The sequence below is a fragment of the Diabrotica undecimpunctata genome, chromosome 9 (genome assembly GCF_040954645.1).
Source record: "Diabrotica undecimpunctata isolate CICGRU chromosome 9, icDiaUnde3, whole genome shotgun sequence".
NCBI classification, from domain to species: Eukaryota; Metazoa; Arthropoda; class Insecta; order Coleoptera; family Chrysomelidae; genus Diabrotica; species Diabrotica undecimpunctata.
The window spans coordinates 67,718,343-67,862,521 of record NC_092811.1 but is presented as its reverse complement, the minus strand read 5'-3'; the positions used below and the strand labels follow the sequence as shown (position 1 = coordinate 67,862,521).

General features: G+C 32.9%; 7 protein-coding genes across 7 annotated transcripts; 1 reads left to right on the top strand and 6 right to left on the bottom strand.

Annotated features, from left to right (window-relative positions):
• Positions 1–44,069: 44,069 nt before the first annotated feature.
• On the bottom strand, positions 44,070–47,729 carry LOC140451049 (uncharacterized). Its single transcript, XM_072544767.1, has one exon. It carries the CDS (start codon positions 47,727–47,729, stop codon positions 44,070–44,072), a length of 3,660 nt encoding a protein of 1,219 aa, XP_072400868.1.
• Positions 47,730–48,405: 676 nt separating this feature from the next.
• LOC140451047 (matrix metalloproteinase-18-like) lies at positions 48,406–49,998 on the bottom strand. Its single transcript, XM_072544766.1, has one exon. The coding sequence runs from the start codon at positions 49,996–49,998 to the stop codon at positions 48,406–48,408; it is 1,593 nt and encodes a 530-aa protein (XP_072400867.1).
• Positions 49,999–68,013: 18,015 nt separating this feature from the next.
• On the bottom strand, positions 68,014–73,160 carry LOC140451046 (uncharacterized). The gene is made up of 3 exons (XM_072544765.1): positions 72,709–73,160; positions 70,658–72,654; positions 68,014–70,610 (listed from the first exon to the last, which is right to left on the bottom strand). The coding sequence occupies exons 1-3, from the start codon at positions 73,158–73,160 to the stop codon at positions 68,014–68,016; spliced, it is 5,046 nt and encodes a 1,681-aa protein (XP_072400866.1).
• Positions 73,161–88,163: 15,003 nt separating this feature from the next.
• LOC140451045 (E3 SUMO-protein ligase ZBED1-like) lies at positions 88,164–91,037 on the bottom strand. Its single transcript, XM_072544764.1, has 2 exons — positions 89,291–91,037; positions 88,164–88,309 (listed from the first exon to the last, which is right to left on the bottom strand). The coding sequence occupies exons 1-2, from the start codon at positions 91,035–91,037 to the stop codon at positions 88,164–88,166; spliced, it is 1,893 nt and encodes a 630-aa protein (XP_072400865.1).
• Positions 91,038–97,134: 6,097 nt separating this feature from the next.
• LOC140451044 (uncharacterized) lies at positions 97,135–97,953 on the bottom strand. Its single transcript, XM_072544763.1, has one exon. The coding sequence runs from the start codon at positions 97,951–97,953 to the stop codon at positions 97,135–97,137; it is 819 nt and encodes a 272-aa protein (XP_072400864.1).
• Positions 97,954–109,133: 11,180 nt separating this feature from the next.
• Positions 109,134–109,799, top strand: LOC140451043 (uncharacterized). The gene has a single exon (XM_072544762.1). It carries the CDS (start codon positions 109,134–109,136, stop codon positions 109,797–109,799), a length of 666 nt encoding a protein of 221 aa, XP_072400863.1.
• Positions 109,800–142,431: 32,632 nt separating this feature from the next.
• Positions 142,432–143,337, bottom strand: LOC140451042 (general transcription factor II-I repeat domain-containing protein 2B-like). The gene is made up of 2 exons (XM_072544761.1): positions 142,902–143,337; positions 142,432–142,853 (listed from the first exon to the last, which is right to left on the bottom strand). Exons 1-2 carry the CDS (start codon positions 143,335–143,337, stop codon positions 142,432–142,434), a joined length of 858 nt encoding a protein of 285 aa, XP_072400862.1.
• Between the last annotated feature and the right edge of the window lie 842 nt (positions 143,338–144,179).

Sequence of the window (144,179 nt, the reverse complement as noted above, 5' to 3'; positions counted from 1 at the left end):
GATCTTCCCGATCTTGCAAACTTGTTAATCGAGATGTATTTCTTTTCTGCCGCTTTCTGCAAAATCCGTTGATGCTCGCTGACAGTCTTCATAATGATTGCCGGTAGTTTTGGCAATCCTTTAGTCGGTTTCTCTTTAGGTTCGTCATTGGGGGATTCGACCGCCTTGCTGGTACTCGGCTGTGTTTCCTTTTCCTGGCGTTTTTCCTGTCTTTGCTTGATGGTTTTGTCCATCTCCTTTTCCTTTCTTTTTTGTATAATTTCAATTTGCCTTTCGGCAGCACTGATGTTAGTTACTTTTTTACGTGATTGTTTTGAGTTATTTTTGACAGAGTGCAGTTGCCATTCGGCATTGTCTGTGTCCATCTTCTCATCATCCGCTGTTTCGGGGTAGATGAGGATTATTTATTCGTCCAGAAGATTTATTTTGTTGTTAAGTCCACCTGAGTTCCAAGACCCAATGCGAAGATCTTCCGTTTGGTGTGCTAACATTGCTTGCCAACACTACTTATAGCAATCATCACCTGTGTCATTTGCTCCAGCATAGTGGAAAATTTGGCTATTTTTTCTAAAATAATACTAAATCATATTTAAGGACTAAGTGTCAACTATAGGTTGAGGTTTTAAATCCTCCCTTTCAACTCTGTTGTTAAGGTAAATGACCAGTCATTGCCACTATAAGAAAGATAAAGCTAAAAACCATATAAAGCCAAAAACCAATATTAGCCACACAATTTTTCAAAATACCAATTATTGCCACCAAGTCACTGTCACACAGAAATAACTCTACATTTAACTGAAAAATATTCTTTATTAATAAAAATTCCACAGGCCTCAAATACATCTACTGACAAAGTAAATTTATAACGGATCCGTTCACCAGTGGATAAAATAATAGGGGTTGGCAGTATGCCTAAAATACAATTTTCGTTAACAAAGGAGATGTCTTTTTCATCACAACTAAAAATGTTCTTTTCAGCACTAACAGATTTCATAGACTTTATTTGTACATCATTATTGTCCATAAGGCCTAGGATAATACAATCATATCTGTACGTTATGGATTTTCTTTTAATGCCTAAGAATTTTACAAGTACATAGTTTCCCACACTAAGTTCTCCGTGAGTTAATGGGAAAATTCTTTGTTAGGGTCATCACAAAACTCAATGTCATCACAGCTGCTACCACTCTCGACCCACTCTTCATCCTCTCTATCGTCATCAGAAATATCCCGTTTTGGCTTCTCTTTCAATAGAAATTTTTTGCTCTATTAGAATTTTTCTTTGGTTTTTTTCTTCTTTTCTTCAAGTGATATTCACGCCAAGCTTCTGATGTTACCACGGATGGAATCTTTTCCTTTAGTTTTCTCTTGTTTGTCTGAGGTTTTGGGTCTGGCCAAACAGTGCTTTCTTAAATGGAGTAGGAACTTTGCATGGACTCTCCAAGTGTACATGTGATGTACTTGGTTCAGGAGTAGACAATATATCTGAGCTGTGAGTACCAGAGATTTGTGGTTGGAAATTTTTTACTGGTGTGCAGTGAGTTGGAAATATGGTAATATTGTTTTGGATGGTACATTTAATTTGGTTTGGTAGTGTTTCCATTGTCCATTCTTTCTATATATTAAAAAGGGATTCTCAATAGAACCATTCCAATATGATTTTTATTTAAAACTACCTTGAATCTATTTAAAATTTCTTCACCCAGCTTTCCTTCAAAATACTTAAGTGCTTGTACAGATTGGTTACATGCACTATTATCATACTCAGATGTGTCAGAAATTGTGGAACTGGCACTAACATGTTTTACACTATTTTTTCAAAGTGGTCATTTTTAACATTAAATGGGCATAATCCTGAAGATTTAAATCCGTTCTGAATAATTTCTTCATTTATATGATTTAGTGACTTTTCAAAAACAGCCAAAATGATATTTCTGGAGTTTATTGATATCATTGTCCATTCTCCACTTTTTAACTTTATTTTTATATGCCAATTTGAAGGCCCTAAACACTGATATATCCATAGGTTATAGCAGATGGGTTGAGTTGGGATAGAAAGCTATCAGATTTATTCCATTTTCTTTGGAAAAGTTGGACACATGCAACGTAAGATGAGAAATATGCCCAATACAATAGGTTTTTCTATTCTAAGGTTATTGATCATAACAAAGTACTATAAATCAATATCGGGCTATATTAGAAAACGTTTTTTATACAATTCAGATAGAAAATAATATAAATGTTCCAATATGTATACTATACTAAGGTCTATTAAAAAACAATACATTGATTTGAAATCTGAAAGGAAAATATATTAAAGTAGCCTCATTTACTGTTTCTCGTTAAGCATACACTCAAGCCATTCAGCACTATCTATGTCCAAATGTTTATACAAACTTCTCACATCTTTAATCTTTGCCTCACTGACTTCTGGAAAAGGAACTGTCAAAGGTTGAACTTCTTCTAATTTTTCAATGCTCACTCTGTTCATATACTGGAAGGGAGTGAATGTTGGGTGGTAGTTTTTACTAGAGCCCACTATCCCAAAGTTCCTGTTGCACTAATAAAGGTGATATTGTAACCTTACGAATTTTTGAAAGCCAAGAACAAAACTTAAGTAAAGTTGCGTTCCTGTTTTGGTCATCTGTTGCGTCTGTTAATAGAACTATATTTTTTACATCAGGATACTTAACAAAAATTTTGTTTAAACAATGGAACAAAAATGACACAACAGATTTGGCATTCTTATTTGCCTGTGTTTCCATAAAACAATAGAAATAGGATAAATCATCTTTGTGATTGTGAATATTAAAAGCATATAGCCACAACATTATTTTGTAAAACTGGCTGTTTACGTTGAGTTTCGGGATAGGATAGTTTTGACCGTAGTCAAATTCTAAGACTACCGGAGTAGGATCTGTCTTTGACTGTTCAATGTAATGTTTCTTCCAGTACTGCCGCCTCTTTATTTTTCTTTTGTGTAGTTCGAACTGGACTCTACACTCGTCTAAGGGGTTTCGCTTCAGTTTCTCCACACTTTCAGAACAGAAATCACAAACATCTGTCTTAGGGGCCCTAAACCCATCGTTGAAATGAGATTTAAAAGTTCTAAAATAATTCACATAGGACATTTTAAGTTTCCGCCCGGTCTTGTCTTGATAATATTCTTGAAAACTTCTATAAAGGTCTTTCACGCCCAATTCTGGGTTTTCAAAATACAAAAAGGATGTTTTCTCTGCACAATAATGGCTTTTGTCATGTGGAATAGAGGATAAATCAGATCCCATAAAGTCAATGACATCCTCAGTCAGTTTATGAGGACGATTTTTATGTAAGCCACGTTTCTCTTCAAAGTCTAAGCCCTCTAAGACTTTGGACTGAATAATTCTGACACGTTTCACTGAAATTTGAAATAATAATAAAATAAACTTTTGGCACACTTTTAGTTGTAGACCATTGACATTAATCACATAAGACCATACATTGACACGAGGTTTCTTTTGGTGTGTCTTGACATTTCTGTTATCAGATTTTTTTATGCAACTAGCCAAATGGGCATCTTGAAGTGATTTAGGTTGACTATAAAAATCGTAAAGTTGTAACTGACAGTCTGCATCTATATTACTACAGCAACTGTCCAAGCAACAGCTACTTACAATACAAAACTCCTTTGCCATAACCTCAATCTGAGAACGATTGATGTATGATTCTCCGTTACACTTTCTCTTCTTAGAACACTCACGTTTCACATTTTCATGAGAATAAATTTTACGCTTCTTTTTAATAATACCAACACCTTCCATTACAGAAATTAATACTCTTATTAGTTTACCTAAAGTAAAACGTAATCTTGAACTTAATAACAAAGCAGAGACCGTCAACAGTTTGTTGTCAACAAACACCACATGATATTGATATTGCCCAAAACAGGTGTACCAACTTGCTTTTCAAAAATCTCCCACACATTATAGAACAAAGATACAGGAATGAAACTTTGTAGAGTTACTCTTTAAAACATGGTTGTTTATAATAATAAGGGCACATAGGCCTATGTACCCCTTGTCCGGAAGCCTCCTCAATTGTGCACAATTTAAAAATAGTATAATTTACATATATTTTTGCTTTACTTATTGCATTCTCTACCGCTATCTGATCAAGCTGTACCAACAATTGACCTAAATCAAAGCGATTAAATCCTGTGGGCATGCCCTTGCTGCATTTGATTTTGTTTTTGACCCGAATGCTCAGTCTTGGTGAGACTCGGTTTGCTCCAAAAGACAAAATTGGTAGTCTATGCGCCTCCATATTAGTTAGTACCTTTCTTACTGTTTGCTTGTGGGTTTTATGCTGGAATATAATTTCCTCTTCTGTCTCCCTGTGCTCTGCACTTTCAGCTTTCTTCTTTGATCTCTGGTTATAGCTAAGATATGATTGTTATCTATGTATAAGTCTTTCAGCTGGTTCGTTGATATTCTCGAAAGACTGTCCGCTTAATTATTTTTCCCTGTTATATACTCTATCTCAAAATCGTATTCTTCTAAATCTAATCTGATTCTCGTGACTTTCGAGGTAGGTTCTGTCATCGAAAATACGTGTGTTAGTGGTTTATGATCCGTTTTTATCAAGAATGTTGGTGCTCCATATAAATAACATTTGAAATGATTGATTTCCCAATAGATTACAAGTAATTCCTTAATTATTATAGGTTTGTTAAGCTCTCCTTTGTTGAAGCTGCGCGATGCGTAAGCTATTGGTAAATCGGTTCCGTCGTAGTTCTGACAACCCATTAACGCCCAAAATTAAATTTTTATCAAAATTGAATCAAAACTTCAGAATGAAATAAAGAGAGGTTGTTTTTAATAGAAATGTGCTAAATTTACGTTTTTTTTTTCTTTGTAACTGTCTTTTTTTGACGTATGATATATCATACGCTGGGCAATGAAGGACACAATATTTCATAAGATATGTTTTATTTTAAAATATTTACAACGTGAGATATTTGACAAAACATTTCTCGGGATGAAGTCCTACATTACATTTAATGCATCGATATTTGGTACACTTGCCACATTTGCCGCACCTTCATTGTTTTTCAATTTTGTCCACCAAATGACCCACATTATCCAAACGAATTTCATCAGCATTATGTTTTGAAGATTTTGGACGTACTCCACGTGGTGTTGGAATATCTGGAGCTGTCAGCAGGGCCTCCACAATTCGTCTGTAAAATTCTAATAAAGAAATTGCCTCAATGTTGCGGTAAAGAAGCCACATGTTTACTATTGCCCCATTCAAGCAAAATCTAAATATCGCCCAATACCATTTTTTGGATCGAATTCGAATCCTATATAAACCTCTTAGCTTATCGAATAAGTCTACACCACCCATTCCCTTGTTATACAGTTGTACAACGTTTGGTTGAGAGACCGCTATAATTTTTCTGTCTTTTCTGGACCATCTGTTACAGTTTCCTATAGTAAATATTTCTGGAGTTGAAATATTAGTTGCCATAGTAACTTTATTATTGCCATTCCAGCGAACAAGAGTGAGCTGATGTTCTTCGCTATATAGAGCGTGGGAAGTTCCACGAATTTCTTTTTTTACTTCTTTGAGTGGGCCTTTTTCAATTCTGTCTTTTCTAATTGTCCCGCTACAGTGTATCTTTTCATCTCTCAACCTTGTCAGTAAAGGTAAAGATGTAAAAAAAATTATCAATATAGATAACAGATTCTTGTGGTAAAAACCCTATACACAGCTTTTAGGTTACGGAACTTCCTAATGAGTTGCCCTGTAATTTATCTCCACTTCCAGTATAGGGAAGAAATTTTGCAATGTAACCTTTACTGGTCGCGTTGCGCATATATATATATATATATATATATATATATATATATATATATATATATATATATATATATATATATATATATAAAATTAAATGGCCAAATATATGGGCTAGGAGGACAAATTCGTTATATTTGGCCATTTAATTTAATAAATCGATAGCGGCTTTCACTAAAAGATTATATCTTTTACATATATATATTGTTATGATATGTAAAATCGAGAAAAATATTGGTTTGTTTAAAATATTTCAAATTTCAAAAAACATTAAAATAATTCAGAAAGTATAACCAACAAACATTTCGAAGAAGGAAAGTTATTAAATTCTTGGATTACCTGTACTAAACAAAATGTAAGCTATACATAAATTATTTCTTTGTTATACTTGAGTGACCCGCATAATTTTAAGTGAAATCCAAGGACAATTGAACCGGGTTTTCCAAATACATTAATGCAGTGATTAAAGACAATAGAAGAGATTTTAGAAAGAGGTTTTTGTTAGTTTTTAAGAATTATAGAAAAATATTATTTGTAAATAAGTTTTAGGAAATTTTATAATTATAGGTAAAAATTTGTTTGTTATCGAAATGAAAAAATGGGGGAATTGTGACGAGTTTTGATTGGCGGAGATTAAAAAAGGTGGGATAGGTATGTAGGAATGAAAATTTAGCTAGATTTAGGAGAGAGAAAAGATAATCAGTTGGTTTTCCAAGTCTGTAAGACGAACAGTGAGTGTTCTCTGGCGGTTCCCGAGATGTAGCAAGCAGTAGTGTTGAATGTTAGTGAGTTTTGTGGAGTTAGTGTATCTGACAGAAGCTGCAGCAGCAAAATATTGTAAGTCATATTTTTCTACTTATATTCCAAGAGTCACTGTTCAGGCCAACGAGAGATTCAGTTTATCGTAAAGAGAAGATATTCCAAGAGTCATTTTTTCACTCGGGCCAACGAGAGATTCAGTTTATCGAGAGGAGAAAGGCTATCATAATTTGAATGATTTGTACTTTTGAAGGAGATCATTAAGGACGATATACTTGCAACAATCTGTTGTACGATTGCTGATTACATAGGGAGCGGTTGAGAGGAGATAATATAGTCTACAAGGAACAAGGATTTGGACCACTCATCATCAGAGAGAGATATTTTTGTTTTCTGCAGTTTTTCTTTTATTGATAACACAATTTTTACACTTAATTTAAAAAGGATATAAATATTTTGATTAGGAGAGTTAGAATAGTTTGGGATTTTGAGATTTCAATTAATATTGTTCGTACCATTAATTTTGATTGTTCACGTACGTAGAACAAAATTTTGAGAATCATTATATGAGATGTGTTTATTGAAAACTTTTGAGTGTGAATTATTTCATTATTTTTCTTTCAATATATAGTGTTAGATCATATGTGTTTTTTATTATTCCGGTATTCTTTGGACCTTACCTTTCACATGTAATAGCATAGATATTGAAGCACGAATTTAACCCTGAGATAAAAGAATTAAAAATTGTGATAGAGTCATAATCATATCATTTAAATAATTTTAATTAATCAAAAAATTAATTAGCTAATTATTGCTTGGCGCACCAAGACTTTAAATATCACAATAATATATATATATATATATATATATATATATATATATATATATATATATATATATATATATATATATATATATATATATATATATATATATATATATATATATTATATCACGAAACATCGTTTCGCGCAATATATTTATGCGTTGTTATTAATATTGAATGAAGACCTGTTCGATTATCCAGTATTGGTATCGGATAGAGACGATATAAAGTATATCGTTCTGCATCAGTTAAAGGAATATTTAAAACGAATACAATTCTTGTGTCTAGTTGATAGGCTTGTAATTCGATAATATCTAGATATTGAGCTAGATTTGAAGTGTAGATCGATAATGGAAGATTATTTTTTTGTAATGATTGTGATATATGCCTAAGCGATTCAATTAAGTCAAACGGGGTGATGATTGAACTATGTAATATTTTCAATCGAGCAAATGTTATGGCATTTACTATATCATTTAAAGAATCTTCGATAAATGAATAGCTTTCCATTAGTAATTCACAAAAGTTTAGTATATCGATTTGAGATTGATAGAATTTTAATTCGTCAGAGATATCCATTATTGACTCTCGAATTTCTTTAATATTATCGTTGAATGTTTCCTCATCTATTTGTAATTTTCGGATTGTGTTGTTAAAGTTCTTAATAACAGAAATGGTAACCGATATTTGATTTTTTCATAGGTTTTCGATTTGATACTCATCGCGGGTTATTTTATTTATACATTCATTGAAATATTCTCCATCTGACGAATCTAAGTTTCCGGTAATTGATTTCCATATCGAACCTATTCCGTTAATAAGCCCACGTTTCTCTCGGAATGTGTATTGATTCGTATCAGCCATTATCTCTGTATATTTGAGATTAACAGAACTAGAGATTTGTTTAAGAAGACTGATGTGAGTTTGGACTTCGGATTTGAATGCCAGCATTCGAGGTACATCTTCTTCAATAGTATCTAATAGATTTTCTAAGATTTTGTCGTTTTTGTCGATAACGTCTCTGATTGGTTGCAGGTCTTTATATACAAGGAGGGTCCATTTGTCGTTGGAAATTTTGAGATTGGTTTCTTCATGAAAAAAGATTCCAATGGTGTTGTTGATTGGGGTTAACGTATACTGGGAGTGGATGACTGGAATCAGTCCCAGGAATCTGAAAGAAAATTACTCATGATAGGGTTTTAGTCTATCAAAATTCACTTTCATTGTTCTATTGGTTTGGGTATTTAATAAAGTAGCAGAATTTATGTGGATTTCTTGGATTTCGAAAGGGCCATTAAACTTATTTTGGGCTTTGTCTTTAATTTGCGATTCCTTGACGTAAACCTTATCGCCTATCTTATATTCTGGAGGGTTTGGTGACACATGTTGATCGAATCTTTCTTTAGCCTTTTCTTTTTGTCTTTCTGTCTTGGCTCGTGCCACTTTATAGAAATATTGCATACGATTACTTAAGTCTCTAACGTACTTTGATATAAGGATTTTCTCGTTGTAAAGTATTTCGGGTGGTCTAAAAGAAGTATGTCCAAAAATGAGTTCATACGGTGTAAATCCGTGAGTTTTGTTTTTTGTGTTATTGTAGCAAATAACTGCATAAGGTAAAACATTGAACTGATGTTCGTCGGGATTTTCAGCTTGATTAGCTCTTATCATTTCGCTTAGGGTTGCGTGAAATCTTTCAATAGAACCGTTAGATTGCGGATGGCCCACACTCGAGAAGGTTAGTTTTATTTCGTACAATTCACAAAGATCTTTCATCAAAGCATTGTCGAATTCACGTCCATAGTCACAGTGTATTCGTAATGGTGTACCATAGTGTTGGAAAAAGACAATAAGATTATTGACGACTGATTTAGCTGTTTTGTCTTCAAGGGGATATGCCTGTGTGAACTTAGTGAGCTCGTCTCTGATAGTTAGGGCATTATTTCTGGTAGGGTATTCGAAAAGATCTATGTTAATTCTTTCGAATGGTGTTTTAGGTGTTTCGGTGATGACTAACGGGTTACTTAAGTTTTTTCTACAGATCTTTACTTTTTGACAGATTTCGCAGTTTTTTATAAAATTTTCTACATCCTTTGTGATACCTTGCCAATTATACTTTTCTTTTATTCTTCGTATAGTCTCATTTATACCCCGATGGAGATTGCTTTTACCATGGTGATAATGATCTAGTATTTGGGGTATTTCATCCTGTTCCGGAGTTTTAATGATATCTTGACAAATTCTTAATTTTATTTCTTTATCGGCAAAGATAAATGAAAATATTTCTAGAATTGGTAATTCTAGTTGATTTTCGACGTAATAGATTTGCGATAGGTTAAATTCATTTTGTGCGACATAAACGATATAGAATAGGTGTTGTACTACCGTTTCGGGATCAAAAGGAAGGGGAATGATAAAATATTTCCGATTTTTGATAGTTTTACTGCCCAATATGTTGATCTTTGACAAGTTAAAATCTATGTCGTTTTCGTCAAAGACGTCGTCTAATACTTTATGATGTATCTCTTCCATTTTATTTTGTCTAAGAAAGGTGATGATATTTTTATGCGATTTGTCCAGTAATTGATCGTTAGATATTTCAATTTTAGAGTAATCAATGAGTGATTTAGTTTTATACAGTTCGACAAATCTATTAAAATGTTCAGTGATTTCTTCTTCATTGATTTCATTTAGCTCTTTGTCAGATTCCGTATCATTCGAAGCTAAAACTGATATTTTCTTATGAAAATTCGCACATTCTTTAAAATGATTGATTTTAATTCGAGAAAGGGCGTCTGCATTTTTGTTGGTTTTTCCCGGTTTATGAATGATTTTATAATTGTATTTCTCAAGCTTGAGGCGCCATCTAGCTAGTCTGCTTCCAGGGTCTTTTATAGAAAATAACCAGGTAAGTGGACGGTGATCAGTTACTAGGGTGAATTTTCTTCCAAACAGATAGGGTCGGAAATGTTTTACAGCCCATGCGATGGCAAGAAGCTCTCGCTCAATGGTCGAATATCGTGTTTCAGCATTGCACAGGGTACGTGAAGCACTATATGCTATAGGTAGATCCTTTCCAATGGGGCCTTGGGATAATATAGCGCCGATGGCGAATGCACTTGCATCTGTTGTGAGAACAAATGGTTCCTCAAAGTTTGGATAGGTCAGAATCGGGTCAGAAATTAAAGTGTTTTTCAAATCTTCAAAAGCTTGCCTGCAATCTGGATCAAAATTAAAAGAAACGTCTTTTTGGAGTAGTCTAGTGAGAGGTTTAGAGAGTTTGGCAAAATTGGGGGTAAAACGACGATAGTAACCGGCTAGACCTAGGAAAGATTTTATGTCTTTCGGTGTTTTCGGTTCAGGAAATCGTTTAATACAGTCGACTTTTGAAGGGTTAGGCTTGACGCCATCTTGGGTAATGAGATGTCCGAGATACGCCACCTCTTTCCTGAGAAATTCACATTTATCAGGCTGGATTTTAAGATTAGCCTTTCGAAGACGTTTGAAAACTTCAGTAAGACGGGAAATGTGCTCGTGAATGGTAGGAGAGTATACTATAATGTCGTCCATGTAGACAAGACATCGTTCGTTCAAAATACCTAAAAGAATATTGTCCATGACACGCTGGAATGTGGACGGTGCATTTTTAAGTCCAAAAGGCATGCGAGTAAATTCATAGTGTCCGTTTTCAACGGAGAAGGCTGTTTTAGGAATGTCATTGGGATCGATTTCGATCTGATGAAACCCGGAGGCAAGATCAAGAGTTGTGAAATATTGACACTTTCCAAGCTGGTCTAAAAGATCGGAGATATTAGGAAGAGGGTATTTATCGTCAATGGTACATTCATTGAGCTTGCGGTAGTCTATTACTACTCGCCATTTTTGTTCTCCAGAAGAGTCCATTTTTTTGGGAACAACCCAAACAGGAGATGACCAAGGAGAAGTAGAGGGTCGGATGATACCTTCGTTGACCATCTTATTTACTTGAGATTTTACTTCCTCTTTGTGGACCTGAGAATATCTGTATGATTTCGTAAAAATGGGTTTGGCGTTATTAGTCTCAATTTGATGTTTAATCTCACTGGTGAAGGTGAGGTTGTCTCTCTCTTAGTAAAATATGTCTTCATAATTTAAGCAAAGATTTGTAATAAGTTCTTGTTCTTCCTCGTTAAGATGTTCTGTTCGAAGTCGAGATTTGATTTTGTTGGTACGGTCAATTTTATCAGAACAATAATTTACCAAGTTATCGTTAGATTGGAAATTTAAGATAGGATAGTTTGAATAAGGTTCAATTACGATGTCGGAAAAATCGATAATTTTGGGAATTGCGTTTGCATTTACTACGGATGTTAGAAATTCTCCTTTTTTATTTACGTGTACTAATGCGTTGGGGATATGGACTTTATCTTTTTCTTTTTTGTGCAAAATTGCATCTGTATTTGACAGATGACATGTTAACTTGAATATTTGCTCGGATCTAGGATCTATTTTAATTTGGTTAGGGGGTTCATTGTTAAGCGAATTAGTTTCTACTTTGTAGAGAGGTAATGTTTTAAAGTTTGTGATAAGTTGTTTGTTTTTTATGTATATTGTACATTCGTAATGTTCCAAAAAATCGAGGCCTAAGATTCCATCGAAATCAATATTTAAATTATGGATAAACACCTTATGGGGGTTTCCTACTTGAAACGGGACTAAAGTTGATTCAGTGACAAAAATCTTTTGATCTGTAATACCTTATATTGTAATTTTTTCGGGAAAACGTGATTTGAAGTTTTTCGCGGTATTTTCTTTAAAGATAGAGATACCAGCACCGGTATCGATAAGTAATTTAAATGTATTCGATGCGTCTTTTATATAGTACAGGTTTTTAGAGTTCACAGCAAGAAGAGGGCTTAGAGAAAATTCTGTTCTGGAAAGTTCAGAGATGGGTTCATGTCGTCCAAATTCAGAGTTTGAATCTGATTCTGTATTTGAGACAAAGATTCGTTCATTGAACTGGCATTGTCTGGTGGGTGGTTCTGGTTCGGGACTGTGAGAAAATCCTGATAGTCTTGGCTATCAATTAAATCAAGTGATTGATCGAATGAATGGTAATAATCAGGAGGTAAATAATTATTATCAGAGAAATCTTCGTATTGATAGCTTTCATCTGGAGCTGAAGTATAGTCATTAATATAGTCAGGTGCATAGTTAACGAAATGAGCTCTGTGCCTATCGTTTGAAAAATTAGGATTCTTATGGATTACAGAAGCGCGTACTTGTGAATTATTTTGATTTGGTGTGAATTGAGGTCTTTGTTGGTCATTGGGTCTATTGTTTTGGAAATTATTATTTGAACTGAAAGTTGGTCTATGAAAGCCATTGTTTTGAGAGTTATTGAAGTTTTGATTGCTATTAAAATTTCGGGAACCGTTAAAATTACGAGAATTATTGGAATTTTGCCGGTTATTTTGGGATTGTCGAGATCGACATTCGTTGTACGAGTGGCCCATACGTCCACAAAACGTGCATCTATGTGGTTGAAGGTTTGGTCTTCTAATGGGTTGATTGTTTTGATTGGATTTTGGAGGATTGGGTCGAATTGATTTTCTGAACTTCGAAATAGGATAATTGTAACTCTCGTCTGATGCGGACTTGAGCTTCAAGGTCTTTTGGATTACTAGCACAAATGATGTGAGCGATCCTTGGATCGAGGCCGGTCAATAATGTATTAAGCGCCATTGATTCGATTAAAACAATTTGGGCCTGTTTCTCTACAGCAGAGAGGTTCGATTTTTGTATATTGGCATGCATTTTTGCATTAAGGAGTTGGACACGATTGAGGAATGTAAGAGCCGATTCATTCGGAAGTTGTTTGACTCTCTGTAAATCTTGTATCAAAGAAGATAGGTCTCTAGTGTCCCCAAAATGAGAAGTAAGAAGCTGTTTGATTTCTAGATACGATAATGGATTTCTTGAACTTATAAGTTGTGCTGCTCTACCGCGTAATTTATTTTTTATGTGAATTACTAATAGTTGTTTTTGATCGCGAGTAGACATATTGTAGGTATAATCACAAGCATTTAAAAATGTGTGTAAAAATATTTGATCGCCTTCAAAGTCGGGTACGATAGAAAATATTTCAGATAATTTATAAGGTTCTATTTCAGGCTGGTTCTCATTTCGAGAAGCAGGACGAGGAGTGTTGCCGTTATCGTTCATGGTGGTCAATAAATCAATAAACGAAATAGAAAAATAAAAAGGAAAAATAAAAATATAAGATTATGGATTGTTTAACTAAATAATTAATCAAATAGAAATATCAAATAATAAATCAAAATATAAATATCAAAATAATAAATCAAAATATCCGAAAAGTATTTTTCTAAGACAGTGTCTGATTAGCGGAATAATCGACAAAAATAATCGTTTAGTAAAAATAAAAATTGACGATTTGCAGAATAATCGCCAAGTATATAATTATTGAAGCAACTATCAAAAATATTCAATTAATATTGGAATATCGAACAGTATGGTATAAATAATATGGTATAAAACAAAAATTATATTCGAGATGATTCAATATTAGACTTACATTAGTTCCAAAAACATCAAGTCGTCTTGTTCTCGACAGCTGTTCTACCAGGGGCTTCACTTGGTGTTCCTTCCGTAGATTACTGCAAGGTTAGGACGCCGCTGCCTTTTGGAGATTATTGGTTCTTTTTCTGATTAAAGGATTAGAATCCACCGTTGTCAGTTAGTTCTTCCTTGTTCTGCCAACGTTCCAGATCCTACTGACTTTTGCGCCACTTTTTATATCACGAAACACCTTTTTGACTTTTTAAAAATTGAATTTATTTCAAAATACAATAAACAAAGTTACGTGTTACAAATTTGATTATACTGTACTTAAGACTAAAGAAAAATGAACGAATATAAAGAGCGACAAGTGCTTTTATAATATTAGAAACTGCTGACTCAGTGGGAACATGCAAAAACCGTGGGTCCCGCAAAATAAAGTGACAGGAAGAGTGTTGTTAAAATGAAAGAATCAAGCTCAGAACCATACACGACAAATAAAGGAGTACCACAGGGATCCGTGCTGGGACCATTATTATTCCTAATTTTTATTAATGACCTACCAGATCACATAAGGGCACTTATAATATCAATGTTTGCTGATGATACCTCGTTAATAGTCTGCACGTACACTAGAGGAATTAAAAATGACAATGAAGACTGTTGTTGACTGCTTTATACGCTGGTGTAATACCAACAGACTAATATTAAACATTGACAAGACACAAATTATTTATTTTCATTCATACAACTCATCTAAATATGACTATATCTTAACCATCTACGATAGAAACAATATGTTATCTTCCACTCACTCTACAAAGTTTTTGGGTGTATTCATTGATTGTAATCTCAAATGGTCAGAGCAAGTGAATTCAGTGAACATGAAATTGAATAAAGCTTTTTATGCTATATCTAGAATTAAAAACACACTACCCATCTCGGCATTAATGAACGTTTATTATAGCCTTGCTTACAGCCACATGTGCTACAATGTAATTTTGTGGGGGAACTCAGTAGATAGCAACAAAGTGTTCATTAACCAAAAAAAAATTATCCGTAAAATTTTTAATTTGGATTATCAACAGTCTTGTAAACCAGTTTTTATTAAACAGCAACTTTTAACTTTCTACTGCCTATATATCTATAAATGTTTACTTTATGTCAAAGAGGAAATCAATACATTTCCAGTAAATTAAGACAATCACTACTACAATACAAGAAGTGCTGAATCTTTACGAGTTCCTAAACACAGAACATCCAAATTTCAAAATTGCTTCAGATATATGGGACTGACCTTATACAATCATTTGCCAAAAACTGTGAAAGAAATACCACTTATCTCTAAATTAAAAAAAAAAAATGTTAAGGATTTACTCTTAAGAAAATTATATTATGTCAATTTTTTTTTACTGAGAATATTGTATTATACACATTAATGTTTTTTATACCAAATTCTGTAGTGACGTATCCTATCCCTTTGACTGATATTATCGTGTGGGAGTGAATCGTAGAAGCCATGAACATCTTTACTCATCATGGGCTTTAGTGATTGAAGATCTCTCCATTTGTCCAAAGTTATATTCAGAGGCTTTTTGAAGAGCTTGGGAAAAAATAGACAGGATCTTGCTTTAGGGGTCGTACGGGCAATGACGCAAATTCATCCGTGTATTTCAGTTTGTAATAAATTTTTATTTCAGGCCTGTATTGGAGAATTCTTATATCCGTAACAGTAGGATCTCCAGGTTTCTTCCCCGGTCAGATGGAAGGATATATTATTGATGTATTGAAATCCTTAAAGAATTCGAAATTCACCTGTTGAGCTCTGTAAGGATCAACTTGCTGAGTTTTTTTCCGAGCTACTTTTGATAATGCCACAAATTGACTAGGTAGAAGAACATCAAAGTCTTCAAAAGTAGCCTCGATATGGCTATGTACCGAGTCGCCTTCTGTGTATGTGTGGCCAACTTCTAAATATTTATGAGTGATGGTCACTCCTGAAGTCATGTTCAAATGCAAGAGCGCATTTGAAAGAACTGAGTTTCTATTTTGATAGGTACACCCGTCCGAGTATATCACCACTGGTTTGAGAGAGATTTTTAAAAGTTGTGACGAATAATCCACTAAAAAAGAAGCAAAGGTTGAAGCACTAAGGTTACTGTTGGTTTCGTCAAACTTGTTTTTGTACTTGCGCTTGCTTTTGTACGTTTGCTGCCATAATTTTTGGCGGTTTCTGAATCAGAAAAACTAACTCCTATGCATTCTGACAGTTGATCCATTACATTGAGCGCTATATTATGCTCAGCGGCAAAAGCGGCGAACCCAATTTCTGCTATTTTAGTTTGATTATCTAAATTTATATTTTTTTTTTTGAAAACCTTGCATTGAAGTTAGTGGTGTTGTTAGCTTTAAATATTTTGCTCTAGTTTGATGCACCTTGACTTGAGAGTGTTTCAGCAATTCAGACTTCCCACACACCAGGTCCTTATTGCAGATTTTGCAGTAGGCGAATGTGGGCCCTTTCTTGCTGTTCGTCAACCATCCCTTGAAAGCTTCTTCCTGTTCCCATTTTGTCTGGTATTTTTGGCTGTAAGTCGTTTTCTTTTTTCTTTCATGGCCCAAATGTTGATCCTCTTTAGAAGAAGATTGGTCTTTGTTTTTTCTGGACGTAAAGGCCTTTTCTTCCATTTCTGCTAAATAATAGATAATGGTATTTTTTAAAGGACACATTTTGTGAACCATTGTTTATTATTTCCATCTTATAGTATAAAAGTTCTCAAAAAGGGCAAGAGCAATAATTTTATAAGATCAGTAGTATTATTATAAGAACGTTTCTATGTTCAAAAAATTAAGATGGAAAGATAGAATATACCAAAAATGTTTAATATAATTAATTATACTTACTTCAAAAGGGTCAAAAGTACAAATAACTATGTAACAAATAACTAATAAATAAATAATAAACTGTAGATCATACGAAAACCGCGCATTCAGTATGGTAAGGAGCAATAAGTAATTCCCACCGAGATGGTATTTATATCTGGAAAGAGGTGAATGGCTGATTTTCTTAAAAGTACCTAGAAAATTTAAATTTTTGGGATTCATTGCTTTCCAAACTTGGATTTCATAGTGTAGTGTTGTATTTCTTAAATTTTACCACCCAAAAATGAAGAAAACTGTATGTTTAATTTACAGTTGCTTTTTTTCCGGTTTTTTTTTATAGCGTTCTCCGCCTTCCGGTTCCCAGTTTTCAGCTACGTCGGTCATTCCGTTCGCCAGGGTGAAGGTTTCTTTCCGACATTGCCTTCTGAATGCCGACCAGCCAGGATTGTTTTGGCCTTCCTCTCTTCCTGCTTTCCCTTGGCGTCCATTTTAAAATTTGGTTTGGCAGCCTGTCGTCGTCCATTTTCACATGACCATACCAGATCAGTTGTCTGCTTTGAATTTCGTCAATGATGGTTGACTTGACTGCCATTATATTTTTGATATGGTCATTTTGTATTCTATCAAGCCTTGATTTTCTAGCTGATCTTCTCCAGAAGTCCATTTCCAATGCAAGTAGGCGTCGCTCAAGAGATTTAGTAAGTTGCCATGTTTCGCATCCATAGAGCACTATACTTTTAAAGATGGAGTTAAAGAGGAGATGCTCTCTTTGATTTGATAGTTCTTTTGACCTATATATATATATATATATATATATATATATATATATATATATATATATATATATATATATATTCCTCACAGTTCTTGAGTTTCATGTTCGTTGACCATTAGATCTTCTACTTCATTCCCGATGCATAAGTATTGCGTTTTGTTTCTATTTAACAGAGAGGCCCCATTCTTCATATGTTTTAAACAACCGTCTCGTCATGAATTCTAAATCTTCCTTGTCTGCTGCCACTACTACTTGGTCGTCCGCAAAATGTAGAGTGTATAATGTTGTATCGTCGTCAAGTTGGATCCCCATGCTACATATTCATTTACTACACATAAACTCTAAATATAGAAATCGCCTGTAAAGGTGTAGAGTTCTCACAGTTTTACTGAACAAAAATGTAGAAAGCTGTGTAGGTGGCACTAGCAATAGATATAAAAATGATGTCACATTTTAATAAATCCCTAGATTTCAAAAATAAATCGAGAAAAATCCCTTTCGTCACTGAAGCTTAAAAAATGCCTAGATTCGGGGAAAATCCCCGAACACACACACACACACACACGCACACACACACACACACACACACACACACACACACACACACACACACACACACACACACACACACACACACACACACACACACACACACCCACACACGCACACACTTTTAACTGTACCCCGTGCCCCGCACATTCAATCGTTCACGCTTCCTTCTGAGTGAGAGGGCGCCTTAAGACATGAATGCCAAAACAGTTAAGATAAAATATAAAATAAAAGAATAATGATCTAAGCATGGGTATAACGCTCTTGCATCTAAGCGGAAGAGTAAGGTATGGACGAGCGTGGTACGAGCTTATGAATGTATATAACAAGGATCTCAAAAGTCATGGAACTATATAGATACGGATCTGTGCATAAATGCATGTACATTGTGATGTAATATCACGTATATAGATATATTCGCTAGCTTAAAATTCCACAACTTTTGAGTGTACAAGTGCGTTCTAATTCACGATTCATTTTTCAGAGTCTTTTGAGGTTATGTAGTAAAAACATGGAGAAAACGGGGTTTTCCGGTTTTTGAGAATGTTGTGAGGTAAAACTAATGCTTTGAATAGCTGATTTTGATTGTAGAGGGAAAGATACATGTGAAAATGTAAATTACCATTCATTTAGACACTAAATCTAGAGGTTATATAGCGAAAGCTTAAAAACAACGCCGAAAAAACGGGGTTTTTCGGTTTTTGGAGTATGCTGTAGGAAAAAAATATTAATTTTAATAGCTTATTTTGATTGTAAAGGTAAGAATACATATAAAAATATGAATTATCATTAATTTAGGTGTATGTTGTTGAGGTTTTGAGTCAAAAACTTCAGCAAAATGCCAAAAAAGCAGTTTTTTAAATTTTCAGGCATTTTATACGTTAAAAATGATAATAATACCTATGCCATTCGAAAGAACGGGAAAACCCATAAAAAACATTGTTTTAAAGTTGGTCAAAAATTTCCTACATAACCTAAAATATTACTGAAAATTTCAAATATTTTTCCTAGGCTCAATTTTCAAGCTAAAAATCTGAAAAAAATCAGTCAGTTTTCATGGATTTTTTCAGATTTTTTGCAGCAATACAGCGTCTAAAAATTTTTTTTTTCTTTTAAGATAGGTTTTTTTTATAGCGAACCCCCAGAGGCACCTAGGGACTTGAAAATTTAACTGAGTGAGTTTTTAATTATGTCCTTTCGAATGGTCAGACCCAAAACTGAATCGAGCATGGTGCAATTTTGACCATCTTTTCCCGCTATAGCCTTTACAGAACATTGTTGATCTTATATTAGATAAAGAAAATCCACAAGGAAATTAAATTCCTGCAGCTGGCTTTATACCATGTATCACAAAAAGAGGTTTAATTCTTTGTAAGTAGGTATATTTAAAAAACCCTTAGAAGGGCTACATTAAAATAACAAACGTTTTCGGAATAATAATTCCATCATCAGGTTAATATGCCCGAGCCACCAAAATATTAGGGTAAAACCCCTTACAGAAGTTAAAGTTGCCAAAAAATGTACATTTTGTTGTTAAAAGTGAAGGATGTTTAAGATTTTATTAGATTTAACTTCAGGCAACATATAACCATGTCTCACGTGAGTACCAGCGTTCGGAGGGTAGACCTCTTCAAACGGACTTCAGCTGGCAACTTCGTTGCCGTTTTTTAAATATACCTACTTACAAAGAATTAAACCTCTTTTTGAGATAAAGAAAAGTTGTTATTTAGACATTAGTAAATATTATGGGGCAAACACTATCGTGTTTTAATTAGATTATAACTTAGACTTTTAGTCTTTGGTTCGTAAATATGAATTTAGGAAAATTTGTTATTGATGTATTAATTTAAAAAATAATGTACAGGGTGATAGTTTCATTACACCTCCCATTCTTAAAGAGAAATTATAGGTTAAATTATTTTTACGTTAATTTCTGATATATTAATATAACAATTTTTCTTTTAATTTAGCTATACTTGTACTACGTCTTAGTTCAATACCTTCTTCTGGATTATCGTCATCAATATTAACATGTACTTTGTTTGACTTTTTACAAGAATTTTTAAAGTCAGAAAATTTGTGATTTTACACAATGTTTGTGATGTTTACAATACATAAAAAGTTTATATAAGATGTATATAATTAATATTTTAAAAAGAGCACTGATAAAGTAAACAAAATAAGAACTTTGATAAATTGGTAGTTCTTTATTTGATTCTAATTCTTCTACTATCTTGTCCATGTCTCTAAGTTTTTTACTGACTAAATTGAGATTATCTTTATTTAAATTTATACTTCTAAAGGGAATAAGCGTTAAATTAGTCGCAATTTCTTTTTTTTGTCTTTTCCTCACAAGAATTACCTGAATCTATAGTAAAATCTGAGATAATTGCTTGATAAGCGCTTTCAAAATTGACTTTGTCTGATATTATCTAAGGTGATTATGCCGGTTTGATTTAAATTAAAATTAATCAAATTATGTTGTAAACAACTGATTGTGATATCTGTAGGTTTAAGAAGAACATATATCCTATATGTCCTTCCTATAACTATTAGAACTTTCTAATTTATGCCATATTTCCATATTTGTTAATACTGTTCTGGTATCGCAAAAATTTAAACAAGTTATGTTTCACATATAGGTCTAGTATAGAAATTAAAAATAAAAATTGGATTAGTTGAAGGACAAATTAACTTTCTTTCGTAAATTCTTTGGTACATTCTTGGTAAGACGTCAATATGGTATACATATTTTTATTATCGGAAATAGCTAAATAACTAATAGAAGGTAAAATAAATAACATTTGATTAAAACCTTTTATAAGAGTTAGTGGAACTAAGTTATACAGATTGTATTTAATTGTGTTTATTAAAGGAGTGATATTACACAGATAATTCTATTATTACTGAAATGGCATTGGACTTTGACATTTTCATAAATTTTATAAGCATTGGTGTTTTCTATAGGTAAGATGTATGAAGTAGAACTTGGTAAGAAAGGTAATGTTTTTTGAAGTTCTGAGCTAAGTTGTGCTGGAGTTATAATAATTGGATGAATGGAATTTGTTTTGGAGAATAATATAGAGTTGATTATATTCGAATATCCGTTTTTAAGTTCATTTAGCATAAGCCTTTAAATAGAGAACTGTTCGCCAATTGTTTGTTTTAGTTCTAAATTAAAATTGTACCCTCTTTAATGACAGATTCGAGGTTACACAAAGAACCGTACTAGGCTCGGGCTTCAGTCTGATAGAGGTATATTGATCGGGGCTCTTATTACAGCTCAAATATAAAGAATTAGTTAGAGAAGTACTGAAGATACAGCGACGAGAAGTTAGAAGATAAAGAGAAGAGAAGTTAGAAGATAAAGGGAAGAGATGTTAGAAGATAAGAGAAGGGAAATATTTGGGCACCACCCTATTTTTAGAGGAATAGGGAAACCTTAAGACATATAGAAAGATAACAAGGAAGGTAAGGTACAGTTAGATAATCACGCGAGAATAAAGTAAACCGTGAGAGAAAAAGTATTATGATTGTGCGGTACACACTTAATATTTCGACACATATACACTGTTTATATGAGTCCGCTAGATGCAAAACTTTGTATTTACTGTATAAGACAAACTGAGTTATTTGCAAAAAACTGATAAATTTTGCAAAAAACCTTAGACATAATAAATGACACTTTTTTGTGATAGATAAATGCTTTATTAGGTAAAATATATGATTTTTTTCTTAGAAAAGTTATTGGGTTTGCTAGAAAAGGAAGAAAAATTTGAAAATACCGAGTTATGCAAGTGAACTATGTAAATACAGATTTATGCAACTAACATTTGCAAATACATGTTAACAGTCAACCATTAACGATATTAGTGGTTGTTATATTAGTCTGTTTTCTAAACCTAGTGTGTTAGGAATAAGGAAGAAAGCATGTGGAAGTAAACTTTTAGTGAAGTTTATTTTTATCCAAAGTACAAAAGGTATTACAAATTATAATATGTATATATTTATATTAATTCCTAAACTCTAAGTTCCTCTGGTTCCTCATCATCAATATGATCATTTTCTGCAGCACTCTCGTTATTATTTGCTTGTACGCCAGTATCTATAATTTTATAAAATTTGAGATCCGGCTGGTCTCTCCAATTTTCACCAAAATGGTTTCTAAGGAGAGTGCCTATGGACGATTTATCTCCTTTCAATGAACATCCAATCTGTTGTAACTTTGGTTTCAATAAAGAAATCTTTTTCCCTTTTCGTATTATAGACTTGCTGAACCCTATGTCAGAACGATAAAATATTTCCCCCTTTACCGTAGCCATATAATCTTTGTCCTTAGAAAATATAAATCGTTTCGTTGCATTACATTTAAAATGACACTGGGAAGGTTTTTTAACAACAACGTCACTCGTCTTTCTCCAGTCTGATATCTGCCAGTCTTTACCAAGTCTCAGCACCTTTGAGTGTTTTCCAATTATGTCTTCATATTCTTTTCTGTTTATTACAACGTTCTTCTTTTTTATCTTCCTTTCTATCATACCGAAAATCCTATCTGGTGGCAAAAAGGAATGACCAACAACAGGAAACGTAAACTCCACTTCCTTGATGTGACCAGGTGCTTCATAAACCAACCAGTAGATTATCATAGACATCATCGTGCTATTTTTGTTCTGTCCACCACATCCATCTGCAAATAGGTGAACTTTTTCGATTTGATTTTTAAAGTTGAATTTTATGAGAGTATCATGTACAGCAGAGGCAACAGCATTTGAATCTTTTGGATGTTCAAACTCCAGCCACACATATGACGTCACATTTGCAGAAGAAAGATGGGATTTCGAATTTCCAGCCACGATGGTGAAATTATAAAAATTTATTTGCTGTGAGAAATAAGCCGCCTGGTCGGGAAGCTTTGGCAAAGAAAGATTTTTTTGACAATTAAAAGAAAATATTTGTATGTTATGATTTGATTCATTTTTTAACAAAGAATAAAAGGCTTTAGCTCTTAACGTATGAACTCTCTGCTCTGTTATAACCTTTAAGTTTTCTTCTTCTGAATTTTCTTTTCTCAAAATTTCCTTCGCTCTGAGACACGCAGAACAAGCATCTACTAAGGGAGTGCCGAATGATATGTTGTAGTGTTCATTAACGTATCGTCACCTGAGAATTATACTGTTCCATCTCCTAAAACTCAATTTTACAGGAGAGCGTTTTTAAATTTAATGTAAAATATTTTTGATATTATTGAAAAATTGTTTTACAGATCATGATCACTGTTTGCATATTAAATTAGATATAGAACAAAAGGAACATTTAACTGAAATATTTGGGATATAGAACATGTATAGTGGATATAGAACTAACTAATTCTTAAAATGTTTTATTGGTGGTAACGACAAATTATCAAATAAAAACCAAAATTTATTAATTAAATATATGACCGTTCATATATTTAATAATAATTAAATATATGACCGTAACTTAAACAAAAATACAATTATTAGGTGTACTAAAAAAACAATAATCTTCTATTTCTCGCTACTTTCCTTATTTGTCTATTTCTTTTGTTTTTCTTTGTTGCACATGATACTTGAATTGTGCTTCAAAACAACATTGTAAAACTCTTTATCAACTTCCGGCATGAACGGTATCATCTCTTTGAGATGCTTTTTCTTTAATTCAGGTAATTTTGGTGTTAAATTAACGAGTTGCAGCACTTCTGGTAAATTATTATGTATTTGACATCGCGTTTTTTTAACGTTTTCCAGTTTAATTTCCTTAAGTGGTCCTTCATATAGTTCACCATATTTTATGATTAAAGGAAATTCTTTTTCGTATATCAGATGTTTCACTTTAGTGTAAGGTACGTTTCGATAGGATAATTTTTCTGATTCTGCTTGGTAATTTTTATAATCTGCAGTGATCATTTGAAAAAATTTAAATTTCATTTTCCACGAGTTTGGAATCTTCGTTAAAATTTTTAACAAACTTAAGGGGCTCCAAATATCTACATTTTTTACTAATCTTTTTATACAACTATGAGCTGCATCGACTTCTTGTACACAGCTGTGACCCGGTTCACCAAATTTCTGTTCTATTATTTTTATCTGACCTGAAGAATTGGATTGCAAAAAATGTTGCAAAGCAAATGTCATTATTGAATTTTTATTTTGAGGTACACAGCTGTCTGACCATAAAATTAATTTTTCAAGTGCAGGATTATCTAGTACTACTTTTTTAAGTATTTTAATCAAAGCACAAGAAATATGAAGTCCGCTTCTACCAGAAATCATTTCATGCCATAAGGCATTATATACGATCTTAGTTTTGTCGAAATGAGCAGTTAAATTATAACAAGAAAATTTTGTTTTATAATAAAAATTGCTTACGTTAGATTTTGGTAGCGAAAAAACTTTTTGCAGATCAAAACATAAAACACCAACACATTTGCCCTCGGAGGATATAAATTTGTGTCGGTTTTTTTCCTGATGTACCAAATCTTTATTTTTCTTGTGAGTTTCAAATTTTAAAATATCTGCTTCAGTCGGATTAGTAAGAGAATTATATGCTGCACACTTATCACATATATCTTTCTTGGGACAAAAGAATGTCAAATTAAATTCAGTATTGAATATTGTCCGATACATATGATATTTGACTGGTTCTGATTCTTGAGTTTCGTATAGATCATACATTTTTTGTAAATTTAAATTTCTTTCCAAATATTGTCTGGTAGAACTCTGTCGACAATAGTGAGAGTCGACTCTTTGAAAAGAGTTAATATGTTCTCGTACTTTTTGTTTTTTTCCCTCGGAGATAGTTTTCTTCTGATGCCTGCCACGAATAGGGGAACGAACAATGCATCTAACATCATCTTTTACACTTTTAAAAAAGTAGTAAATCCTCTGTTTACTAATATTTAATGTATTAAAAAAGTAATGTTGGCAAACTCTTATTTTAACTCCACATACATAAAAAAAATATTGATATGAAAATGTTTTTTTGCTGGTTTCATTGTTTGTTCTTTTTCTTACTGCCAAAATACGCTTCACATGTTTTGAAAAGAACTGATTCTTTTTGTCATCATTAAGAGACCAAAACTGTCTATGAATTGTATCTCTTTCGTCAGGAGTAATTTTAGCAGTACACTGTAGTACACAATTTTCAGATCGACATGTCTCTATTTTCACAGATTTCTTTTCCCTGGTCCGCTTCATTGTATCAACATATTCTTGTCCAGATTGTCGTTTATGTTTTCTTATATTTTGTTTCCAATCTGATGGTCTTCTTTTTCGTTTTCGACTAATCACCGCAGGTTTATTAACTTCTTCGTTAAGATACTCTTCTTCCTCTGCCATCTCAATTTGACTCTCAGGTAACTTTTGTAATTGAAGATTATTTCCTTTTTCTTCATAGTTTTGTGCCAATGCGTCTACTTCTTGCAGTGTGCTAAATTGTAAATTTTGTGTATCCATAGTGTTTAAAGTAACCATTTGTAAAACAACAACTTTTCCTTCATTTGGTGTCGCTTTAGTTCCGTGCTTATCTTGAGATGTTTCTTTACTAATGTTTTCTTTGTCGTTTTCGACATCCTCTTCGATAATATGCCACAAAGAGCTAAAATAAGATATTATTTAGTGGTATTATTTCTCAAAAAATTTAATGTAAGCTTACTTCCAAACGTCACTAGGACATGAAGAAGGCCTTGTTGGCGACGGTGAAAGTTTTGCACTCATTATAAACTGCAAAAAGAAATTGATTTAAATATCAATGTAGTAAGAAACACATGCAATTCGAATCAAAATTACAAAATTAAAAGGAACGAATTTGAAATATGACCACATTACTTTCTGAAACATTCATGCTAATCCATTGCTAATCCACCCCTGTACTACTCTATTCATATCAAAACACATACAACCCGTATTAGTAATTTAATAGTTACAAATACATAATGTGTAACATATTTCTTTTTATAATAATTATCAAGATTTTTTATTGATTTGAATAGGTTTAATTACATTTTATTCAATAAAATATCCGTGTCTATGAAAATTTTGAGGTTAGGTAATATTGCAAATTCGTTTAATAAGGATGATTAAATCAACACAATAATATTAAACGTACTTACTTAAATTGTTTCAGGAATACCCACTACTATTTAGTTTAAATACATTTTCTTACTATTCACTTTTTACAAAAAACAATAGATCATTTACCAACATGCCACGATGTACATACACGTACAGTCCGGTATTAAGCACATTATGCGTAATGGATATAGAACACTATAATTCTAGTAACGTATTAATTCTAAAAGTTAAAGAGGATATAGAAGAAAATAATTTTAAAAATATTTTGAGGCATACGGGATATAGAACTAAATGTTACTGAAAACTTTTAATTGGTTCTGAATATTATCATCATTTCAATGGATATAGAACAAGCTAATTTTTACAAAAATTTCTATGTATATAACTCCAAACTGCCAAAAAGTGGATATAGAACAGTATAATTCTCAGGCGACGGTATGTTCGTAAATATGATAACTTTACGGAATGATGTGGATGACGTTGACAATACATTCTGTAAAGCTTTGTAAAATTCATCAGATCACATGGTAAATACAATCTAGTCGATCGTCCTCTATTATAATGACTCTCTGCACCGTTCAAACGCCCCATAAATGTTTGGATAGATAATTTTATTGGATCAAATCTACCTTTTGTTGTATCTCCCCCTCTTCTCTCTTTTGGTATTTCACCCCGGATAACAAACGTTCTTACAACACGCTCTATTCTTTCAGAACTTAAATGAGTTATTCCAAGAAATGCCGTCTTGCATACTCTTAAAAGTCCACCCTCTACTGTAGGAACAAAATATTTAATTGAAATTCCATGTAGGTTTGTACCTGATCTCTTGGGCTTTTGACCTTCACAAAATTTCAGCAAAAAAATATCTTGTTTTATTTTGTCAGTTGTTGAATACAGATTATTATGGAAACGCTGAATGTCTCGCATCTTTAAATCTATACAACAATACACTTTCTTTGTATGGTTACAGGTGGGAAAACCGGGTAAATCCTTAGGTTTATGCCTAAAAATATTGACAATAAGTCCCAAACCTATCTAGTTAATTGTAGACACCTCTTACCTCTTAAGTTTCATTACATTTCGTTTCCATTTTTCTGTTTGTACAACTCGTTTTCTCACTTTTCCTTTTTCACAAGGTCTAATATGCACATGAGGATCCATAATGTTAATTATTTGCAATAAACTTTTAGTACTCAAATAACAAACAGTGAAACCGGTAATGGCGAATGATGGAATAATTGACATGTGCACATGGGACGTGTCATGTGACTCAAACAATGTAAGCGATTGGCCAATTGCAATTACACAGTTATGCAACTGGCATAGGCTGACAAATACAGAGTTTTGCGTCTGATTCAAGATTTCTAATGCCTTTTTCTTAGTAAATACCTTACTTTGCTGCTGAATTTCTACATCAGCAGATAGCTATAACATGTGACAAATAACTTTTTTGCAAATACAGAGTTTTGCATCTAGCGGACTCATATGATAAAACAAATAGTAATATAAATCAATAACAATGCCTGAAAGAGATACACCATGCACAGAAATATAAATTGATATCATAACAAAAAAATAAAAGGCAAATAGTTCGTCAACAAAGTTATATTGAGATATAGTAGTAAAAAAAATGCACTATAACAATTTTTACTGCAATTTTTACAGTGATTGCACAATTTCTTATCGAATACAACAAAAAATATCTTTCTTGAAAAATAATTCTGAATAATGTAGTATTCTCAAGAATAGAAAAAAAAACAAGGAATATTATAATTGTCAATATTCGTCAAATAAGTTATTTTTATGCCTTGAGAATACGTAAACATTTACTAATTTTTTTGAACGTGATCACCTCAAATCTATGCATAACATTTATCATGAATATAACCTACATTAATATAAAACAAATGGTTCGTAATTTATACGTATATATTATATCGTAAGTTTATACCCGTGATAGTTCATTCGGTTAGAGTTAACCATAAATAGCAAAGTCACTAAACTGAATGTTGTAAATCAACTTCTTACGATTTAGGTAGCGAAGATGAGCTTTAGTCAATAAAAATTATAGGTACTCACAATACAAAAGGCAACAGGTAGGCACAGGTAGTGATGTTCGTTTATACAACACTCTCAATAAAAGCACTTGACACGTTGTCCTCGCAACAGGTACTTGGGACTGCAGGTACGGTAACGAATTATGGTCTTTAATCCGTAATCTTCTAAATTGATTTAGGCAGATGAAAAGAGAAGCAGCCGGACGGGAACAGCACAGGTAGTAGTAAGTAGTAGAGATAAATGAAGAGACGAAAGAACGTAGAGATGAATGATCGTAGAGACGAATGAAGAAACGAATGAACGGCGAACAGAAGTGACTTTGTTCCTTCGAATTGGAAGACGTCTGTTTGACAAAAGAGAAAATAGTTAATATAGGAATCACTGTGTGAATATTTATATATATATATATATATATATATATATATATATATATATATATATATATATATATATATATATAAACTAAGGAACACTCGAAGAGTGGTGGGTTTTTCGGTCAAAGTGGAGAAATAAAAGACAAAGAAGGTGGCTACTTCATCTATTTATTGAAGACGTTTCGCTTTCTGCTCAGAAAGCATCATCATGTCATCTAAAAAGAACAATATGAAAAACCAAACATCCATAGAAAAGTTATAACATGTGTGTTACCTTACAAAGACATATAGCAGTCAATGATATTAAATGTGTGAGAAAGCTAACGATACTGGACATTTAGAGATAAAGTTGTATAAATAATTAATTGAAACTAGGTACAGTTTACAAATTAGCACAGCAAAAGAACATGTGATAATCATACATGTATATAAAAAACTTAAGTAAAAAACATTAAAATTGATATGTAGAGAACTAGAAAGATCATGAGATGCACTTCCAACAATTTATTTATATTCAGTTAAATTTTGATTTTGACTTTAGGTAACATTGTTGAATTATTTAAGATTAAAATATAGAATTTAAAAGTAAAAAAATGAAGTTACCAGTCTTTAACTTACTGAGTGCAGAAGGTAGATGAATTAACAGGCGTAACACCTACGCCATCAACGTGAAAAGACATTGGCCTTGAGGTCAAAATATGACAGAACAGCAAGGCAAAATACCAACCTCTAGTGCAATAGAGCGGTACATTTAAAGAGTATGATAAATTTGGGTGACAACTTGTCATTAAAAAGCCAAAAAATGAAAGGAAATGGTGGTTAAGATCACCATTCCCCCCCCCCCCCCAGTGATTGGTTTAGTAAACCAAAAAACAAAACATGCGAGGTCAATCCAAAATATCATATATTATAATATTTACGTTGTGACTGGCTAGCCAGCCAACAGGTGAAGATTAATTCAACTTCCACAGTCCAAGGTTCATAGCATTTGGAACTGTGAATGAAAAAGATTTTATGAATCAGTTTCAGTTTAAAATTTTACTAAACAAGTTAATAAAAAAAAACAATTACTTAATGTATGTAAAAGTGATATTGACAAAATAGTTAATAAAATGTAAGTTGATGAATCTAAGTTAATAAAGAAAGAATAATTTATTTTATTTTTATTTGAATTTATTAAACATGAAATTATGATAAAAAACACCTTAGGGGACAATTTAATGTAAACAACATATTAAGCCTAATTCTGCAAAATTAATGCATGATAAATTTGTCTCAAGTTACTAATTTCAGTTCTCTTATTAAGAGAGGTCTTCGTCCAATATTATTCTGTTGAATTTCTCTAATCGCCCTAGACAACCCATATCGGAGTTAGATAAGATTTACAGGGAGACGGTATCGCTTTAAAAACCCACCCTAATCTTCTCGTTCTTACAAGTGATAATGGGAATGCCACTGTCACTCATGGATAGAGATCAATATCTCAGCCTAAGTCAATCGTTATTAGATGATGATAGATACTATCAACCTCTGTGTACCTTTATGTACATCACAATGTACACTTAAACACAATACATATAACTCGACACACTGCAATCTTTTATATTCATTTTCATACGACTGATTATGCTCGTCATTTTCCCTTGTCGAGAATGCTCAGCTCTTGCAAAGACCTCCTATTGGATCCTTTCTGTCCAAACATTAATTCTTTCAAACACTTTTTTTGAACTTTGTGATTTAATATACTGTTTTAATGTACAAATTTTAACTGTTTACATATTTCTTTGTTATTGTTTTGATGTTTATTGTATATGAGGAGCATACAGGCAAAAAAACAAATAATGCATATGGAATGTAACATATATTTGAAATATTTAGTTTTAACATTAAAAAGCAATTTCTTGGCATAATCATCATTATAAGGTACATTTAAAATTACCATTTGTCCATAATACATGTGACATTGCTTTAATTCGTATATCGTCTGTGTCTTTCTAATACCTCGTAACCCCAAAATCACGATTGGTCAGGAGACAAGAAAAACAGTTTTTAATATTTGCGAAATGGTTAATGTTTATTTTTTGCATTTTCATTTGTTTTTACAACTACCTTTCATATATCCAAAAAGAATTTTACTGATTTTTTAGTTTTTGGCCTTTTAATGTGGGTTACGAGTAAATCGTCTCCATGATGTTTTAAAAAATGTGGCTTACAAGGTATTTTCCTATATTGGTTGTACCTATTTACTATAATTAAATTACGTTCTGCCATCCTATTTTACGGAATTTAAAACGATAAATACTGATAAATGCTTTTATTAATAAAAATTTATTTTATAAAAACTGACGTAAGCGAAATACAATATGAACAAACGTAACATTATTTATCAAAATAAGGTAACGTATCATAAAATGTATGGCAGTTTACGGGAATTACTTTTTCAGTTGTTGAAGGTGACAATATTTTTCATATTTTATTTTTCTTCTCTCTTTGTTCATCTGAGGCCAAACAACCGGTAACTTAACCGGTCTTGCTCTTTGAGGTAACAAAGTCCAGTCATCGTCAAAGTTTAATTTATAGTAAATAGTTCCTTCTGGAACATACTTTAAGGCTCGTATATCATTTACTGTAGGATCGCCTGCTGCCTAAAAGTAACAATTATTATCAAATAATAATAATAATAGAAATTTTTACATATTATTTATCTCAACATAACAGGTAGTTACTCACTTTTCCAGGTTTAATTCATGAGTATCGATGATTCTTCTTTGAAGTATAATCAAGAAAATCGGTATACTGCATTTGTTTGACTTCATATGGAAATGGATTCTTTCATGCTATTTTAGTCTCTCGTATAAAATCGCTTGGCAAATGAATGTCACGTCCCTTTAACTGCCTTTCGACACAACTATGGGCCAAATCACATTCCATTTGCGTGTGTCCTACCTCTAAATACTTCTGCATAATTATAATCCCTTTTTTCACGGAATATTGCAAGAGTGCGTTTGCCAACACCACATTCCGGTTCTGGTATGTGCATCCATCGCTATAAATTATCAAACTACCCTTTACATTATGACAGTGCTCGGTCAAATACTCTATTATTCAAGTTGCGAAAGTAGAAGCAGTCATGTCTGCTTCGACCTCTGTAAACCAAAAACAAGTACTATGATGACTAAGTCATACACAGTAAAGTTGTGGCATGATAATTTTGTTTTATAAAAAATTTCACTAGCTGTGACGAACGGGCAGACTTTAAAGGCTTCTAAATCCATTGCCAATACACATACACCAGATTCTTTATCTTTCTGCTTTTCCTCTCTTGCTCTCTCCTTTTTTAGTATATGAAGTTGGTACTCTTCTTCTGCAAGCCGACCAACTTCATAATTTAAACAAACGTCACATTTATCCTTCTTAATTGGATGACTTGACAAATTCATTGAATGAAAGGTGTCACTAAAGATACTTCGCGACATCGGTCGTTGTTTTTCTTCTAAGCATTTTATCTTGTATACTTCGAAAACATGTTGTAAATTACGAAACACATCTTCCAGGTAAAGTTTTGAGGAATTGGCTCTTCCCTAGTGTGATGGAAGTTTGGGTAAGCTATTAAAAAATTCAGTCATAAATAACTTGTCTCTTGCTTGTCCCTGTTTACTGGGTAATGTCTCTTCAACTTGTTTATTCGAATCGCTCATTCCATGCTTACCTTTCTTTACCCAATCCATAACGCAGTATTCACCCAAATCTAATGATTGTAAAAATGCATACTTGTACTTTGGCGTTATTGATACTTAAATAGTAATTTAATGTGGTATGCCTGCGACTCAACTCACTTTCGGTATATACACGTTTCCGGGGTACACTTATTACATGATTAACAACATAAACTTTTCGTTGCTCCCAATTCATGGTATTCCAAAATGCTTTAAAAACTTCTAAGCGCTGCTCTTGTGTTATTTGCGAACACTGTTTTGATTTAACTCTTAAACATTCTTTGAAAGTACAAGTTGGTCCAATTTGTTGTTCTTTCCTTTTAGCATTATTTGTTACTTTACCGAGATCATTTCGGTAACCGATATAAGCCGTACCTTCCATTCTGAGTTGTTTGTTATGATTTTTGGCCCAGCTCTCAGGCTTTCGTTTACGGTTTCGTTTTCTTGACACTGTAGTTGTTTCTTCTTGAGTATGTGGTTTCGTTAGATGTTCGTGATTATCCGAAATAGTATGTTCGAGAGAGGCTGTAATTATTTCAATTTGAGAATCATCAACGTCTCGAGAAACTTCACGTTTTCATAAGCAGAGGTGTTTCAATTATTACTGGTATATTATTAATATCAATAGTAGTAGTGTCTTCTGACTTATTAAGGAAGTCATTCATCACAACTAAAAACAAAAAAAAATAACAATAGGTAAAAGCTTCTACCTCCTCTTAAGTGGTCAATTTATTCTTCTAAGTCGTATGTTCTTACCTTGTTCCAAAACAATATTATGTTCATCACACATTGGGAGTTCCACCTGTTGAACGGTGTCGATACCAACATCAATAATAGTTGCGTTATTAGTTGAATCATGGTTAAGAACTAAAAAATACAAAAGACTTAACCATGATGTACTTATTAATTACTTATGTAGCAATGTAGCAGCGATTTTTTAGCTTAAATACTACATTTGTACCTTTTTGAGACGAGTTTATCAAATCCTCTACCACGTAATTGTCTCCAAGCTCCACACTGTATATTGCCTCGCTAATTGTGTCTGAAAGACTATGTGTTGACTCTGAATGAATAACTACAATATAAATAAATACTTTTAAGTTAACACATTTTAACTTGATGCAAATAAATAAATACCTTATTACTATTTAAATGGGAATAAGCCACAATTAAAGGTTAAAATACGTTTATTGACGTTTCAATTTCCACTTCGGATAAAATAAATACTTGAGTTAACACATTTTAACCTGACGCATGCAATTCATAAGTGTAATTAATTAGAAAGACAACGGAGTACTAAATACTATCAACACTGAAAGTATTACTTACCTAAACCAGCATCTGTGTCTGTTAAAGCAAGGTCAACTAATTTACGGCCCCGTGAATACATCTTTGTAAAACTATAATCAACAGTATTTTTATTTTACAAACAAATCGTATTGATGTACTTATGCCTATGCACAAAAAGGACAATTACAATTTATAGGTTAACTATTACCGTTGAGCGCGAATGCCTGTACTCTAAGACCTTGTAAACCACAGAACCCAAATACTAAACGTAAATTCGGTGTAATGTTTGGTTTACGAGGTTTTTACAAACGTGGGTTACGGGGTATTGCTATTCATCCTCTCAGCAATGGGGATATGAGCTATTAGAAAACCCATTTAATAATAAATAATGAAGTATGGCTTACAAGGATTTTTCCACATGCGAGTTTAGGTTTACACTATACAAATCTGCAAAACACGCATTTTTCAATTTTTGTGGGTTACGAGGTATTAGAACGACACAGACGATATCGATACCCTAATGCTGATAGGTCGTAACCCAATTTTAGAAAATTTTACAAGAGGCACAAAAAACTGTATAGCATAATTATAAAAGATTGCTTGTGTAATGTTTTCTTAAATAAATAATTATGTAATGGCTACTAAGTGAGTTTATTGTAAAAATATAAATTTGTTTAATTTTGATCAGGGTACTAAGGGATACGACATATTGTAACCAACGTCATGGCGGCTTACGAGTATATCGAACTCTTAGCAAATGTATTAAGTTATTATCACTCAAGGTGTTCTCATAAAAGTGTGGTTTACGTCATTTTAAATCATAATCCTTATTTTTTTATTTTTATTAATTTCAAATAAAAACAGATACAAATGTGTGTTTACTTTAAATAAAATGTAACAAACTAAGCAAATACCATTTAAACAGCGTTACAGTTAACATTTTTAGGAATAATTAAAATAAAATAACTAAATAATAAGTTTAAATCTTGGCTTTCTTTTTTTGATTTTTGTTATTGTCTTTGGTGATTAAGTCTTCGTGAGGCAGGGTATCATAAAAGTAGTGCACATCTGCAGGTAATACAGACTTTAGATCTTGAAGGTCCTTACATTTCTTTGTGGTTATTTTTAATCTATTCGAATAAAGTTAATCGTAAACCAAATCGTGATTGACGGTGTTCTTTCTCTGAGGAAGGAGTTTATATTTTTGATCATGGGCCACTTTGTATAATATATCCCCATTTGGTAGGTATTTTAAGCCTCTAAGATCTGTTAACTTCAAATCTCCTTTTGATTTACCTGGACGAATTGAGCTGTAGCGAAAGTCTTTAGAGTCATTGTAGTTTAGAAAAAAAGTGTGGGTGAGATAGGATACTTCCAAAGGTGCAGGATTCTTCCTGGCCTCTGATATTACCGAAATATAGTCTGAGGGTAGGAATATTTGCCGATTTTTTAGTCTTCGTTCAATTAGACTGTGGGTAGAGTCACACTCCATCTGAGTGTGGCCTCTTTCTAGAAATTTTTGCTCAATTTCGACTTCATACTTGGAAGCTACTGGAGAATATTATAACATTTTTCTTTTCAAAGGTCAAATATAGTAGATAGGGTGTCACTTCAGTCCACTTTTTTCCCCAGATTCTGGGGAAAAACCGCTCGCTACCCTATGGTGAATATGGCAAATTTCCCCAGACCCCTGACACAGATTTCCCCAGACCCCTGACACAGATTTCCCCAGATTCGACCTAACCTAACGTAACCTAACCAAACCGAACCTAACCTAATTCTTCTTCTTTTACGAATTCTTCTTCTTTTACGTATGACCTAACCTAACGTAGCCTAACCAAACCAAACCTAAACGCGAAGATAGCGTCAATTCTTCTTCTTTTACGCAACATCAATTCTTCTTCTTTTACGCAACGTGAAGATAGTCTTCTTCTTCTTTTACGTTTGACCTAACCTAACTTAACCTAACCAAACCTAAACGTGAAGATAGCGTCAATTCTTCTTCTTCTTCTTCTACGCAACATCAATTCTTCTTCTTTTACGCAACGTGAAGATATCGTCTATTCTTAACCTACGAAGCGCGTACTGTGTGTGTGTGTGTGTGTGTGTGTGTGTGTGTCTGCTACCCTCTGCTACCCTCTGTGTGTCTCTGTTACCCTCTGCTACCCTCTGGTACGCTCTGTTACCCTCTGTTACCCTCTGCTACCCTCTGCTCCTAATCACCCTCGTTTTTCTTTCACCTTCATAGAGACCAAGAAACGAATACACAAAGTATAAAAATACACAAGTTATAAGCCTTTATATTAAGACAGAGACCAAGAAACGAATACACAAAGTATAAAAATACACAAGATATACGCCTTTATATTAAGACAGAGACCAAGAAACGAATACAGAAAGTATAAAAATTAAAAAAATACATGTTATAGACGAAACCTACCAAGAAACGAATACACAAAGTATAAAAATACACAAGTTATACGCCTTTATATTAAGACAGAGACCAAGAAACGAATACAGAAAGTATAAAAATAAAAAAATACATGTTATAGACGAAACGTACCAAGAAACGAATACACAAAGTATAAATACGCCTTTATATGAAGACAGAGACCAAGAAACGAATACACAAAGTATAAAAATACACAAGTTATAAGCCTTTATATTAAGACAGAGACTAAGAAACGAATAAGACAGAGACTAAGAAACGAATACACAAAGTATAAAAATACACAAGTTATACGCCTTTATATTAAGACAGAGACCAAGAAACGAATACAGAAAGTATAAAAATAAAAAAAAAATACATGTTATAGACGAAACCTAAGACAGAGACCAAGAAACGAATACACAAAGTATAAAAATACACAAGATATACGCCTTTATATTAAGACAGAGACCAAGAAACGAATACAGAAAGTATAAAAATAAAAAAATACATGTTGTAGACGAAACCTACCAAGAAACGAATACACAAAGTATAAATACGCCTTTATATTAAGACAGAGACCAATAAACGAATACATATAGTATAAAAAATACAAGTCATAAGCCTTTATATTAAAATGCAAAATGTTGCAATAACAGACAAATAAGAATAATTGTTGCAATACCAAGAAATAAGACTAAAGGCGTAAAATATAACATACTATGGAATGCAAAAAGTTAGAACTATATATTTTCTCATTTTTCTCAGAGTATAATCATCAATTAGACGCATTATAAAAATAATAAAAAAAAAGTAAAACCGCAAACATTATCCTATATAACTAGGGAACAATATTATTAATTTGAATAGTTGCTACAATGAAGCCTATACAATCAATAGTGTTTTTGGGTGGTAAGAAAGGGCCAGTCAGTTATATCCTCAATTTTTAAAATTTAGATTTTTTTAGTGATACAGGTACTGGTACACTTCATACTAGCTATGTTGTTAGTACTAACACGTAAGTAAATAGTAAAACCAGAAACTATAATAATGATATATATATATCAATATTCTTTTTTTCAGAGGAACCAGGCATGTATTGTAAGTATCTATAAGCATTCTTAATATACTTACATATATATATATATATATATATATATATATATATATATATATATATATATATTGATTTTAGATGAGCAACTAAGTGAGTATACTCTAATAATTTAGATCACTTGAAAATCACTACTTTTTTCAGTGAACAGGGCTGAGACAATGCCCATAGGTAAGAATCGATTACCGATTATTATTATTAGTATTATTAGTAATAATTTTTTGTTTACAGTGTCGGCTATACTAGGATGTAAGTATAAATAAAACGGGGGAAAAAAAGAGAGAGGATATTTATTCAATTCTTTGTAGATGTGGTGTCGTTAATAGGTAAGTAAGCCCTAAGCATAGTAAAAAAAAGTACTAATTGTTGTGTAGCTTTAGCAGGTTATCTATCGACGCATGTTTTGACATGTAAGTTAAACACTAAAATATCATTTAGACGATACCTAATTTTTAATTCTTTGTTACAGACATGAACATCGAAGGTAAAAACGTTTTTTGAATTTTTTGTTAATTGTAAATATACAGTTTTATTTACTTTACAGCTATAGGAGTATTTGGTAAGTATGTTTGTAGTAATTTGTTAAGATAAAAAAATCTAGTATTAGTGACACACATATTTCATTGTATTTTTTTTAGAACGAGGAGTGTATATCCTGATTTTGCTGGTTGTAAGTAAGTACAAACGTGTATAACTATGTATGGAACACAAACTGAAAAACTATTTTGCAGATGCAGCAGAACTAATAGGTATGCTAGCCTTAGCCAACCAGCTGTATTGAGGTAAGATTGAATATTATTATTATTATTATTTTGAATTTAAAAAATATAATCTGGATTTAAAAAAACTATGTGCTCCTTTCGAACTTGTTTTTTTTTTATTAATAAAAATTTTTTACAGTTAACCACAAGAAGACCGTCAATTTGACAATTAATTCATTTTTTTAACTTTTTATTAAATTTTTAAAATTCTTGAAAATAAAATCACTAGTACGATATTTTTTGTCTATTGTTGTTAAAGGTAACATTTATGTGTATAGATATATATATATATATATATATGTATATATATATATATATATATATATATATATATATATATATATATATATATATATAAACAAAAAAGAAGGTGAATTATGAAGAGACACGAACACTGAGAAGAAGAAACGCTGCTGGTAAGATTTTTTAAATTTCACTCAGCATGTCAGTAATTTTATAAAATTGAAAAAAGAAAATTGTGGAAAAACTTACCTTACTGCAATGATCTGAAAGGCTGTAGAATCCTACACAGGGCACTTATTTGTATATCTTCGCAGCTATCGCGAGAAAATAAAAAGTCTAGTTGTTATGTAGGGAAAGTGTTACGGACGAGAGAAAACTAAGGCTGAGAAGGAAGAGCAGCTATCGCGAGAAAATAAAAAGTCTAGTTGTTATTTAGGGAAAGTGTTACGGATGAGAGAAAACTAAGGCTGAGAAGGAAGAGGAGCTATCGCGAGAAAATAAAAAGTCTAGTTGTTATTTAGGGAAAGTGTTACGGACGAGAGAAAACTAAGGCTGAGAAGGAAGAGGATGAGGAGTAAAAACGTGCACAATGGTGGCAGTGGAGAAATTATCAATGGGCTGTTCTAATAAGCCAGTATTATGGATATAATTGATCGTTAAGACGATAACTGAATCGACCACGAACTGAATTTGGAGCACTTCCCCCGTAACAAAATCACGCCGTAAACGTAGATCGTTCGTATAAACGTACTCGTTGACACAATACGAGAAGGTAAAAATCCGATCACGTGAAAAAAAACTCAGAAAATTAATTACTACCGGGTGGATTGTCACATTTGCGAACTCACTACTGTTTAATAAAACTAACATTAAATAGTCAGCCATACCGTTTGAACGACAAATGCTAAATGACCAAAGCGTCTATTTTATAAGCCCATGATGTTATGGCTCCAGATGTTTTTATTAGCAGAGAAATTTCCGTGAATCATTCACACATAGATGAAGAAACAGAAATACTTGTAATATATATATATATATAAATGTTAGCCTAAGATACCTAGAAATCTCTCCAAAACCTTTAAACATTTCCTTACTTTTCCTATTCAACCTCTCCCACTAACCCGACAGACACAAGCTGTGGGTTCTCGTCCCGTCTGTTGTTACGGTTGAAAACAATGTCCAAACTTTAAAGTGTGAACATTATTTTCAACTAACCAAACAGCTTTCCTTTATTTGTTATTTGTAAAAATGTCATTTATATAAACAAAAAACAAAGCACAAAACAGAATGAAAAAAAAGGTTAAAATTTGCACAGATAAAAAAACAACTAGGTAGAATAACAGAAAATTATTAGTCTATAGATTGTATGAAAACTGAATTAATATTTTAATAATTTTTTGTAAATTTCCAATACAAAGGATAGCATGGTTAACAAAGAAGGAAAAAGGAAAACATTAAAAGATAAAACAACTCTTTACAACTCTTTATTGTTGTTCTGTAAAAAAATACACAACATATTAAAAAAACAAGTATTAAAAATATATATATACACAAAAGTACCTTTTAATAGCCAGACCAGCACGCTGGCCTGGCGTACGCCTAATAGAATCCTCACCCCTTTATAGGTGCCTAGGGGCACCATATCCGCTGGGGTTGCGGCATTCGGGGCAGCCTCGCCCCGCAGTACTATCATTGGTAGGGTCTGAAACAAAACAAAAAAAACCGATTAAAAAACAAGATTAAAATACATGTATCTAAAATTTTGTAGCGATCAGATTTAAAAAAAAACAGCGACACCTAAGCAGAGCAGACCTAGGCATAGCAGTATACGTTTCAAGTAATTACCTATATCAACATATAAAAAATAAAACAGTAGAAATTAACAAAAAAAACATCGTTATGCAGAAGAAGAAGAAGAGCAGACCTATTAGGCATAACAGTATACGTTTCAAGTAATTACCTATATCAACATATAAAAATAAAACAGTAGAAATTAACAAAAATTTAACGTTATGCAGAAGAAGAGCAGACCTAGGCATAGCAGTATACGTTTCAAGTAATTACCTATATCAACATATAAAAATAAAACAGTAGAAATTAAAAAAAATTTACCTATATCAACATATAAAAATAAAACAGTAGAAATTAACTAAAATTCAACGTTATGCAGAAGAAGAGCAGACCTATACGTTTCAAGTAATTAACTATATCAACATATAAAAATTTTACAAAAACTTACTCGCTGGTGCGGGGTGAGGTGCGCCCTTATCCTGTTTCTGATTGCCGGTTCTGGAAAAAGATAGGTATTTAAGACACTTGACTAATAAGTTTGTAGAGTAAACTTACCCATTATTAGTTGGTTAGAAATTGTCGCATAAAATACAGCATCCCGTCTTTTTATGCATTTTGAATAATTAGTCAGAGAATACCAAAAAAAAACATGCAGTCTTAGATATTTGACCGCAAGTATGGTTTAAATATATCATGAGAAATTCGAAAGTCACATATGATCCAGATGCATTTAAGGTCTGCGAATCATATGTTTGATGATATTAGTTTATTCAGCGGTTCTAATTGCTTGTTAGACAGGATGCAGTTGCAATAAACTATACATTTCATAGATAAAATTCTTAGATAAAAATGTGTCATGCAAATTAACAGCAATATTCCAGGATTCGCAAACAAAGACGGCTAATTCTATTACTACACTGAGAAAAGTATTTAAACAATTTTATATTCGATAAGTAGGTTCTGTATTTCTTTATCTGTTCAGTAATGCTATTATGTTTTAACAAATAACGGCATAAGAATACATAAGAAATATATATTATTATAAGATATAATAAGCAGCGTGTATTAAAAACATAGTATTTAAGTATTTTAAACATTGTGAGTAAGATAATCATTAAACCATAAGATGTTTCACAATTGTAAGCCACTTATGTGCAAATGCGACCCCAAGTGCTCAGTCAATATTGAGGTGACATTTTTTTGCCAAATATGTAAAACATCATTTACGAAGAATATTACAGACGATGTATTTAGACCAACGCTTCACCCCCGTTGTGGTTATCACGCCATGCCTACAACGTATAAATTTACGTGTGGAGGAACGGTGCATACTGTTGGTATAGCTACTCAGTTTTTCCTAGCCAGTGATACCGAAGATGATTCTGTAGGAAGTACTGACGAACTTAGTGACTGAGTAAGTAGTTTATGTGAAACGAAGAAACAGAAATACTTGTAATATATATATAAATGTTAGCCTAAGATACCTAGAAATCTCTCCAAAACCTTTAAACATTTCCTTACTTTTCCTATTCAACCTCTCCCACTAACCCGACAGACACAAGCTGTGGGTTCTCGTCCCGTCTGTTGTTACGGTTGAAAATAATGTCCAAACTCTAAAGTGTGAACATTGTTTTTAACTAACCAAATAGCTTTCCTTTCTTTTATTTGTAAAAACGTCATTTATATAAACAAAAAATCAAAGAACAATTATTCGTATATGGCTATGTAGTCAAACTATTATTCGTATATGGCTATGTAGTCAACAAAAAAAAAAGATCAAAATATGCTTTGATTAAATACATTATCAAAACATTGATAAAATAAAAATAAAACAAAATACGAGGGTAAAGTGGAAAATTTCGGTAAAAAATATATAACAACAAAAAAAACGGTAATGAACTTAGCTATGAATTTAAAAACTTTAAACACCGAAAATAAAACACTGGAAAAATTAACATAATTTATTAATAATATACATGTATATTATACATATCGTATTTCACCTTTACAAAGATAACCTATTCTACTTGGAGAGTAGCTTTTCTGTGGATCGTTGTTTATCGCTATCCGATTACCAATAGTATTTTGCTGGCTGTTATTATTATTATTATTATCTAAAACTCCCTTTTTGCCATCTGTTTTCATATGAATCTTCTTCTTCTTCTTCTTCTTGTTCTTAGTCATTTTAAATAGTGGTCTAATAATGTCACGATATTTTTCGGGTGAAGCTTGGTGTCTTAGTTTTCCAACGCATCTCTGTGTACATCAGTTATTTGCAGTATTCGTTTGTACATTTGATGATCTAGAGGCGTAAAGTTTTTAGGATACTTGTAAAATAATAAATTCTGAAGACCGTCTGTTGCTGGAAACTTTTCTTCATCTACTAATATATTATCCTCTTCAAATATTAAAGTTGTCTCTCCCAGCTTCCATGTTCTATCGCCAACATACTCGGGGCCAAACACATAGTCATATTCTTCAAACATAGTCACGTCTTACTCCACCAGCTGTCAATCACTAAATGATTTTGAAAAAGTGATGCGTATCTATATAACGTGCTGATCACCAGCGATAAAGAGAACTAACACTTTTTAATAAAAGCAAAAACGTCTCTGACACCTACCTGACGCATATCTGACACCTATCTGACGCATACCTGACACCTAGCTGACGCATACCTGACGCATACCTGACGCATACCTGACACCTAGCTGACGCATACCTGACACCTATCTGACGCATACCTAACACCTAGCTGACGCATACCTGACGCATACCTGACACCTAGCTGACGCATACCTGACGCATACCTGACGCATACCTGACACCTAGCTGACGCATACCTGACGCATACCTGACACCTAGCTGACGCATACCTGACACCTAGCTGACGCATACGCCCTGAGTACCAAGCAAATCAGGTTTTTTAAAGATAATGCATTAAGTTTACGCAGTTATTTCTTAAAATTTTTATATAACACTCTCTAAAGCATATTCTGAGACCGTTATTTTTTTTTTTTTTTTTGCTAAACAATATAGAATGTCTTATAAATGAAAAACTTTATATTTTATTATTATTATATTTATTAATACTAATTACAATTTGGTATTTTATGTGTCCATAAATTTTACAATTTTTATATATGTATTGTATTAATACCTTAAAAGATTACAATAATTTTTATTTTATGTACATAATTTTCAACTTTATACAATATTAATAATTTTTGTTATATTTTCTTTCTTGATACTTGGGTTTGGAACCATTATCTCATATAATCATCATCGTTGATACTGCAGAAAGTTACCATACCCGGGGAAGATCATTGTTTTTCGGATTAGGTATTTTCAAGATTTGTACATCAAATTTTGTATTTCTCAGGTGGACAGCAGCGTTAGATGTCGATATATTGCTAATTTGTTCTAATAACTTTGACATATTGGCACTTGAACTTGTTTCTGGCGATATCGGGTGTCTAACGTCATCATCATCATCATAGGAAGATCAGTGGTTTTTCGGATTAGGTATTTTCAAGATTTGTACATCAAATTTTGTATTTCTCAGGTGGACAGCAGTGTTAGATGTCGATATATTGCTAATTTGTTCTAATAACTTTGACATATTGGCACTTGAATTTGTTTCTGTCGATATCGGGTGTCTAAAGTCATCATTTAAGGCAACAATTCTGATTTTGTCACCTGTTGTGTAGCCAGCTTGCTTTTTTATATTCTCAAGAGCGGTCTCTAAATGGTCTTTTAGATAGTCTTTGTCTTGTTCTAAACCTTCACCTATTTTAAAGTTGTCACAATTAACTTGAAAAGTGCATAGATAAGCGTTGAATTTTTTTATTTCTCGCTGATTTATAATATTTATTGACCATTGATCAGACATTGTTAATTTATACAAAATCAAAATTTATCGAAAACACGAGCGAGACAAAACACGTCTTTCCTGTAACAGCGTCTAATAAAGAATGAGGTACAATGTCTAATGCGTAATATTATTATTATAATTTTTGAAAGCCAAGAGGTGTTGTGTCAATTAATGAGTCATCACTTTGTATTATTTTTCGTTTCTTGTAGGCCATCTTGAAAGTCTTTGATACCCTTTTTCTCGTAACAATATCTTTGGTCTCTGTATCCCTACCGATCTGGTCATACGTGAGCTTAATTTCTTTGGTTGGATCGTGTATGATGTCATTCATGGCGGAGGCATTGAGTACTAGGCTGTTTTCGTAGTTTAAAGTGAAACCTTTGATTTTAGTCACCTCTTTGCCCTTGGCTGTTTTGTAAAAATAACTTTTAGGACCTGTACTGAGCCATTCAACTATGTAGTCATCTTCAGGCAACTCATCATTCCAATCGCCCAACATTTCACCTGTTTCGACAGTGTTTAGGCCATCATCAATGTAAACAATGGAGTCTGTGTCGAAGTAGGCAACTGCTTCTCCTAGCCTATCAATCATCTCGTACAGTCTTAGACGAGCGTTACTGGTCGTAAATAATGCCACAAAAATATTCGTAGATGTTGGGTCTTCCACAAACACGTCTTTATAATCGTAAGAGACTTGTGCTATATTATCATTAATAAATGTGACGTTTGTTAAATTTATTTTATCGTTCATCAAAACTTCGTACCATCTTTTAATGTCCACAACATACTCTGTCTGTTTCATATTCATTCTTTGGCCAAATTTACCCCATAGACTATTTAGGCATATTTTAGCGACTGCTCGTTTACCGGGATTTGGGGCTATTTTAGATAAATCGAGCTCTATGTCCATCTGCTCTTTTACAGCCCGAGCGTACTCTTCATTTGTGGCATACGTATGTGGACTAGTTTCTAATTTGATCTTCATAAAATCTTTGACATATCCCTTGAATAAATCTGTCGATGTTTGCTCAAAATGCCACACCTCGTGAATTTTTATTATTTTATACCCTTTTTCTAAGGCCTTATTAATTTCTAGAGTTGTCCATGTACCCCTCAGCATTCTTTCCGAGTCATCATGATCACAATTTTCGCAATCTTCCAAGATGCATTGATTACACAGTGGAAACATTAATTTGTCAGTTTTGACAGGTAATACAGGATGGTATAAATCAGTAGGCGGTAGTATTTGGCAATGTACTAGACCAAACCAATTAGGATCGTATACTTCAGGTGCATGTATTTTTGTAGGGTGGCCAACTGGATATTGATCGTAATATTGTACGGTTGGATACAGTGATACAATATCTATGTATCTGAGCTTTTTCCCAGTCACGTTTAGTTTTATGGCGTTTGTTCTACCGCCAAAGAATGCTTCACGAGGCTTTAAGGGTTCAATAAGTTGAGGATCTGCGGCGTTTTTACATTCTTTGGATTTTAACCACTCACATTCCCACATTTCTACCAAGTTGTACCCTGCTTCTTTTATTTGTTTTGATCGTCTTATTGTTCTCTCGTACAAGTCACTCATTGTCTCATTGTTGACGTGGTTAACTGTGTCGTTCTTAAAGCATTCTGGGTGGCCATGCCAGAAGCAACCGTGGTACTGGTACACAGTATTTGACTCTTCCGAGAAACCATCAACTTTTGCACCGCAAATTGTCACTTCTCCGCCATTAAGAGCATGTTGGACGTTAGAAAATTGATTGAGCCATTTTATTGATGCCCTGCTATATGTCTCCTTTATCTCCTGCTTTACAACGCCAATGGTGTTTGTTCGAAGATATTTAGATCTATATATGGCCATACACACACTGGCAATAGTCAGATATTGAAATGGGTCTATGTTTGCTATTTCTAAAAATTCCTTGCGAAATTCCAAACACCCACGTCGTAAAATATCAACATCTGAATCGCAATAGGTATGGAGCTCTTTCTGTAACACAAAGTGGTCATTTTTATGCTCATCGTACCATTTCTTAAAATCAGATCTTTGTTTTGTTTTCATTGTGTTGGGTCCATAATACGCAATATCTGGTAAGCAGCCTTCGTAGTGAGTATTTTCAGGAGTGTTGAAAAAGTGAGGAAAATAGCCTTTCTTTAATTCATGCAGACCAAAAGTTTTAGGAAAACCGGACAGGGGGCCGGCTACAAAATTAGAGCTGTCTATTATTTTCAGTTTAAGAGCCTCGACTTCCAAAAGCATAAGTTTTGACCCGTTGTAGATAGTGTACGGCTTTATCGTGTTTTCCACGCAATATTTTAAAATGAAATATGAATCGTATGATTTACTATTGTGGGCTATCGCTGTATAATTTCTATGTTTCTCGGAAATTAACCATCTACAGAACTCTTCATTGTCTTTAAAAACAAATTTATGTCCGTCGAAATCCTGCGCAATTACAAGATTCGGTACATGAATGCCTGTATCCTGCATTGCCTCGTAATCAAAGAATATATATCTTTCGTTGTAAGAGCATTTCATTATTTTTTCTTCAGAGAGATTGTTACATATACAAGGGTCTTTGCAACTTTGTGACTGTTTGTGATTTTCTTTACAGCCTGAATTTATCACGCTTGATCTGTTATTGCAAGTACAGGCTACAGTACAAACTCCTCCTTTGGCTAGTTTTTTCATCATGTAACACTGATGCGTAGCTATTTCTACAAAGGTATTACAGTTTCTGCACATGGAGTAACCGCATACATGCTCCTTATCTCTCTTGCATAGTTTATTACATTTGTCACATTTAAATACTTCTTTGCAAGCTTCTGTATGGTTTCTTAAACATTCATTGTTGTAGCAATAACGGTTACAGTCCTTGCACAAAACTTTGCTTTTTGTAGTCAAGTCATGCTCGGGATGTTTGCAAATCGTACAAAGTGGTGATTTCTTGCATTTGTGTACACGGTTATGACTGTAAGGGGTATCACACTTCGCACAATAAAAACGACTACCGTAAAGACCCTTTAAATTGTTTATAACATCAAAATGATTCCCGTTTTTATACAAATAAATCTTGGCTGTTTTTTCGGGGCCCTCGTATATGATTGTGTTGAAATTTTCTGCACAAATAATCTTTATCTGCACATCCAATAACTCCTCTGCCTTCTTAAAATTATCCAACGTAAAGCCATCGTTATAACAACCGCCCAACAGGTTGCAAAGTTTTTCGGCCAAATCAGTCTGCAATTTTCGACCTATACGTATGCTATGAGCATCGCTTTTGATCAATTTGTGGCCCAAAATCTCGTTTGTGACGTATGTTAAGCCCACTATAACTGCTCGAGCCCCGCATAAAGTGTCGGTATTTTTAATCTGGGTAATGCTTTTCTTGGTGCGACGGTCCTCTGCCAAATTTATAATTTTATGTCGGCCGCTACCCCTAGGTATCTTGAAAATTTGTATATCAAATATAGTATCTTCGACTTGAACCGACTCGTCAGAAGTTACAATGTTTTCGATATGAGCCAAGATATTATCCGTATTTAAATCTGTTTCAGTACCTGTTGATATGGGATGTTTAAAATTTTCATTACGAACAATTATACGAATTTTATCCCCTTTTTGAAAGCCGGCTCCTTCTTTAGCATCCTGTATACCTTTTTCTAATATCTTTGCTAAATCAATATTTAAATTACCTTTGCACTCTTCATAACGTAATTGAAACGAATTTAAATAAGTGTTAAATTTAGAAATAAAACGTTTACCTGTGGTAATTAAAGACCAGACCATGATGATCGCCTTGAGAACAACAACAACAACAACAACACTGGACACTAACAAATCACAACGTTCACAGTCAAAGTTATAGCGTGACGTACTCGTTGAAGGTTGACAGCAGAATGAACAGGGCTTCTATTAGGGCGTTCTTTTATACCTCTTTGTTGACCTTGAAACGTGCCAAATATTAGTGATTTTGAAAAACTAGGGCGAGTTTGTTTAAAGACACATCACTTAATAATAACATAACATTCAATTATTACATAAAACTGCTATTTGTCCTTATCTGTGGTATAGATTTAAATGAAATTGAAAAAAAAAGTTTGCCGTTTGCATAGCGAACTCCCCTATTTTGTGAGTTAAATGGACTCGTCCAACAGTACCAATACCTTAAATATGTTTGGATAGGTGTATATCCATCCCGATGACTAACATATCCCTGTAACTATTCTGTATAAACTTATATTTTTTGTTACTTATTATCTAACATTTTAAGTCGTAAATATATTGCAGTTTAGCTAAAAATCTTTTTCTTTACAATTCTAACATAATATTTGGCTTTGAACACATGTTACATAGTAAATATAATGTTAGCTTCTTCCGGGAATTTGATAAATAAAAAACATATATTTTTTACAATTTTTATTATTACTCGTAAATACAAAACACATCTTTTACACTTTTTTTTTTAATTATATACAGATACAAGTTTAGATATTAGAGTTTTTAATTGTTGTAAGATATTTTCGTTTGGGCAAGGCACTCCAAATAGATTCCAGTTAAATTGTCCAGCGGCCACAACTTTTCTAGTAAATTCATTAAATTTATAGTAAGTATTTTGACGGAAAAAGTAAATATGGCCATCAATCCATCGAAGTGCAAGAGAAATATCTTCAGGTATTCCCGGAAATATGTCTTTTATCCAGCCTCTTCTTACCTCGCTAGTAAAATCATTAGAAAATTCTATATATGACATATTGTTGTAAAATGTATAGGATTGCCCGGAATTTGATTGAAAAATAGCATTGATGTGGGCCTTCTTGGGTATATTAAGTGTAAAATTATCAATATATTGAATGCTAGGAAAGGATGCTGAGAAATATTTGTTTGGTGGCACAATTGTAACCAAATCACCGGCTGTTGTTTGAAAAATGTGTTGTAAAGTGTATTGACGTAATTCTGCAGGAACATAATCAGCAAGAAGTTCAGGCTGAGATGGAATAATCATTTCGTTCAAGTCTAGTTTCCATATAAATTTATCGCGGGCGATATATAATCGGTAATTTGAAAACTCTGGAGCAGTGGCTAAAAACATAAAATCTGGAACAATATCACACAAATTTTTCGGTTGCTTACTAGGCCTTGGTCTTGTCGAACTAGTTGTTGTTGGTCTTGACGTTGTCGAACTAGTTGTTGTTGGTGTATGTACCGTTGTATACCTTGAGCGGGTCGTTTGCTTACGAGTTGTTGTTGTTGTTGAGCTAGTTGTTGTAAACTTTGGGTTTGGAGCATAGGTATTGTTAGGCCCATATAGATATTGTATTGCGGTTATATCATCCTTATGTAGACCACTAATCTTATGCTGATACATACTATACATGACAGCACTTTGTGTTCCACTATGACCGATTCCAAGAGCATGCCCAATTTCATGAACCAGTACCATAAGAAAACTTATACGGCCTTCAGGTATAGAGTCGTTTCCAAAATGCCAGGGCTTCGTTATATCTAAATGTATCTCTGTACAGGTGTCTGCGGGATGAGGAAAGTATGAATGTCCTAAAGCAGCACCTCCAACAAATCTAGTAGGACATTCGGCATCTCCCATACAATTTGCTCTAAAATGATGAGTTCCCCTAACCATAGTTATGGTTATATCTGGTGGCTCTAGCGTAGGATTTGTAACCATTGTGAATGTTAAGGTTGAAACATTTTGCCACGTCTGAAATGCCATTTCTGCGTCTTTTTGGGCCTTGGGCGTTCTTTGAGGAAAATACCATCGCAGGTGTTGTTTGTGCCATGGAGAAGCCACTATAAATTCGTTATCACTGTGTTGACAACGCGGACGACGCATCAATTTGATTGTTGCATTATTAAGCAAACCATCCACTGGTAAATTATACTTTTCTTGAAAGTTAATTATCAAAGTAGAGAAATCTGTACTATTATCGATCTGTTCATATTGATTTAGATAGGCAATAGCGTCTTTTTCCGAGAAATCATTGCAAAACACGCTTGCGAACGTTAGCATAAAAACTAATACGTCTATTCCCTTCAACATCGTGGCTGCGAATAATTTTAAAATATTAAGTAGCATGTATATACCCGGTTACTAGTATCTATTTGTTTTCAACAACGTTTTAGTCAGTAAGGTACTAGGGACATCTAGTTACTGTACTTTGTACTTTAAACAAAGAATAAAAATATTACAATATATTTTACTATTTTCTACTTTATATTGTTATATGGTACTAGATTATGTTCATCTTAAATTGGCTTAGTCATATAGACGCGAATATACCAAATGTGTATGCATTCAACGATGGATCACCGGTTGGACATTTCCTTTTAACACATCTCCCACGATATATAGCCGGAAACACGTGCACTTTGGAATTCTAGTTAATGTGAGATAAAATATATTCACACGAATGCCGGAAACAGGTGCACATTCCGGTCTAGTTAATAATTAAGCCCGGCATGTGATGCATAAATGAATAGTCTTACGAAATATTGCGCAACATGGTTTAAGCGTGAGTTACGTCATAACAGCCTGTCTATTTAATGAACGAATACGTTTTGTACTACCAGTCTGCAGTCAACATTGCGAAAGTAACAACGGTTGTTTGTGCCCGTCAACGTTTACGAAAAGTAACAGTGAGTGTTTGTGCCAGTCAACATGTACGAAAAGTAACAGTGGGTGTTTGTGCTACAAGAACCTTGGCGATAAGGTGATTGTTTGTGTTTGGGCTACAAAAATTAAAAACGTAAGTACTATTTTATATATTTTTTAGAGGTTTCATAGAACATTTTCTTCGTAGGTAGGTCATTTCAACAATGGGTTTAAAAAAAAACAATTACTTTAGAACATTACTTTTATTTATTTATTTCCTAGTATCTGTGCTACAGCAATAAAAATGTTTTTACGTAACTCTAGTAGAGATTCCGGAGCCTCCTCAAAATATGCTGCCGTCGATCTGTTTTTCTTAAAATCGTGATATATATCAACCATTTTTCTGTCTTCATCATTTTTACGCATGAACATTCCTTTTATCATAGTAAATTCTATTTGATAAGGTAGATGATGTTTTGTAATTGCGTCTGTTGGATCGTATATTATTTCATTATGCTCATTCCAGAAATGTGGTGTGATTGTAACTCCATTTGAGTAAAACTTTGTACCTACTACGACCTTTGTTGTTATTCCATATTGTTTTGCGACTTCATGCAATATTAAACTAGTCGGTAAACACGCGCCTGCGTAGTTGGCCCGAATAAATTCTTGCTCAATACATGTCTTAATTAAGTTTAACTGAATGTACTGTTTCATAAGATTGGCCATACTGCGATGTGTCTGCTTTGACTGTTATTCGATGAATGAACGCTTGCTGGTATTACTCAGAGTGTGTTAATGATGAAAGTGGTGGGGGTAATCAAGATTTTTTGTCTGTTTACAACTAATGTAATCAAGTTGACTAAAAGCGATAAATGCACCACTTTTACATTGATTCTTATGGAAGAACAAGCACAAATCTGCACATTTCAGAGGCCTTTTGAGCATAATGTTATACCATTTAATCTTCCGTCCGACCGAGGATATAACTTTGGTTGTTTACAGCTAATGTACTCAATTTTACTAAATGCGCTAAATCCCACACTTTTTTACATTGATTCTTATGGATGAACGTGTACCTTATACCCTAATTCAGCACTTTATTCTGTTTCAGATATTCCTACCGTTCACGCGTCGTTTAGATTCCTCTGGTTATGTGACATAATGTCTTATGATACAATATGTGAATCTGAAAAACCTTGCGGGTGTAAACGACTATTCCAAATGAACAATTGGAACGAAACTAGAACTGTGTCCATATCATGTGACACACTTCACTATTACGAAGAATCAAAAGAAGAAGCTGAGCAACGGTCAAACCGAGAGAATGAAAATCAAAGGAGATTGGAAGCAAAACGAATACTTAGAGAAGAACGACTTTTACGCATGAAAATGCAAATTGAGGCATTAACAGACGACGTTCAAATTAAATTACATCAAATAATTAAAAATACTGATTTCCGACGCAGACTTATCAGATATTTGAATAATGGTTACCTGGATAAGACGCTACGTGACCTACTAGGTTTTGTGAAAAAGGGACGATTTTGGTTGGCATATCCTAATCGCTTACTAAAGATGGAGGAAGCTTATCCAGACGTGCTTTTTGGATACTAATGTAATGTAAATAAACAATATTTGTACATGTCTTTTTTTTTAAATATAAAGGTATCACAGTGTTGTATGTAAAACTTGTATTTTTTATTATTTTTATACTTTCTGTATTCGTTTCTTGGTCTCTGTCTTAATATAAAGGCGTATAACTTGTGTATTTTTATACTTTGTGTATTCGTTTCTTAGTCTCTGTCTTATTCGTTTCTTAGTCTCTGTCTTAATATAAAGGCTTATAACTTGTGTATTTTTATACTTTGTGTATTCGTTTCTTAGTCTCTGTCTTAATATAAAGGCTTATATTTTATACTTTGTGTATTCGTTTCTTGGTCTCTATGAAGGTGAAAGAAAAACGATGGTGATTAGGAGCAGAGGGCAGCAAAGACACATATACCGTAACAGAGCGTAGCAGAGGCTAGCAGAGCATAGCAGAGGGTAGCAGAGACACACAGAGGGTAGCAGAGGGTAGCAGACACACACACACACACACACACACACACACACACACACACACACACACACACACAGTACGCGCTTCGTAGGTTAAGAATAGACGATATCTTCACGTTGCGTAAAAGAAGAAGAATTGATGTTGCGTAGAAGAAGAAGAAGAATTGACGCTATCTTCACGTTTAGGTTTGGTTAGGTTAAGTTAGGTTAGGTCAAACGTAAAAGAAGAAGAATTGATGTTGCGTAAAAGAAGAAGAATTGACGCTATCTTCGCGTTTAGGTTTGGTTAGGTTACGTTAGGTTTGGTTAGGCTACGTTAGGTTAGGTCATACGTAAAAGAAGAAGAATTCGTAAAAGAAGAAGAATTAGGTTAGGTTCGGTTTGGTTAGGTTACGTTAGGTTAGGTCGAATCTGGGGAAATCTGTGTCAGGGGTCTGGGGAAATTTGCCATATTCACCATAGGGTAGCGAGCGGTTTTTCCCCAGAATCTGGGGAAAAAAGTGGACTGAAGTGACACCCTATCTACTAAATATTGTTCTAGATGTTTTATTAAACACGTAGTGAATAGAGATGAATCAAGGTCTGCCTCGGTCTCATTTCAAACAAAATTCATGCTGCGATGGTTTTCCAAGTTATATACTGTAAAGTTATGTACTTGTAGCTTTGTTTTATAGTACAAAGAACTAGCCTGTAACACTGGACACAATTTGAATGCCCGCACATCAACGACAAAACAGTAAATTTTTTTATGGATGGCTCTGGTTTTATCGGTTTCTTTTTCGACGCGTGCTAGGTCTTTTGCTCTAATGTGGGATGCGTATTGTTCATCTGGAACTTGTTTATCTTGTAAGATGAACATATATCACATTGATCCTTGCGTGGTTTAAACAATGCTAAATTCTGTAGAGAATTTACAATTTGATAATGGTACCTCCCTGTCTTTACATTGTTCTTTATAAAGATTATATACTTCAGTTTTCGATTTGAAATTATGTTCCAGGTCTAACTTTCCAGTAGACTTGCGGTAATAGTGGCTCTCTATTTTAGGCAGCCTGCTCAGAAACTTAATCTTCATTTTTATAATGGGGTTTTTCTTCAAAAACTTCGCCAAGATTTTGGTCGGCTCTTTTGTTCTGAGGTACTTTATCTTCCAAATAGTCAGCAAGGAGTTGTTCTTTCAATCTTTGATCGTCTGGTTCAGTTGTGATATTATCGAGTTTGTCTACCGTTATATGAAAGTTCGTGTGATTGGATGTGCTATCGAGTACTGGATTCTCAAAAGTTTGATTTAAGTTGGTAAGCTCAGTCATTATGTAGGTGTCATTTTCAATATTCAGAATGCCAGATGAATCGTTGAGAGGATGTTCTTCTGTTACTATCATATCATAAATTACACCACCGTCATGTGCTTCTGATGTACTAAGCACTTCCAAACTTTTCGCTGATTGTACTAAAGTTATCTCTTCAGTACAACTTCTATGAACTTCGTCCAGATTTGCCGCTACTAGCCTAGCGTTTTCCAATATTTTTGCTGTTCTTGAATGCATATCTGTAAAAAAGAAATCATTTATTGTAAGTACGTTCTTAAAATTCGATTTGTAAATTTTTATTGGTTGTCATATTTTCACCAATATAACTATAACTGGTACAAATGTGAAAAACGCACTACCGTTTATATTTTACATTATAGTAAAAATGTATAATAATACAGTGTCAGTAATACTGTATTACCACAAAATTTCTTCCATCAGAAAAACAATTTTTGTTGTATTTTCATGATTACAGAAAAAATGTCTTTCATAGATTGAAAAAAGGAAACGGACGTAACCCTCAAAATAAAGAATTATACATAACCTGTTCCAATACATCGTAAACCACACTTGGATCTAAATGAGGTTTTTAATGAAATAAAAAAATATTAACGGTATTCTATTTTATGATATGCAGACAATACACTTATTTTAACGTTTGCGTAAAGAAAATCAATGACTTACCTATTTTATAGCTGATTTATAAACTAATTTTAAAGGTCAAACGAATTACTACCAACACGCTTTGCCATTCAAGCTACACTGTGGGATAAGATGAGTTAAAACAACACGAGCGGGTTAGGACTTGTTAGAAATCGCGGGAATAGCTACCTTACTATTTTATTTAGGTTACGAGAATTTAACAGCATATAGGGATGCACGGTTGGTTGCCTTTGGCACAAAAATATGAATTTTCAATTTTTTGTGGGTTACGATCTGTCAGAATTAGGCTATCGATATGTTATTTTCATTCTTTTTTAGGCAATTTAATGTTCTTAGAATGTCAAAGACTGATTTTGTAGCACCTACAAAAAAAGAATAATGATGAAACGGTTGCAAGTGTGAGTCCATAAATGCAATGGTTATGTAAAGTAAGGGGGCTTTCGGGACTTACAGTTTATGTTCCATTCTCAGGCCAGAATAAGAGGTTTTGATTGTTTGCTGTTAAAAAACAAAGTTATCAGTTACAAGTAGGTTTGCAACTAACACGTGTGAATGCATTCAAAGTCATTATCTCCTCACGAGAGGACCATGTTCACTCAGGTGTCAGGTTAAGACTTTTTTAGTTGGACTACAAATTCATTTAGCCACATAATAGTTTGATACAATTGTTTATTTTTGAAAAAACACACAACTAAAAACAAGTCGCAACCTGACACCTGAGTGATGTAGTCCTGTCTTGAGGAGATGACAACTTTGAATGCATTCATACACCTTAGCTGTAAGCCTACTTGTAACTGATATCTTATAACTTTGTTTTTTAACAACAAACCTCTTATTCTGGCCTGAGGGACATAAATTATGAGTCTCTAAACAGATAGCCAATATTTAACATCAATAAAGGATAAAAGATTGTGAGTATTGACCATTTTCTTTACCTAACCATTGCAAAAAAGAATACTTATAAAAAACTTGTTATGAATATGTGATTATAATTTACCTTCCATTGAACATTTTATTTTAACCAATGCTACGGGATTTTCGTTATTAAAAATAACACCATCTGGAGAATATGCCAACCAATTGTTATTATGAGAAACAATTAGTGCACACTGTTTGTCCCGTTGCTTTGACAAAGCATTCACGTGCTGCAGCTTCATACTTCAACCCATGCTTAATAAATAATTTGTTTCTGAAATGCATTGGATTGAAATAGTTTTCAGCTTTGGCGACCCAATCTAAACATATATGCCATATATTCTAGAGCCTGTAATTCGATACTTACGCTGTTCATGCCATTCTCTTTGTGACATTTTTGTTGTAGTTGCAACAGGTTCTGTATCATCCATAAAATGAGATTGCACAAAATCCTTACAACAATCCTTAATCTCAACCGTTAAGCCTTCTAGTTCCATCATAATAACAGATTGGCTGGCATTATTAAGTAGTATGTTCAGATGGTGATTGTTATTTGGGTAAACTGTTTCCAAACTGTTAGTTGGTAATTCTCTTCTGCCTACCCTACAATATACAAATACAATTAATAATAACAATGAGGATAAATCGCTAAAAAATTACCGATTCAAATGTAATGCAGATTTTGGACCATGCAATAAAAGAGTTTCTAAAATATTTTTTTTCTCTTCACTGGAGATTGTGGTTATTGGTTTGGACCATTGATCCTTATAACAAGGCATTTCTAGTATGGAGACAGCTTTATATTGGTCTTTGCTGGTTGCTTTCCTTAGAGACCAAGCACATTGTAAATCTGTTTGGGATAGCTCTTCTAAAGTTTCCAAAGGTATTCTAAAAATAATAAACCAGCAATATATACTTTGATTTAACAATATATTTGTACTAAAAATTATTACCTGGTACAATGTAATAACACGGCTGAAATATGTTTACAATAGCCACTGTTTCCACCTTTACAAGATCATTTCATCTTATGAACACTTGCTATATTATTTTTAATATTTAATTGTCCTTTGATTACATGCTGCGATGATTGCAAGGCAATGGTTTGTAAGCAAAGAGCATAAATTACAATGCAGTTTTGCTTTTCTGTAGGTAATTTACCACACATAATTATGTGACCTGCTCGAAAGACTTCCTCGCCTTCATAAACTCTTCTAGAATTTTCATTCCCTCCTAGGTATTTAAAATATTCAACTACAGAAAACAATATTTGATTTTGGTCCATTATGTTGTCCATAATACTAAAAATTTTAGCGTAGATACCAAAATAAGCTTTAGTAACAAGACAAAACAAATGCGATTTTGATAATAGATAAATCTAATGTTATATATTTAGGTCTATTTGAATAGTTATGCACAACGCCACCAGATAGAGTTTTTGTTAGGAGAAATCGTCTATCCTTTAAAGCTTTAAACCAACAAGTTGATTCATGGTGGTAGCGTGTTCCTTTTTTAAGTTTTTCATAGATGGTACGTTTATGCTTTCGCTCTCTGTCTAATCTTTGTTTCTAATTTATTTTTCTTTAACATTTCTTTTATAGTGTAAGAATACTTTTTCACTTTCCTTATTTTCTAAGTGCTGAAAAGGTGAGTAGTTGAAGTCAGTGAATCTTTATCAAGTCTGTTCATGATGTTTTCTGGTAAACCTAACACAATCAGGTTTATTAGTGTGTTATTGTCAATTAACTTATTAACTTCTAATAATAATCTTTCTTTTTTGTGGCATATTCTAATAGAGAACTAGTTTGTGATTTGAATGTAAAAGCCCCTTTTTAATTGGGACCAACCTTTTTTTTTCATAAGTATCACAAAAGTTTGTTTTCCAAGTTTTTCAATCTGATTTCACTGTATATTTAATTAACATACTACCACACCCATCTAAACATTGTTTTTCAAGTGGATGTCTCCAACTTTCTATTTTATCTTCATCATTTAAAATTTCAAGCTTTTCATTTAAAATTTCAAATTTTCATCAAACTCCATTTTCTAACATTTGTCATTTTAATGGAGAATTTTTCAATTAAAAACTTTTGTTAGCTTCCCCACATTTTGAATGTTTGGTAAATCTTCATAGCTAACAGCACCTGGTCGTAGTTTTTCTTCTAAATACTGGTCACCAAATTGTAAATTTTCACCTTCATCCAAATAAATTTTACTTATTTCATCATCTATTGGGATCTATATATTTCGTTTTGGACCTCTTTTTTTTTCAATGAGTTTTTACTTATGTAAATGTACTGGATCTAGATATGTATGTATAGTTTGTCAAACGTAGGAAAGAGTTTGAAAATCTTACAATCGCCATGCAGTGTTATGGCGATTGTGAGATTTTTAAACTTTTTCCTACGTTTGACAAACTGTACCTATGTTTATTTACCTGCTTAAATTCGTCTGGGATATCAAAAATACGACCACCTGGAGTCTCAATTGAGGCAATACAGATTTCATTTTATTTACTGTCTGATGATCCTAGTATTATGAATTGGAATCTCAATTTTTCCATGACCAAAAATGTCGTTTTATAAGGTTTCTTTTGATAATTAATAACACAACTGAGTTTCTGAAATTAAAGATTTATTAAAACATGTTCTATTTACATTATTACACAAAATTTTACCTGAAATTAAAGAAACGGCATTTTAAAAAAATTTTAAAATATGTGTAATGTTTCGTTTCATAAAGTATAACATAAACTGTAATCTCACGACTAGTAAGACAATTAATAATTATAACTAGATAATTTTTATATTGATTTGTTCACAGATGTCTTAAAAAAGAATTAAAATAAATTCGAAAGCTTGACAGTAAGTCAAAGAGTTTTTCTTTGTCTTGTGAGCCAAATAGACTGACTGCATCCTCAAGAATCACCACTTGATGGTATTTTCGTAGTGCTAGATTATTATTATTTCATAGTGTCATATTTTTATTTTTACATTTGGAGTAATTTTAATTCTTTTTTTTTTATTCTATTTGTCAATTTTTATTTGTGAAATCTTTTAATTTCTGTAAGTGTTTTTTAAATGTGTACGCCATTTTTGTAATGTTGAAATTATTTTACAGTTTACTCCTGATGAAGTTCTAAAATAAATGACGAAATATTGAGTCTAGGAAAAAACAAAGAGTTTTATTACAGACCACTTTACCTGATAATTCCTACGTATTTATAAATTATTTTTTGGTCAAAATAATCACTTGTAATATATATATATGTATATATATATATATATATATATATATATATATATATATATATATATGTATATATAGATATATATATATATATATATATATATATATATATATACAAAACTCAAATATTTGGGTGTGCAGCGGAAGATAGGGCAAACAAGTACTCTCTTTAGTCTACCAAGCTTTCGCAAATCTTTATTTGCATCATCAGGGTGCTGCAATAAACAAAATTAGTACAAAATACAGAAAAAATAATTATTTTGCATCTTACACTAATTGAGGTTAGTTGTCGTGATGTTTATCAAATGTGATAAATTTTGTGACTTCTTCAGGAGAAGACCGTAAATTTATTAGAATAATTATTATATATATCAACTTAAACATCATTCAATTTTACACGAAAAAGGTACTCTTGGTAAAACTCGATACTGTGACCGTTTTCGGAATATTTTGATTTGAAAATTATGAAGTAATAATTGATGCTCGTACTAATGATAAAGTTCTAATAGGTATACCTCTATTTTCTCCAAGTGTGCCATGGAAATCTGACATTTATTGATTGTTATGACGATAAATCAACAATAATTAGAGTTTTGAAACCTTGTTATTCGTAAAATCAAATTAAAATGTACTCAAATATTGAATACACTGACATGTTATTAACCTTAGGCGAATGTTTAGGATGTTCTAGTGCAGCTGTGACACGTTATGCAGAAAAGTTTTCTAGAAGAAACTTACCAAGTAAAAAAAACATTTAGAGCCGTTGAACGACTTTGTCGAGAAACTAGGAATGTGAGACCAAATAAAATAAATTCTGGTAGACCAAGAACAACAAAAACAATTAATAACGAAAATAATATTTTAAATTTACTTGATCAATATCCAACAGTTAACGTAAGGAATATAGCAAGACAAACAAATATTTCTTCTTCAAGTACTTGGCGGATACTGAAAGAACAGCAATTACATCCTTATCATTACAGACAAGTCCAAGAGCTCTTGGCCAGATGATCCACCGGTTAGAGTGGATTTTTGTGAAACATTGCTACAAAGGACAGCCCACAATCCAAATTTTTTTAAATGCATTCTTTTTACGGACGAGGCCACCTTTACGCGACAAGGTATGTTTACCTCCCATAATGCACACTACTGGTGTGATGAGAATCCACGAGTCAAAAGGGTATCACATTACCAACACTCATTTAAAGTTAATGTTTGGGCAGCAACTTTAGGTAACAAATTAATAGGTTATCATATTATACCTGGAAATTTAAATGGTGATATGTATCTTGATTTTTTAAATAATTCCTTATTCGAGATAATAGAAGATTTAACGCTAAACAGCGAAGATCTTTATTTTTTATGCACGATGGAGCTCTACCACACTTTGATAGAAGGTGTCGTAATTGGTTGAGTAATCATTTTCCGAATCGATGGATTGGTAGAAGCTCCGATTCATTGGCCTCCTCGGTCATGCGATTTTAACCCTTTGCAGTTTGGTTGTATATTAAAGAAAAAGTCTATGCTACAGTGGTAAATTCACGCCAAGAATTGGAAGAAAGAATTCAATGTCAATTTAATGACATCATAGCTGATCCCCTACCGTTTAGAAGGTTAATGGAATCTTTAGAAAAAAGAATAGACTTGTGTATTCGCGAAAAACGGAGGGCATTTTGAACACTCACTGTAATTGAATTTTATTTTATGTTTGATTATTAAGATTGATTAAAGACTGTTCGATTATGTCATGGGTTATAGATGGACATACGTTGGATAAAACTAATCTATTAGCGGGTGTAATTAGTTTACGTGCTTTGATTGTATGTTCTCCAATTTTAATTTCACGAAATATAAATAATGTTCTTCGTTATGTATATAAAAACAATGTTTGTAATCAAACTACTGCCAATTTGGAAGCTGTATTTACAGATATTAACTGTACTTATACTGTATACTTATAGACTGTACACTGGTTCGATATATTTCGGTTTATTATTTAAATTTACACTGTTTCTTTTCAAAAACTGTAAAAGTTGTGGAGCTCAAAGTATTTCGACTTGTCTTCCGTGCTGTTCTCTCTCATATCCTTGTAAGAATTTGTACATCTTAAAAGTAGATATTCATTATTCTACACCCATGATTTACTATTTTAATGTATATTTAAAACACAACAAACCTTGATCCAACTCCATTTCTGTTATGAGTGATACTGCATTTTTTTCACCCAGTTTATGTTGTTCATATCGGCATACTAAATATATATATATATATATATATATATATATATATATATATATATATATATATATATATGTTTACACATATATCTATGCTTGAATCTATGCATGTACATGAATATTGGTGAAAGCAAGCATCACATTCTAAGCAAATGAGTTTACAAGCACAATCAACTTTCCTTTGCTCAACCAAATATATTTCTTTAGTTGTTGATGAAGGAACTTGCCAAACAGTATCCATTTTTGTCACTAAGTTGTGATCATGTTTTGGGCTAGACTTATGCCTGAACCTTAGTTCTTTAAATTTAGTGCTCAATTTACTTTTATGTGTTGTTATTAATTGGTCAAACAGTTTATCTCTTATAAACTTCAATAGAGCAGAAATAGCCCTATTTAATCTCTTGTTATGTCTGCCTTTTAGATAGATATACTTTATGGTGTGACGCATACGTTCTAATTGCCTCCAATAAAAAAGATTTGCAACGGTTTGTAAACAGGGTAACTTAAGCATGTTATGAATATGGGCTAAAACTTAATACTTCTAAGACAAAAGTTATGGTTGTCAGCAAAACTGAGTTACAACCAACGAACATTAGAGTGTATGGAATTTCAATTTATATAATTTTTTATAATTATTGCATTTTTGTAATTATCGTATTTATCATCGTCAATTTTGTGGCCGCTTGAAATAGTCTACAAAATCACTTTTAATTCGAAATTAATACCTGTAATTTCTGAAGCAGCTTGGGGATTCTCGAAAAATCTTCGTCTTGTATTTCCATCATTTGTATTGCCGAAATTCGCCTTTGGCATGTCCACAAGCAATCCAGTTTCTTTGCGGAATCTCTCCTGGATTTCTTTTTTCCTTTCTTTTTCCAATTGTTTTTCAGCTTCTGTTTTTCTTGTCCTATATTTTTTCACTGGCAATTTGTAAGCCAAATGCAGAATACTTTCAAATACTCTTATTCTGGCATGTAATACAGAGAGTCCGAATTGAATTTACCCCATCATCAACACAATTATTTGCTCTAAGTTGTTGAAATCTTTTGAAGTATTACCGCAAATATAACATCGGCTTGTCGATGTAGTTCCTGTGGCAGCATTGCAGACCTTTCAGTCCACCATTGTCATTAGGAATTCATATTTGACTCTAAATTGTTGGCCACATAAGTCAAAATCGGTTTCAACAAGCGAGTTAATAAAATTATTGACATAATAAATTTCTTCTTTAGTGGTATCACTGGTCTCTTCGATAAACCTAAACCTTATTGGCCAGCAAAACCTAGGAGAAGAGGGTGTGGGGTTTTCCCATACAGTTTTTTCATTTTTTTGTCCACATCCTAATTTCAAAGGAACAAAGCAGCTTTGAAATATATTGGAATCACTGTCCTCATCACTATCAAACTTTTGTTTTTGTTTGTACTGCGATTGCTGGGTCCCATCACAGCCCCATTTGCAGATTAATTTTAGCGTTTCGCGTTCTTTCTCTTTTAACGATAGTAAAACCTCTTCTAGGTACTCCGATAATCGTCTAACGGTAAGGTCGAACATATAATTCCTTTGAGTACATTGGAAGCGTCTCTCTTTCCTCTTTCTTGTAACTTGACTTGAGCAGCATGCAATAGAGTATCTTCGTCGAAGTTGGAGCGAATATCTTGTGTTCTCCTTCGTTTACTTCTTTCACTGGGATCTCCAAAAGTTTATGAGGTCGTCTGGCCGATTTGCCGTACTATTGGTAACAGGAATCGCAAAGGTCTTCTCGAGCCAAGAATCGTTATATTTAAGAAATACATCTCTATTATGGGCTTTCGTCCATCTTTTCTTCATTTCTGATTTGAAATGCGCAAGATTGCTTTTCAGTATTCCGATTTGGTCATTAATGTAGTCTTCATTAGACGAAAGTTGATTTTTTAAACAATTTAGTTTTTCTTCTAAATTAGGTAAATTTTCATTTCTGATGCGATCGAACAAGTATTTCCTGGTTACAACCTTTACTCCAGATGTACCCCCTGAACCTAAAACAAATAAATATTTCGTTTAAGCCAAAAACAGATAAAGAATATTTTCGGAAAATTTAAGTCCTTAATTCTCTCATTATCTTATAATTTTCAAAGTACAAAATTTTTAATTATCCGAATTATCCGTGGCAAATTCTTTAACTTTCTAATAGCTATAACATTGATTTATACATAATAACAAAAATAATTGCCCGATCTATTCCGATAGAAATGAAAATCTACTACACAAATAATTTTTTTTTGAGAAAATTTGGATCAAAAACAACTTATTTTCAGAGCGATATAAGTGAAATAGAAAAATAAATCAAATAGATTTTAATATATATTATAAGTTACTAACCTCTTGTTTGAGAATCCATGATTTTTTTCTACGCAAACAAACTTAATAAAGTAAACTATCACTTTGTAAATAACGTTTATAGGAGCGCCGAGAACCGATACACGTGCACGAGGTGACAAGATCTAATTCAGACTGACCGTGCACGAATGTGAGTGATGGTCAGGGGTCGGGAGGGCTTGGGTACTATTCTTGGAAGGTTATTGTAATTCAGTCAAATATTTTCGTAGACGTACTTATTGTTTTGAAAAATCGACTTTTGGTTGCCTAATCGTTCAAATACCCCTATGTGCGACGTCGACTATGACTCGGAACATCAGAATCGGAGGAATCCGATAAAACGTAGTCAGTCCCAGAATCTGCATATGGATCTTCCTCACTAAATTCACTACTTGAACTAATATTCATAATGCAACGATCTTTTTTACACTTTATTCGTACTGAGGACACACTACTGCAATGTTCAAAACAAATATTAATTGAAATGCTATGCGCTATGGTATTCGGTTTGTCATCGCCTGTGGCCTGATTCTCCGATGTTGCCAATGTTGCCATTGGTGGCAAGAAACAGTCATCTCTTGAAGTTGACCGATTCTTGCACCTAAGTACTCGTATTTATTGATGAAGTCAAGTCCTTAGGCCATATATTTACCTTAATATTTATTGGAGATGGCTGATTCTTGCACCAAAAGATGTGCAAACGTTGTTCATATACGATGCACATAAAAACTGAATTTGGGTAAAAAAAATGGAGTTGACTGGTTTTTGCATCGAACCCTTCAATTATAAATCCCAGGATTTTTATTCCAAACTTTGTAGAAATAAAAATTATTTACTCTCCTCCCTTGTATTCTGATACGTCGTTGGTTTAAAACTTGCGAAGCTTTATGAAACAAAGTCTTTTAGATGGTACAGAGCTGGCTACTATAGTTAAATATTTATATGCAAATTTATACAATTTTGGAAACTGGTGTATCGGCCCATACGTCTAAGCGATTTTTTCTAATCTAATAACTGGTGTTCTTTAGTAGATAGATGCTCATCTGAAATACTGTCTTTATTTTTATCTGATTTAGTTGTTTGCACCAGGGTATGACGGTCACTCCAAAAACTGAAATTCTTTAAAACTTTTTCTGAATTACCTATTTCTCTTTTTCCATCATTTAATTAAATTTTCGGACACTATTTGCACAAGCTATAGGATCTTCAAAATGTAGTCTTTTGAATCGTGGTTCCAATATAGTGCTTATAGCTAAAGATGAAACTTGCTCAATACCACCCATGCGTTTACTGATCTCTTTCACGATTAATTTTTGAACATCCATCACCAAAGGTTCATCAATTGAAAGGGCTTTCAATTTGGAAGTCATGCAGTGAAAAACAGCTTCAAAATGTCTAAGTATGTTAAGAAGTGATGAGGTTATTTTTAATTTTAAACCAGTCAACATTGCAGGTGCTGTTTTATGACGTATCAATATATCACTCACTGAATTTTTAACTTCCAAAAATCTGTATCATATAATGTGTACTGTTCTACCAGTGGACACATCTTATATGAGTTTTGTTTAGGCTTCACCTCTCACTGCTTTTCGTAACTCATCACCTGCCATGCAACTACATCGCCACTTCTCAAGAACGTAGGCTTAAGTCAAAAAACACTATTTTAAAGGAGAGTCATTTTACAATTTAATACATATGATTATGGGTATAACTTCGAATAAGTTGTTATTTTAAAGGAATTATACAGTTTTGTTACCTATACAGTTTTTTTGGAAATATATCTAAATATAAACTGATAGACTAGATAAATTTATGAAGATAAATTCATTTTGTTAACCCCTATTAGATTCGAGTCTTTTTTCCTGAGAAACATTGACTTCAACTTTGTTAATAGGGCTATTTTTTATATACTGTATAACGTAATAAGGTAAATGACCAGTCATTGCCACTAAACTAAAAAGCTAAAGACCGTATAAAGCCAAAAAACCAATAATTGCCACACAATTTTTCAAAATACCAATTATTGCCACCCAGTCATTGCCATCCAGAAATAACACTACATTTTACTGAAAAATCTTGTTCAATAATAAAAATTCCACAGGTTTTAGGCCTCATGTACATCCACTGGCAAAGTAAATTCATAACGGATCCGTTCACCAGTGGATAAAATAATAGGGGTTGGCAGTATGCCTAAAACACGATTTTCGTTAACAAAGGAGATGTCATTTTCATCACAAATAAAAATGTTCTTTTCAGCACTAACAGATTTCATAGACATTATTTGTACATCATTATTATCCATAAGGCCTTGGATAATACAAACATATCTGTACGTTATGGATTTTCTTTTACCGCCTAGGAATTTTACAAGTACATAGTTTCCGACACTAAGTTCTCCGTGAGTTAATGGGCAAAATTCTTTGTTAGGGTCATCACAAAAGTCTATGTCGTCACAGCTGCTACCACTCTCGACCCACTCTTCATCCTCTCCATCGTCATCAGAAATATCCCGTTTTGGCTTCTCTTTTAATAGACATTTTTGCTCTCTTGCAATTTTTCTTTGGTTTTTTTCTTCTTTTCTTCAAGTGATATTTACGCCAAGCTTATGATGTTACCACGGGTGGAATCTTTTCTTTTAGTTTTCTCTTCTTTGTCTGAGGTTTTGGCTCTGACCAAACAGTGCTCTCTTAAATGAGTAGGAACTTTGCATGGACTCTCCAAGTGTACATGTGATGTAGTTGGTTCAGGAGTAGACAATATATCTGAGCTGTGAGTACCAGAGATGTTTGGTTGAAAATTTTTTACTGGTGTGCAGTGAGTTGGAAATATGGTAATATTGTTTTGGATGGTACATTTAATTTGGTTTGGTAGGGTTTCCATTATCCATTCTTTTCATATGTTAAAAAGGGATTTATCCTCAATAGAACCATTCCAATCCTGATTTTCATTGCTCTCATTTCCTGATTTCATTTCATGCACTATTATCAGGCTCAGATGTGTCAGAAATTGTGGAACTGGCACTAACATCTTTTACACTAATTTTTTCAAAGTGAACATTTTTAACATTAAATGGCATAATTCTGAAGATTTAAATCCATTCTGAATAATTTCTTCATTTATATGATTTAGTGACTTTTCAAAAACATAGCCAAAATGATATTTCAGGAGTTTATTGATATCATTGTCCATTCTCCACTTTTTAACTTTATTTTTATATGCCAATTTGAAGGGCCTAAACACTGATATATCCATAGGTTATAGCAGATGGGTTGAGTTGGGATACAAAGCTATCAGATTTACTCATTGAAAATACTTAAGTGCTTGTACAGATTGTTTACATGCACTATTATCAGACTCAGATGTGTCAGAAATTGTGGAACTGGCACTAACATTTTTTACACTATTTTTTTTTTCAAAGTGAACATTTTTAACATTAAATGGGCATAATCCTGAAGATTTAAATCCGTTCTGAATAATTTCTTCATTTATCTGATTTAGTAACTTTTCGAAAACAGCCAAAATGATATTTCTGAAGTTTATTGCCATCATTGTCCATTCTCCACTTTTTAACTTAATTTTTATATGCCAATTTTAAGGGGCCTAAACACTGATATATCCATAGGCTGTAGCAGATGGGTTGAGTTGGGATACAAAACTATCAGTTCTATTCCATTTTCTTTGCAAAAGTTGGACATATGCAACGTAAGATGAGAAACATGCCTATCAACAAAAAATGCAATGGTTTTTTTAATATTTTCTATAATGAGCCACGGATTAAATATATTGGTGATGTATTCATCAAATGTACTAGAACACATCCATCCATTATCTGAAGTTCCCACAGCCTAATCTTTTGGAATACTTTGTGATATAGCTGATGGAATTCTTTCATATGCCAACACAATCATTGGAGGGGCGATTTTTCATGCAGCATTAGCTGTTACCAATACTGTTATATTTTCCTTGTCATCTCGAGCAGAGATTCTTAATATATTAGTTACTAAAAACACAATTGGGTTCTTTTGTTATATCAAACAAATCTGTTGACTTTAAGTATTCCTCAATTTGACTGAACCATTGTCTCAAATTGTATTGACTTACATTTTTCCGACTGTGAGTTAAATTCTGTGACACTCTTTGGGATATTTCTGGATGTCTTCTTAAAAATAAGCGGATCCACTTGTCACTGAGACGGCTATGAATAAATGATTTCTCTCTTTCCGTAGAATTCATTAGTTTCTGAACTGTATCCAAAAGCTGAACTTTTGAAACAGGAAAATGTCTTTGTTTGTTTTGTTCTTTTTCTTAGATATGATCTGATGATTTATCTATTCGTAATGTGAAAAATTCTTATAATAAAATTATACAAAATGAATTTCAAGATCTGACTTTTTTATTCTCGCTTGACACACACAGAGATGATACAGATAAATTATTAGTTGCTATTGGCAACCTTGACACTTCCCCTTTTTAATAATTATGCAGCCACTATCTTGAACATGCCCCCCACCTTGAAAGGATCGCTTTCAATTTAACAGGTAAGCAAGTAAATGAGGAAATGCATTACATACAATAAAAAATAAACAAATACATCTTCAATAATTATTATAAACTTTTAAGTTTAAAAATCAAACAAATGTTCTTTAACTAAGACGCATTAACAGTTCTAGAACTTAAGACGTGATTGCACCTTCACTTTGATCACTAGGAACCGGAAGTGGATAAATGTTTGTAACAGCTCGCTTTATAAGTCCTTTTGAAGTTCTTATGGTAACCACTCGTGTAACTCCATCAGCGCCGGGATGCAAAACTTCTACGCGCCCAAGACACCAGTTTAAAGGAGGTAAATTTCTTTCTTTGATGAGGACGAGTGTGTCAGTCTGAATTTTAGATTGGTTGACTTTCCATTTCTTCTGTTCTTGCAATTCGGAGATGTATTCCAGAGACCAACGTTTCCAAAAATGATGGCGAAGTTGCTGCAACTGCTGGAATCTAGACAAACTGGTAATGGATAAGTTTGATAGATTTATTTCTGGAACGGAATCCATGGCTCTTCCAATGAGGAAGTGAGCTGGTGTTAAAGGCAAAAGATCAGAAGGGTTAGAAGACAAGGCACTCAAAGGACGAGAATTTAATACTCCTTCAATCTGAGTTAGTAATGTAACAAATCTTTCATAATCTAATTTCGTATCTGTCATAACTCGTTTGAGGTTAGCCTTCACCGATTTGACTCCAGCCTCCCAGAGACCGCCAAAATGAGGAGAATGAGCCGGTATGAACTTCCAATTTATATCAGATTTAGCACACATATCAGGGAATTTATTACCATTGGTTTTCAAAAATTTATCCAATTCCAACAAAGAATTGTTGGCACCCACAAATGTGGTTCCGTTATCACTCATCATCTGACATGGTTTGCCCCTTCTAGCTATAAATCGTTTTATTGCCGCCATAAAGGCTTCGGTGGAAAGATCCGTTACCACCTCTAAATGAATGGCCTTTGTCGATAGGCAAACAAATAAACTAATATAACCTTTATATGAAGAAGCACCCCTATGACGACTAGTTCTGAGGGCAAATGGACCAGCATAATCAACTCCTGTAACAGCAAATGGAAATGAGGGGGTGACTCTTGATTGGGGAAGATCTCCCATGATGGGATTAACTTGATCGGGATTGAAGCGAAAGCAACGCAAGCATTCGCGAACCGTTCTCCTAGCCAATGATTTTCCATGTAAAGGCCAATATTTCTCACGCACGTGAGCTAGGAGATGTTGAGGTCCTGCATGGCACAGCTTGAAATGCTCTTGACGGAAAAATAGAATAGTAAACTTATGATTAGATTGAATTAGAATAGGATGTTTCTTTTGATAAGAAAAGTTTGAATTACTTAATCTACCACCGACCCTGAGTAATCCTTCTGGATCTAAAAAGGGATTAAGTGATAAGATTCTGCTTTTAGAAGAAACTGCATTACCTCTTCTTAAGCACTGAATCTCAGATGGGAAACCTTCAGCTTGTACCAACTTAACTAGAGTAAGGGTAGAATTGTTAATCTCCTGTGTGGTTAAATGCCCCAAAACACGAGTGGCCTTGTTCTTTCGTTGAGAATTGTAGTAGAAACGCAAAGAGTAAGCCACTGACCTTACCAAGGTTGAAAAACTCGAATATTTTTCAAAATCAAATAATGGAGTAGACGAAACTATCATAAATTGGTTGCTAATAGTTTTAAACTCTGGAAGTTTTTCTTTATCAAAAGATACTTGAACTGGCCAAGTTTCAGGAGAATCTAGCAAGAAGGACGGGCCGTGCCACCAAAATGAACAAGAGCTTAGAACCTGAGGTTCAATTCCTCGAGAGAGTAAATCAGCACGGTTACAATCCGTAGGTACATGTCTCCAATTTTCGGGATCTGTGTTGGACTGAATTTCTGAAACACGATTACCAACGAAAGTTTTTAGCACATGTGACGAAGTTTTTATCCAGCCCAAGGTAATGGTTGAGTCAGACCACAGAAAAATCTTATTGAACTGAATATTCAAAGAAGTAATAACCATTTTAGAAAGACGTGATAAGATCAAAGCTCCGCTAAGTTCCAGGCGAGGTATGCTCAGCTTCTTTACAGGTGCTACTTTGCTTTTAGCACAAAGTAAATTTATAAAAATGTTACCCTTTTTATCAACACTGCGAATATATATGGCTGCGCCATAAGCAACTTCGCTTGCGTCACAGAATCCGTGCATTTCAATAACAACAGAATTAGGGAGAACTACATTTCTTTGAATTTGCAATTTATTCAACTCATGCAACTGATCTCTGAAAGATAACCACTCAGACTGAATATGCAATGGCACTCCTTCATCCCAGTCTAACTTCTCTAACCAAAGGAGTTGCATAAGGATTTTGACTTTAATGATTGATGGACTTAAGAGACCTAAAGGGTCGAATATTTGAGCAATACCAGAAAGTATTGATCTTTTAGTGATAATTTTGGGAGTAACATTTGAATCAATAGAATAGGACAATGAATCTAAACTAGGGCACCATTGTAACCCAAGTGTCTTTGTGTTTTCATTGGCACCAAAAAGGAAGGGAGTGTCTAATGAAATAGATTCCTGGATGGACTTAAGAAATGAAGAATTGTTTGAGGTCCACTTTCTAAGTGGAAAGCAACCTTTTGAAAGAATTTCAGAGACTTGTTTACAATTAAGGATTAAGTCCTCTAACGAATCAGAACCAGTTAACAAGTCGTCAACATAGAAGTCTTCAGCTATGATAATGATAGCTGATAGAGACATCTAATGGCTAGATAACTACTTGACGTAGAGCCATAAGTAACTGTATTTAATTCATATGAATGAAGAGGATCTTTCGGATGATTTCTCCGTAAGATTCTTTGGAGACACCGTTGAGTATCATCAATAAGAATTTGGCGGTACATTTTGGCAATGTCCGCAGATGCAACAAATGGACACCTTCTAAATCTCATCAGGATAGATATCAAATCATTCTGCATGACGGGACCTACCATCTGAAGATCGTTGAGCGAATGACCAGATGATGACGGACAGGAACCATCGAACACTACTCTGAGTTTTGTAGTGAGACTGTCCTGCTTCATCACCCCGTGATGAGGAAAGTAATAACTATGTACTGGCAAAGTACAATCAGTAACTCTTGACATGTGGCCTAAAGACAAGTATTCCTCCATAAATGCAACATACTGCTCCTTCATGATAGGATCATTAAGAAGCCTTTTTTCTAAGCTATACAACCTTCTTTGAGCTATTGATCTGGATTCTCCCAAAGAGTCAACCTGTAACTTAAAAGGAATGGACACAATGAACCGACCATCCAAATTTCTCCTAAAGGTTGATTTGAAGTGCTCCTCGCACAATAACTCTTCTGGAGACTGAAGTTTAGTACCTGAGCACTCCTCAATCTCCCAAAACCTAGAATTGCTGTCAGTTTCGATATTGTGTGATAATGCACATATGGTAGATTGCTGACTATTCACCCAGGTATTTATTAAAAGACCAGAAATGATCCACCCTAATCTAGTTTTCTGAAGTATGGGTTTTTCAGGACCTAACTTGACCTGACCCACACATAGCAGGTCCCAAAAAATACTAGCACTGATCAGAATATTTACTTCCGAAGGAGTATGAAAATTTGGGTCTGATAAACGAATATTTGCAGGTATGGGCAACGAAGATGCATCAATTTGACAAACTGGAAGTTGTCCACATATTTGTGGAATGATTAAACACTCTAGGGGGAAAGAATATATAGATTGTAAAGAGTTAATAACAATATTGCATTTGTGATTTATTTTAGAAAAAACATGAGCGATACCCACTACAGAAATGTTAACCTGCTCCCTTGAAATACCCAGCAAATCAACTAAACTTGATGTGATAAAATTAGATTGAGCTCCACTATCTAAAAGAGCTCTACAATTATGAGCAACCCCTAAATGGTCACGAACTTGGACAACAACCGTTGATAGAAGGATTTGTTGATTTTGAGAAGTATTAGAAAGTGTCTGAGGGTTACTCTGAGAAGCAACTACTTGATCATTAAACTGAGACAATGGATTTAGTGGATTTTCAATAAATTCATGGAGAAGAGTATGATGTTTCTGGTTACATTTCTTACATTCGCCATATTTGCACGTAGCTTGTTGATGTCCAGAATGCAGACAATTCAAGCATAATTTAAATCTACGTACTTTATTGATACGGGCAGGAATGTCTAATGAATGAAATTGACTACAGTGAACCAGTTTGTGTTGCTGGTTGCATAAAGGACAAGAAAGAAAAGAAGATTTTGTACTTACAAGAGCCTTAGTACTGTTGTGTCTGAATTTGACATGATTATTGACAGAAGTCCCTTGAATATTGGGTTTATTTAGATTATATCTTTCTAGAGTATCTGCCTTCGTTTTTAGGAAATATATGAGGTCCGAAACTTGACTGACTTTACCATTGTTGGCCTTCTCCCATTCTTTCACAGATTCAGAATCTAATTTTTCCAAAAGAATATATTTGAGAAGGGCATCCCAATGTTCGACTGGTTGTTTTAATGCCTCCAAAGCTCTAAGATTGCTACAAAATTTATCAATTAAGTTTCTGATTGAAAATGAACCTTCTTTATTGATTGCCTTTAAATTGAAGATAGCTTTAATATGGTTATGCAACAACAATTCCTTGTTAGAATATCTCTCAACCAAAAGATTCCATGTAACAGTAAAATTAGAAGCAGAGAGAGGTATAGAAGCAATGACTCTCTCAGCAGAACCTGTTATGCATGCTCTTAAATAATGTAATTTTTGTATTTCAGATATACTATTATTTTTTATAACTAACGAATCAAATAAGTAATGAAAATCTAACCATTCTTCTATGTTGCCACTGAATTTTGGCAATTCAATAGAAGGAAGTTTTATATTGGAGGTTGTATATGTATGATTGGATGCAAAATGTTCACTAGTAGGACTAGATGTACTGGAGGCACTAGCTGAGGTTGTTGTCAACAGTTGTTTTGCCTTAATTATAACTGAATAAAATGATGTTTCGAACGTTTCTCTGTAATTTATTTCTTCCTCAGTTATTGCGTCCAGTAAACTTTCTATTTTTAATTGGGTTTCTTGATATTGAGTATGAATACTATTCGCGTTTTCGATGCGCAATTCAATTTCAGCGCGAGTTGGCTCATTCATCTCACCGTGGGTTGAGTCCCTATCAATGAATTTAATAAATGAGGTTAATCGCGCTTTAAGAGATGCTCTTATCTTTTTTAACGTAGGCAAATCCCCCATTTTAATTCAAATTTAAATGTTTTAACTATTATGTGTCAAAGTAAACTAACAATGAACAATAAATTTCAAGATTGAAGAAGTCTAAGTTAGGAAATTGAAATGAAAGGCAGATAAGTAAGGAACAAAAGCTCACTTCCCTGATTTTTGATGATTCGATGTCCCGTCCAGTGAAATCGTCAGTATGTGTTCAATCGGATTGTATACTTGACTTGAAGCCTGGGGCAAAGGAGCACTCGATGTATTTCTGCGACTGTCTCGTTCAACGTTGTCGGCAAACGTGGATCTTGTAGGTTGTATGGCGTGGAATATCACAAATATCCGAAGCTCTAAGGACCAATGTTTGTTTTGTTCTTTTTCTTAGATATGATCTGATGATTTATCTATTCTTAATGTGAAAAATTCTTATAATAAAATTATACAAAATGAATTTCAAGATCTGACTTTTTTATTCTCGCTTGACACACACAGAGATGATACAGATAAATTATTAGTTGCTATTGGCAACCTTGACACTTCCCCTTTTTAATAATTATGCAGCCACTATCTTGAACAGTCTTTTTGACAGATGTAAAATCCATTTTACTAAGACCGATTCCTCTTCTTTGGTTAAAATTGTAGAAGAAACATAGAACAAACTAATGGTGACTTTCCATCCCTCTTATGCCTCAAAGTACTACGAGGAACTCCATGAATTTTTGCTGTCGTAGCTGCTGGGATTCCCTTTTTCACGTCCTCTAGGGCTTTGGCCAATTGCTCTTTCGAATAATTCCTTTTAGGTGCCATTTGGAGGAGTCCAATAAATAATGAACAACTAACTCTTGGTGGACAGCAAATAGAGAGAGTGACAAAATATAAATATCTGGGAGCTTACATCAACACAGAATTAGATCCAGACCAAGAGATCCGGGTACGAATAGAAATGGCAAGGGCAGCGTTCTTAAAATTCAAACAATTGTTCTGTGACAAAAATCTGAATATTGCGCTGAGACTGAGGTTTGTTGAATGTTACGTCTGGTCGCAACTATTGTACGGGGTAGAAACATGGACACTAAAAGCGCAAATAGTTAAAAAGATTGAAGCCTTTGAACTTTGGATATACCGGAGAATGTTGAGAATCCCATGGACTGCCAGGGTCACCAATGAGGAAGTGCTGAGAAGAATGGGTCGAGACAAAAAATTGTTGAGAACGATAAAAGTACGCAAGACTGCATACCTTGGACACATACTAAGAAATAATAAATATAGTCTTCTGCAGGTCATCATGCAGGGTAGAGTCGATGGCAAAAAGGGAATAGGTAGAAAGAGGAAGTCATGGCTGCGAAATATTCGAGACTGGACAAACATGACTGTAGACGAATTATTCCACGTTGCAAAAGACAGACAAGCTTTTAAAAATGTGGTCGCCAACCTCCGTTAATGGGGACGGCATAGGAAGAAGAAGAAGGTGCCATTTCTGGAATGAACAAAAAAATACTTGTAATACCAAATATTAATGTAACCAGTGATTGCCACCACTGGCAATAATTGGTAAAAGTAAAGTTTTTGCAATAAAAAAAAAATAGAGGCAACACCGTAATTTTAAATAGTAAATTTACACATTATACTAAATTAAAAATAACCCAAACCAATAATGGCCACTTGTGGCAGTTTATAAAACAATCATTTACAAAAGTGAATAAGAAAAAGAAAAATGTACTTACCTTAATTTTTTAATAAGAAAGTACAAAAAATAGGAAGAAATTTTACACAACACTACTCTAAGGGGTATACAACAAAAATGGCTGAAGCTTGGGTATTGTACAACCGTACACAGTTACCAAACTTAATAATGTATTAGTACTGTAATTTGATATCTGATATGTATTGTCAGTGGCAATAATTAGTAGAGTGGCAAGGACTGGTTGTTTACCTTTTTACCATAATCATTTTAAAAGTGAGTCTTCCCTATGCAAAACAGACTCGTTAATCAACTGGTAATTAACAGAAGAGCTGTCAAAAGTCAAGCAATAAAAGACCAATTAAATGAAATCGTTTATTTTATACCCTGTTTTTTTAATACTAAAATAAATTATAAGCTTTCGTAAAAGGGTCGATAGTATCCAGGACTAACATATTTTCGAATCAAATGCAATAATCCACTTTTCTTTTTAGCAGTGATAGAAGTTTTTTTGGTATAAATATTTATAAAGGGTTATATCTGAATCGCTTCGCTTTATTTCTAATCCATTTATTACATTCGTTTTATAGGTAATTTCTTATCTTGTATCTTAGTTGGTTGGGGCATGTCGTCGTCTAAATCTGATAAATAATCCTGATCTTGAGTGTAATCCAGGACCGGGACTCCGTGCCACATAGAATTCCATCGTAGAATTCTATTGTCGTTTTCAATCTACAACGGCGATAGTAACGTGTATTGTCACTCCGTGCGTATGTCGTTTCGCTTCGGTATTTTCCGATCTCTCTATTATTGAATGTAAAAACATTAACCTGTTGGTTTTACTCAAATATCGCATTTATTGTCGATTATCTTTGTTTGTAACACATTTTAGAGAAAGAAAGTACTATTTTTGGGGTTTTTAATTGTTTGGGTTGACTTTTTCGGTTTCGGTTTATTACGCGGGTCATTTGCATGCTGCTGTTTGTTTTTGTTATTTGAAGTCATTTTTAAAGAGCTTCGTCTTCGTTATATTTTTGGATAAAAATGGGGGTCCGAATGGAACATTGGGAAATGTTGCTTTCATTTTGCGAAGAATATCCAAAATTAATAACAAATAAATTTATTGGAAGTGAGGGACGAGCTAAAGGAGTAGCTGTGTGGCAAACTGTTACCACAAAATTAAACAGTTTAGGATATGGCAAAAAAAGCATAGAGGGATGGAGAAAGGTAAATATTTTAATTAATTAATCATGAACAAAATAATTGTGTGGAAACATAGTATTTTAAAACTAATGTTTAACCTTTTTAGACACTAACAGATTGGAAGTGCAAAACGAAAGCGAAAACAGCTTCCTTAAGAAGGGCACAACAAAAGACTGGTGGTGGTTCACCTCAGCAACCTCTTTTATCCACATTGGAGAATAGACTTTTAAGTATTATGGGGGTCACTGCTGTCTTTGGTAATGAGTCTGTATCCGAATTAGGTTTTGGAGAGGTAGATAAATTTTATAATTTATAGTAATATACTAACCATATTGTGGAAAATATGTAAAAATGTAATAATAATTTAATTTGGTAGGTTGAAGTCCAACATGTTGATATTGAAATGACAAATAATAGTATAATGATGAAACATGATTACCATATCGAGGTAGGTACATTTATTTTTGGAATAATGTTAGAATTTGAAAAATAGTAATTTTTGTGCATGTTTGTTTTTTGAAGAGAAATAAACATTTCACATTTGAATCATTTTTATTGGAATCCTTGAGTCATTTTCATTAAACAAATTTTCAGATGTTCAGTATTATATATAAAAAATTGGTGTATGCTAATTCATCATAATATAACAGTTTACACAAATCAAACTGTATTTAGTATCATTCCACTCTAAAATATATAATATATTAAAAAGTATTGCTGCATTTTTATGCTGATTCAAATTCTCTAATTTCCATTAAACCAGTTCTTATTACAGAACACTTGTTATTGCCTGCCCCATCCTAGCTGGTGGGTTTCATATATCATATAACTAATAAATCTATTATATTACAGACATTGGCTTATTTATTGTTATTATGTTATTGTTAGAGTATTTATATGAATTGCATATATCCTATAACTAATAAATCTATTGTATTACAGACATTGGATTCTTTATTGTTATTATGTCATTGTAAGAGTATCTATGTGAATTTCATATAGCATATAACTAATAAATCTATTGTATTACTGACATTCCATTCTATATTGTTATTAGGGTAAACCATACAGTTATTGGACACTTAAGAAAATTTCAACTTTAAAAATTCGAAATTCACATTGTTCTCTGCAGATTGAATTGAAATTTATACAAAAGGTAGTCTAAACAGTTTATTACAATATGGATAAAAGGATTTAAAGAAGGTGTTAAATATTTTTTGTCAATATATATTTATTAAAAATAGTTACAAAAATTATAGTTATTGGACAGTTTATTTAGTTACAGGACACTCAAAATTAGTTATTGGACGACTGCTTTAACACAATAAAAACTAGAAACAAATGAAAATTACAGGAAAACGTTTACGTTTATTTTTTCTTTCCGGTACAGTAGGAGAAGTTAAAAAGTTACCCAACAATTCGTGTTTAACAATAATTTTACTTGTAGAGGGTAAGTCATAAACATTAGTTTTATATTGTTGAAAATGGATATCATTGGTACTGCTACTCTCAGAAATATTTACATTTTCAATACCACTCTGTTCTGATGTTTTTATTTCAGTATTTTTAACGGGAGATGTGATAACCACATTTTGAATAATATTAATGTTTGTGTCTCTATTTTTTAGAACCATTGGGTTATCCGAATGTTTTGGATCATGTTTAAAAAAATTCCAAATTTTGAACAACAAATTCAAATTATCATCGCTAGGTAGATTATTCTTTGGATTTTCTTTTAAATTCTCTAAGCTATGAACTTTTTCAGGACCTAAGATATTTACAAAAGTATTATAGTCCATCTTGGGTTTCTTTTGATGATCTGAAATGATTAAATTTTTTACTACTTCTTTGCCTAAACATTTTGTGTAGTCAATAGCATCTGCATTAAATGGAAACAATCCGCAAGCCTTGAAACCATTTACTACTGTTTCAGTTTTACAGCTTTTTTTTATAGCTTTCTCCAATATAGAAGCAAATACAACCTTATTCACTACCCCTCCTGGATGCTGTTCTTCCCATTCTCTCACTGATTGCCGCCAAGCTTCTTTTAATGGACGGAAAATAGAAACGTCACAGGGTTGTAAAATCCTTGTGGCGTTAGGATAAAGTGCAATCACTTCAATCTGCAGTTCATTACACAATATACTTAATTGGTAACTTAAGTGACTCTTGTGCCCATCTACAAAAAGAATAACTGGGAGCTTAATATTATTTTCAATTAAGTGTGGGTAAAAAACATTCGCAATATACTGATAGAATGTCTCTGCCGTCGTCCAACCATTATCGCTTCTGCCCACACCCCATTTAGGATTAATACCTTTAGCAACCTTTTCAGGAATACGTTGATAAGGATAAATAACCATAGGCACGCAAATTTTACCGTCTGCTGAAAACGTAAACATCACAGGGACGTTTTCTTTTGAAGAGCTTTTTTCAACGTTATAAACATTTTTGAAACCTTTCATAGCAAATACTTTTCCAGTAGATGGACATATTTGAAATCCTGACTCATCTCCATTAAAAATTCTTGATGGATCAGTTAGAACTTCTTCTAAATGTTTTTCTTTAACATAGGTTTCAATATTTTTAAACCAGTTTTTGATGTCTCGTTCAGATACACAAGCGCTAGCTGCCGTCACACCTTCACTTGTCCTTCTAGAAACCCCTGGATGTCGCTTCAAAAATCCCTAAAAAAAATCAAACGATGAATACAGATTAAAATACATTTTTTTGGTGACTTACTTTTAACCATCTATCTCCAGGTCGATTATCTTTAAATAAATTAAATGAATTTACCTAACCAGAGTATTCTCCTCCTCGCAAGTTAAAATAGGAGACGGTCCAAGTGTATCTTTATGTTCCGGATGTTTTAATTTAAATTCTATAGTGGACTTCGGAATTCCATATTTTTTTCAGCTGTTCTATATGATTCAGTGCCATTTTGGACATCCTTAACAGCTTCTATAAGTTTCATCTTATCATATTTTCTAAGTTTAGGCATTTTACTACAATCCTAAAAAATCCATTTTTAGTGATTGGACGGTCAAATTTAGTTATTGGACAGCTGTCCAATAACTGTCAAATCGATTACTAAATTAATTTTACTGCTATCTCCAGTTAATTATACGTAAATCCGTTGAAAATTGTAGAAATATGTGGTAAGTGTAGTTCTCTAGTGATTGGACAGGTGTCCCATAATAGAATTAAGCAAGTTTTCTAGTTTAGTTATTGGACAGATGTAATTAAATCCGAATTAAAATCCCTATTACTGTACCAGATCTACGTTAGGGACTATAAGTGCCTTTACTACACCCTTTTAAATAAAAATACAATCTTACCTTAAAAATACCACGTAGTTTTAAAAAAAAAGTCAGAGCAGATGCTTAACACAATGCTTAAATGTCACTTCACTCACATAACCTAAAAATATTTACCGCCAAAATCACAGAACCCGTTAAAGGCAGAACATAGACATAAGAATGAACGTAATATAGAAACGAGTAGTGCCACCTAGTGAAATATACTCTTGTTGGCACTTGCAGAAATCTTATTCTCGTAAGTTAACACTGTAATGTCCAATAACTGTCTCGTGTCCAATAACTGGCGTTTTACCCTATGTCATTGTAAGAGTATTTATGTGAATTGGGCTTTTTGTTTCTGGTTTCTATTGAAGTATTAATAATTTAAACAAGTAACAAAACCTCTATATATTTGTTTTCTTCATAAGTTATACTTTTTCCAATGTCAGTTTGCCAAGCGTCGGCTTTTGAGATTCTTTGATGCCAATGCCGACCATTGGCGTGGAAATTAAGAAAAGGGATCAGTTTATCAAACGCATATTTCAAGAAAAATCATATAATTTTTATTAATTTTTACATAATTATATTCAGGAAAATTTCTCAATTTTTGGGCAGAAATTGATTAAACAATTTTTTTTAAGCAAATTCAAAATATCACCTTTTGTGCTCCAAAAAATATTTTTTAGGTTTTTGGGTGACTCTAAATAAGATCTATGTCATTTTTCTCAAAAGTTAATAGTTTTGGAGATATAGGTGATTTAAAATCCGAAAAATGCGATACCTAATATGCATTTTCGAGGCTTGAAAAATATGTAAATGAGTATTTTTGAGATTCAAGAGTATCTAAACTAAAGTCTCAACATTGATTTTGGTGAGAAATCGGGGCAATATTTTCCGTAGCAGAAAAAGGTGATCTTTTGAATTTGAATTGTTTCCGGCAAAAATGTCCGGCACCCTTCAACCTTCGATTTGTTTAAACGGGGCATTTTTGAATAGGAATCTTCAAAGGACAGAATCAGTTTTTTTTTCAAATGGGGGCGGGCTCACAACATCGAATAAATAACAAATTAATTCTTTCAAATTAAAGCTTGTTAATTTTAGTGATTTATAAAAATATTGGACTTATTATTTAGTTTTTACATAAACCATAATATTTTTTTACAAATATCTGTAAATAATGGCTCATTCTGTCAGAAAATTTTAAAAGATTGTCTATCCAGCAAGGACAGAAAATCTCAAAATATTGTCTGTCCAGCAAGGACCACGAGGAGGTATGAGCCTTCCTTGCCAGGAAAGGAAAGGGTTGGGTATCTTAGTAATAATATAAAGTTAGTTTTTTTTTTCATTTTGTTATTATTTTTTTTCTTTTTTGTTTTTATATTTTTTTTGTTTTTTGTTTTTTTTTTGTTCTGACTTTATACAGTGTATCGCATTTAAGATGAAAATACCCCTATATTTCGGCTATTAAAATAAATACCAATTTGAAATTTTGCACAGTCATACAGGTTGCAAATTCACATTTTTTAAGATAGTCAACTGAAATTTAATTTTTAAACACGGCCTACTGTTAATGCACAAACAGGATGAATCTTCAATATTTTGCTTCGAGTTAGAGATATCGGAAAAAGTTATTTGGAAAAGATGTTCCAAATATTATTATAACCCCACATAACAAAGTTTTATGTCAAAAGTCGCACTTTTACTTTTTTCATTAATTGAAGAGCTTATTTTCAAAGTGTTTTAAATCCAAAATTTCGATTTTTTTAATTTTCTTTTTTTAAACTTTATAGATTTCTTCAAGTCTAGAATAAAGTTATATGTACCAAAACAACTTCTTATTTACCATTTAAAAGTGCATATGAAAATTGTAAAATTGTATAATTTGTATGTTAAGTTTGTATGAAAATCTGTAATTTCATGGATTTCGTTATATGGATTTTAAGACACTTTGGAAATAAGCTCTTCAATTGTAGTCAGGATTCTAAAACGGACAGTTCGCTGTCCCGAGATGCATCTTTAGACAGCCAATTGTAGATTTAGGATCGAGATTACAAATAATACTGAAAAACTAAAATTGCGAATTTTGTCATGAATTTTGGTATGTGCGGTTACAATAAGTGGAACAACTTTTCCAAATAAGTTTTTCCGATTTCTCTAACGCGAAGCAAAATATCGAAAATTTACCCTGTTTGTGAATTCGCAGTAAGCCGCGTTTAAAATTTAAATTTCAGATGACTATCTTAAAAAAATGTGCACTATCAACATGTATGACTGTGCAAAATTTTAAATCTGTATGTAATTTGATAGCTGATATATAGAGGTGTCTTCATCTTAAATGCGACACACTGTATAATAATGAATACTAGTGTTCAAGATGCATCGCGATAGCTGTAAAAAAATTAATTAGAAGGACTAAAAAGAATCGTCAGAGTCTTCTGAAGTCGAATCGTTCCCAGGTTGGATAACTATTGGTGCTTTTGCCGGTAAAACAGGATATTCGTTTTCTATTTTTACAACATGAGCTTCGCAATTTTTCCACACATCGCTATTAATGCCACTAATTATTTCTCGAATATTCTCGATGGTCACTGCGCTTAATGTTGGTGACTGATTATATTTTCGCAATCGTTTTTTTTTACGGTACCCCAAACCATTTCAATTGGATTAAAAATGCAATAGTATGGGGGTAATCGCAAAAGAGTATGGCCGTGCCTGCTGCAAATGGTGTCAATAACGTATTCGTTTTTAAAATTCCGACTTTTGATCATTCTAATTAATTCTTTCTTTACTGGAATCTTTTTAGGAACAGTGATGTTTTTAAGTTGCATAAATTTTAAAATTTCTTCCTTTTTCGTGTTATTATTAGGTATTTTATTTAATATGCGGGAATGATACAACGCATTATCCATAACAATCACTGAATTCGGCGGAATATTGGGCAAGAGTTGTTCAACAAACCAGTTTTCAAATAAATCGGCTGTCATATCTTCGTGATAATCGGCAGAAGACTTTGTTATATTTTTGGCCGACAATAGCATTGCATTAGATACAAAACCATCTTTGCTTCCGGCATGAAGAATAATAACACGTTTTCCTCGTGAACACGGTGTATTTAACGCACACTTGTTTGTGTTGTCAACCCAGCCGTACTTGACAACATCATGCGTATCGAACCAGGTTTCGTCTAAATAGATTATGTTTCTGTTTGAATTACAATACTGTTTTATTTTACTCAAATACTCTCGTCGAAGTTCAACAATACGCCGAGATTCCATTATTACCATTCGATTATCGAATTTCTTATATTTAAATCCACAACTTATCAAAATCTCGCGCAGTGTTTCCAAAGATGTATAATTATATTCAGGGAAATCTCTCAATTTTTCACGAATCAGTTCTAAAGTAGGCACTCTATTTTCTTTGTAAAAATTGTAAACTGTTCGCTGAATAACGTCTTTTGCAGCAGTGTCAATCCTACCCAATTTTTTATTTGGTCGCTTTCGTTTTAATGAATGATCTGTAACAGTGCCTAATTTTTGTTAATAATATAATCCTAGAACAATATAATATTACTTACCTTATAATAAGTCTCCGCCTATGATATCTGGTTGCAAAATGTAATATTTTAGGGTGTCACATAGCGAGACAAACAGGTGTTCATCACGATTTATGGCTTTGCGCTTCGCTGTTGCCATAATGCATGAGTTTAAAATTAGTGAATATAACTTTAATACCATATTAATATATCTGCAATTTTTCATGTTTCCAGGTAAGGTATAAAATCAATGAAATTTGGAAAAAAATAATACAATTCTTGAAACCGTTTTTGAGAACTTGGATTTTTAAAAGTTGTCTGATTTCTTAAAAGTCGATCATTATATCTATAAAAGTATTACCGCTAAATTCACCAACATGGCAACGTCGATATAGACGGAACGTTCAAATTCTCTCCAGACTACAATGTTGCCGATATTCGAAAATTACTTAGAGTATAAGTAATATATACAAAGTTCACGGTTGCTTTAATTCATTAGTGAAGAGTCCATGGAAATATTAGTACCTAGTTAATTAATTTATAGATATCTTTTTTGAAAATATGTTCATATTATTTTTTAAGAGTGTCGTTCGTTGACTAGCAATTGAATAATAACGAATAGAGAATAGAGAATATTTTTTAAATATAACCTTAGGAATTTTAGGAAATATGTCTGACAACCTTGATTTGAAAGGCGGTCTCTTTGATACCAGAATGAGGCATGTTTATGTTGGAAAATTATTAGTGGATGTACTATACTTAGTAATTTTTGTAAACATAGACCCAAAATATAAATATATCATAAAAGTGTACTTACTTTCTCAAAAACACTGACCTAATTAAAAAGGGTCCTTATTTTAGAGAGAAATTTCACAAAAACTAGTCGTAAATAGAAGAACGGTCGTCCTTGGCGAAAAGTAAACACACAATTATTGCTTCACAGTATGCGGCGTAATTAACTTAGGACTGTATTTATACGAAAATGTTAAGTATTTAACTACATTCGCGCCAAACAAATATACACAGTTGGTGTCATCTCTTAACGACTATAATTATTAAAGTAATAGGTCTTTGTTTAGGGCGTGCATGATTTGGACGCTAAATTTAAAATTCGACACTGAAAAATAAAATTACCTGTTTCTGCATACATGATTTGGACGCTGGGTGTAATTGAAATGTAAATGGAAAGTCAGGTAATAAAATTCTAGATATTAAGCTTGATAAGGTTTATTTGTCACTTTGAAATAAATACGACATACATTTTACGAAATGGAATCGATCGATACAGTTAGTTTGATACTCATGTATCCTGTTTCTTACGAACATAATTTTTTTTCTACTCTTTGGATCTTTAAGTCTATTACTTTCACTATTACAGACACTATTAATTTTAGTGTAAGTTTCAGTTTGAAAATTTTTTAAAACATCAATAAAATGGAAAATATTTGGATGAGCATGGTAAAAATTATCATTAAAACGCGAGTGGAACGATTCACAAGCATTAGTTGTTAATTGTAAACTCTCACTCATCGCAGCCCACATCTCCGACGGAAATGTTGCGTGGTCGCCAATGTAGTTGTCCAATAAGTAGTCGGAAAACTTTTCAATTTTTGAATCCTTTGGTTGAATAGCCATAAAATCATATATGAAAGATTCTTCGACTTCTGAGGGAGGTAAAAATGGCAGCCCAAAAATATGTTTCAGCCATTTAGATATTTCACTGTCTGCCAATTTATATTCCCGAATTAAGTCACTACCACCGATATTACGATACCAAGCTTGCATAAGATGAAAACGGCACCCTTTAATGTGCACATTTGGAAATTCAAAACGCGCAGCATTGTGGATAGCAATTTCAAAATCGGAGAAAATGATTTTTGGATTGAATTTTAGACCAATTACATACTTCACATTTGCTTTTCAAAACATTAAATAGTTTTATATAGGTTTGTTCCGATTTGTCGGGAAGTAAACAATAATACAATGGTGTATAATGTCCATTGATAAATACATGTATGGTAAAAAATTGCTTGAAATATTGAGCACAGTAACTAAATGTACCGTCCATATAAATCGTTTCACTGCCGCACAGAAAACGCATGTTAGTGTTACACGAGAAGATGATAATGTTAGAACTTAGTTCAACCGCAAATATAAAATTCTCGTCTTTAAGTGTTTTGATATTCATAATATTTACCGCAGCAATAGTTTCTTCTTTAGTTTTGGGCAGTTTCGGTTGAGCCATTCGCCGTTCACTGTATATTTGATTTCGTATTAAATTAACGTCTTTAACAGACATGTGGCTCAAGCAATCTACATTTTCTTTCAACGCACTATGTATGATTTTGGACGGCCTTTCGGTCAAATTATCCTTAGCCTTCCTTTTGGCACTGCTACGCACAATCTGTCTATTAAGCGTCTTGATATCACACTCGTGATTATGTTCTAGATTACTTCGGATCACTAACTTTTCTGGCCCTTTCGTGAATATCTTCGCTTTACACGACCGTTTTACGCACCTCCAATACGTTTCTCCCGATTTTAGTACTTTATCTTGAGAAAAAGTAAAACTGTTCACTTTGAGCAAAATTTTACCACGATTACTTACTAACGTTGAAATTTCCATGTTCACTTTTCACTATTCTCTGACAAACTAATAACTAGTAACTAAGTAAATTTCAATGACCATCATTAAACCCTAATTATATCTAATATCTGGTACCTGCGATAATCCTTCCGGCAGCGTCCAAAACAAGGGTACTTTTAGTGTGTTCACACAGTGTGTGTACACTAGGAGTGTTCTCCTCCAATACGCCTCGCCGACTACTTTTCAGTCGTTGGCGAAGACTTTAGAACGATGAATATTAGTAAAAAATCTCTACTTTTCTCAAAAATCTCAAAGTGGAAAGTGCAGGGCAAAAGAATCAAATATTTTTAAATCCAGACAAGCAGAAGGATATCAATCAATTTTGATAAAAAGACATCTTAACGATTGTGAAACAAAATTGCAATAAAAAGTGATATTGCAATTAATGCTTGCAATCGTGTAAAATATCCTATAACGCCATCTGAGAAATTGGCAGTAACACTGAGGTAAGTAGTTACATGTATTCCACCTCTAGTATGTATTTACTGATATTATTGAAGGTGTTGTAAACCGAAATTGTAATTTTTAAATGAAACACAAGGAGAAATAGTTATACAAAATTTATTAGTTACTCTACTAAATAAGGTAACAAAAATTTTCACGGTTGCCTACCTGCTTTGTTAATGCAAGTAAATATATATATTTTTTAAATTAAGGTAAAACAAAAGTGTAATACGCTACCCTTGAAAATTTCCGAAATACTGTGCTGTATTAGATATTGTCGTGACATCCTGTTTATCCCAGGTAGATGGAGAAGGCTGCGGTGTGCTAGTGATGCTAGTATCATACGAGTGAGTTGATAATCCAGAGGAAGCATTCGATATTGTCGTGACATCCTGTTTATCCCAGGTAGATGGAGAAGGCAGCGGTGTGCTAGTAATGCTAGTATCATACGAGTAAGTTGATAATCCAGAGAAAGCATTCTGGGAACGCAGTAACTGTAGTTCTGCATCCGAAATTATCTGGAAAATCTTACTCTTTGTTTCGGCTTTTAAAAGTGGTGGAAAGGTTTTTACAGTCTTTGCAAAACTCTTGAAGAGTAAATCGACTTCATCTTCAGGAGCTACAGGTTGCATAGGAGAAGACGCTCTAATCTGTTTAATTAAATTGTCTCTCTCTTAACTACTTTTTTGAATTTGTTTGAGGATATCCGAGCTAATATCTTTCTTCCTTTTTGAAGCTTGACGTTCGGTACCGTAGTCCACGGACTTTGACTTGGAATAACAAATTTCTGTAACATTTTCTCTAGACTCGGAATCAATTGTCTCATGCGTAACTTCATCATTAGAGTTGCCACTAACAATCTCCTGAATCTTATCAACTTTTGCATTTGTATTGCTGCTCAGAACCCTATAATAATACATATTAGACATTAGATATTAATCAAAAACATTTCACTTACCGTCGTTCATGTTTCACAGCCTCTAAAAAACTTAACTGCTCTAATAAAGGATTTCTTCTTCTATTTCCTAAGCTAGCACTTCCCGTTGTTTGAATCTCTTTCTTTTTTTGTTTGTAATAATTGTCACGTAGATTTTTCCATCGTCTTTTGCATGATCCAACTAAAAATACATTTATTTAGAGATTTCCAAATAACACAAATTTTGTGAAAAAATCAAAAAATAATTTAATTTAAATCGTTCAACCTTGACCTTTATTAATCAATTTATAGAAAAATTTATTTGTTACAGGTTCCTTGCCACTGGAGAGTCATATAGATCTTTGGCGTTCGCGTTCCGAATAAGTCACAACTACATTAGCGTATTTGTGCCAATAGTATTGAAAAGTATATGTGACAAGGTGAAACCAATTTTCCTTCCTCCTCTACCAGAACTGAATTTGAAGCAAAAGGCTGAAGAATTTTCGGCTATTTGGCATTTTCCCAACGCTGTAGGCGCCATTGATGACAAACATGTGCGCATAATGTGTCCAGATAAAAGCGGATCCCTTTTTTTTAATTATAAACAGTATTTTTCCATTGTGCTGTTGGCCATTGTGGATGCTAATTATCAGTTTATGGTTGTGGATATTGGATCCTACGGGAAAGAAGAAGACGCTGGCATTTTTGGGAAATCTGAACTTGGCAAAGCAATTTATGAAGACAATTTTAATTTTCCTGCACCATCCGTACTTCCATATTCGAAAAATATTATGCTCCCCCACGTTATTCTAGGTGATGATGCTTTTAAACTTCATACAAATGTTATGAAACCCTATCCGAAAAAACAAGCATTAGACGATCATAATAAAGCAGTTTTTAATTATAGACTTTGCCGTGCTAGACGGGTTACCGAAAATGCATTTGGTTTGCTTTGTCATGTGCTTCGTATTTTTTTTACCCCGATTAACGTAAAACCATCAACAGTGGATCTAATTGTTTTTGCTTCTTGTTGTTTACATAATATGTTACGCGATGAATATATCCGCAACGGAAATATGAAACACCATAAGTTAGAAGATATGTCTTTTCACACTCCTACTCAGAATATGATTCCTTTAAGAGGCACAGGAGACTTTGCTTGTACTGAAAGTTTTCAGGTGCGGAGCCGTTTTACAGATTATTTTGCTAACGAAGGCTCTCTCAAGTGGCAAAATAAACAAATTTAGTTTATTAATACATACCTAGCTTTTTATGTACTGTATGACAATTCATTAAATTGTATCACAAAAACTTACCATCTTTATTCATTATTTCCGCAATACTTCTCCATTTAACGTCTTTCTTTACCGTCAACTTATATGATTCATTTTTCGGATCGTACAATTCAGGATAATTGCTAACCACATGAATAAGTTGCTCGTCATCTTCTGCGGTAAATGCCTCCATTAGTAGAAGAAAAAAACAATAAAAATTAATATGTATCTATCCATTATTTCTTATTATAGTATGTACCGTTTCAAATAATGTAGTATATATTATATAAATGTATTTTTTTTGTATGTACAACAAATAAAAATAATAAACACAAATACTACCTGTAAAACCTATTTCGATGGCCTTTAAATGATTTATGCACAAAACACAACACTATTGTTCGCGGCAACTGTGGACGCTAGTCTGCTCCCAAACCAGACCTACGACTGGCGGTCGGCGACTAACGACTAGTGATAGGATAATTCGGATTAAAAATCCTCGGTTATCCGGTTATTGAAATACTCGGAATAATCCGATTATAACATTCGAGTTACGAATATATTCGCTTAATTCATCAACACATTTGACATTTGGACTAAAGTCGGAAGTGACTACCGAAATATATTCGATAAGGTGTAATATACTACATTGTATTCGATATTCGAATACTGTGGACAGGATTGACAGGAATGAACGAATTTCAACAAACATTCGAATTCTCACCGAAGAAAGATGTTTCATCAAATCTAGTTCTAAGCCAGACAAGTTTATAAATTAACTGATCAGCACAAGTAGAGGTGATAGATGATACCTATGAAATATAGCTACTCGCACTGACCAATTGTTTTCTGACATTTTTTGTGTCGTTTGATCATTCATTGGAACGAGTTTATAATAAATAAATTATTTTCAGGTTAAGGATACATATTGAGGTGATTGTTGTTATGAGATTTGAAAAAAAAACTAATAAAATAATATATTATAAAATAAATTAAACTTCATACACAAAATAATAGTAAACACAACAATAATTTCCATACTGTCAAATTAAAAAAAAAAGTATTTCGGTGGGATCAAGACGAACAATATAAAAATTAATTAACAGTTAGAATTTAAAAAAATTATTTGATCCAAATTTTTAGGGGAAAGTCTACTTCTCAAGTTTGATAATTGTCCTGCTTTTGAAAAGACTCTTTCAGACGGTACAGAAGTTCCAGGAATACACAAATATTTCACTGCCAACTCATACAATTCTGGTAAAAGTATTTGATGTTTTGTCCAAAATTCTAAAGGGTCTTTGTTCCTTTCTTGTAATGGCAATTCTAAATACTGCCTAATCATAATGATGGCAGTGGTAGTGGAATTTGAAAAATGTCGTTTTTCTGATACCTTTCTGTCAAAATGAGTCCATATATTTAGGTTTTCTGTAGAGGGTTGATTGGTCTGATCTGAGTTAGTTTTCAACTGAGGCGAAGCAGTTGACTCTGTTTTTTTACTTAGAATTAATTTAATTTCGTCGGTCACCCACTTTTCTGCATTATTGGCGTTCTCTTCATTGCCGAATCCATCTTTTTTAAATCTTGGGTCAAGAAATGTAGCTTTGGCAATAGTTTTACTTGACTCAAAACTACCCAAACGTTGGTGGATTGTTTGTAACAATTTTAATTTAAGAGAATCTCCAATATTTGTTACAACCGTGGTATTTTGTAGCGCAAACTGTATTCCTCGAATTATTGGTATTAACAAAGACACTGTAGGGTAATTTTCACTAGATAATAGTCTTGTTATATCATCTGCTTGTTTTAACACCTTTATACAATCATTAATAACTTTCCAGTCATCTGCATTAAGAAATTCAGGTGGTTTTGACAAGTTTGCTACTGCAACACACAATGGGTTCTTTATTTCCAAAAGTCTTTGTAGCATATGGAAACAAGAATTCCATCTTGTAACAACCTCCTGTTTCACCTTTAAATTAGGTAATCTCATCTGTTCTTGAACGGATCTAAGTTTATCACATGCCAGACTACTATGTTTAAAATGGTTCACAAGTGCCCTACATTTCTTTAATATGTCATTTAATTCTGCAACATCCGTCAAACTCTTTGTCACTATTAAATTCAATGTATGAGCAACACATGGTAAATGAAAAATTTGTAAATAATTCGAAATAGCACTTTTAATATTCGACCCGTTATCGGAAACAACCGCTATAATTTTATTTTCAATTTTCCAATGCTTAAAAATATCACCCAACATTAATGATATATTTTCACCCGTATGTGAACCTGGTAGTTCCCTCGTGGATAAAACATGTGCGCGTAGGACACTCTTAAAAATAAAATGGCCCGTTACTGTTATATAGGCTTTATTACTATCAGATGTCCAAATATCTGTAGTAACGGAAATATATTTTACATCACTAATAATTTTTATTAAAGTTGAAGTCGCTTCTTCATATTGTTTCGGTAGTAAATCGTAAGTTAATTTTTTGCGGCTTGGCGGAGGTTGTAGAGCTTTAGAATATTCTAGAAATCCTGCATTTTCTACTAAAGATAAGGGTTGATAATCCTTCGTTATCATTTTAATTAGAGCATTATCTATTTCACTAACTTTCTTCTCTGACAAGTTACTGTGCTGTTTACTTCCAAACAGTTTTAACTGTTTAGTAGGAATTACCTCAACATTTTTACTATTAATCATGGTGTCTTTAACAATAGCCTGGGAAGAACATGGCTGAGATTCAGTATTTTCTTTACTCACCTCTATCACGTCAGCACTACTAATATCACTTGAAGGTATTATTTCATTTTGTAAATACGAAATAGGATGAAGAACTCTTTCTAAATGTTGTTTTAAGTTGGATGTACCTCCGAAATATTTAAATTGTTTTTTACACATATTACAACTGACAGTTTTGTCCGCATTTTTTACAAAATAACGCCACATAACTGATTTCTTTACACCTGGTCGCATATTTTCGTGAATATGTACCAATTTTATGCAAGAAATATAACAAATTATAGAATAAACAATAAACGAGTTTCATAAACAACAGACTTCTGTCACTCTGTAAGTTAGAATTTATTCCGTGAGATGTGAATCGAATCACTCACACATCGATTTGACTACTTCGATACTTCCAAGTAATTCGTAATTCGGATCGTTCTCTTGTTATCATTCTGCCTGCGCATGCGAAATAAATCCTCGGTTATTCGGATCATCATCCGAGGATTAAAATACTCGAATCGTTACTATCCGAGTATTAAAATCATCCGAATATTCCCATCACTACTATCGACCAAGTCCCTGGTAGCAGCGACTCGGTAGCTTCTAGGAAAACAGTCCTATTTAAAACGCATTAGCGATGACTAAATCAATTGGTAGCGGCTACCCATTCGCGGCTACCAGCGACTGGCGAATTTGTAGGAGAACGTGCCTTAAGACCCTCACCTTTGTTTACGCGATAGATACTTTATCCATTTCGTCAAACTTTGACTTAAGCCTACGTTCTTGCTAAGCGGCGATATGTTTAAAGAAGGTAACAATGGCTTTTATTTTTAACCCTTTCGCTACTGAAATATTATTAGACGGAGATGAAATTTTTTTTGGTGGAATTTTAGTTAAATAGGTATAAATAAATGGGATTATACAAAAAAAATCCCCTACCAGATGTAAAAATTTTGTTGTACACGTTTGTGTACATTAGTACCAAACAGTAGTTGGACTAAATGGTAAAAATGTGTATTTTTTATGTAAAAGCTTTAAAAATAAACCGAAACAAGTAATAATTATTTGTTTTATATTTAGCCTATATCTAAGATTAAAATACATGAAAATTTATGAATCGCAAAAAAAATCTAACACAAATACAAAGTCATTTCGAGTGGAAGGTCAAAAAGCAGTTCCTCTTCTTTCCTAAACACAAATAAACATTAAACTTGGGGCACCGGAAATGTGAACGCCCTTTACAGTTGTTTTGTTTGCAGCGCCCAATCCCTTTGTCACCACTGTAAATAGGCAAATGATCTACATGATCTAATCGAACTGTGTCAATGGGACGAGTTTCAAATCTACACCTTTTAGTGTTGTTTGAATTTATTTCTAAAGTTACGTCTTGTAAACTTGGTCGACCCCTTTTCTTGTCTTTACCACACGTTGTACCAGCAAGTACCAAGGAATTTCCAATATCCATTCGAAAATGTAAAAGATCGAAAATTTTCTTGCTGTCAACAGGTAGTCTTTTACAGTCTTCTTTTTACCCCCTCGAACTGTTGCAGATTGCCATATCTATTGCGTAGAAGAAAAGACGAAGGGTCCATTTCTTCGATCTGATAAATATGCGATATATTATTACCTACACTGCCCATAGAAGAATTATAACGCTTGATTACCTCTGATCTTTCAACATCTACAAATGTTTTTTTTATTTTGTCCCATCTTTTAACGATAGGGGAGAGGGGGGCAAGTTGTTACATAATTGATTCTATTATTTATTTGGGCAATAGTAGATCTTTTATATGAAAACTAAAATCGGATTAAGGTAGTTGATACATTTACACAAATAATGTTAATTTTAATTTATTTAAAAAATCATATTTAACATTTTGTTATTATCAATTTAACTCAACTTGTAAATTGTAACAACATACCCCACTATGAGGCAAATTGTTACAGTCCATGGGGTAAGATGTTACAATAAAAAAAAAATTCTAAAAACTTCCCACAACATTATTTAGTGGTCACAGAAAGAACCCTTGCTTAGCTACAAAAAATATTATAAACATAACACAAAATGAAATAAAATAAAAAATGAAAATCTGAACAAACCTGTTTACAAGAATGTTAAACTAGTCACTATCGGACGAGCAGTGAATACAAATATAAAAATCATCGTTTTTTCCACAAGCAATATGTGCCCATTTTTGACACACAATGCACCGAATCCATTCTTCGTTTTTGGACTTCGAAAATGGAGCTAAACATACCAGACACATCGATTCCTCATCCTCTTCCGAGCTTTCAGAATCTGATTTTTGAAGGTGTTTTTGGTAATGACGGTCCGTTTCTTACATTTTTTAACAGTAGTTTTTACCTTGTTTCTTGATTCACCTGATATGTTTCTTTTGGTTGCCCCCACATTTTTTTTCTTTGTCTTGCCTTTTCTTCCTCCTCCAAAGCTGATTTAATGGGAGTATCAGTCAAAACAGCGGAAGTTCTTTTCTTCCGACCACCTTTGGATTTCCTTGGCATTGCTTTTGGATAAGGCTTCAACTCCTGGGGCGTTATATGAGTAGGTGAATCGACAGGTTCATTTATCGCCAAGTTAAAATCTGTGCTTGTAGAAGGTTGCTGTTGGGAAGGAGTTCTATGTGTTTCGGTGCCAATAGGTGCCGGATCTATGACTACTGTTGCGTTTATATTTTCTGTTATTGGCCTATTTGTTACCTCTGCAGGCAAGAATTCATCATCTTGAAAAATTTCTCTGTTGAATGGCCAAATTCCTGTCACATTAAATCCTTTTTGTATATTGAGAGGTGTAACAGCAAGAGGAAATGAATCTTTAAGAACGATAGGTGTATCGTAAATGTTCATTACTTTACCGGGATTAGATCTTAACATGCATCTGCAGCACTATTAAAATATCTTTTAAGTGGGCCAAATACCGTCCTATCAAGCGGCTGCAACTTGTGTGATGTATGTGGCGGGAAACTTAAAAGAACCACTCCATTTTCTTTGCAAAAATTCAACACCGGAATAGACAAATGAGACTCGTGATTATCTAATACCATCAAAACGGGTTCCTCTTTGCTACATCGTACAAACTGGACGAAATGTTTCATAAACAACAAAAAGTTATCACATGTCATCCATCCAGAGGAATGAGACGCACCTACACAACCAGGAGGTCCATTGGCTACCATAACATCTTTGAATTTCTTTCTCGGAAATATTAAAAATGGAGGTACAAAATTTCCAGTTGCGTTGACAGCTAATGCCAAGGTAACAAGTTGACCTCTTTCTCCAGATGTGATGGCACCTACCTGCTTAGTTCCCCTTTTTGCAATCATTTTTGTAGGCCTTTGGACAGTTGTAAGTCCAGTTTCGTCCATATTGTACACTTCTTGGAGCTCAAATTTATATTTATCATAAACTTCGCCGAGATTGTTAAAAAACTGTGACACATTATGACGATTAAACGCGGTAGCTCGACCCATACTAGTAGCTTCAGGTGTCCGGACTGATAAAGTTCGATGCCTCTTCAAAAATCCATATAGCCAGTCTCTGGAAGCTATCTCATTAACCTTCCAATTTTCCGGAACAGATATTTGGTTGGCTGTTGCATATTGAAATGCAAATTTTCGCAAATCAGAAGTTGTAAGACCGTAATAAATTTTAGCAGAATGCTCAGTATATTCGGCAAGTTCCTCTTCTTCGGCATTGTTAAATATTTTTCTGGCCGTAGCGTAGCCGACTAAGTTCTTGTTACTGTTTTCAGCACCTAAGTTTGATTTTCTTTTCATATAGCGGTGCAATGTCATAAAATTAACTTCATAGCGAGTAGCAGCATCCCTAATTGACAAGTGTTCTTGTAAAACCGATTGCGCCGCCCTTTCAAATTGTTCGGTTGGAATAATACCCCTTGTGGTTTTCTTGGTATACGTTCGCACCATGTTAAGCTATCTGAAAACAACCAAAACAATTTCATGATAGAAAAATTTAATAAAACCTAATCTGTGTTTCTAACATGCTTTGCGAAAATAAATGTAGGTAGGTATGCTATTCATTACAAACAAATTACTATCTACAAAATATGTCTGATCATAATATTGGATTTTTAGTGAAATCATAAATTATGATAACCATATTGTAACCATTGTAGGTATTTCGATATATTCTTACATTAACGTGTTCGGGGCAAGTTGTTACAGTAACAACCTGGCCCCAGATTATTGTAACAACTGGCCCCACGTGTACGAAATGAGGTTAAGTCAACGTTTTTTGGTAAATATTGAGAATCAATTACTAACAATAGCATGCCAATAACGAGAAATATATACGCTTCAAAACTATATAATACACATATTTATACTACTTACCAATTTCTCACAAATAAAAACAAAAGCCACCTGACAACGGTACAGTTTTAGACCCGAAACCACATTCTAAGCAATAACACTATGATGGATGTCTGACTTGAGTATCAATATCCGTTCACAGATGACAGGTCGGTTGACCCAACTTTCCATAAAATATCGGCAACTCATGATACTTGCTGCGTTTTAAAATAATTGCGTAACAACTTGCCCCCCTCTCCCCTACTTTATCTCCAATACCAACAAAGTTAGATGCCATATTGACTATTCTGTTATCAAACCATTTGACTAAAATAACGTTGTAGCGTTTTAAATTTGTTAATATTTAATATCTATATAATAGTAAAAATTCTGTTTTAAGTTTTGTATTCAGTTGTTTCAAAATATAGATGTGTTTGTCTCTGTTACATTGTTAGGTAGAAGATTATTCCGGTTAAAACTAGAAAACGAGGACGTTTAAAATAATCAATATAATACGTGTTATGTGTTATTTCTACAAATTTAAAATAGTTGTTTTGCTTCAAGGCTAAATCCCCGGTTTGTCAAGAAATTGTGTTGCGAGAACAGTTCTGGAACCCTGTGTCGTGTTGCTTGCAACATGTAGAAACGGATATTTCATTGCGACTTTCATTACTACATCTCATTATTTTGGTACTCTGTGCCAGTGTCGCTTTTGCTTCGGATATTTTCGAGATCTTATTGTTCACTCCAAAAACATTCATTGTTATTTGTGTTTCTAATATTGGCAATGATTAAGGTAGATATACAGATTCAAGATTCCCTCTGTAAAAGTATATTGTTATTGGTTACTTGTTTTTTATTAAAAAATTATATCCAATTACAATGCAACATTTTTAATTTTAGACTTTATAATTTTAGTCTGACATTTTCGTCTTGGTGTTTTTACACATTGTTACTAAGTATTTTGCAATTTAATTTATTTTAAAAGTAGTTTATTCAGTAGGTAAGGTATACTGAGTGATAATGTTGCCTGTGAACAATATGAACGTATTAGTTTTTGAGGAAGAGGAGAGGCTAAGAGTATTAAGAAACTTTAACATTAATAGGCGTTTACTTAGAGATGAAAGTGATCCTTTCAACGAACTAACAGATTTTCAGTTTAAATGATTGTATCGTTTAACCAAAGATATAGCAAGAGATATATTAAATGGAATCGTGCAAAATATGGTTATCCATAATAATGTTGTGGCAGTTCCAGTTGCAATAAAGTTTTTTGGTACCCTCCAATTTCTTGCTACTGGTAGCTACCAAAAAACTATAGGGCAAAATTTACAGGTTGCAGTGTCTCAACAAATGATGTCTAGGCCAATTTTTGAAATAATTGAAGCCATTATTGAGACATTTTCAAATAAAATCAAATTTCCTAACTCCATTGAAGTGAAAAATACCAAAAAAATAAGATTTATGGAAGCTACAAACTTTCCTGGCGTCATTGGAGCTGTAGATGGTACACATGTTGCCATTTTAAAACCAAAGGAACAAGAACATAACTATTTTAATAGAAAAGGATTCCATTCCAAAAATGTTCAAATTGTATGAGAAATAATGACCATTCTAAGCATTTATTATTAATAATTTTTTTTAGATATGTGACTATGTCTTAACAATATTAAACATCAATGCAAGATTTGGTGGAGCAGCACATGATTCCTTCGTCTGGGTACAGTCAGCAATTGTAATTGTAACAGAAATGGAACGATGTTTTATAGGTGGTGACAGAAATACTTGGTTGCTGGGAGACTCAGGTTATCCATTGCAACCATGGTTGTTAACACCAATAGTTAATGCAGCCCCTGGAACCCCTGAATTTTTGTATACCCAAAGGCACATGACTGCTCGTAATTGTGTGGAGCGTTGTATTGGTGTCTTAAAAGGCAGATTTAGATGTTTACTTGTTCCACATTTATAGCTGTGCTCATCGCTGCAGCCTGTATAAAAGTGGCCCCAAATAACGAAGCTATCTGAAACAAGGTAACGACTTTTCCAGGATTACATCTCAACCATTTACGTACTTCATCCTCGTAGTACTTACTTAACGGTTTCATAAATGCCACGTCTAGTGGTTGAAGTCGGTGAGAACAATGGGGCGGAAAACACAACAAAATTACCCCATTATCTCGTGCAAGATCAATTAATTCCAAGCTCTTGGTATGGGTGGAGTGTCCATCTAAAACAAGCAGAATTGGTTTCTCTTTTTTGGCTCCGGTAAAAGAAATAAATCTTTGAAACCAAACAACAAACAGTTCCTTGGTCATCCACCCAGTCTCCTGAACCTCAGCAAACGCACCCGATGGAAGTCCAGTCTGGAATTCTTGCTGCATGCGTTTTCTGGGAAAAATTAACATTGGGGGAACATATGTCCCGCTAGCGGAGAAACAAATTTCAGCGGTAACAATTTGACCTCGTTCAGCTGAAGTTAAAATTCCGACCTGACGACGTCCTTTCTTGGAAATTACTTTAGAATGACCTTTAGGATTTACTGTTAAGCCCGTTTCGTCGCAGTTATATATTCTATCCCCTGTTAACTGATGGGTATCCAAAATATTTGAAAGAAGGTCGAAAAATTGTTTTACTGCGACTTTATTAAACCCCATTGCTCTAGCTGACGAGGTAGCTTCTGGCTTTCGTAAGCTAAGATTAGGATGCCTATTCAAGAATCCTTTTACCCAGTCCAAACCTGCTTTTGAACGGATGAACATTTTTAAACGGATGAACAATATTGTTGCGTTCTGCTAAATCAAAAGCAAGTTCTCTTAATTCATTCATGGTCAGACCAAATAGTTGAGCTTCCACGGTGGTCAAATAAACTGCTAGTTCTGCTTCTTGTTCTATTGAAAAGATACATTTATAACGTCCAAGCGTTTTCTGAATTTTGTATTCGGAATTGTTTCGCTTTTTTTTAACGTAGCGCTCTAATGTTGTTTGGGGTATATTAAATTGCTCAGCCGCTTTCTTATATCCCATGAAACCATCTATAACTAGTTGCACTGCCTCGTGCATCTGTTCACTCCAACTTTGTTGTCGATCTGTTTTTCTTTTATAATTTCTTACCATTATTATCTGAAGAAAAATAAAATGTAATTAGAATAATCAAACACCAAACATATCAATTCATGGGGCAAAATGGGGTAGTACCCCATTTTGCCCTACCCCGTTTTGCCCCAGCTGCATATTTGTGATTATAGTGCAATAATAAATTTAATAACACTTGAAACGTAATAATACTAACAAAATTATAAGTGCACACCTTAGACAATGACATGAAATAAATAGCTATTGAGTGAATATAGTTCCAGTCTACTTACTTTTGTAAACGAAATATGTAAATATTGCAATACCACTATCAATCCTCACTATTCAACTAATTCATCGACTTTGGCGCGCTGTACAGCCAAACGGCGGCATCAGGTGATGTCGTACCACGTGAACAGGAAATTCCTGGAGATGTAGCTCAATTGCACTAGTGGTTTGGAAAATAAGAGGGGTACCCCGTTTTGCCCCCCCTTCCCCTATATATATATATATATATATATATATATATATATATATATATATATATATATATATATATATATATATATATATATATATAGTTTGTCATTTCCTGAGAGTGAATATTTAAATAGAAACTTTTTTATTTCCTGGGTTTGTCAGTCTGTTGTAAATAAAACTATTTAACTTTTGCTTAAACGTTTGTAGATATTTTGCACATATATGCAAACCAACAAACCCAGGAAATAAAAAAGTTTATATATATATATATATATATATATATATATATATATATATATATATATATATATATATATATATATATATATATATATATATATATATTTCTAAAGTATTCAACTAGTGAATTCAGAGGTTTAATCGGTCATTCAGGTTGGCAAATAAAAAAAGAAGTCAACTACTTCATAAGTTTATTGAAGACGTTTCGCTTTATATTTCTAAAGCTTCATCAGTTCTCTAAAATATAACAAATGACATTGAGTTTATAAGAAATACAGATATAGTTCATAACTTACAACTCAATATGTAGTATGTTATCGATGTTATCATATCTACTGTACACTTTACTCCTTATTTAAAACTAACTTAACCAAAAAAGAAAAAACAAAAAACAAAAACAAAAAACACACAAACTTTGCAGAAAATAATGTTCAAATAATGTTTTGTTTTTTCTTTTTTGGTTAAGTTAGTTTTAAATAAGGAGTAAAGTGTACAGTAGATATGATAACATCGATAACATACTACATATTGAGTTGTAAGTTATGAACTATATCTGTATTTCTTATAAACTCAATGTCATTTGTTATATTTTAGAGAACTGATGAAGCTTTAGAAATATAAAGCGAAACGTCTTCAATAAACTTATGAAGTAGTTGACTTCTGTTTTTATTTGCCAACCTGAATGACCGATTAAACCTCTGAATTCACTAGTTGAATACTTTAGAAATATATATATATATATATATATATATATATATATATATATATACATATATATATACTGCAAATGTTTAAGCAAAAGTTAAATAGTTTTATTATTTACAACAGACTGACAAACCCATATATATATATATATATATATATATATATATATATATATATATATATATATATATATATATATATATATATATATATATATATATATATATATATATATATATATTTATTTATTTATTTTATCAGTATATACATTTTTTCTTAGGTATAGGTTATAAAGAAAAGTAACATAAAAAATAATTTTATTTATTAACATATCTAACAAATTAAGGATAAAGCTACAAAACAAAACTTAAATCTAGAAAGAATTGAAATATATAAAAACAAAACATGGATATTAAAATTTAAAAATATATAAAAAGCTACATAACAAATTTTTAGTCTAGAAAAGTTTAACTAAAAAAGTAAACATTCAACTAGTTTGAAAAAAACAAACATTACAACACAATTATGTTTTATTAAAATGTTCTGCTATAGTTTTCAATGATTCAGCGATACTTTGAATATTTGTGTCTATTCGGGACAGAATATTCAAAGTATCCCTGTTCATATCTATCAACTCTATCGACAATCTTAAATTTGAATTAATACGTTCTCGACGCCTACGTTTAGGTGACACAGTTTCTGTATCATTCTTTCTTTTGTATAGCTATGATCATTTGATTCACACATTTCTTCTACAATAACTTCACTGTTTATGTTGACTTCAGGATGCACTCCCAGTTCTAAAACACTGGTGTCACATACAGCAACTACTTCAGATTGCAGTCCCAGTTCTGCAACACCAATGTCACCTTCTACAGCAACATTACCCATTACAGCAAGCAATCTTTTCTCTACATCACTTAGAGGTAATGCTGTAGAAGACCCACCCCCAGTACCTTCATGATGCAAACGCAATTTTGCTGCTTTGGCCTTGGTTTTCGATTTCCAATCAGTCAATGCCTAAAAATATCATTTTAGAATAAATTTAAAATAAACAGATATCACCAACTTACTCTCCTCCATTCGGCTGTAGTTTTTTCTCCAAAACCCAAACCATTCAGACGATTGGCAATAGTTTGCCACATGGCGTGGCCTTTGGATTTCCCAGCGGCCCCGTTAAATTTATTTGTAATTATTTCGGGGTTTTTTTCCACCATACTAACCAATAACTCCCAGTGGTCTGCTCTCACTTTCATTTTAGTCATTTTATTTTTAAATAAAATTTTTTATCAATTTTAATTATTGGTTGTTATACGATAACGATATACGATGCGATGTTTACATATAAACAAACCTCTAACTCTAACCTAAATTTTTAACGCTTTTACCGTTTAGTTGTATCTCTTTCTAACCAATGCTTCCAATTATCAAGCGACGTGTGTCTCTCTCTAAAGCAACACGTCTGAAGGCGTTGAGTAGAAGCGAGGCCACAGCTACAAATACGTTGATACAAAACGACAATTGACACCTTGAAATGGAAGACAGAGTACGACACGTATCGTTTTTTGGCGACTATTGATATCAACATAACACAGGGTTTACCCACAGGTTAGATTTGAAAAGGGTGGCGTAGGTAGCCGGCCGATATACAGAAAAGATCGGCCGAGGGGGAATTGAAGGCAGGTTTGAAGAGTTGCTCGAACGGGACGGTGAGGGTTATAAGTGATCCGGCATTAATTCGCCGAAAATAGTGGAATTTTCACTCTATGTAATATGTCGAATTTGGAAGAGTGACCACTGTTTCTAATTTATGAAGATTAGTATCAATGTTTGAAAAGTGAACAAGATTGGTTCCCGTGTTTTTAAGAAATCCCGTTTTTCCTAGTTTTGCGTAAAATGCCTCTTCACCTCACTTCGTTGTTCCTGAAGCAGTTTTGTATTTGATCGTGTCCAGAGAATCCAACCTCAAATTTTATTTGTCCCAAGAAGCCGCCCCAGAGTACTCCTCACAATTTTGAGATGGATTTGTTCGTGTGGCAGGGAGTTTAAATTGCAGTTTCCAACCTCAGGAACTTGTTTTTGTGTTTTTGTGAAATGCAAGTAACATTTTTTTGTGTAAATTTAAATTAAAGCAGACATTTTTTTAAAAAAGTAATAATTGGTTTCATAACAAAAAAAAAGGATTTGTAATAATTAATAAGTTGTAAATTTTATGGTTTAACTTAGCATTTTAATGTTTTTTATTTAATGTTACCATATGACAGCTAACTTTATTATTTTCGATATTTATTTGTTTTGTTTGTTTTAAAAAAAGGTTAATCTCTGTGCGGTAACATTTGTAAGTTTTTGTAGTATCTCCAACCCCTGGAGTTTGCAAACGGACACATGTAAGTTTTTTGATTCTGTATTTTGCAACTATTTATATAGTATATTTTTGGTGCAATCTGTATTTTTGATAACTGTTTGTTAGAGACATAAATAAATGTTTAATTTATTGCTCCAACCATTTTGTTTATTTTAGTTTAGAAAAATCTCCTAACCTTTTTTTGTGTGTTTACTTTTTAGGAAGGAAGAGCCCTTTTCTTCTTTCCTCCAGCAAGTTTAGGATCCTTCAAAGCGGCGCCCTTATTCTAAATTGCTAGAAGCCCTTCCTTGTTGTTTTATTTGTTCAGTTTCCCAGGAGATTTGTGTAAGTATTCTTTTATTTCATATTCTGGTAGTTATCCCAATATGACACCCTTTTCGTTCACTTATCCACGACCCCACCTCTCCAGCTAACCCCTGAGTTCCGTTCGCACATATAACGATTGTTTTGCTTACCCTATCTTCGCTCCCATAGTTTCAGTTCCCAATTTTCTACCCCTATTTTCTTACCCTATGGTAGGCAATATATATCGTTACAACGTCACCGTCTTTACTACAGAGCTGTTCCATGTAATTCCTGGGTTTCTTGAAAAATTCTTTTTCACTGAGAAAAGGTGGTTTTCCAAATCTATTCAGTCTGGCAGTTCCGGCACCATAAATGTTATTCTGTTTTAGATACTGCAATAACGCATACGATGAAAAAAGTTGTCAAAGTATAATTACAACTGCAGCACTATGTCCAAATTTGTTTTGTAAAGTTTGGTCAGTTTCGGTCTTTTTTCTAACTTCTCCTCGTGTTCTAATTCTCGGCATCTTTTCAAAACGGCATCAAAAATTGGTCGAACTTTATAAAAAACATCTGTATTATCTGGATCTTTTTCTAAGTTATTTACGATGTGTAAATATGTTCTGAGTTTATAGAATCTGTTTCTGGACATATTGTTTATAAAAGTGCTCATACCTATAGCATTATCCCAATATAAATGTATTCTAGGCAGTTTCAAACATCCCATTATGATGTGTAAACATATAAGGATCTCAATTTCTTTTGAATTCGTGTGTGCAAAATTAAAATCGTTACATTGCTGGATACTCCAGTCACTGTGGGGGAAAAGAGGTCAATACCTCTAAATTTTTTATAACTGAATCGATTTTGCTAAAAATTTGGAATTAGGCTTATCTTACCTCCATCTTCAAAAGTTATATATGCGCTAGGTGAGCTTTTTAATTTTAAGGGGTGAAATCACCACTTATTAAAAATAATGAAAAAAATTTATATTAAAGCATTTTATGGATTTAAATCGTGTTAAATTAGGTAATTGAAATATTGTCAATTATAATAATGGATATTGTGTACATTCTCAACCCTTAAATAATCTTAAAAACCACCCCTTTTAATAAAAATAATTGTAAAAAATCGTTTAGGTTCAAACGCTTTTGTAGTGCATTTATATAATCTACAATGTAATTATCTGCTTATATAAAATAATTTTGGTTGATTGCAACACTTCAACCCTTAAAAACTACCCCCTATGTCAAAATATACAAAAAAATCTTTTTAAACAACTTCAAAAGTTTTTAATGTACATTTATATTCAAAAATACCTTTCTTATCAATAAAATATTTTTTGATTGGTTGCTTATTTTTAACCCTTAAAAACCACCTCTATGCTCACTAAACAAATTCCCCTTTGGTAAATGTCTAAATAAAAAAATTAAGTATACTCATGATGTTTTTATTGTAAAAAATTATGCATGAAAATACTTTACATTAGAAAGTATACAAAATATATTTAAAAAAATAAAAATTATTTACAATATATCAAATTATTCATTGTCTGAAACGTCATTCTCGTCGTGTTCTAACTCCACCTCTTCGTCTATTGCAGGAGAGTTTTGACAATTGTCGCCAGAGCATGTTCCACACGTAGCATTGCAAAATAGACCTAGTCTACGACAGCCACACGCTGAGCCGCAACCCTTTTTGCAATTGCAAAAAATCATTTTTAATAGTTCTTCTGGTGCAGGTGAACTTTTCATTTTTATTGGTTGTAAAATATCATCACTCTTGAACCATCCCCAATCTCTTTGTTTCCAAGCCATATCTGAGTTTGTAAATAAACTCTTTTGATATGCTCATCCAGGGCACTTACAGTTGGTACAAGAGATGATAATTTAACTGCACTATTTTTAGTTGTGGCTTTAATAAAGGATTCGTATCGCATTTGTTCAAGTAATGATGAATAATCTTCGACCTTATTCATTTTGTTCATGCGGGTGTCTTTGGCAAGGCCATACGGCAAAATTGTACAGTATCTCCCAGTATCTAAAATGTCTTCGAGATCTGAAGTACTCCTGTTATTGGCACTCATAGTTCTTTGAAGCAGATGTTCAGTTTAGAGGTGCCTATATTATATACATAATATATATATATATATATATATATATATATATATATATATATATATATATATATACAATGTATGTATGTATTATATACATATTTGTGTGAGTGTTAGTGTGTCTGTTACCAGTTTTTCGAATATACTTGAATATTTGAATATGAGCATTTATATATACAGAAAATAAGTTGATGCTCCAAAATATAAATAACATGCTCCAAAATTTTTTTAGAATAACTCCGTTAATTTTTAAGCTACAGTGTCCATTAAAAAAATATTTTGAAGGTAATTTCAAAAGCTACAAGACTAAGTAGATTAAAATATGTTAAAATTCTTTCTTTTTAAATAGTAAAGGGCCAAAGTGCTGATTACAGGTGTGTCAGCCGCTGTATCTCAAACTTCAATTGGCTATATCTGTATTCTTTTTCGAGCTACAAGAAAAATAAAAAAATCAAAATTTTTGTTAAGAAAAAAACTACATTTTGGTATAGAACCATTTTTCACGTATCTCTTATAGTTTTAGATTGATTTTGAAAAAATGTAAATTTTTAGATAATAAAAAAAAGATTTTTTAATTTAAACATGATTTTTTCAAAAAATACGCATTTTAAACAGGCTAAACTTTTAAAACTTATAAATAACGCTAAAAAAAATGAATTGTAGAATATATACGTTTAATTTCTATTCTGATCCAAATAGTGTTACTTATACTGCTCGTTTTTTTTTTAAACGCTAGAGTAATTCAAGTTCTTTATTTCGTATTTCGCTTTGTTTTAATCGAAATGGCTTTTAACATAGCTCATTTTAAAGGTTTTTTCTAGCTCTTTAAAAAGTGTTGTATGAGGTTTTATCAAAAAAGATGTCCATTTTCCGATATTTGATGTTAAATGAATCGAGTATAGTATCCCAAAAATAAAAAGTCATCTTCAAACAATTATAAATCGCTCAGTATTATACTTATAAAACTTAATAAAAAAACAATCTCTTTGTTTTTTTTATAAGCTTTATTTTTGTTCATTATAGATTTTTTTAATAAAACGCTTTGTTTTTGAGTTATTCGTACAAAATCATTGGAAAACATGTTTTATTTTTGCGAAAAGTTTACTTTTTCAAGTGCGTATAACTCAAAAAGTATTGATTTAGCGAAAAAAATTTATATGACATTTTTTGTTTAAAATTTGATTCTCTATCAATTCCCGGAGTTATTTTGAATATAAAAAGTTCAACCCCCTAGATGGGGTGCCAACCACCCCAGTGGTAGAAGCACACATCGGCACCATATAACTTATGTTTTTTGAGTAATTTACTACCCACTGTAAACATTTCAGATAAATCGGTGCAGTTATAAAAAATTTAAAGGCAAAATGCCACAGTAACTGGACTAGGACATACAGATTTGTTTTCTCTGCAACACTTTCGAATAAAGCTGCCGGGATATATCTTGAGAAATATTCAATAGGCAACTTAACTTCTGTATCACTGTGTTCATCTTGAGGTTTTGTCCAATTTTGCATTGCTAATGGGGCAGTTTGTCTTTCTGTCCATTGAATTTGGTTTTTAGTCGTTAAATACGCAAAAGTATTTTCATCATTTCTGTTGATAGTATCTTCTCCTATTACACCTACGTCGTCGAATATTTCATCTTCTCGAAGCTCATCTTCTCGAAGCTCATCTTCATTATTGTCATCTTGTGGATCCGTTGCAGCAACTATGTCTTCAATGCGGCTTTCCACATTTTCTGCTTCTTCTAATAGATCTTCATCATCAGCTTCACCTTCGGCCAAATCGGAGAGATCCGAAAAGTCCCCGTTGTCTAATTTATGCATCAAATTTTTCACATATTTGTCAACTCTCACGTCTCGCATAAAAATCGATGCTTTTGAGTTTCTTAAGCCTGCAAAGAAAAATTTTATTGTAACTTTTGCCTGTAATCAACACACATTTGATTCTAATCCAAAATAGCCTCTGAATACAGTTGTGCACGATTGTGTACACAAACAACTAACTGAAATTTACCTTCCAGTACAATTCTACACGATCGTGTACATAATGTTTTATACAGTTTTTTCAAAAACCTTTACCACATAACGATGAGATTACTATCAAGAAATATTCCGTAAACATTCATAAAACCATTCAGTATAATAAAACAGCAACAACGTAACTGTATAAAAATAAAAAAATTATAAATGAAAGGTACTCACCTGATCCACAACTTCTGTTTGTCGCCATGTTGGTTGGTAATGATTATTTAAACCGATTTTTCATAGATGGAGCCAGTGGCTTCAAATTATATTAAAAGAAGTATACCTGATCATGTACAAATGGTTTTTGCGGAATACATATATAAGTTATCTTATTTCTTAAGGTTTGAAATCCATGTACACGATTGTGTACACCAGTAGCGAAAGGGTTAAATAGTATATTTTGTAATTCAGCTATTTGTAAACTATTCTAGGTAACTAAATTCAGCGTGTGGCCGAAACAAGGAAGGTGTTGGAATATTTACAGCATTATCAGCGAAAACAGCAGATACTTTGTCAGGATCAAATCTCCAGTCATTGCAAGTTCTTAAAAAGTCTGCTGCTATAGATTCTGATGTATGTCTTTCATCCAGATAACTCACAATGTTACTGATTGGAGTGCCTAGTCCAAAATTAGCAGTTATACTTAAAAAACTACGAGTCTGCATGCCTGACTAAATATCACTGATTAAATTGACGTTTCAATTTCCATTTCGGAAATCGTTCTCAAAATACAAACATTAGTAAATCACTGATTAAAGTCACATATTCAACACAAGAAATTTTGGATTTTAATAAAGTCATCAAGCCACCGTGTAATAGTACTTCTGCTAGGTATTTTGTAGTCACTTTAAGCAGATGTTTAAATCCTTCATCATCTACCACAGAAAATGGCTGATTGTCTTTACAAATTAAGTACAAAATGGTAGTATTAGTTTTTCCTACTTTATCACCAGTAATGCATCTATAAGAAACAATTTCTTCAAAAAATTTTTAATTGACTGTTGAATCTTTGGACGCTTTGAAAATGGCCCTGAAGTAGAGTCAATGTAGATAGGCTGAGCTACTAATGGTAGTGGTGTGGCTGCCATCGCGTGCCCTATTCGTGGACTAATATGCGCTCTGATGCGCATTGCCCCGCACTAAAACCTCTACAATTTTCACTATTGGCCAACCGACCTGAAAGTACCCATATAGAGACAATTGGAAATGCATAAATATGGGGCATTTTCAAATCACAGGCCAGCTCAGAGCTCAGTCACAGCTCAGAGTCGAGTTTCGTTAGTAGATTATAATTTCTTATACACAGATGTGGGCACCAACGGAAGAGTAAATGATGCATCTGTATTCTTAAAGTCGTCAATTAATGAGGCACTAGAAAAAAATATTCTTAATATACCCCAAGAAGGCGTGTTTGTTGTAGATGATGCTTTCTCCTTAAGAACCAACATACTGAAACCTCATGCACGAAAATTTTCTCACGGAGCGACAAAGGGTATTTAATTATAGACTTTCACGTGCTCGCCGAATCGTAGAAAACTATTTCGGAATACTTGTCTCTAAATTTCGGATATTTGAAAAGACTGTCCCACTGTATCCCATGACATGCGAATAAATTGTTAAAACTACCTTTGCTGTACACAATTGGCTACGAAAAATAACAAATCATAAACGACCCTATATAACACAAGAATCTGTTGATACAGAAGACTGGGAGTCTGACAGTATTCATTTAGGGACATGGAGGAAGACAAACCATGGAGGACTTGTTGATATAATACATGCATCTATACTACTATACATACATATTGTTCCATGGCAGTGGAAAATGATTTAAATTTGTTACTCTAATTTGATGTTGTTGGCTTGTTTTTACATACTGTAACACAAGTACTTCATAAATTATTGTAGCAAATCTGGTATTTTAATAAAATATTGATTTTGTACTTACCAAATTTGATAAGGACGTCTTGGGCATTGAAACTGGGCATAAAAATGAATCCTCTTATGTAAACCAAAATAATTTAGGTAAGTAAATATCATCCATACCAGTGCCACTTTTTCCGACTTAAGTACCTTATGGAATTCTGCCATATATCTTGATGGAATACTTTTTATTTTCAATTTAATGTCATTTTCCGAAATTTCCGCAATATTTAATTCCAATAAAATGCTCATTATTGCGTTATCTCTCAATACCATGTTTTTATAATTTTCTTATTTGTTATTCCAGAGTAACTCGTGATTTTTATATAAGTCGAGAAATATCGGAATCTCTTCGTCTTTCCATCTATGGAGAAAAAAGTACGATGAAAGCTGATGAAATCTTAACCACTCATAAAGTAAAATTTAATAATCAACTTTTAATAGATTTTGAAAGATTCAGTCAATTTAATAGAATTTTAAGAGCAACTGCATATATGTTTCGATTTTTAAGAATTGTTTATGCAAAATTGATGAAATCTGAAGAGCCTAAAGGAATATTAACTTCGGAAGAACTTTTAGATGCTGAGAATATTTTAATAAAGCAAACTCAATGTGAATATTTCAAAAATGAAATAAAACAATTTAAAACTAATAATTCTGGTAGTTTACAGAAAACAGTTAATAAATCAAGTAATTTATTTAAATTATCGCCCTATCTGGATGAAGATGGTTATAAGAGGAAGATTAAATGAAGCTAGACATGTTATTTCAGAAACAAAAAGGCCAATAATTTTACCGAGAGAAAGTCGTTTAACTTTACTAGTTGTTGAAGACTATCACAAAAGATATCACCCAAGAAATCATGAAATTGTAGTAAATGAGATAAGACAAAAATTTTATATACCAAAACTCAGACAACTAGTTAAAAAGATTAGGACCAATTGTCAAAATTGCAAGGTCAAATTTGCTAAGCCAAAACCACCAGAAATGTCACCTATACCGCCATGTAGACTTGCAACATTTACTGCTCCGTTTACACATACTGGCATGGATTATTTTGGTCTAATAAATGTAACTGTTGGAAGACGGACGGAGAAAAGATGGGGAGCTTTATTTACGTGTCTCACGACTAGAGCAGTCCATCTCGAAGTAGCTTACAAACTAGATGTGGACAGTTTTATACTATGCTTGACAAATTTTATTAACAGAAGAGGACGACCAAGGCATATTTATTGTGATCGAGGTACGAATTTCATTGCAGTTGAACGAGTATTGAGAGAACTGCAAAAGGTTGACAGTAAATTAATAGCCAATTCACTGATTAGCCCAGAGCTAAAATTTCACTTCAAGCACCCCTTTTCCCACATATGGGTGGGGTCTGAGAGCGCCTAGTGAAAGCGGTTAAAATTTCGTTATATGGTTCATTATCAACCAGGGACCCTATTGACCATTTACTTTATAGTTGTCTCATAGCTCTAACCCCAAATCATTTTTTAATAGGGTCTTCAAAGGAGATAAACCGATTGGATTTTTAAACGAAGATGTTAAAGTATTTAAATTTATTTATTTATACAGAGAACAATTTGCAAATAAATGTTGGCGACGCTTTATTTCTGAATATATACCTGAACTACTACTTAGGGCAAAATGGCATAGGTAAACAAGTTGTACCAATTTAACGGGGCGATATTTTAATTATACGTGATAAATATTTACCAAGATACAATTGGCCAAAGGGTAAGGTAATTGAAGTTAAAAAATCACCTGATGGCAAGTGCAACGAGCAATTATAAAATTAGCAGTAATACCAAGTCGAGTCCTATTATAAAATTAGCAGTAATACCAATAAATGGAGACCAAAAAGATAATGAAAAATAAGTAGTACAGTTTCTCTTCCGCATAGAACTGTACCGGGTGAGAGTGTAACGAATATTTCTAGGCTGCCAGGGAAAAAGAGTATAAGTCAAAAATCTTAATTTTAGAGGAATAGCATTTTATTATTTGAAAGATGTATCTAAAAAAATTTTAAACCAAATATCTTCTAAAAAAACTTATAGCACTTATACCTAAATGTAAGTTTGAAGCAAATTAATATCTAAGTTACTTTAGAAAAAATTAACGACTTATATTATATTGACCACTAAACTACATTAACATATATTATTTGGACCTATATCAGGTAAATAGAAAAACATTAAAGTAATTTAAAAACTTAAATAAAAAACACATATTAAGTATGTTCGTCACAATTTTCCGAATCATCTCCATCAGGAAAAGTATCAGACATGTCATTTGTCTTGAGATTTCTATAAAAATCATGAAATGTAGGAGAAATTAGTGGTAAGAGATCCAATATATCTTTTTTCTTTTCTTTTGAAATGGGCAAAGTAGAGGTATAACATTTGGTTGGATTTAGCTGAGCATTTGGATGTCCTCTCCGGATAAGACTTGAAAGGAACATCGTGTCTAAAATTTTGTTTAAAATAAACATTTCCAAATTCATGAGTATATCGAAACCACCTGACTGAGTGCCAATTAAATACATTGCCTTCATTGTCTTTTTTCCTAAGTTGGAGGTCCGATTTAAGAAGATCGGCAAAGTTTAAGAAATCTAAATGGGTCAATTCTACCACGCTAAATTTTTTCTTTTTTCCCACAGAACGAACAAGTTGGTACCAATCATATGGATGAGAAATAGGAATTTGTAATTTCTTTTTTTGCCTCTCAATGAGGCCGTGATCGACATCACATTCCATGTGAGTGTGTCCACTAATGAGGAACTTATGATCTATATAAGTTAGATGCTGATTAGTTTGCATAGCAACCAGAAACATTGCAGCAACATGAGAATTTTTATTTTGTCCTCCACAAGTGTCAGAATATAATATTACCTTGCTTACTTGTGGAGGAAGAGAAATTAGTTCTTTGTAAATGCTTGTTGCTATTTGATTTCGTCCCCTACCACCTTCAGCTTCATGCCACATGTAACATGTGACGTTACCTGTACTGGTTTCATGCATGGTTAAATTGTAGGTCCATAGCTGCCGTTTGTAAAATGCAACAGATGTATTGAGCATTGGCGTAGGGAGACATTGTTGTAAATCAAATGTATAGCATCGCATTGTCTCATCGTCTTTCACCATATTTTTGTCGTTTCTTTTTTCAAGGTAAGCATTGTCAGCATCCTGGTGGTGGTCAGCTAATTCACGTTCTATATTGTTTTTTCTTCCGGTGTAGAAATCTTTAATTTGTCTGTACTATGTTTGTTAACAGATGCCTCACGACCTCTTTTATCGTCATATGTTATCCCAGTCAGGGTTGAACATTTATTGCCCAGTGCTGAAGTTACAAACATTCGAGTCTCACCTAGAGTTTTGATGAAACAACCTCTGCATACACGGATTCGTTCATTGTTTACAACAAAATGAAAGAGATGAGTTTTTAAACGAAACTTTTCTTTTTCTGGGTCTGTGGTTCTTTTTCTAGATGACGCAGGTTCAGTAGTGTCTACTAATCCAGCAATAAATCTTACTCTTTTATTTCTATCGGCAAGAGACCAGTATTCATTAAATATATGTTCCCTTACTGAACTTCCTAGTTCATTATCAAGTCTTATTTCTAGCTTATCTTTACATTTCATCCTACAGTCATTCAATGGAGTTGACATTCTTTCTTTAACCTCTTTGCCTTTAGCAGTGACATAACTTTCTCCCATGTTTCTTTTCAGTTTTCGTTCTGCTCTTTTCTTTCTTGCAAATGCTCCTTTTTGTGCAGTACTTTTAGTCTTCTGAATGTCATATTCTAGTGTTGCTTTAGCTGCATCATACAATTTATGTCTCCGCCTTCTTTCTTTCTTTGGATTCGTACATACTTTAAATACATCTGGGTTATCTTCACTTTCATCACTTGATTCTGCAACATAATCCTTATCAAGGTCACTATCATCAGATAGTCTCAGTAAATCTATTTCACTAGTACGAGTATTATTAATAGAGTCCTTTGAAATACCTAAAAATGAAAAAGAATAAAATTAATTTATTTTATAACAAGCAAATCAAGAACGTTTTACCTGGAACAGCATCTAAATTAATGTGCTCATTCCTCAATCCCGTTGTAGGAGAAGGCCATTGTAAATCCATATCCCAAAGAGTACTATCAGTGGTTTCAACAACAGTGGTTTCCTGCTCTGCATGTAATCCAGAAAAAGAACAAGAATTTTCATCGATTTGGTTTTTGCTTTCATCTAAAAATATTCATGAAATTTACTAATTTTGTTTCACATATTTAAATACTATAAAAAATCTCAATTCTACATATAAAATTCTAACACTCTGTATCCCTATATTATTATCTAGAAAGAAACAAGTTTATAATTTCTAATACTATGATAATGTAAAAAACTAGGTATAAAGTTATAAATATTTTAACCTACCGTTGTTTTTCAAAAGTTCCAACATTCTTTTGGTTCTTGAACTAGCCATTGCTTATTAATATAATTTTTTAAATGGTTTTTAATCGTTTTTTACTTTTTTGCTTTCGAATTGCATGTAAACACTCATAAACGCCACGCTTAAATAATTTTTAGGTTAGGTACAAAGAGTATAAGTCAGTTATTTCAGAAATAAAAAGTGATCTTTATAGTACAAGTTGACTTATACTAATTGTATCAGGCTTATATAGTTATACTGTTTCCACCTAATGGGTAAAATAGAATTTTAAAGTAAATAAGACTTATGTTCTTTTTACCAAACTGTGGCAAATGCAATGTTAACTCGATTTTTTTATATAACTCATTTTGGCCAATTTGTGACTTATATTCTTTTTCCCGGGCACCCTAGATTTATTATTTGTATAGAATATTTATTTAAACAAAATGTATTTTAGTTAATTTTGTTAGTTTTATCATGTTACCCAAAATTTCCCGTTGCTACTGTTCTATAGATTGTCATATTAAAACTCCAGAAAACAAAGTCACAAATTAGGGAAAAAATTTAAATAATTTAGCTGACAGCAATAGGAATTAATTAGTTTTTTATATTGTTAATTTTATATATTGTAGGAATTTGAGTTGTTTTTTTTGCAAATAAAAACAGTTTACTACAAATTCATCAATTACTGGCTGTACAATTAAGACAAATTCCCAACAGTTATGTTACTGTAGAGTTCCTCTATTTCTTCGAGTAATTTTTGGGACGTATATATTTTTAAATTGTATCTCTCTGATAGGTCTACGGTTAAACTAGCTACTCTATCCGAGATACTGGTTATCTCTACCATTCTTCATTGTCATTTCTTGTTGATTACCGCCTGAATCCAATACCGCCTGTTCTGCCCGTTGATGTACCTCGGTAGTAGAATGTGTTTCTTAACGCCAATTCTAATAACTCTTCATCTTTCCGTCTTATTTCACTGATTCCTATGACGTCCCTTTTATATTTTAAATTTTTTTCCAGTTCTAAAAGTCTGGATTGCTTTGATAGCGAGCCACAGTTATATAAGCGTTGTTGTTTTATTTGAGTAGTGGTTTAGATTTCGCAGATTCTTAGTACCCTCTGCTCTCCTGGCTTGATCCTGAATGCTACCGATTTCAGGGCCATGGTTGAAGTGTATTTTTCGTGTAAGGGGCTGTGAGGCGTACCTTACCACGCTGCCTCAGTGCGGGTTCGCATTATGAGTCACATTCCTCCTTCTGTTACTAGAGATTTTAATGGTTTGCTACCAGCTTTTTAGACACCATAATAAACGCAAATGTTACCAATATTCTCTCGGTTTTTCTTTGCGTTTACCTTTTCTCTTCCTTTGTCCAAAAAGTCACAAACATCAAAATTTTTCGAATCACTGCTGTGTTATAATCATGTTTTGTAAATAAATGCCAGAATGTTGTTTTTATCAAAACATCCATTTTCCTGTTTTTTTAGTTAATTTAAAAAATATCAACTCTGAAAAGCAAATACTCCTTTCTGGACTCATCTATCCTAAATTGTAACATTATTATGATTATTCACTGTATAATTAAAATTCGAAAAACCATTATTTATTTTCAAAAAAACCAATTTACAACAGTTTATATATCAATTTATCATTATTTGACATTATACAGTTATAATACACATTACAAAAATAGCTTCCTACCTAATGTAAAACGTAACATAAGTTTTTGAACAAATGTCAGATACTCACTGTCCTTCTGAGATTAAAAGTTCCGAAGTTCATCTACTACAAACACTCAGAAAAGTAAATTCTGATTTATATAATACTATACCAACATCCAAATTTCTTCTTTAGGCGCTGTCTCTAATGTCGGTTGGCGATGACGACAATTAGATCAAATCTCAGGTCTCAAAAAACTGTCCATTTTTAGAAATGCGTTTCTAGCCAGTTCTATCCTACATTTGACTTCTTGAAGAATGCTTATTGACGGGCTTAAAATTAAGAGCCATCAAATAAAATAAAAAAGTGGCGGAACCTCTGATCACGGTAGTAACAGAACGAAAAATGTAGTCAAAACACAAAATGATTCTTTTTATTGGACAATCATAACTTTTTGGCATTGAAAATAAAGAATAAACTATGATAAACACAACAATATGTTGCTAAACAATAAAAAATTATATCAATTAAACTAAACATTATAGGGGAAAGTTGCCTGGATCGTACCACTTTTTAAATTTCATTTTTATTTTCATCAAATAATGAACAATTAGGTTTAACACAATGTAACAATAAAGTTGACTTACTTGGCAACCTAAATTATTTGTTCTATGGTCGTATAACTTCATATAGTACAAAAAAAATATTATTTTCTGAAATATTTTAAGTGATACGAATTTGGAACATAGTTTCCTAAATCGTACCATTATTTCAACTATACATTAAAATAAAACATGATTTTATTCCAATTGTAAGTAACAAACACATTAAAACAAAACCTGAATAATACACTTTCTCAATAGTTACTTACAATCGACACAGAAGAACGATTTAAGTCCAGGTTTAATGTCGGCGCATGATTTATGAAACCAAAAACGACACTTCTGACATTAAATTATGTCTTCTACTGTATTACTTTCGCACAAAGTAATATACCACTCTTCCCTGTCAATGTCAATAATTAATATATCAGGAGCACGTGAAGTGGAGTCCATATTTAGTAACTTTTTTTTTGAAGACATGTTTGACATTTCTACCGCAAGATTTTTCTTGGAAACTTCTTTTTTATCTCACACGATCTTTTTATTTGTTTTCTTAACTTGGCAAATTTTCTCTTTTTTAACATAACCTTTTGGTTTTACATTCTTTTCTAATTTCTTTTTACTTTCTCCATCGCCATTTTCAGTTCACTGGCCATCTCAAGTTTGTTTTTGTATGGACTGCTTGTCAACACGGCAGCTTTTTGAATCCCCGAAGCCTTCTTTGATTTAGAGTGGTGTCGGAATAGGAGATATAGTGTCAATTGAAATCTTGATCTTAGGGCAAGTTAAGCCTACATTAGCAGCTTAGATTTTCACTATTAGGCCTATCTATTGGTAACTCAGTATCACTGTTGCTTAAGCTTTGGACCAAGGGACAGTCAATTTCAACAGGATCGACTGCATGTTCTTCCAGTTGTTCTTTGTTGACGTTTTCAGTGTCATTCTGATTTAGATTATCAGCCGCTGCAAAGTCAGTCTCGTTAAAGACAGTACCGTCTACTGGCCATACACCACAGATACGAAAACCACTGACTGCATTTTCAATAGTTGCAGCCTTGCCATATGCCTCTGTAGCTAATCCAGAGATTTGATATTGTGTGATACATAGCCCAGGATTAGTCCTCAGCCACTTTTCAACTGCTTGAATAAAGTAGGTCTTTAAGGGACTGAAAACACTTCTGTCTAGAGGCTGAAGTCGATGTGTTGTATGTCCTGGAAGTTGTAACAATATAACACCATGATTCCTGGCATATTCAATGGCATCAAGATTCTTGGAATAAGTTGTGTGCTCATCCAACACGAGAATAACTTTTTCCGCTGGGGTTGGTTTTACAATTTCAACAAAATGTGTTAGCCACTTTATAAACAGCTCAATGGTTATGTAGCCGGACTCAGATATGTCTACCAACCCCATATTTTTTGACTTTTGGTTTGGATAGTAGAAAGTCCTGACTCATCAACATTTTAAATTCGTGTGGCATCGACTTTGTTTTTTTCAACAAGTTTCTGTAGGATGTCAAAAAAGTAAAAGAGTAAAACAATTTTTTACCAGCCAATTGAGTTGGAGTATTGAAGTTATGGGAAATATTGTTTTTCTCAACAATTTGATATGCCAGCCGTCTTACGTCCATGATTGTAAGTCCAAACATTAAGCTTTGTAGCTTAAAAATATGATCTAGAAGATCATTTTCTATGTCCACTGGTAAGATAGACAACCGACCAATGATTTTTATGACTTCATTGGCAGCAACATTTCTTCCTTTAAGATGCCGGTTGAAAGTTGGCTTTGGTATGCCATACCGACGGCAGCATTCATTAAATCCAACATCACTATTACTGTAAGCTTGAAGAGCCCGGTTCATATCGTCCTCGCTCCATGACCCATGTATCCTTTTTGCCATCTAAAACACAAGTGTATTAGGTTGTTATTGCTCCTGTTAGTTGAAAAATAAGTAGGTAATTGTATACAGTGTGGAAGGCACTTACGGAATAAAATTATTTCTGTCCTTATTTCAAAAAAGTATAAAAAACGCTCAGAATCAAAGTTGACCCATACTAACCTTTTTTATAATTTTCTAAAATAAGGATACAAATAATTTTATTCCATAGTGATTTCCATACGTTATAATTTCAAAATTTCATCCTGTATTATTCATAAGTAGACTTCGGCAAATATGCATATTGCATATTTTGCATATTGTGCATATTTTATGCAAATATTTCATATTTTGGCATATTTGTATAAAAGTTTGCATAAAGTGCATAAAAGTTCAGATTTTTATACTGTATTTGAAAATTTTTAAACATACCAATTTATTTCAATTCTTGTATAAAATTTTGTAGTCATTTTAATCAAGAAATGATCTAAGTACGTAATCTCTACAGGTACAAAACATTTACAATTTCAAAGAAGATCAATTTAAGTAGCCCTCAACATTCTTAGAAAGTCTCGGTCACTGAGGCATTCAGTTATTGGATAATCGCTAAGGGTTCGCTCATTTGCATTTTATGATCTAATCCCCAAATCTATCTACACTTTATTGTATCTTAACAGCAGGTAAACGGCTAATAGTTTTGTTCCTAATTTAGGGATTTTCCAAAATCTCCCAGTTTATTGAATTAGGTACCTAAACATTTCTACAATGCTTTTACAAATTCAAGCAACACCGGTGAATATTAACATATTACAGGTATACGCGCCAACGGCAGATAAAGATGAGGTAACCAGCGAAGAATTCTATGAACAACTGGGAAGCCTGATGAAAATGACAAAAAAACATGAAGTAACAATAGTGATGGGAGATTTTAACGCAAAGGTTGGCAGAGGCAAGGTGAATAATATCGTGGGTAACTTCGGCCTAGGAGAGAGAAACGATAGAGGTGATAGACTTATATGCTTCTGCCAGGAATATAACCTGCTATTAAGTAATACACTCTTCAAGCTCCCCAAACGTCGACTTTACACATGGAAATCCCCCGCTGACTCACCTGACAACATCATAAGGAATCAGATAGATTATATAGCAGTGCCAACAAGATATAAAAACATGATAAAATCATCAAAAACGTACCCAGGTGCCGATGTTCCTACGGACCACAATCTGTTGGTATGCAGAATGGTCATGAGAGTAAAACGGCTCGAGAAAAGATCTAATTTAAACACAATTGATATTAAGAAACTCACTAACCCAAAAACCGAAATAAAAGTACGAGAACAACTAGGAAAGAAAATAAACGACATTAACGAGAACACGTCGGACATAATAGAGAGATGGGATAAATCGACGGAAGCAATCCAAACAACATGCGCGACTCTATTAAAGCGTGACAGACGAAAGAAGAACGAATGGATGTCTGATGAGATAATGGATATGATGGATGAAAGACGTAAATTCAAGAATAAAAATGAAGAAAAATACCAGCAGATCCACAAAATCATAAGAACGAAAATTCGAGAAGCCAAAGAAAAATGGTTTTCCAACGAATGCAGGGAAATAGAACAATACGAACGAAAATACGACAGTTACAATATGCACAAAAAAATAAAATCAATGACAAACAAGAGGAAATTCAATAAGTCACCCAACAGCATAAAAGATGGCGATGGAAATCTTATCTCGGAGCCATCAACGATCTTAGAAACATGGAAATCATACATAGAAAAATTATTTGCATCTGACAGGACTGATGATCACCTATATGGAGAAGGAGAAACAGGACCTTCAATCCTTAAATCGGAGATAGAAGATGCCATTGCAGCACTAAAAAACAATAAGTCAGCAGGTCCGGACAATGTACCCTGCGAAATATTAAAGATCCTATGTAAATCGGACAAACAGTTCCTTGATAATCTAGTTGAACTTTTTAACAACATATATAATAGCGGTAAAATCCCGGAGAACTGGCTGCAGTCAACATTTATTACAATCCCGAAGAAACCAAAGGCCCAGATCTGTGATGACTACCGGCTTACAAGCTTGATTAATCATGTCACTAAAGCGTTCACTAAGATCATTCATAGAAGAATATATGATAAATGTGAGTCAAATATTGATAGATCGCAGTTTGGCTTTCGGAAAGCACTTGGAACTAGAGAAGCAATTTTCGCTCTCCAGGTGCTTATACAGCGGTGTAGAGACGTTGATAAGGACGTGTATTTGTGCTTTGTGGATTTTAGAAAAGCATTTGACAATGTCAATCATGAACAATTGATAGATATTCTGCGAAAGACAGGTATTGACGACAAGGACATTCGAATTGTGGCAAACCTATACTGGGGTCAAACAGCAAGAGCAAAAATTGGCAACGAACTCACTAAAAGTGTGCAGATCAAAAGAGGTGTCCGTCAGGGTTGTATATTATCCCCACTCCTATTCAATATTTATTCCGAAGAAATATTTAATAAATGTATGGAAAATGCAAATGAGGGCATAAAAATAAACGGCGAGTTAACAAACAATATAAGATATGCCGACGACACGGTGATCCTTGCCAGTACCATAGACGAATTACAGCAGGTAATGGAAAGAGTTTATTTAGTTAGTGAGGAATACGGCCTGAGCCTCAACTTCAAGAAGACAAAGTGGATGCTGATAAGCAGGAAGCAACAGCCTGCTCGACAGTTACGGATAAGTAACATACTAATTGACCATGTAGAATCTTATGTGTACCTTGGCACCAACGTAAATGCAAAATGGGAACAGGCCACAGAAATTAAGGCGAGAATAGAACGAGCTAGAGCAGCATTTAGCAATATGAAAAAGCTCCTCTTAAGCAGGGATTTGTCTCTTCCCCTAAAACTACGACTAGTTAAATGCTACATTTTTCCGATCTTACTGTATGGTGTGGAGGCCTGGACGCTGACGGAGACGCTCACGAGAAAACTAGAAGCATTCGAAATGTGGGTGTACCGACGCATTCTTCGTATATCCTGGACCGAACATGTCACCAACACAGAGGTAATCCAAAGAATCGGAAAGGAGAAAGAAATCGTGAATACAATTAAACAAAGAAAGCTTGAATATCTAGGCCACATATTGAGACACGATAAGTACCGTCTACTGCAATTGATTGTCCAGGGAAAAATAGACAGTAAGCGAGGGCCAGGCAGGAGAAGACACTCGTGGCTCCAAAATCTGAGGAAGTGGTTCGGGCTCACATCGGTCGAACTATTCAGAAGCGCCGCAAATAAGATCAGAATTGCCATGTTAATAGCCAACGTTCGCAACGGACAGGGCACTTGAAGAAGAAGAAGAAACATTTCTAATTTGATGCTCAGATTTGTAAATCATTTTTGTTTTGATATTCAAAGCGTAAACACAAAGCGTTATAAAGAGCTGTCTATGGATATGGAAAAAATCTACTGTTCAGTCTGTGGCAAAATTGTAAGTATCTAATATTTTCTATTAAATATCTAATATTTTCTATTAAATATCTAATATTTCATACATACAGGGTGTTTCCAAATGACACTTACAACGTTTGACTGTAGATACTTCTCGAAAAATTGAACAAAACGATATAGTTAATGAGGGGTCAAACTTATTTACTTTTCGAGATACAGGGTGTTAAAATTAAAAAAAATTAAATTCTTTTAGTTAATAACAACAATAACTTTAAAACCAATAAACGTATTTACTTGAAATTTAGTACTCGTAGGTTGTTTTTAAATGAAAAATAGCTTCCTTTAGTGAGAAAAAATTGTCCATGGTACAATACAATGGTGTGTATTTAGAAAAATTTTTCACCTTTACTTTTTTTTATGAAGTCAGCTATTCTAAAACACAATTATTTTTATTGTAATTGAATTAACAAAAAAAAAACTTTTGTTGAATTTTAAAATAAGTTATATGATGTACTAATTGGTTAGTAACAAAAACTAATTTGTGGATTAATACTGCATTTAAAACACTTAGCGAGTGTTTTTTTTTTCCAAACCAGTTATTTGATTAACCAAAAACACCTTGTATATTTTTATATTTTAAAGGTTGGGTTAAAATAAAGGTTTTTATTTTTATTTATAGATAGCATGTGAGAAGAAATTTCAGATAGACCAACATGTGAGAACTGCTTCACACATTGCAAAAAAAAGGAAAAATAGGAGGAAAACATTAAACTTCAATGGCTAAATGTTTCCAATCTACTTCAAAAAAATTAGATGAGCAAGAAACTTTTAATGAAGACTTGTGTCGCGCATTAGTGTCTGCAAACATACCGCTTTCAAAATTAGCAAATGTAAATTTTAGTTCGTTTCTAAAACAATATTGCAAACTTAATGTTCCAAGTGATCGGTCTCTAAGAAGAAATAATGTGAACGGGCTATACTCGTCGGTGTTAATTAATATTAAGGAAGAAATTGCAGATAATTATTTTTACATATCTGTAGACGAAACCACTGATTCCTCAGGAAAGTATATTGCTCATTTATTGATTGGTGTTCTTAAAGAAGATACCTTACCAAAATCTCATCTTATTTCATGCCAGCAACTTGAGAAAACAAATGCTTTAACAATTTCACGTTTTATACAAGAAACATTAGCAACTTTTTTTCTTCCGACAACTATTCCTTCTAATAAATTACTGCTTATTTTATCGGATGCTGCTCCTTATATGGTGAAAGCAGGACAAAATTTAAAAATATTTTTCCCAGATTTAATACATGTTACTTGTGTAGCGCATGGATTAAACAGAGTTGCAGAGGAAATACGAAAAAAGTTTCCTCTTGTAAATACCATGATATCCAGTGTCAAAAAAGTATTTCTTAAATCTCCTAGGAGAATTCAACTTTATAAAGAAATGCTACCTAACATTCCTCTTCCACCACAACCTATTTTAACGCGATGGGGAACATGGTTAGAAGCAGCTAATTTTTATGCAGATCATTTTGTTAAAATAAAGAACATAATTGATACGTTAACAGATGAAAGTTCCCAATCTCTTTTGGATTCTAAACAAACTTTTCAGAGTAACTTGCTTTAACAAGAACTTTCATTTATAAAATCAAATTTTAGTTTTGTTCAAAAAACAATTACTCAGTTAGAATCACCAAAACTGTCATTGTTCGAAAGTACAGCATTAATAAAAGAATTTGCGTCATGTTGTCGGAACGTTAGAGGTAATATTGGAAAAGATATTTTAAAAAAATTTGAAGCTACTATGGAAAAAAATAAAGGTTACCATATTCTTTCTGAAGTAGTCAGTGTTCTAGCTGGGAAATATTTCGGAAACAATTAATTTAGAACCAAATGTTTTGGTTAGTTTGAAAAATGCTCCCGTTACATCAGTTGATGTTGAACGAAGTTTTTCCATATATAAATATATGTACTCAGACAGAAGCCACAAGTTTTTGTTAGAAAATTTTGAACACCACTTGGTCATTTATTGTTACCATAATTCTAAATAAGTTTATTCATACTTAAAAATGATGTAGTTACTTAAAATAAATGTAAATCTTAATGAATAGTAGGAAATATTTAGTTATGTACACTTTTTTTTTTAAATAAAATTGTTACTATTTTACGATTTTTTTATTTATTTGTATGCATATTTTGTAAAATATTTGCATATTTTCGGGTAAACACGTGCATATTTATGCGCATATTTTCTACATTTTTATTTGCATATTTGCCGAAGTCTATTCATAAGAAACCTACATTACATTATATAGTTCGTTGAAATCAGGTTATTAAGCAGCTTTTAAAAATATAAAAATATTCAGGGTGTTCTATTAAAAATAAAGCTTATGGTCTGTACTACGCTTGCGTTAATCACCCTATACATTTAAATTTATGTTTAAAAAGTGCCCATTTATATTTAAAAGTCAACGGGTCTCAGAATTTTTTATAATTTTTTAAAACAAGGACAGAGATAATTTTATTCCATAAGTGCCTCTCACCCTATATAATACAGAACAGGATGTCTTTGATCGTACCGGTACGATCAAGAAAAAGTCGCGAGTTACGATCAAGGCAACTTTTACTTTTCATAAAGATTTGCAATTTATAACCTAAAAATAAAACTGTTTGTCTTAACCAATTAGTTTTTAGATATTAGATTAAGTGTATTATACAAATGTGTTGATAAAATTATATTACACGTACCTTTAAAAAAGATGTGAGCTTACGTAGAATGCACGAAAACTACAAGCACACGTTCAAAAACACAATAATTGTAATAAGACAACGCAGAATGGCGCGAACATGCACAACTCTATTGAAACTCGCCGGATTCCTCTTGTAGTACACAATTACACTATCAGGGAGCTCTAGCGTATCTCGGCCGTCCAAATTCAAAACCTAGTATGTGCTTTTGATAAAAGTTTAGAGTATATTCTAGAATATTACTGTTACATTTCATTGACAATTAAGTATTATTTGTCTTGAGGAATACATTGTTCTAAATATTCGCTTGGAGCAAGCTCTACAAGCAATACTTTATTGGAAAATTGAAACATGATGATAACTCGGAGTTATTTACCAATTGATAACCTAGTATGTTCACGTACTAGGTTATGATTATGTATTGTGATACATTTGTAAATTAGTAATATTATTTGGTTACTCGTAAGGTAGTAAGGCGAAGTGTGGAAAATTATAATTCTATACATTACATTAAAATATTTATTTTTTCATTTTGAGTTACAACTTAAAACTAGATTCTACAATATAAAAAATATATAAAACAAATAAAATACGAACTTCTTTTTAAATAACAGCTGCTACTTATGGATAACAAAATAAACCGTAACAATTAAAACGTCGTGAAGTAAACTTAGTAATCTTCGAGAAATTCACCAGTACTGACTAAATCAACGGAATTATCATTTATGGATAAAGTGATCCAGAACTGCTTTTTGGATTCTGGCATTAGGGGCACAAGTTTTGTCCTAATTGTTTGTTTTTTTTAGTTCTTGACACCCCGTGGATGGTCGATGCTCATTGGCTCAACGTTGATATTAAACTTTTTTGGTAGAAAATCTAATTCTTTATATTCGTCCTGAAGTAAAGAATTAAAAAAAAAAACAGATATCTACTTCATTCGACGAAGTGTACCCCTACCACCGAATTTAATGTAAAATTTTTTAGCAGATCATCATCTTTTCTTGACTGTCTCCTGTCTTTTATTATGCATCGCGAGCATCATAAATATGCTCGCGATTCATTTTTGGCATAACCATTTCCACAATTTTTAACTTTTCGCCGCTGAACATTTGTAAAACGAACACATTTATTTAGAAAAACACGTCTACTAGTATACGCCAAACTCCAATAATTTTCCCATAGAGCAAGCCGTTCTTCTATTGAAAATAAACTACATTTTCGTTTGCAACTTCCTTTACAACTATCAACTATTAAGGGATGCTTTAACTTTTGTTTTACGATCTTATTCTTCTCTTTATTTTGTTTGCTAGTAGAACTGCTTCGAAAGTTAGGATTATTTACAAAAATTGGGCCTGGATATGCAGCAATAAAATCGGAAGTATCATTTTTTGTTGATTTAGACAGAAGCTGATTAATAACTTCTACTGTATTTTCCGGACTTGAAGGATTGGCGTTGGCGTCAAAATAATCTACAAACTCATTTGATGGAAGATCTAATGGTGGAATAAAATCAGAATCTGCGATTGAGTCGTCATCGGAAAATATATCAGAAATATCTCTCTCGTCTTCTTGAATATCTTGTAAACCATCACACCTCACGCCAGTAGTAAATGGGAAATTTTCCACCACTTCATGTCAGATGCGGATGTAACTTGGAATTTCAACTGTGTTTATATCAGGACGGTCAGCTTGTGCTACATATATTTATATTAATAGGCAATGTTCTGAAATAAATAAAACCGTCTATAATAATAAGGCAAAAATATCCACCAACTACCTATACAGTTATGAGCGCACGAATAACCGGTAAAATATCTTAAGAGATGGAAAACATATTAAGTTGTGAGATAAAAAGAGATGAACTTAGTGGAGGTGTTAAATTTAGCGATAGTAACTTATAGATTGACATTAATTGACTGTTTCCCACCTTTAGACGTAGTGGACGAGTTTGAGAAATGACACTGTCACAGTGACAGTGTTGATTGACATAATTCATATAATGTCAACATAATGTCACATATAACATATTGTGACATATAATCTCACAACAATCAATATAATGTCAATCTATAAGTTACTATCACTAAATTTAACACCTCCACTAGGTTCATCTCTTTTTATCTCATAACTTAATTTGTTTTCTATGTTTTGCGCTATTTGGCCAGTTATTAGTGCGCTCATCACTGTATATTCATAAAAACATATAAAATCATCAGCGAGACGTAATTATTACTTACGATATATGGGGAGATATCTCAGATTCTTCGTCTCTATCTAAACTACTCTTGCAGCTCCTGGCAGCTCCCGGACATTGTTATACTGAATAGATTAGAACACGTTGTTTGTATATATGCTTTTATAAGCGACTTTCTGAAAGAAATATTTATTAACAGCAAGTTTAGTAGTTAGTATCAGTAACCCGGTATTTGTCAATGGAACATTTCACAATCTGATCCTACTACTCATGTACGGCACAGCTTAAACAGCTTTGCCTCTATAGGTCACGAAATGAGCATTGTAGATACGTACATTGTATTTATTTACTGTGGCCTTCAGAGATGAGCTGTTTATGCTACGCTGTATAATATTGTTTATTACATTACTAACAATGTAAGGGGATTAATGTATGTGAAAATTTTTAGAATATCATAATCAATAGAGATCTAGAACAATATTGCGCAATTTCACTCAACTCCGGTGAACAGTTTAATACGAACTGATTTAAATAATCGCAGTACCTATGAGCCATCACAGCTCAAGATCAACCGTAGAGTGCGTTCAGCAATTATATTAAGGCATTCCAATCCGTAATAATAAGGTGGTTTCCATTACCCACTGCTCTCATTACCCCATCAGATCTGCCTAGTTACCTATTTTCCAAATCAAACACCTTGACAATAATGAAAATCAATTGTTTATTACATGTTACTAATCGATTGCAACCAACCTGCGACGACAAACTTAACTTAAAAATAGTTGGTATATTTTAATAAAATTAAAATAACAATTTAGCCTAAAAGACGTAAACAAAAATTTACTTACGATGTATTAGATTTCTCTCAGTAATAATACTACTCCTCACACGCGTTATCTCAATTACACTGACCAAACACCCTGTGTTTGTATATCTTGGACCAAACCAAAACAGTTTGTCTTGTAGTCTAACTTGGCGAGATGTTGTGTGTTGAAAAATAAATTTAGAGTGGGGTGCTTTTGCATTTACAAATATAAATACTTAGTAAGACCCGATAACAAAATGAAAAACCAAGTATGGGAATTTTTCCTAGTTTAAAACCTAGCACCTCCTTGTATTTACTAGGTTATTAAATTGCAATGGAGCTGTACTGTGTTTTATATTTTTGTAAATGCATTTCAGTCGAGTACTTACTAGGTTTTGATATTGTATATCTGTAAAAATACGATTCCTACGACAACCGGAATAAGCGCATTCGATAGAGAATTTTCCAAGTATAGGACATATCTGAAAAAAGTGATTATGAAAAATATGTCCCTTACTCGGTTTTGAATTTAGACGGCCGATCTATAAAGCAGTAAAATAGAGGTGGTACGATTAAGGAGGCGGTACGATTTAGGCAACTTTCCCCTATTAACTTTGAAAAAGTAAAAATTCTGTAATTAAGAGTTTTTAGATGAGGGAAGAGGAATAACCTCATCTTCTTCCGTTTTTTTGTACCACTTATATTTTTCGGAACTTAAAAATTAATTTAAGAAGGGGCCAATTCGACTGAAGCAAATTAAATATTTCGTTACTTCAATACTTCAAAAGTCTCATCAAAATTTACATACACCTGCATCGCTGTCTTGAGAGTGGAAATGGACATTTGTGACTTTTTCGACGCCCAATAATTATTTATTATAGAAAATAAACACTCGATGGCTGCACTAGTACTCGGAAGACAAAAAATAAATTCGCATAATATTTGTAAGTTTTTCAGTTTAAATTGATCTACACACTTAAAAACGCCAAACAATTGATCCTCACTATTTTGTTCTTCTCTGTTCCACTCAGAAATTTTTTCATTTGTAGCCATGTTTTTCAAAATTCCCAGTTCGTCAAAGCGTTTAAAATAGTTGCCTTGATATACAATATAAAAGCTTCGAGAGAATAACAAACAACTTTATATATCATTTCACTTCTTAGATCTATCCATTTAAATAGTTTAAATTCAAGTAGATTTGTACTCCAATTTTCTAGGTAGGTTACACATTTTGTGTAAAAATGTTTCACGTGTGCAGTAAAGTTTTCAGTAGCGGCTTGCATTGTTGCAATTCGTCGGTCGAGTGTTATAATGTTGTATTAGCATATTTTACAGTTTGGCAGGTAAAACAATTTAAAAAAATGGTCACTGTATTTTTATTTTGAGACTCTTTGGTTATAGAAATTTTTAATTTTTATATGTATAATAAACTAATAAAGATTATAAAATAAATTAATAAAGATTATAAAATTATAAATTGTTGATAAAACATTATCATTTTATTGAAAAATCAACTTTTACAAAAACCTAACCACATTGTTCTACAGTGTTAGATTACTGTTAGAAACAAGTTGTTAAATAATTTTTTACAAAAATTTGGCTAAATTTACTACTGCTTTGGATTATTGGAAGAATTGCATTTTGATGTTGAGTGCATTTCATTGTCTAAATTGTCATTTTTAGTTAAACTACCTTTCTTTTGTTTGGATAATTGCGATGTAAAAACTTTCGCATCATTATATTGTTTAAAAAAAAATGATATGAACTGGGAGTCCACAGGCGACAAAAACTGAAAAAGTTTTTTTAAATGCATTACTTTATCAACAGGTAGTAAGCATTCCCTGGGTTCATCATAAGATTTTATTGATGGTAAAGATATTGAAATGGGGGTTAGACAAGATCCATTTGTTTTTCGTACTGGAGGCTTGCATATAATTGAAACTTCAGTGAAGGGTCCATCATGCTGGTATTTCAGCTCAATATAATGTATTCTGGAAGAAGAGTATCTCAAATGCTTTACAGAAGCAAAAGGTATATTTTTAAAATTACGCATTTGAGCGGCTTTTTGAAAATTTTTAAAATTATCTGGTCTTATATTAAAATACTTTAAAAGGGTTTTTCCTATTTACTGTAGGTAGCAATATTAAAAGACCTAATGAGCTAAATATTTCCAACTTTCCAAGCTGTCGCTCAACCTGGCTATGTATATTATCTATTTCCTGGATTGAACTATGTCCAGGTTCACAAAACTTTTGGGTTATGGTTTCAATATTTGGATGCTCTTCTAAGAATTTAAGCAAAGCCATACTCATTACAGAATTTCTGTTCTGTGGCACACATGAGTCAGACCATAAAATAAATCGTTTGATATTAGGAATATCTATTAGTACATTATCCGAAATACGAATGAGTGCGGAAGCAATATCAATACCTTTGCGACCGTGAGTATCCTCACACTATATCGCACAATAACTACGCTTATTAATATTACATTGAGCTGTTAAATTGTATTTATTTAGCTTTTTGGAATAAAAGAAGGAAGAAATGTTGGCTCGTGGCAAAGCAAATACATTTTCCATATCAAAACAAATTATTGCAGTTTCTTTATTGGCACTTCTTCGATCGATATTACGTTCAGCCATAGCAGCTTCCTTAGATGAAACATGTTTATCAAAAGAGGATTTCTCATTCTCACTAAGAACTATTTTACTTTTTATTAGATACTCTTCACACTTATCGCATCGATCTTTTTTTGGTTTTTGAAATTCAATATTAAATTCATAATTAAAAATTTGTCGATAATGGTGAAGTTTAACAGGTTCTAAATTTCTTTCAGTACAAAATTCTTGATACACATCATACAACTTTTGCACATTCAACGAAGTTTCAAAATATTCCTTATTCAAATCTCTCCGGCAATAATGAGAATCTATTCTTGGAATAGACCTGATATAATCTCTCACGGAATCTTTTTGTAACTCAGTTGTAACCTTTTTTGCATGTTTTCCCTGTCGTACTTCTAATGGAACCCCTGTTTGCTGCGCCCGTTTATTTTTATGAAACTATTCAATGCGTCTCTGGCTTTTATCTAGTGTGGACAGAAAAAATGGCTTACATACTCTAATTTTGTTTTCTAATATGTGAAAAAAATAGGCAAAGAAAAGATTCGTCTCGATTTATTTTTATTTTGAGGTCGTCTCTTAGAATATCGTTCCCTATTATGATTATAAAAATGCAATTTTTCGTTATTTGATAAGCTCCAAAATGAATTATGAATTGCTTGGCGATAATTGATACAATATCTGATGTAGGTACATACTGGCTGCAGTAATGAAAATGTATTTTGAGGTTATATACATCAAAATTAAATATTTCATTGTTTAGGAACTATATTTATATTAAAACGCCTTATACCTTAAATTAACGCCTTTCATTTTTACACAATTAACTTTACAAAATCAACTTAATCAGGCTAAGTGTGTGTAAGACACACAACACAACGTGGTTCTTAGATGAAATTATAATGTTCTAACAGCAGAAATACCGGATTGCTATTGGTCGCATCCGATAGAACATTATAATATTAAGCTATTTTTAAATTTATCATTTAGAACAATTTAATATTGACTATATCTAAAGATACGATCAAATATTTATGCAGGAGTCGATTTTAATAGAACAATATGCCATCCCTTAAGCAAATTCTGTACATATCTCGATTTTCACCAAAAGTGCTGATAGAACATTATAACACTCGACCGACGAATTGTTGAATATGTGAGCAATACATCCAATACCAATTAAAGGTCTCCCGCAAGAATTACTCAATTTAGTGAATCAATTATTAGTTCCCTGTCTTTTCATTACACCAAAATTGGACATAGTTATTCAGAATTCGTCCATCCCACATTAACATAATTTTGAGATAATTAACTTTAAAGAAAATTTAATATAACAATTTGAAATAACTATGTTTAATAATTTAAATATGCATAAGTTATTTTAAGGTGTTTATTGCATCTTATGTGCGTATTTTAAAAAATAAAGTATATTTATTTTTTTCATTAAATAAAAAAAACATTGGAAAAAACATTGGACCATTTCTGCCAAATTGTGTTTCTTGTGGTACAAAGCAAATTTTATTATTTGCAGATATGATCCAAAGCAGTGTTTGTCTGTATTACTGTCAAATTATATTTATTTTTACATTAAACCAAGATTTATTTTTGGTAACATATCTTTACATTGTAAAAACATTAAAATATTTAAGTTTAGAACGAAGAAACATTATTCTGTAGAACTTAGAGGAAAATCTAGTTCATTTCCATACCCATCTATGTCATCGGGAATATTTTTGTTTACTGTTCTTATATGTTTTGACAGTCTTTTGGAATAAGATCTAACAACGACTTAATGTCTTCTAACTTTGGAGCTGAAATCTCTTTACTATTAGGCCATAGAGGCAAAAGATTTTCTGGAGTAAATATTTCCGTCAAAAGTTTACTTTTAGATTTTTTTTTTAATATTCACTTCCAAAAATTCACTATCAAAAGAATTTCTCATGAAAACGGAATACGGGTTTTCTTTTTTTAATAAAATTTCTTTGGTTTTAAGCCAATTTATGGGCTTCTTATCTGTTGATAATTTTTAATTGACGATAAGTTTTTCAAGTTTATGTGTACTATAGAAATTTTCGTTTTTCATTCTAGTAACCACCATTGGTTACTTCCTTTGACACGAACGCATGACATCCATGTACTCTTCTGGTGTATAAATTCGCTGCTGTAACTTAAGAGCGGATTCTACCATTCTTCATTCTACCTTTGGCAGGTAGGAATGACCTGGTTCTAGAAATCTTTGTGAAATTTTCTGTAATGTTGAATGTTTTGACAAAAATAGTTTCAATAACAAAACGATTTTAATATTTCCATTTCGCCCCACACATGAATCGCTCCAAAGTATTATTCCATGTGATTAATTAAACAACTTCCAGTTTCTTGAGCTGCCCTGCTTCTCCTTCCATCCAAACATAACAGTAACCTTTGTCTTCTGATCCTAAGTGGATACCACAAATATATACCCATAGTTGTCGTTTATAAAAAACGATGTTTGTAGGTATACTTGGAAGTGGTATAGTTTTCTGTAAATTAAATGTGATGCATTCCATTTCCTGGGACATTTGACTTTCTTTTAGATCGTCCCTCATTTTTGCTCTTGTACTTTGCCAAAGTTCAACATGTCTCTGATGTTCGTCAGTTAAATAATTTCTCTCTTCTTCAGTTGCAACGTTTTTTATTTTTGTGATAAATAAATCACATTTTAAACAAGTATCTTTGAGAAGCGATTTTGTTCGTAAATTAAATTTGTAAATTACTTATATTTTTCAAAAGAAACACATTTTCTTACAGGATACTCTTCAACTATCATTGCAGTATACAACTCATACAGTTTTCTTAGTCAGATTTGGCTGAAGCAATAAGGCATCAGAGCAATTTGCTCTTCTGTAATGTAATGTGATGTGTAAGTTGAATTGATTTTAGATGACGTATTAGAAGTTTGAGTTCTTCAGAAGGAGTTTTATTTTATTTTTCCATTTTTGGCAAGGAGCCATTTTTTTCGTACGTTCACTTTCACGTAAGATACGATCACTTTTTGCGGAGAAATAGCTTATGTTTTTACGAACATATCACGGCACACTATTTTTCCTGCTAAAGTATAGGTACGACTAAAATTTTTAATTTTCCTTTGTAAACCTTCGTTTAATGTGGTATAAGATCTTTTCTTTGTGTTTTGTTTTACACAAGCAATTATATACATTCTCTGAGCATTGTATGTACCTAACTCGTGATACTTATTAAATTCCTGGTTTCTTTGGAAATTTGTTCATGGCATTTTTTTAAACACTTACAATTATATTCAACAAATACTTTAAATAATGCCTTCCTGTTCTTTATGTTTGTATATGGCAATTTTTGTATTTCCTTAATTTTCTTTCAGATTAGTTGTGTTGTCCAAATTTTATTTTTCTGCCCCTCTTAGGTCGTCTTTTAAATTCAGTTTCGTTGGCTAGCAATATGTTTGCCAAATGTTGCAAACACATCTTCGACGTTGGAGCTCTTAGAGATCTCCTCCAACTTATTTAATGCTCGATCAACTGAACTTGTGTTGAAAACCTCGCGTATTTTTCTTTTCTATTAAGTCTGTTTTCGGAGTACTAAGTGCAATTTCAGTGTTAGTTCTAGTAGCAGACGTTTACGGAAGATGTTGATGGGTTTCTCTGGACGATATATTTAAGGACAAGTGTGGCTGTGATCTATCCTGAGAAGCGTCTTCTTCGTTTGTGTGATCAATACCCGCTTTTGAATTCGTTTCTGCAACGTCTTCCATTTGCTGCGACGTAACTTTAAAATCCTCCATCTGCTGCGACAAATTTTGATAATTCTGTAAACAAAAATACATCCATTCATTATTTTTTTACTGTTTTAATTTCACATAATATACATATTATGCATATTTGCCATTTTTGTTGTAAGTATCAGAATCCAAAGAGGATTGGAAAAAAATTCAGGATGAGTTTTACAAAAGATGGAATTTTCCGTACGCTTGCGGCGCCTTAGATGGAAAACACGTATTAATTAGGAATCCTCCGCACGGTGCTTATGATTATTATAATTATAAAAGAACATACAGCGTCGTATTACTAACTGTGGTGGATGCCACCTACAGATTCGTATTCATAGATGTTGGAAAAATGGCCGTATGAATGATGCATCAATTTTGAACCAATCCGAATTTAATACAGCACTAACGGAAAATCGACTTAATTTGCCCGAAAATGCGGTTTTTGTAGCTGATGATGCGTTTCCACTACGTACAAATATTTTAAAACCGTATTCAAGGATTGGACTGCTGTCACACAAACAAAAAGATTTTTAATTACCGTTTATCCCGTGCCCAAAGAATTGTCGAAAATGGTTTTGGTATATTGGCATCACGATTTAGAATATTTGAAAGACCAATTGCTACCAATTTGTCTACAGTAGATTTAATCGTTTAAACTGCATGTGTCTTGCATAATTGGCTTCGTATAACTGCTACAAATTATATTACTAGAGGATCAGTGGATGTTGAAAATATATATACTAATACGATTACTTTAGGATCGTGGAGAAGCGACGGAGGAGCTAGAAATTTAGGTGCAATTACAACACATATGGGAAGTAACAACTATTCGAAAAAAGCCGCAGAAATCCGGGACACTTTTGCTGACTACTTTGTGGGCCCGGTTCAGTACCGTGGCAAAATGAAATGATTTATTAAGGACTAGTACAACAAAATGTATGTTGTTTTAAAATAAAAAAAATATGTACCTAACATGTTTAATTGGCTTTTTCTGCCTCCCATCGTTACTGTTCTGAGAAAACTATCAGCATGTTTAAACCAAATTAGAACCGGTACATATAAGTCGTCAGGTCCAGAACGACTCTTTAGTGATTTCAATACTTTGCTCAATTCACGATTGTATGTTGTTCTAATATTTTTGATTTTATTTTTCAAGTAATTTTCAAACATTTTGGATTTATTCATATGTTGTAGAATTGCTTGCAATGCTGCTCCCCTCGCTTGTAGATTGCGATAAAGCTCGGTTTGTGGATTCCATAATACATCATAGTTTTGATAAGCATCCAAAAATCTTGCCATGTCTGCATCTGACCATTTTTCAGTCATTTTTTCCCAAAATTACAGCTTGTCGCACTAAAAACAACAACTTCATACACGCTAGAAGTACTCTACTCAGCTTTCGGCACTTTGTGTTTCTGTTCGACGCTTCGACGAGGTGTTTACACCAATGTCAATGAGGTTTATGTATATTGTTGGTCGTGAACATTTTATAAATTAATAATATAATTACTCAATCCATCTATTTAACCCGTTTGATAAATTTAATAATGTTTAAATTATCAGAATAACTCTAAAATTAATAGTAAATAATAGCAAATCAAAATTAAAGGTCTTTTAAAATACTTTTGAAAATTATTTAAAAAAATATTTTTGAGCATTTTTTCCAATAAAAATTTGGTATTTTATATACAGGAGGTTGACTGATAATATATTAATTAGGCATGAATGAATCAAGTATGTAGTTTTGTGTATTATTATTGTTTATGGTGTATTATTCAAAAACAAACTGAAAAGTTATTACTATAAAGAGGAATCTGTATAGATAGCTGTAGCTATGCTTGACTTAAGTAAAACAACGATTAGATAGAGAAAAAAAAATCACAAATTTTATTAAAATTATCTATTTTTTTTAAATGTTAATATAATTTGGTACATTAATTTGTATATGTAATATTTTCTAAGTAAGGTTTTACATAAATAAATAGTCTATTTATAAATGCACCATTAAGATGGTATTTTCTTAGATAAAACTTTGAAAACAATTAGGACCAAATTACAAAATGTTAGATTAACAACTAGAACCAAATTAAATGTATCAGCTATAATGGAACTGTTAACACGATCTACTGACAACACTTATTTTTATCTAAACAGTGATTTCTATAAACAAAATTTTTGGGCTGTGCTTTAAATCCATTATTAGCTGATATATAATAATAATAATATTAAAGGTCTTTATTTTTCCTTAAAATTCATACAATACACAAAATATATAATTTATATATGCATAAAATACAATAAGAAGAAAAAATGCCGAAGATCAGTTGGTGCTGATTTCAAGAAATCAGTACCTCTGCTTTTCATCTTAAGCAAGAGAGAAAAAAAATATAATATATTTTTTTGCATGTTATGTAACAATCAATTAAAAACCATAACCAATAGAAACATTTAACATTTAAATATTGTCCAAAAACTATCACACAGTTTATACATACTTCATAACAGGTCATCAAATAGTTGCACATGTGTTACTCACTTAGCAATTTAGATTTAAGAGATTTCTTAAAAGATATAATCGATTTTAATTTTAATTCTTTAGCTAGTCCATTATATACTTTTGATATTTGATATGTAAATAAATTTTTGAATTGTTCTGTACGATGTGGCGGAGCTGTAATTGTATTTTTATATCTTGTATTAACATTATAGGGAAGCTTTAAAAGATCAAAAAGGAATTATCGTAGGAGAAATAATTAACAATATACGGTACGCCGACGATACTGTGATTCCAGCTGAAAACATCGACGATCTGCAGGAGCTAATCAATAGAGTTGAAATGAAATGCACAAATTGGGGACTGTCGATAAATATCGATAAAACTAAATACATGGTGACCAGTAAAGTGGATATCGGCGCAACCCAACTGATATTAAACCAACAACCGCTGCAGAGAGTTCAGAGATTCAAATACCTTGGATGTTGGATTACCCAAAATCTAGATCCATCCTTCGAAATTCGATGTAGAATTGAACAGGCAAGAAACTCATTTCAAAAATTCAAGCCTCTATTATCTAATAACTCATTAAATTTGGAAATCCGTGAAACGTTTACAAGATGTTACGTGTGGTCTGTACTTTTGTATGGATGTGAAACTTGGACTTTAAACGCCGATATCATGAATAAAATCGAGGCGTTTGAGATGTGGTTGTATCGAAGGATACTAAAAATTCCATGGACTAGCAGAACTAGAAACGAAGAAGTTCTTCAAAGAATGGGACATCAACGAACTCTATTAAATATTATTAAGAGGCGTAAACTAGAATAACTTGGACATATAATCAGAGGACCAAGATATGAGTTCCTTCGGCTAATTCTCATCGGTAAAATCGAAGGAAAGAAATGGATAGGACGGAAGAAAGTCTCTTGGTTGAGGAATTTGCGGCAGTGGACAGGTTTGACAGCGGACCAATTGCTACACGTAGCGCAAGACCGAGATCAGTATAAAAATATTATAAGCATGGTAGTCGCCGACGTTCCGTAGGGATATGGCACTCTAAGAAGAAGAACATTATGTATGTCAGTTCTGTATATAATTTTTTTAAAAAGATATGCTGGTAGAGAGTTTTTGATAATTTTGTGGAAGAGACAAGCAGCATGTAGAAATCTTCTCTTTTCCATGTTCAACCACTTAACATGTTTTAATTTGTGAGAAATAGTCTGGTGTCTTCTTACACCATAGATCAGACGAAGACACGAATTTTGAACCACTTGAATTCTTCTCCTGTCATCTGAACTAATACAAGGCCCATACACAACATCTCCATAGTTAAATTTTGATAGTACCAGACTTTCGCACAATATTCTTTTTACTTTGTATGACAGATAGCGGCGATTATGGTAAATTGTTCTTAGACTGAGAAATGCTTTACTCACACAGGTGTTAATATGTTTTGTAAATTTGAGGTGATTATCTAAAGTTAAACCTAGATTTTTTGCACTAGTTACAGGTTTAATGATTTCATTATTAACAACTATTTCAATGATGTTACTCATTTCCAAACACACCCTGTTTGGACCAAAAACCACCAGATTAGTTTTTTTAGAGTTTATATTTAATGCATGATTTCTTGCCCAAGCAACCAATGATTTAATATCTTGATTAACAATCTCGAATAGCACTTGCTCTGTCAACCGGGTAAAATGAGTGGTAAATTTGTGTATCATCTGCATAGAGATGAAATTTACAGGTATTCAAGGAGGTACCAATATTGGTGGTGTATAAAGTAAATAAGATTGGACCTAAGATTGAGCCCTGAGGTACACCTGACAAAATCTTTAGAAAATCAGAGCTTCTTTCGTCTACTTTGACGCTCTGTTTCCTGTGATGCAAGTATGACTTAACCATATTAAATGCATCTATGGAAAAGCCGATTGACTTCAAAATTGCACAGAGTAGTGAATGATTGAGAGTGTCGAATGCCTTAGAGAAATTGATCAAAACTAAAATGGTAACCTTACCCACATCTCTTTCTCTTTAAATGTCATCAGTTATTTTAAGGAGTGCTGTTTCACAGTTGTGAAATGGCCTAAACCCGGACTGAAAATCAGTTAAGATATTATTGTTAGAAATATAATCACCAAGCTGCATTTGCATAATGCGTTCTAACACTTTGATAAAGTAGGCAGAATACTAATAGGTCTAAGATCCTTATATTCGGTTGGATTGTTACATTTAGGTATGGGTCTAATTAATGCTTTTTTCCATTCATCTGGAAAATAGTTACTCAAGAGACAACAATTCATTCTATGCGTTATATAAGGAATGATTAATGGGCAACATTGAAGCAACATTTTTAAGTTTAAACCGTCTGAACCTAGAGCATTAGATTTAAAAGTATATAACAATTTTTGCACCAGATCACAAGATACTGGAGTAAAGGTAAATTGTTCGCGATTAGGGACAGTATTTAAATAATTGTCAATTGTCTTCTTCTTCTTAAGGTGCCATGCATTTCTGCGTAGGCGTCCACCGTACATCGTCTTGTCAGGTGAGATGTTAAATATTCTGGATTAAATAATTCTGTTTTTATCAGCATTGCGAAGCATTTCATAGCTGTGGATTCCTGTCCATTGTCGAATATTGCGCAGCCATGACTTTTTTTACGTCCGAGACCTCAATTGTCAATTGTATTTTGATTGATTGTTAGATGTGGGATGCATGATGTGTAGTACTGATTAATATCATAGGGTTCTTTTAATGTTTCTGGAATTGTGTGTTCTGTCTTACCAATATTAATGAGTTGTAAATTTTTCCAAGTATTTTTTATCCCACCCACATGAAGTTTGTGTTGAAAGAAAGCTTTCTTTTCATTCTCACATGCTAATGTTGTATAATTTCTAATCATTTTGTAGTAGGTAAGGTGAGCTACCTCCTTAGTTTTCTGCCACTTTTTTTTAGCCTGATCTCTTAGTGACATAAGAAGTTTTACATTATCTGTTAGCCAAGGATTATAATTTTTAGTGACTTTAATCTTTTTAAAAGGAGCATGTTTGTCGAAGAGAGCCAAAATGGAGCTGCTTAAGAATTTTACTTTATCATTGATGTTTTCAATGTGATAGATGTTGGCAAACAAAGTACAGTTTAAATCAAGTAAAAAAAGATTTACATCAAAGTGTTTGAAATTTCTAACAGTCTTAAAAATTGGGGCTGGTTTTTCTGGGAAGATATTGACGTCACAATAAATAAGCTCATGGTCTGTTATGTGGTCAAGAGAACACACACCAAAGGAGTTTATTCTATTTTTGTTTGAGACAATTATATAATCAATCAGAGTCTGAGATGTAGGGGTTATATGAGTTGGCCCATCAATAATCTGTACCAAATTAAAACTGTCAAGTAAGTCATTAATGAGCTGGATTCAGATGTGGATTGAGTAAGTCAACATTAAAATCACCCAAACAAAAAATTTCATCACAATCTGTAACCATATCAGCAAGAGATTTTTCAAAAAATTCAATAAAAGTATTAATTACGTAGTTTGGTGGTTTATAGACTACACTTATACCTATCAACAAGTCATTAATTTTTAGATTGATCCACACTTGTTCTATGTAATTGTCAAATTTAAATTCAGAAAATTGATAATTATTTTTTATATACATACAAACTCCTCCATAAATTTGTACAGCGGTATTTGGTATTATTGGCTTGAGCCATGTCTCAGAGACACAAAATATATCAAATTGTTTATCAATAACATAATTAGCTAAATCAACTATTTTAGGAAATAAAGAACGAATATTAACATGTGCAACTTTTAACCTACCTGTTATATCTTTCTTCAAAAATTTCCACCTCCATTGCCTAAATATTCTTGATATCGATTCATATGGAATCTTTTTACACCAACTTCAACGGGCCAGAAATCCGATTTATACATATCATCCTTCTTGTTGAGGGGAACCGATACCACAAATCGCTTTAGCATGTTTTCTTGGCTGGGTAGCTCTTTAACCATAATAGATTTCTCTTCCATTCCGCGTTTGTCTCTTAAAAATTTACGAATATCTTCTTCTGTCGATGTCCTCCTAATTCTGTATATGTATAACCAAACTTTACTCTCCTCTCCCTTAAAACCACTACCACTATCATCATGAGCTATTTCTGCCGTGCCAATATTTCTTCTAGATTTTCGTAGTTTAGTCTTTCTCTTCACAACCTCAGTGTAGCTGTCATGCTCGTCTAGTGAGACTTTATCAATTTCAGCATCAATCTTCAAACCTGTTTCCGTAACTGGGCCATCACAACAAGTTTTGTTTATTTGCTTCTGAATTTGTTTATTTTTACTGTATTTACCATTGCCGTCTGTCAACAGAGTAGGAGACAGTTTTGGTTCGTATAAACTACTGTCAGTTCCGACTACGTCACGATATAATCGAATCATTGGCGAAGGTTGTGCGACATTTATGTTCTGTGGTATATCCATATATTTGGGTAGTTCACTTTCACTATTGGCATGATCTTGATGGAAACTGTTTACAGTCGATTGTTTGTTAGGTTTTACGCTTTTTCAGATATCTTTGTTTCTAAAAAACTTACTCTTTGTAATAATAATCCATTGTTTTCTTTTAAAATGCTGTTTTTGTCCTACATTTCCTTGATAAGTCTTTTTAGTAACCCGTTTTCTAACTTAAGTATTTCTGTATCAGCTGTTGATTTAACTTCATTCAGGTTATATTCACCATTCTCACAGCACTTTATTAAATTTTTCTCACAAACTTCAAAACCAGCCCGTTTTGCACAGCTGGGATGAAACACCATTTACATACCACAATTTTGCATTCTTTTTTGGTGCAGCGTTTGAAATTAATCTGCAAATTATTGTCACCATCAACTGACCCTGCGTCCTCGCCGCCGGCCATCTTGAATATTGATGGAAGACTTCAAAACAAACATTCCTAATCAAAATTTAAAGCCCACAATATGTTGGAAATATGTAGATGATGTATTTGGATACATTTCTGATTAATATAAATAAAAGGTAAAAGGAAGAGTCAATAAAATTTACAATGGAAAAGAAATAAAATAACTCGTTACCTTTTCTGAATGTTTTAATCTCAAAGGAAAATAGTGGATATTGGACTAATGTATACAAAAAACCAACACATATGAAAATTGCCTGTTCTAATGACAATTCGTTTTTGGAAGAAAAATAATTATTATCTAACATCTATTTTAGTAAAAAATGATTCTTCCAGTCGTTGGACATCGATTCGGCGACAATCGCCTATCAAAAGTAGACAGTCTTTCTACTTCCGTCGAATCGCCCCACTCCGCGGAACGGCCAAGTCGATTTATGGTTTACATATTCAATTTACTTTCAATTTAATAATGGATCTAAATCGTTCAATTAGGATCGACCCGTGAAAACGCGCCTTTAGGTGGTAAATTTTCCATTTTTGCATGGATGGCCTTTGTCATATTCATGATTTTATGGAGTCTGTTCATTTTCACTGAGTTGATACTTTTTATTAATAATCCAAAAAGGTAATAATAGAATTCGTTAAATGTTCAAAAACAAAAAAAGTACTACGCTATCCACTTTACTATCACAAGCAACACCTTGGACATATCTTGGCAGGCGTTGCGTTGTTGCTGCTTGAGTTTCTTTGTTATATTACTGCATTATGGAATGTAACACTTCTGCATTTATAATGACCAAAGAAAATTACGAGAATAACATTTGCTGATATGATTCAAGCTTTTTAAATCATTACAGTGTTAAGTACATTAGGGTATCATTTTGGCTTAAAAAATAAAGCCTCGTTTTAAAATTATTTTTAAAACGCAATAATGATCCATGTGGCTTGGTTCATTTTTGTAAATTAAAAATATTTAAAGATTCAAGTAGCATGAATCATTACTGCACAATCGATTAAAGCTAAAAGAGCGTTTAAGGTTGGACATTTTACTATTATTACTGTTGTATTGCATAGAAAAGGTTGGATCATTTCAGCATAATTTAGTTCCGAATTTTACCGATGTAAATTTGTGTTTAACTCATATTTTGAGAAATTGTCGAATGGATCACTTCTGCATAACTACGTCCAATTATTGTTTGTGTTATCTGCTGTTAGTAAAACAATCTTGTTAACAATATATTTTTGTAAAATATTTAATATATAATCATGTAATTGATCGGATATTTCACCTGGTAAATCCACTAACTGTAATAATTTTGTTTGCATGCCGTTTTTGCTTTCAAAGTATCTTACCAGTAAAGCCGTAAAACTTCCAGCCGTAACTGCGATTCTCTGGCCAAAATATTTTTCACGGTGGCTTCACTTTTAGTTCGAGCAGAACAAAATTTAGACTCAAATAAATTGGAAATCAATTTGGAAGTCAATCTAATGATCTAAAACTGTGCATATGCTTAATGGTGTGATATACAAATATTCCTTCTTTGGCTGCAATTATTAAGTTCTCGGAGTTGACACTGGCGGATTTAAAATGAATGTAATTTATTGCTTCTAGTCACTGCATTAGCTGCCAATATGTATTTATTATTTCCCAAATGAGCTTTAATATTACTTCGTCCACTGTTGGAAATATCAACGTCACTTTTACATATTTCACAATAAATAATATGCGGCGATGAGTAGGGATGGCGGTTTTTGACAAAACACCGGTTTTCGGTTATACCGGTTTTTTTGCTTGCGGTTTAACCTGGCGGTTATAACCGGCCAAAAAAACCGGTTTTCGTTTTTTTTTAATTCAATAGGTTACAAAGTTACATTTACAATGCACTTTAGTTTGCGATACTTCATTTGACTCGATATCAATATGATCAAAATTAGTACTATCGAAAGGACATCAATATCAATATAAATAAAACACAATTTTTAATAAAACCATTGTATTCTATTAATTATTATATTTATTTATTATTATTATATATCTATTGATTATTATTAAGTATAATATAGCGTAAGAATAATATATACATATTGCAATAATATACAATAAAAGTATAATATAAGTAGAATAAAGTAATATTTTAAGAAAAAAAAAGTATAGGTTAGAACAGGGGTGTCCAACTTGCAATGCCTCAAGGGCCAAAACTAAAACCTTTGATGTTGTCGCGGGCCATATATTAATTTTGTTACAAGTAATAACAAAATAAAGTGAGGTATAAAAATAATTAAAACAAAAAAGAGTATTATTTCTTTTATTGCTCAACAACTACATTTTTTTATAAACGGAAAATTTATTGATAACACTTTTCAATAATCAAGACAAACATTGCAAAAGCAACGAAAAAGATGTATCCAATTAGTGTGAGAACTGTGGTCGATCGGCTTCATCCACCAATGAAGAAATGTCCACCTCCAGTTCAGTTGTAGACACTCTCATAAGATGACGTAAGGAAGAATCGGTAAGGTTGCTTCTGTTTTTATTTTTTATGTATTTCATGGAGGAAAAGCTTTCACATGTATGTGTGCTTCCGAACATTGACGTCATTTTCAGTCCAAAATCTCGCAGGTTTGGGAATTTCTCCTTTGACAGTAATTTGACAAATTCAGGTCCCTTTTCTTGTCTGGTGATTAGGAACATGTCTGCTTGAAGATCACATAACTCAAGCTGTAAGTTGGGTGGTTGATCATCAATGGTTGCTCCAAGAGGGTTATTATAAAGTAGTACACTGCTTTTGAGACTTTCAATTTCTTCAAATCTTGTATTGAATTCATCAATAACTTGTTCAATTTGTAAAATGCAGGATGAAAACTAAATATTTTCCTCACCTTTGAATTCTTCTGCTATTTGCAGACAGCTAGGGAAGTGTGTTAGGTTGTTCTTTTCCAAAGCACGTTTAAACACGTTCAGCTTATTCCGGAATCCGTTTATCATTCCGATCAAATCTGAAACGGTCTGGTTTCTTCCTTGAAGACTCAAGTTTAACATGTTAGGATGATTAGTCAGATCTGTTATAAAAGCTAACTTTCTTAATAATTCTGGATCCTTGAACTTCTCTTCCAGTTCAGTTGTGTCAGATGAAACGTATTTGTTGAGGAATGCAGGGATTTCCTTTCTTATGGCAAAAAATCGGTCTATGCACTTTCCTGCACTCAGCCACCTTACATGGTTGTACATTAGCAAGTCGCCATACTCAGCCTCTGTTTCCACTAAAAACTGCTTAAGTTGCCTGTGTAAAAGAGATCGATTTCCACCTCTAATCATATTTATAATCTTAATCACGGTTTGGAAAACTTGACCTTCCTTGACTGATTGTCCACATAAAGCTCCCTGATGTATAATACAATGAATTGTTGGGCAAGTGACACCATTCTCTCGAAGCAGACTCAATAATCCAATTTTTTACCTGTCATTGATGGGGCCCCGTCTGTTGCTATGGCTGAACATTTATCAAAGCCTCCAATTCTGTCAACTGTTTTCTTCACAGCCTCATAGATGTCTTTTTCTTTTGTTGTTCCATAAAGAGGACAAATATCAAATAACTCCTGTTTACTGGTAAAATCATCAAAAGTAGTGCGCACAATATTAACAGCTGACTAACATCGGTTTGATCAGTGCTTTCATCCAAACAAAGTGAGAAATATGAACTTTTCTTAACCAGGCTAAGCATCGATTTTTCTACTTGCTCACCCATAGCAACAATCCTTCTTTGTATGGTTTGATGTGAAAGTGGCACTTATTCAAATTTCTCCGCCATTTTAGAATCACCGAAAGCTTTGGCCATTTTAACAGCACATTTTTTTATCAAATTGCCATCAGTGAAAGGTTTTTTTGCCTTTGCCAGCTCAAGCTACACGGCATAAGATGCATGCAAAGAATGCGTTTGAGAGTGTAATATTTTACTGAACATACCAGTTTGCTGTTTAAGCTTTTTCTTCAAATCTGCAACTAGGGCACGCCGACTTTCATGTATGTACGTAGCATACTTATTTTCATGCACTGTTGTGTAATGTCTTCTCACATTATATTCTTTAGGCACTGAAACGACATTCATGCACACTAAGCACTGCAACTTTCCATTATTGTTAGCAATCAAGTAATCACTC

Bases quoted from the DNA above. Each gene is read 5' to 3' on its own strand.
- LOC140451042 (XM_072544761.1), bottom strand. From the start codon at position 143,337: ATGATTAGAGGTGGAAATCGATCTCTTTTACACAGGCAACTTAAGCAG. The intron at 142,854-142,901 runs GTGAGGAAAATA...AAATTGAACAAG, and splicing joins AATAGCAGAAGAATTCAAAG to TTATTGATGAATTCAATACA.
- LOC140451049 (XM_072544767.1), bottom strand. From the start codon at position 47,729: ATGGTCTGGTCTTTAATTACCACAGGTAAACGTTTTATTTCTAAATTT.
- LOC140451045 (XM_072544764.1), bottom strand. From the start codon at position 91,037: ATGTGTAAAAAACAATTTAAATATTTCGGAGGTACATCCAACTTAAAA. The intron at 88,310-89,290 runs GTAGACTTTCCC...CATTTACCGCAG, and splicing joins ACAATTATCAAACTTGAGAA to AAGATGACGAGCAACTTATT.
- LOC140451044 (XM_072544763.1), bottom strand. From the start codon at position 97,953: ATGTTCATCCGTTCAAAAGCAGGTTTGGACTGGGTAAAAGGATTCTTG.
- LOC140451047 (XM_072544766.1), bottom strand. From the start codon at position 49,998: ATGTTGAAGGGAATAGACGTATTAGTTTTTATGCTAACGTTCGCAAGC.
- LOC140451043 (XM_072544762.1), top strand. From the start codon at position 109,134: ATGGTTATAAGAGGAAGATTAAATGAAGCTAGACATGTTATTTCAGAA.
- LOC140451046 (XM_072544765.1), bottom strand. From the start codon at position 73,160: ATGGGGGATTTGCCTACGTTAAAAAAGATAAGAGCATCTCTTAAAGCG. The intron at 72,655-72,708 runs GTTAGTTATAAA...ACATTATTTAAG, and splicing joins TTTCATTACTTATTTGATTC to AGCATGCATAACAGGTTCTG. The intron at 70,611-70,657 runs GTAGTTATCTAG...TCATTATCATAG, and splicing joins TACTTATGGCTCTACGTCAA to CTGAAGACTTCTATGTTGAC.